The 128,792-nt window shown below is 41.0% G+C and overlaps 2 protein-coding genes across 2 annotated transcripts in view; both read left to right on the top strand.

The window, feature by feature from the left end:
- The first annotated feature begins 7,937 nt into the window (after positions 1 to 7,937).
- OSBPL11 (oxysterol binding protein like 11) lies at positions 7,938 to 80,828 on the top strand. Its single transcript, XM_023215242.3, has 13 exons — positions 7,938 to 8,808; positions 24,774 to 24,842; positions 27,975 to 28,150; positions 28,976 to 29,055; positions 31,555 to 31,731; positions 42,634 to 42,835; positions 46,374 to 46,519; positions 50,097 to 50,237; positions 58,307 to 58,805; positions 63,702 to 63,888; positions 71,399 to 71,581; positions 78,006 to 78,159; positions 79,117 to 80,828. The coding sequence occupies exons 1-13, from the start codon at positions 8,633 to 8,635 to the stop codon at positions 79,180 to 79,182; spliced, it is 2,256 nt and encodes a 751-aa protein (XP_023071010.1). The 5' UTR covers positions 7,938 to 8,632; the 3' UTR covers positions 79,183 to 80,828.
- A 10,473-nt stretch (positions 80,829 to 91,301) lies between these two features.
- Positions 91,302 to 128,792, top strand: part of SNX4 (sorting nexin 4) — a 79,683-nt gene continuing 42,192 nt past the window's right edge. The window contains exons 1-6 of the mRNA XM_023215228.2: positions 91,302 to 91,478; positions 108,171 to 108,292; positions 114,985 to 115,120; positions 115,196 to 115,345; positions 116,096 to 116,143; positions 123,728 to 123,783. Coding sequence (XP_023070996.2) covers positions 91,338 to 91,478; positions 108,171 to 108,292; positions 114,985 to 115,120; positions 115,196 to 115,345; positions 116,096 to 116,143; positions 123,728 to 123,783 — 653 coding nt within the window. The 5' untranslated portion in view covers positions 91,302 to 91,337. The remainder of the gene's footprint in view (positions 91,479 to 108,170; positions 108,293 to 114,984; positions 115,121 to 115,195; positions 115,346 to 116,095; positions 116,144 to 123,727; positions 123,784 to 128,792) is intronic.

Below are 128,792 nucleotides of genomic sequence, written 5' to 3'. Positions count from 1 at the left end.
GGAGTCTCACTCTCGCCCAGGCTGGAGTGCCGTGGCCGGACCTCAGCTCACTGCAAGCTCCGCCTCCCGGGTTTACGCCATTCTCCTGCCTCAGCCTCCCGAGTAGCTGGGACTACAGGCGCCCGCCACCTCGCCCGGCTGGCTTTTGTATTTTTTTTTTTTTAGTAGAGAGGGGGTTTCACTGTGTTAGCCAGGATGGTCTCGATCTCCTGACCTCGTGATCCACCCGTCTCGGCCTCCCAAAGTGCTGGGATTACAGGCTTGAGCCACCGCGCCCGGCCTTAGTTTTTTGTATTTTTAGTAGAGACGGGGTTTCACTGTGTTAGCCAGGATGGTCTCGATCTCCTGACCTCGTGATCCGCCCGCCAAGGCCTCCCAAAGTGGTGGGATTACAGGCGTGAGCCACTGCGCCCGCGAAATACTTTTAAGTTCAATAGGGATTCAGGGGAAAGTTGTGGAGAGAAGCAAACAATGGGAGAGAAATTTCATTTTATCAAAATCAGAATAAAATAGTGACTCTTTTTCTCCTTCCCGATCCTTCATTCCTCCTCTCAAATAAAAACATCAACTGTCTATTTCTTTCACTCCCACAACAAGCTTTGAGCTTGGCAGGGGAGTGTTTGCAGAGAAATGCTGCTGTCTTAGAGCACTTTAGCTGAATCACTCCATTAGAGTGGGAAATCACAAAAAGATTTCTGCCTAAACTGCAGGCGGGTGTGGCGGGAGGTAGAGGATCTCTTGATTAATTGAAACTCTGTTTCACCAAAGTAGTAAAACCAACGTGAACGTTTTGTCTTCTCAGAATGTCTTTCTCCCTTTTCTTTTTTTTTTTTTTTTTTGAGATGGAGCTTCGCTCTTGTTGCCCAGGCTGGAGTGCAATGGCGCGATCTTGGCTCACCACAACCTCTGCCTCCCGGGTTCAAGCGATTCTTCTGCCTCAGCCTCCTGAGTGGCTGGGATTACAGGCATGCGCCATCACGCCCAGTTAATTTTATATTCTTAGTAGAGACGGGGTTTCTCCATGTTGGTCAGGCTGGTCTCGCTTTGTTGCCCAGACTGGAATGCAATGGCATGATCTCGGCTCACTGCAACCTCCACCTCCCAGTTTCAAGCCATTCTCCTGCCTCAGCCTCCCAAGTAGCTGGCATTACAGGCGCCCGCCACCATGCCTGGCTATTTTTTGTATTTTTAGTAGAAGCGAGGTTTTGCCATGTTGGCCAGGCTGATCTCGAACTCTGGACCTCAGGTGATCCACCTGCCTCGGCCTCCCAAAGGGCTGGGATTACAGGCGTGAACCACAACGCCTGGTCTCTTTTTCTTTTTTTAGGAAATTGTGGGCTCACAACCTTATGCTCAGTGGGAACTTTTTTTTCTTGGCTGCATTCCTCCATGTGTTGCCCTCCTCTCATGGGATTAGCACTGTTCCCTGCACCCCTGCTCCCTGCTCCCCTGCCCCGAGTTTTTCTGTGGCCTATCCTCCCATTCATTCCAGCTGCGGGTTCTTGTGCTTCAAGGAAACAAATCAGACTGCCCTTTCTTGCATGTCAGGGTTAGAGAGAGAAAATAAAAACAGGCAGCATTTGTTCAGCACTTACTAGACATCAGGCACTCTTTTTTTTTTTTTTTTGAGACAGAGTCTCGCTCTGTCACCCAGCCTAGCTAAAGTGCAATGGCACACTCTTGGCTCACTGCAACCTCTGTCTCAAGCAATCCTCCCTCCTCAGCTTACCTAGTAGCTGGGACTACAGGCACATGCCACCTCACCCAGCTAATTTTTTTTTTTTTTTTTTTTTTTTTTGAGATGGAGTTTCGCTCTGTCACCCAGGCTGGAGTGCAGTGGTGCGATCTCAGCTCACTGCAACCTCATTCTTCTGGGTTGAAGCAATCCTCATGCCTCAGCCTCCCGAGTAACTGGGACTACAGGTGCATACCACCATGCCCGGCTAGTTTTTGTATTTTTAGTAGAGATGGAGTTTCACCATGTTGGCCAGGTTGGTCTCCAACTCCCGACTTCAAGTGATCCTCTCTTCTCGGCCTCTCAAAGTGCTGGGATTACAGGTGTGAGCCACCATGCCTGGCCCCATAATTTTTGTATTCTTTTGTAGATGTGGGGTTTCACCATGTTGTCAAGTCTTATCTTGAATTCCTAGGTTCAAACAATTCACCCGCCTTGGCCTCCCAAAGTGCTGGGATTACAGGTGTGAGCCATCGTGCCTGACCTTCTACATGTTTTCTTATTTCATCCTATTTTTCCATTTTACAGATGAAAAAAGTGAGGCTTACCAAGGCAAGTAACCTTTCCAGGATCACATGCACTAAGTGATAGAGCCAGGATTTGAAGGCTTGTGCCAAAGTTCATGTTCTTAACCACCATAATAAATTCATTCAAAGCAAGAATCCCTCTCAGATTTAAAAAAAAAAAAAAAAAAAAAGTATATAGTGTCAAGTGCTATGAAGAAAACTAAAGCAGGGTAAAGGGATAGTGTGTAATGGGTAGGAACTGCTACTCTGTATAGAGTGGTCAGGGAAGGTCTCTAGGAGATGACACTGAAGCAGAGATGGCCTTAGGTATCTACATTTTCACACTGACACCCACAAACTGGGTGATTTCAGGTAATGTTCTTAGAATTCTACATTTACTGTACATACTCTGATGGGTCTCTTTTGATTAGAATTTCTAGCTTGAAAATTCCATTGCATTTGGGAGACAAAGCTGGCATTCTCTTACAGAAATATGTTGAATGTCTTCAGAAATATGTTGGTTGATGTGTCTTCAGAGCTGTCCCTAGCAGGAGTGTGCCCTTACCAAACACCAACATTCATTTTACTTAGCAGGTAGCCCTACCCTTCTAAACAATGGCTAACAGTTGCTGAACACTTAGCTCACCATGTGTCAGACAGGAGTCTAAGTGCTTTGAATGACATGAGTCATTTCATTTAATGCTGACAACACCTCAAAGAGAGAGACTAGCTTGGCTGCCATAGCAAAATACCATATATTGGGTGGCTTAAACAACAGCAATTTATTTTTTCACTGTTCTGGAGGCTAATAGTCCAAGGTCAAGATACCAGCAAGGTCAGTTTCTGATGAGGGCTCTTTTCCTAGATTGCAGGTAGCTGTCTTCTCCAAGTGCCCTCACATGGCAGGGATGGTGGGGGCTGGGGCACAGTACATGCTAGCTTTCTGGTGTCTCTTCTTACAAGGGCACTAATCCAATCTTTAGGACCTCATCAAAACATGTCTCCCAAAGGCCCCATCTCCAAATACCATTGCATAGAAGTTAGGCCTTCATTGTAGGAATTTGGGGAGTGACACAGTTATTCCTATTTTATAGGTGATGAAACAGGAACAAAGAGGTGAGTTAACTTGCCTAAGGTCACAGGGGAGTGGAATCTGTGTGTCAGTCTGATAGAAGAGACCGTGATCTTGACCACTATGCATACACAGTTTCTCTCCATGGGCAGGACACCCTCAACTCTTACCCAGCTAGACTGGTAGGGAAGGAACAGAGATGAAGTGCACATCCTTCTTTGATGGATTTCAAAAAAGTACATTTCTTTACCTTCCCTATTCAAATAGTATGTCCTCTTCTCTCTTCAGATGCTGAATGGAACAGTCAAACTCAGATCCTATTGTAAAACATCTTTTTAAAAAGTTTCGGTTTTAAAGCAAAACAAAACATCTATCCTACCAACTCCCATGACCATGACTCCAAGAGCATTATATAACCTTCTGATAATAATTTTGTTTATCTTGCTGAGTTTCTTACACAGAATGTGCTGACACTCAAACCTGAGTACTCTAGACGGAATTTTTTTTTTTTTTTTTTTTGAGACAGAGTCTTGTTCTGTCATCCAGGCTGCAGTATACTGGTGTGATCTCAAGTTCACTGCAGCCTCAACCTCCCAGGCTCAAGCGATCCTCCCACCTCAGCCTCCCAAGTAGCTGGGACTGCAGGCATGCGCCACCATGCTCAGCTCATTTTTGTATTTTTACTAGAGATGAGTTTTGCCAGTTGCCCAGTCTGCTCTGAAACTTCTGAGCTCAAATGATCTGCCCTCCTTGGCCTCCCAAAGTGCTGGGATTACAGGTGTGAGCCACTGCACCCGGCCAAGACTGTATTTTTCATTATTAATTGATAGCTCCTTTTTCCAGTTGCTACATTAGTCTGCTGTGAGTTTGGTTAGTATGAGCCAGTCTCCATGTCTCATTTCTACTCGGAGCCAAATAGCCTTCATACCATTTTTTCTTGGACAGAAGAGTTTGGATTTATTCTATTAATAATGAAAGGTCTTTGAATGATTCTGAGTTTTAAAGGGGTCCAGATTTGTGATGGGTAACATGTGTAGCACAGACTGGAAGTGGAGAGCCCTGTAGGAACATTACTGCACTATTATAACTGTGCAATGGGTTGGTTCATCTTGGCCGCTGCCTAGACAGAACCGATTTATCAAGACAGAAGAATTGCAATGGAGAAAGAGGAATTCACGCAGAGCTGGCTATGCTGTAGACCACAGTTTTATTATTACTCAAATCCGTCTCCCTGAGCAAATTTAGGCATCAGAGTTTTTGGCGGGTAGAGGCTTGGGAAGTGAGGAATGCTGATTGGTAAGATTGGAGATGGAATCACACGGGGTCAAAGTGAGTTTTTCTGGCTGTTTTCTATTCTTGGGTGGAACGGCAGAACTGGTTGAGCCAGATTACCGGTCTGGGTAGTGTCAGCTGATCCATCAAGTGCAGGGTCTGCAAAATATCTCAAGCACTCATCTTAGGTTTTACAATAGTGATGTACCCCCAGGAGCATTCTGGGGAGGTTCAGACTCTTGAAGCCAGAGTCTGCATGACCCCTAAGCTGTAATTTATTTGCTTCTTATCTTTTTTTTTTTTTTTTTCCAAGACAGAGTTTCGCTCTTGTTGCCCAGGCTGGAGTGCAATGGTGCAATCTCAGCTCACTGCAACCTCTGCCTCTCCGGTCCAAGCGATTCTCCTGCCTCAGCCTCCCGACTATCTGGGATTACAGGCATGAGCCACCAGGCCTGGCTAATTTTGTATTTTAGTAGAGATGGGGTTTCACCATGTTGGTCAGGCTGGTCTCGAACTTTCGACCTCAGGTGATCCACTCGCCTCGGCCTCCCAAAGTGCTGGGGATTACAGGCATGAGCCACCACACCCGGCCAGTAATTTCTAATTTTGTAGCTAATTTATTAGACCTGCAAAGGCAGACTGGTCCCCAGGCAAAAGGGGGGTGTTTTCGGGAAAGGGCTATTACCAATTTTGTTTCAGAGTCAAACCATGAACTGAATTCCTTCCTAAAGTTAGTTTGGTGTACGTCCAGGAATGAACAAGGACAGTTTAAAGGCTAGAAGCAAGATGGAGTCAGTTAGGTCTGATTTCTTTCACTGTCATTTCCTTAGTTATAATTTTGCAAAGGTGGTTTCACTATTGCAACTCCAGTCCATTTGCAGTACTGTAGCCTCATCCTAGACACAGATTGGATCCATTTACTTCTGTTACCACTGCCACCACTCTAGTCCAAGCCGCTATCATTTCTGCCCTCATTCCCTATAATAGTCTCCTAACTAGTCTCCCTGCTTCCTCTTTTTCTCCCACTAAAATTAATTCTCCATGTGGCAGCCAGAGAATTTGTTTTTTAAAAAATAGCGTTATTACAATATAATTCATCCACCATAAATCCACCCATTTAAAGTATAAAATCAAGTGAGTTTTCGTATACTTACAAGATTGTACAATCATCACTATTATCTAATTTTAGAACATTTTTATTACCCCCACCCCCAGAAAACCCCATACTCATTAGCAGTAATTTCCCATTCCTCCTTTCTCCTACCCCTAGCAACCAGTCATCTACTTTCTATACAGGTGGATTTGCTTGTTCTGGACATTTCACATAAATGGATACATACAGTATGTGACTTTTTTGCATCTTGCATCTTTCACTTAGAATCATGCTTTTCTTTCTTTTACATATTTTTGTCCCATAAGCTTTTTTCCACTTTTATATTTATTTATGTACTTATTTGAAGAGACAGGTCTTCTATGTTGCCCAGGCTACCCTCAATTCCTGGGCATAAGTGATTTCTCCCATCTCAGCTTCCCAAGTAGCTGGGACTACAGGTGTGCACAAGCACACCTGGCTTTCCATTTTTTGTATTTTTTTTTTTTTTTTTTGAGATGGAGTCTCGCTCTGTTGCCCAGGCTGGAGTGGCACGATTTAAGCTTACTGCAACCTCCGCCTCCCAGGTTCAAGCAATTCTCCTGCCTCAGCCTCCAGAGTAGCTGGGATTACAGGTGTGTGCCACCACGCCCAGCTAATTTTTGTATTTTTAGTAGAGATGGGGTCTCGCCCTGTTGGCCAGGCTGGTCTCAAACTCCTGACCTCAGATGATCCACCTGCCTCGGCCTCCCAAAGTGCTGGGATTACAGCCGTGAACCACCCGTGCCCCACCTACATACCATATATTCTTTACCCATTCATCTGTTGACGGACACAGGCTGGTTCCATATTTATGATACTGTGATAGTACTCCAGTAAACATGTAAGCGCAGGTATCCTTTTGATATGCTGATTTCTTTCCCTTCGGATACTCAGTAGTGGGATCACTGGATTGTATGGTAGTTTTCATTTTTTTTTTTATTATTTCTTTCTTTCTTTCTTTCTTTGAGACTGAGTCTCGCTGTAGTTGTCCAGCCTGGAGTGCAGTGGCGGGATCTCGGCTCACTGCAACCTCTGCCTCCCAGGCTCAAGTGATTCTCCTGTCTCAGCCTCTCAAGTAGCTGGGATTACAGGTATGCACTACCATGGCCGGTTAATTTTTGTATTTTTAGTTGAGAAGGGGTTTCACCATGTTGGCCAGGCTGGTCTCAAACTCCTGACCTCAAGTGATCCGCCCGCCTCGGCCTCCCAAAGTGCTGGGATTACAGGTGTGAGCCACTATGCCCAGCCTCAAGTCATGTTATTATAAACTAAAATTAACAATTAGGAGAGACTTTCGAAATCTACCCAAGCACTGTTGTTTTACAAATCCAAAACCAAGGCCTCAACAAGGTGAAAGATTACTCTGCGGTCCCGAAGAGTACCTAGCTCTGTTCTGAGCTCTCTAATTTCCATGACAGCTTCTTTTTTTGAGACGGATTCTCGCTCTGTCGCCCAGGCTGGAGTGCAGTGGTGCAATCTCTGCTCACTGCAAGCTCCGCCTCCTGGGTTTACACCATTCTCCCGCCTCAGCCTCCCGAGTAGCTGGGACTACAGGCGCCTGCCACCACGCCTGGCTAATTTTTTTTTATTTTTATTTTTTACTGGAGACGGGGTTTCACCGTGTTAGCCAGGATGGTCTCCATCTCCTAACCTCGTGATCTGCCCGCCTCGGCCTCCCAAAGTGCTGGGATTACAGGCGTGAGCCACCTCGCCCAGCCAACAGCTTCTTTTTCATTTATAATACTGATTAGCTTTACTCCAATGTCATGCTTGCGCCCCCACTCCCCCACCCCCAAGTGACTAAAACGTACAGATGTTTGCTTCGTTCTTGTACTTTCTTATTTTTGTAAGCTTTCTTTCTAAAATGCCTGGAACGGCCCCTCAAATGGAAGGCTAGGACGTGGTTAGGAAGACAGGCAGTCGCACACAAGAAGGGAACTCTCTAGGTCCGCTGGCTCCTTTGTTTCTTCCTCCTTCACCGTCCGGGTTCCTCCTTCCTCTACGCCCTTCTCCCTCTCCCTTCCTTACTCGTCGCCCAGTTACCAGCCCCGGAGGCTCCGCCCCCTTCAGGGACCAGCCGCCCTGACCCAAGATGGCGCCAGAGGCTTCGGCTATGAGGGAAGTGAGCTCACGCTACTCCGGAAGGGAAGGCGGGAAGGGAGCAGGCGGGTGGCTGACCCGCTGTGGGGCTGTGGGTGGGGCGGCGGCCGCGGCCCTGGCATTCACGCTTGGGGCTGGAGAGCGCGCGAGAGGCTCACCGGCTCCCGGGAACCCAGTCGAGGGCCCGGGCCAGGGGCAAAGGAGGAAGTTGCCCCGAGTGGCTCGCCTCTGGCCCTGGGAGAGGCGGCCCCGGGAGCCGGCGTCCCGCCCCCGGCGGCCTCCTTCCCTGACCCTCCTCCGGGGCTGCGCGCGCCGGCCCAGGCTGTGTTTCGGGGGCTGCGGCGGGAACTGCCGAGCGGGCTTGACTGGACCCACTGCCTGAGGACCGGCGGAGGAGAAGAAGGAGCGCGGCGGGTCAGCCCCGAGGTTAGGCCGCGGGGGACTGCCCGTGGCGCTTCGTCCTTTTCCCGGCCGTCTTGGCTACAGAATCTGCAATCTCCCCAGGCTCCTTCTCTTTCGAGTATGTCACTTAAGTCCTCTCGCCGGATGCTTTTTCCTCCTAGCTTTTGCCGAAAAGGAGAGAGATACATGTGAAGGATATCTGTCCTCGTTGCTTCCCCTGCCCTCTTAAAAGTGTAACTTCTGTGGTAATGTGTATCTTCCTTTTTTGGACCATTTGACAGTCCCGCCCCAGCCGCCGTGTGATTTAGCAACCGGGATCATATTCAGATAAAATCTTAAAAAAAAAAGTCACCTGCAGAACTACAGAATTGTTCTCTCCCGCTCAAGAGGGGCAAGTGGACTTTGGCGTTAAGATGCAGGGGGGTGAACTAGTGTCCACCATGAAAATCTCGGAGAGCGAAGGAAAGCTGGAGGGCCTGGCCACAGCGGTGACCCCGAACAACAAGAACAGCAGCTGTGGAGGTGGAATCAGTAGCAGCAGCAGCAGCAGCAGCAGCCGCGGTGGCAGTGCAAAAGGCTGGCAGTACAGGTATGGTCCTTTCTCCAAAATTATTTCCTGAGATGGAGGTAGGGGTGAGTATGCCGGCGGCTGCATCCCGCAGTTGTTGAAAGATAAAGTTTTTTGACTGGCTTCCAGAAGCAACTGATACATCTCGTTTGGATCTGGGACCTCGCCTAAAAGATTTAATCCATTCATTTGTTCATTCAACAGGTCTTTATGGAAGGCGTTTTGAGGAATACAGAAATGTATCCCTGAACTTCCTGTACAATCAGAGAGTTAATGCTTCCTCTGATTTAATTCTGTACTCACTTCTCCTTTTGGCTGTGTTGCAATTTATTTACAAGCCAGCTTTCTCTCTGATAGACTGCGAGGGCAGGAACTGTTTAACTCAGCTTTGAGAGGCTAGCAATTACTGGTGCTCAGAACTTGCTTGTCCAGAGATTGGAGTAACTGAATCAGAAAAGATTCTTGCCCTGAAGGTATTTGTGACTTGGAAAGGAGAATGTACATAAATAATTTGAATACAAGGACAAAGGTAGACATCCTAATGCCTCTGATAAACTAAATCTGAGCCTGGAGATGTTCAGTTTGCATTGCTCAGGCCACTTCAGTGCTCTCTGTGTTGATGAGAAAGTCTGCATTTGTTAATTTTCACTAATATGAATGAGCAACTTAAGGAACAGGAGGAGAGTCCTGGAGAGGCAACAAGTTTTGTTTTTGTTTTTTAGTACATGAAGTGTAGGGAGAAAGAACTATCCAGAACCTTAAGAATGAATGAAACAAACCAGTACATCCCATCGTATTGGAACTAAAGGGATGAATCCTTAAGTTCTGATTGACTCCTGTGTGCCTCACTGTAGTAGTCCTTTTTAGCCTTTGTGCTTATTTGTGCTTGTGAAATTTTTGTGAGACTTGGAAGGGGTTAAAGCCAAGATTTTGTGAGGGATATACATTTATCATGAATAATATTCATATGTATGAGATATGTATGACTATATTAATATACAGAAGTGTAGAAGATTATAACTTTTTTTTTTTTGAGACAGAGTCTGGCTCTGTCACCCAGGCTGGAGTGTGGTGGCGCAATCTCGGCTCACTACCACGTCCACCTCCCGGGTTCAAGTGATTCTCGGGTCTCAGCCTCCCGAGTAGCTGGAATTACAGGCGTGTGCCATCACACCTGGCTAATTTTTGTATTTTTAGTAGAGATGGGGTTTCACCATGTTGGCCAGGCTGGTCTGTATAACTCCTGATCTCAAGTGATCAGCCCTCCTCTGCTTCCCAAAGTGCCAGGATTACAGGCTTGAGCCACCGCACCTGGCCAGAAGATAACTTTTTTTGGTAAGTGACTGTAGGATAAGAAGATATATTCAGTTACTTTGAGATGTCTAGGCTCACTTTTGGAATCAGCATGATCTTTTGTGTGTGTGTGTGACCCATGACAGGGGCCGCAGGTCCCCTGTCTGTGGCACTTCGTCCTGACCCGCCATGAGGCTGTGGGTGGGACGGTGGCTGCGGCCCTGGCATTCACGCTTGGGTCTGAAGAGAGCTTGAGAGACCCCAAAATACAAAAATTAACCAGGCATGGTGGTGCGTGCCTGTAAATCCCAGCTACTTGAGATGCTGAGACAGGAGAATCACTTGAGCCCAGGAGGCAGAGGTTGCAGACTGATCATATAAGATTATCGATTATTTGGCAGGTATATTTTGATAGCACTTAAGGAAACAAGATAAAGTAAAATTCCTAGTAGTCAGAGGTCAGTCTTCTGATATTCAAACTCTGAAACCCAGCCTCAATTAAATTGAAAAGTGAAACAGACTTCTTAGCAGTGGGGAGAGTTGTCGTAAAGCCATGCACTTTAGTAATATACTTTCATCTAGACACCCATTATTCCTTAATCCCTTACTTAGGGCATCATTATTATTATTGTTATTGTTATTATTTTGAGACAGAGTCTCTGTCACCCAGGCTGGAGTGCCACTGCACTATTCTTGGCTTATTGCAACATCCACCTCCCAGGTTCAAGCGATTCTCTGCCTCAGCCTCCCAAGTAGCTGGGATTATAGGTGCTTGCCACCATGCCCATCTAATTTTTGTATTTTTATTTTTTATTATTTATTTATTTATTTATTTATTTATTTTGAGAGGGAGTCTTGCTCTGCCGCCCGGGCTGGAGTGCAGTGGCCTGATCTCAGCTCACTGCAAGCTCCGCCTCCTGGGTTTCCGCCATTCTCCTGCCTCAGCCTCCGGAGTAGCTGGGACTACAGGCGCCCGCCATCTCGCCCGGCTAGTTTTTTTGTATTTTTAGTAGAGACGGGGTTTCACCGTGTTAGCCAGGATGGTCTCGATCTCCTGACCTCGTGATCCGCCCGTCTCGGCCTCCCAAAGTGCTGGGATTACAGGCTTGAGCCACCGCGCCCGGCCTCATTTTTGTATTTTTAGTAGAGATGAGGTTTCGCCATGTTGGTCAGGCTGATTTTGAATTCCTGGCCTCAATGGGTCTCTGCCCCTCTTGGCTTCCCAAAGTGTTGGGCTTAGGGTGTGAGCCACCACACCTGGCCTTTAGGGCATTATTTAATGGTTGTATAATTTTTTATTTTTTAAAATAAATATGGTGAGATGAGGTCTCACCATATTGCCCAGGCTGGTTTTGAACACCTGGACTGAAGCGATTCTCCCGTCTCAGCCTCCCAAAGTGCTGGGATTATAGGTTTGAGCAACTGCGCCTGGCCATATAATTTTCATGCTAGAATCTGTTGGAAACACCAATGAGAAAGGTTATTAGGGGAAATGTAGCAGAGGAATGGCAACTGACAATGTAGGGCATTCAAGGAAGATTTGAAAAATTAACACGTAGACTCAGGTATATTACTTCCTAGAACAATAATCATAGTCTTAATGACCTTAAGTTGTCCAGGAAAGCACACTCTGTTTAAGAGGCAGAGAACTGTATGATACAGTGGTGAACAGTTTAAATAAAATAGCTTAAATTTTTAAAAAACTGCTCAAGTGTCTGGAAAATTCAGTTATGTAGAACTCTTCCCAAATAATGAAGAAAAATAAGGCATGACTGCATTTATATCCCAACATATATTTTTATTTTAGTGTGGGTTGTCCGAGGCTGACCTTCAATGTGGCTCTCAATCTAATTTATCTGTTTGTCCTCTAGGACATTGATGAAGCAGTTTTCCCTATTGTCCTGTGTTACTTCCTCTTCCTGGTTTTTTCACTTGAGACTCAGTTCCTAGACTTTATTTATTTATTTATTTATTTATTTGAGACAGAGTCTTGCTCTTTCACCCAGGCTGGAGTAAAGTTGCGTGATCTCGGCTCGCTGCAACCTCCGCCTCCTGGGTTCAAGCAATTCTCCTGCCTCAGCCTCCTGAGCAGCTGAGATTACAGGCGCCTGCCACCACAACCGGCTAATTTTTGTATTTTTAGTAGAGATGGGGTTTCACCATGTTGGCCAGGCTGGTCTTGAACCCCTGATCTCAGGTGATCCACCCACCCTAGCCTCCTAAAGTGCTAGAATTAAAGGCGTGAACCACTGCGCCTGGCCTTCAGTCCCTAGACTTTAAAAACAAAACAACAATAACAAAAACTAAACTAATCTTTTCTTCTTGAAAGCAGTTTATACTTACTGCCTCCATTTCCTTCTCATTTATTGCCCAACCCATGGCAATTGGCCCTATTCTCACCAAAGAATATGAGTGAATGATGGTTTTTTTTTTTTTTGAGACAGAGTCTTGCTCTGTCGCCTAGGCTGGAGTGCAGTGGCCCCATCTTGGGTCACTGCAAGCTCCGTTTCCAAGGTTCATACCATTCTCCTGCCTCAGCCTCCCGATTAGCTGGCACTACAGGCGCCAACCACCACGCCCGGCTAATTTTTTGTACTTTTATTAGAGGCAGGGTTTCTCTGTGTTAGCCAGGATGGTCTCGATCTCCTGACCTCAAGATCCACCCACCTCGGTCTCCCAAAGTGCTGGGATTACAGGTGTGAGCCACCACGCCCGGCCTGTTTTTAGTATCTTAATCCAACTTATTACTCTATAAGTATATGCTGTTAGAATTATTTTAATTTTGGTCCGGTGCGGTGGCTCACATCTATAATCCCAGCACTTTGGGAGGCCAAAGCGGTGGATCACCTAAGGTCAGGAGTTGGAGACCATCCTGGCTAACATGGTGAAACCCGTCTCTACTAAAATTACAAAAAAGTTAGCCAGGCATAGTGGTGGGCGCCTGTAATCCCAGCTACTTGGGAGGCTGAAGCAGGAGAATCACTTGAACCTGCGAGGCAGAGGTTGCAGTGAGCTGAGATCATGCCACTGCACTCCAGCCTGGTTGACAGAGCGACTCCATCTCAAAAAAAAAGAAGGAATTATTTTAACTTTTTTTTTTTTGAGATGGAGTCTTTGTCGGCTGGGCTGGAGTGCAGTGGCATGATTTCGGCTCACTGCAGCCTCCACCTCCCGGCTCGAACTCCTGACCTCAGGTTATCCGCCTGCCTCGGCCTCCCAGAGTGCTGTGATTATAGATGTGAGCCACCATGCCTGGCCAATATTTTTATTTTTAAATTGAAACAGAATCTCGTTATGTTGACCAGGCTGGTCTTGAAATCCTGGCTTAGGCAATCTTCTTGCCTTGGCCTCCCAAAGTGCTGGGATTATAGGCCTCAACCAATGTGCCCGGCTCTTTTTAATGTGTAAACCAAAAGTATCTGAGACATGTCCGAACAATTTAGAAAGTTTATTTTTGCCAAGGTTGAAGACAGGCCTGTGACACAGCCTCAGGAGGTCCTCATGACATGTGCCCAAGGTAGTCCAAGACAGCTTGCTTTTATACAGTCTAGGGAGACATAATAGATCAATCAAATACGTGTAAGATTTACATTGGTTAGATCTGGAAGGGAGGGACAACTTGAGGGTTGGGGGGGGCTTCCAGGCGATAGGTAGATTTTGATTGGCAATTGGTTGAAAGAGTTATCAATAGAAAGGAATGTCTGGGTTATGATAAGGGATTGTGGAGACCTAGGTTTTATCACGCAGATGAAGCCTCCAAGTAGCAGGTTTTAGAGAGAATAGACTGTAAATGTTTCTTATCAGACTTAAGGTCTGTGTTGAGTGTTGACGTTAATGTTGGAGAGGTATAATGAGGTGTATTCAACCCCCACTTCCTATTATGGCCTGAACCAGTCTTTCAGGTTAAAATTTAGGGTGCCCTGGCCAAACGGGGAATCTATTCAGCTGGTTGCGGGGTGCCTTCGAATTTTATTTTTGGTTTACAACAACTTTCTTGATGATATTGTTTGCAACACAACAGTTTTTAATTTTCATGAAGTCTAATGAGTTTTTTCTTCTCATTATAGTTTTGTGTCACATCTAAAACACGATTGTCAAGTTCAAGATGACAAAGATTTACACCTATATGTTTGTCTAGGAGTTTTGTTTTAGTGCTTATGTTTAGGTTTCTGATGCATTTTTAGTTCATTTTTCCTTATGATCATTTTTGTTTTCTTTTGTGAAATATCTGCATATGTGTTTTTTATACATCTCCTATTAGGTCTTAATATTTTTCTTTTTAATGTGCTTGAGATCTCTTATTAAAATGTCAATTAACATTAAATATCAATATTCCTTTAAAAATATTTTGATTTTTCTGCTTTTGAATAGGTAAAGGGATGTGTATATACAATGAAACATTTCCCTTACATACTTTTCCCAGCCACTCTGATTCCTTCTCTGGAAACTCTATCTTTTACTGATTTCTTGACTGTAATTCCAGAGAAATTGATATTAGTTCTTTATTTAATTGACATGTGATGACATGCAATATATTTTAGTTTTGTATAAATTCTTTGCTATACTTACTACAAAGATTTCACTAGTCCTCAGATTTTAATTTCATATTTTGACATACAGAAAACTTAAGTCAGACCTCTTATTCCTCTTTTCCATCAATTTCTAATTATAAAAAGTAACTTTTATAAATACTTGGTTTTGGCTGGCACTGTCGCTCACCCAAAGTGTTGATCCTTAGCACTTTGGGACGCTGAGGTGGGATCACTTGAGCCCAGCAGTTTGAGACCAGCCTGGGCAACATAGAGAGACCCCATCTCTACAGAAAATTTAAAAATTAGCCAGGCCATGGTGGCATGCCTACTCAGGAGGCTGAAGTGGTGGGAGGATTGCTTGAGTTCTAGGCTTCAGTGAGCTGTGATTGTGCCACTGGGCTCCAGCCTGGGTGACAGAGCAAGACCCTATCTCAAAAATAATTAAGTAAATAAATACTTGTTTTCATTAAGTTTTAAAAGTTGGCAGTTTTACAATTTAACTGTTTTTTTTTTTTTTTTGAGACAGGGTCTCACTCTGTCTCCCAGGGTTGAGTGTAGTGGCTCCATCATAGCTCACTGCACCCTCGAACTGCTAGGCATAAGTGATCCTCCTATTCAGCCTCTGGAATAGCTGGGACTACAGGTGCACACCACCATGCCCAGCTAATTTTTAAATTGTTTTCTAGAGACAGGATCTTGTGATATTGCCCAGGCTCATATTTAACTTTTTAATCTATCTGGAATTTATTTTGAAATACAGTGTGAGATAGTGTATCTACTACTGCATTACAAATTACCCCCAAATTTAATATATTAAAACAGCAACATTTATTATTTCATAGTGTCTTTGGGTCAGGAATCTCAGGGCAGCTTAGCTGGGTCTTCTGGCTCTGAGTCTTTCTTAAGGCTGAACTGGGAAGGATCCATTTCCTAGCTTATTCACGAGACTCTTGGTGCAGTTCAGTTCCTTTTGGCCCATTGGACAAATAACTCAGTTCCTCATGAACTGATGGCCAGAGGCCTCCTTTGGTCACTGGCCACATAGGCTTCTTCGCAGAGCGTCTTACAACTTGGGAGCTTGTTTCTTGAGAGTGAGAAAGTAAGAGGACTAGAGAGTGCTAGCTGGAGAGAAGTTACAGTCTTTTGTAACCTAAGCGCTGAGGTGAATTCACATCACTTTTCACTGTTCTTCAGAAGCAAGTCCCACACAAGGGCGTGAGAATACCAGCAGGTGGGGATTATTGGGATTCATGCCAGAAAATGCCTAGACAGTTAATATAATAGACTCAAGATTATAAAGACTAGAGGGGGAAACAGAATTTGGGAGTCAAATTATGCATCTGGTTTTAGGTATGTCCAGCTAAAGTTGCCAGAATGTTTAAGTGTCTTATCTAGCCAATCCTCAGAGATATGGGGTATTGGAAATGTAGATAATTGTCTTTATAGTATCCAGAATGTTTTCACATCTGTTACCACATTTAATTCTCACAACTCTGGAGGAAGATAGAGCATTATTATCCCTGTTTTACAGTTGAAGAAAACCTAAGTCTAAATGACAATATAGACTTAGATTACATGAAGTTATATATTGCATGTAGCTAAGGTTACACAGCTAGTAAGTGGAAGAACTTTTATTTCTAGATAGATATTTACGTAGAGGTATTAAAACTCGATAAACTCTCTAAAAGGAATGAATAATTATTGATAATAACTAGTTAGGTACATGGTTGGTTTTATGATTTACTCATGTCCTAACTTACATAGTAAATATTTTTGAGCCTCTACTATGTCTGAAGCACTCTTGTTAGTTAATGCCGAATTAATGTGCACACCCAAAACAATGAAAGAAGGAATTCTAAGGCTAATTTTGGGAGGATCATCAAAATAATCAGGAAGAGGAAGGGCGTCAGTGGCATTTGCAAAATAATCTCATGATGACCTTTTGAAAAAAAAAAACTTTTTTGAGATAGTCTTGCCCTCTTGCACAGGCTGGAGTGTGGTGGCAGATCTTAGCTCACTGCAACCTCTGCCTCCCAAGTTCAAGTCCAAGCGATTCTCCTGCCTCAGCTTCCCAAGTAGCTGGAATCACAGGTGCTTGCCACCACACCCGGCTGATTTTTGTATTTTTAGTAGAGATTAAGTTTCACCATGTTGGCCAGGCTGGTCTCAAACTCCAGACCTCAAATGATCCGCCCACCTCAGCCTCCCAGAGTTCTAGGATTACAGGCGTGAGCCACCGTGCCCGGCCCTTTTGAAAAATTAAACTTAAGAACTTAATTTATTAGATTAGCCTTAAATTTTCTTGTTTCCAGAGTAATTTATATTAATACAATGTGAGCTTTCTCTCCCATTTATAGAGAAGATAGATTTCCCAATTCTGGGTCTTTCCTTCCTTTTTCATAGTGAATATTCACACTTTATAAAATGTGCATGTTTTCATTATTTTTGTATTCTTCAAGTCAGCTTGTAGAGAAATTCAGAAATCTGCAACTATGCCACATGCTTTTTAGAGGGCAGAAGAGAACTATTCAAAAGAGGAACTGAAAGACAAACCAGGGTGTTTGATGGGCCTGCTTTTTTTAAATTTTGAGCTCCTCACTGGCTAACCATATTAACAGATAAATCTATTTTCCTCATTAGCAAACAGTTATACTTTTCAGTAAATGTGTAAAAGTCTGCAAATGTGTAGTATAGAAATAATTTTTATGGTCAGACCACAATAATTTTGTGGTTTCTTCCACTGTCAATACTATTATAAGGAAAAGTGCCTGTTTGCGGATGGGAAAAGGAGATTGGCCTAAATATTAATGAATGTTCACTGTCTTAGAGGTTTTACCTCTTCTTTTGAGTTGATTTGAAGAAAAAGTCATAAATATCTGCTTTTTTTTTTCTCTGCAGGGGTTAAAGGAAAATTGATACATATTTCTATACTCTAGATTTTGTTTTCTGTATCTGAAATCTGCTATAGATGTTGGTAAAAACAAGATAAAGATGATTGTAGTCATGTAACTGGAAACTATAAAATATTGTTCCAAAATCTAGTTAGAAGTATACCAAGTCTTGAGGAGCAAGATTTGGTTTATTAATAATGTGCTGTGATTTCTTAGTTTCCTTACATTTTTGCAGTACATATCTTTTTTTTGTGTGTGTGAGATGGAGTTTCGCTCTTGTTGCCCAGGCTAGAGTGCAATGGCACGATCTTGTCTAGGCATGATCTTGGCTTACCACAACCTCCGCCTCCCGAGTTCAAGCAATTCTTGTGCCTCAATTTCCCGAGTAGCTGGGACTACAGGCATGCACCACCTGGCTAATTCTTATATTTTTGGCAGAGACGGGATTCCACCATGTTGGCCAGTCTGGTTTCAAACTCCTGACCTCAGGTGATCTGCCTGCCTAGGCCTCTCAAAGTGCTGGGATTACAGGCGTGAGCCACCGTGCCCAGCTTTGTCTGCATTTCTAATCGTTTGTTGCAGATGGGATACCTAGAAGTGAAATTCTAGGTCCAAAGAGTGCTAACATTTTTAAGACTCTTGGCAGGAGGGAGGACCCCTCAGTTGACTTTATACTAGATTATAGATCTAGTATAGATCTAGATTAAGATACAGTTAGACTTTATTTTGTTTGTGATTTGAGTATACAGTCTGTGAGTTGAATTTTTTTTTTTTTTTTGAGACAGAGTCTCACTGTGTCACTCAGTCTGGAGTGCAGTGGCCTGATCTCAGCTCACTGCAAGCTCCACCTCCCGGGTTCACTCCATTCTCCTGCCTCAGCCTCCCGAGTAACTGGGACTACAGGCGCCCGCCACCTCGCCTGACTAGTTTTTTGTATTTTTTAGTAGAGACGGGGTTTCACCGTGTTAGCCAGGATGGTCTCGAAATGACCTCGTGATCCGCCCGTCTCGGCCTCCCAAAGTGCTGAGATTACAGGCTTGAGCCACCGCGCCCAGCCACGAGTTGAATTTTTTTGGGGGGAGGTGGGCAGGCTACTGAGAATTGCCTCATGGTTTCTTAGAAAAATTCTGTTTCTCTCTTCCCATTGCTTAATTCGTTCAGCAAATAAACACTTATTATATCCCAGGCTATACACTAGCTATTGCAAGGAATATCTCTTAATGTCATTAGCCTTTTCCTCAGCTAAGCAAGCCATTCCCTGCTTCATGCTATTTGTTATCCAGAGAATGGACCAAAGTGCTAAGCCTTTTGGGAGGTTACTTTTTGCCTAGTTGAAAGTATGGATTTTGACATGTGACTTGCCTGGTACCTCACATTTACTGATTGCAAGTTGAGTAAATTCCTGCCTGTAGTTAAATATGTTACGGTATTGCTATTTGGGTTTTCCAGAAAAATAGAACCAGTAGGTAGATATATAGAGAGAGAGATTATGAGGAGTTGGCTCATATGATTATGGAGCCTGAGAAATACCATAGCTCTTTTGTCTACAAGCTGGAGAACCTCTTGACATTATTGTCAACCTCTGATGTCACTTCCAGCTGGCTCTGCCCTCATCGTTCCACTAAATTGTTATCTCTTGGTTGTAAGTCTAATGAGTCTTCTCAGTCTTTGTCATATCTTACTTTATCAGGAGCACTGAACTTTTATTAAATTTTGTTTTCTATTTTTTTTTTTTTTGAGATAGGGTCTCACTTTTGATGCCTAGCCTGGAGTGCAGTGGCAGGATCTGGGCTCAGTGCAACCTCTGCCTCCAAGGTTCAAGCGATTCTCCTGCCTCAGCCTCCCAAGTAGCTGGGACTACAGGCATGCACCACCATGCCCAGCTAGTTTTTGTATTTTTAGTGGAGATGGGGTTTTACCATGTTGGCCATGCTGATCTTAAACTCCTGACCTCAAGTGATCCACCCATCTCAGCCTCCCAAAGTGCTGGGATTACAGGCATGAGCCACCGTGCCTGGCCTGAGACAGGGTCTTGCTCTGTTTCCCAGGCTGGAGTGCAATGTCACGACTGCAGCTCACTGCAGCCTCAACTTCCTGGGCTCAAGCAATCCTCCCATCTCAGTGTCCTGAGTAGCTGGGATTACAGGTGTGTGCCACCCTGCCTAGCTAATTTTTATTTTTATTTTTGTAGAGACAGGATCTCACTGTGATGCCCAGGCTAGTCTCAAACTCCTGGTTCAAGTGATCCTCCCAAAGTGCTGAGATTACAGGTGTGAGCCAAGGCACCTGTCCACTGAATATTATTGACCACAGACTTACCTTGAAACACTTTCTCTTGTTTCTGTCTTTCCATACTGCTAGTTTTCTTCCCACTGCTCAGTTGCTCCTTATCTCTTCTCTGTGTTCCCCTTGCCCTTAAAACTTTTCCTTAGAGATCTCTCTTAGGCCCTGTCCCATCTCTTGCCCTTTCGTAATATTTCCTGGGTGACCTTATTTACTACTGTAACTTCAAATACCAGTTATATGCTTATATGCTGATGACTACCAAGCCCTAATCATGCCGCCTTACTGGATACTGGATATCTCCTTGTATAGTCCTGCAGGTTCATTAAATTTAACATCTTAAATTGGAACAAATCCAAAACTTCTCTGTGATCCCTCTCCACCCAGTTGTTCCAGCTGGAAATCTGAGTGTTGCCCTTGTCCTTTTCTCTCACCTTCATTCTTTCTGTCTCAGTTCACGTCTAATTAGTCATCAGATCTAGTCATTTCAGCCTTCTCACTCACTACTGAATCCTGTGTATTTGTTTAATGCCTTTTTTATTTGTATGGCAGCTGAAAATGTAGTCCCATTGTGTGTCTTTTCCAGTAGCAGGAACCCATGTTACTGTCTTTTTCTTCAAGGAGATATATTTCTCTTAGATTAGATTATAGTTTAGAGATGGAAAGTTATTAGTTATTGCATTTTTTATTTTCTTGTGCTTTTCAATGTTTTTTCAGAGTGCTGTGTTTTAATAGGTATTGAGTAATTGTTTTGAGTTGAAAGGATTTGAAACTGTTTAAAAGGTAGCTTAATTTAAAAACATTTTATATATCTTAAGTCTCATAAAGAAAGGTTAAGAAATAAGTATGTTGCCGGGCATGGTGGCTCACGCCTGTAATCCTACCACTTTGGGAGGCTGAGGCGGGCTGATCACCAAGTCAGGAGTTCGAGACCATCCTGACCAATATGGTGAAACCCCGTCTCTACTAAAAATAGAAAAATTAACCAGGCGTGGTGGCATGCACCTGTAATCCCAGGTACTTGGGAGGCTGAGGCAGGAGGATTGCTTGAACCCAGCAGGCGGAGGTTGTAGTGAGCCGAGATTGCACCACTGCACTCCAACCTGGGCAACAGAGCGAGACTCTGTCTCAAAAAAAAAAAAAAGAAGTAAGTATGTTTTAGTAATGGAGATTAAAGAATTGAAGCAGTTATTATTAAGATGTTTAAGAGAAAATGAGTATCAAATTAAATATAATAAAGACACTTGACAAAGTTTAATCAGTTATTTTTATAGACTATCAGCTTTTACTACTAATCCCAATTAAATGGTAACAAGTTTAAAAGATGAGAAATATACCCAGTTTCTTGAGCAGTGAAGTTTTTGGAGGACTGAAGAAGAAATTAACTTTCTCATAGCTTATTTTTCAGGGTATTAGTCTGTTTTGGACCATCACTTCTATTTTATAGAACACAAAATAGTATAATATAATCAGATATGTGTTATGTTCCCACTTCAATAGCTAGATTTTATTCATATTAACAGACACACATTAAAAATACTCTATAAAAATTTGCACATTTTATTTTATTTATTGTTTTTAGAGATGGGGTGAGTCTCCCTATGTTGCCCAGTCTGGTCTCAAAACTCCTGAACTCAAGGAATTGTCCCACCTTGGCCTCCCAAAGTGTTGAGATTACAGGCATGAGGCACTACACCAGGCCCTAAAAATTCACACATTTTAGATAGGAATAAAGCATGAGAGTTAGAGATACGGTATAGTAACTCAATCATAAGACGGTAGAAGAAACGTGTGAACAAAAGATGTTCAGTCAGGGAGCACTTTTTATGCTGACCACCAGATGGCACAGTCGTTCCACATCTGCTGGTTGCCTTGAATAGTGGCTATTTCTTGGGATACATGGAAAAGGGGAAGAATGAGGGAGGGACATTGCAACCAGCTGTTCCAAAAAATAGGGTATTTTCAAGTTGATTCTTTGTAACCTGGAGACAGCTGTTTTATATAATAAAAACAGGCCAGCAATTTACTTATTTGAATTTCTGATTCTTTTGAAACTGACTTTATGCTCCTACCAAATAAACCATGTCAATATCCTTATAGTTTTGGTTTTTTTTTTTTCCAGAAAGCTAACTCTTTAGATATATGAGTCAACAAAATATTAATAGCATTAGAAAATTAAACAGAGAACATTACTATGATGTGATATATGAAGATACGCTTAGGGCCAGGTGCAGTGGCTCATACCTGTAATGCTAGCACTATGGGAGGCGGGGGCAGGCTGATCACTTGAGGCTAGGAGTTTGAAACCAGCCTGGCCAACATGGCGAAACCCCATCTCTACTAAAAATACAAAAATTAGCTGGGCTTGGTAGCTGGTGCCTGTAGTCCCAGCTACTTGGCAGGCAGAGGCAGAAGAATCGCGTGAACCCCAGAGGTAAAGGTTGCAGTGAGCTGAGATCACGCCACTGCACTCTAGCCTAGACAAAAGAGCGAGATGCTGTCTCAATTAAAAAAAAAAGATACATGTGGGATCTTTTTAGCGATTGATGTTACTGAAATTGTACACTTTTAAAAATTTTTGGCTGATACCTGTAATCCCAACACTTTGGGAAGCCAAAGTGGAAAGATGACTTGAGCCCAGGAGTTTGAGAGCAGACTGGGCAACATAGTGAGACCCCTTGTCCCCACAAAAAAATTTAAAAATTAGCTGGGCACGGTTGTACGTTCCTATAGTTTCTGCTACTCAGATGCTGAGGTAGGAGGGTCACTTGAGCTGATAGATATAAATAACTTAGATATGACCAAAATGGGGCGTACCTTCAGTAGTATGAGAGTAGTGACTAAATAAAGATGATGTATTTTTTTTTTTGAGACGGAGTCTCGCTTTGTCGCTCAGGCTGGAGTGCAGTGGCGCGATCTCGGCTCACTGCAAGCTCTGTCTCCTGGGTTCATGCCATTCTCCTGCATCAGCCTCCGAGTAGCTGGGACTACAGGCACCCACCACCATGCCTGGCTAATTTTTTGTATTTTTAGTAGAGATGGGGTTTCACCGTGTTAGCCAGGATGGTCTCGATCTCCTGACCTCATGATCCGCTCACTTCGGCCTCCCAAAGTGCTGGGATTACAGGCGTGAGCCACTGCGCCCAGCAAGATGATGTATTTTATTTATTGCTTTGAAATAAAAATTTTGTTTTTCTCAGGTATAGATAAGTATATGTAAGGTTTTAAGAAAGTTTTGCCCCATAGTTCACACACATTTGAAGAATATATACAGTCTTAAAACCAGAGGAATTGAACTATAATTGAGTTGTGATGTTTTTTATTACATGCTAATGGCTATCACTTGACACTTACGTAGAAATGAAAGCTTGGTGTAGCGAACCTAGATTAAGGAGTAATTCCCAGAATGGTGAATTATGAAAAATCTTGGCACTTTGAGAAAATATTTAGGTTGTATACTACCTCAAACCTGTTATGGATTGATGCAGAATGTAAGCATATATTCAGATTATGTAGCAACAGGACAGACTAGACAAAGAGTAAGTTTTTCTGGTGTTTGTTTTTGTTTTTGTTTTTGTTTATGATGGAGTCTCACTCTGCTGTCTGAGCTGGAGTGCAGTGGTACAGTCTCGGCTCACTGCAACCTCTGCCTCCCGGGTTCAAGTGATTCTTCTGCCTCAGCCTCACAAGTAGCTGGGATTATAGGCACATGCCACCATGCCTGGCTAATTTTTTGTATTTTTAGTTGAGACGGGGTTTCACCGTGTTAGCCAGACTGTTCTCGAACTCCTGACCTCAGGTGATGATCCACCTGCCCCGGCCTCCAAAAGTTCTGGGATTACAGGTGTGAGCCACCATGCCTGGCCAAGAATAAGTTTTTCGGGAAGCTGAGCTGTGTACTAAGTACCTAAAATAGAGGAGGAACTCTTTAGGGAATTTCTTTGAGGCAGAGTCTAGGGGCATTGGGTTTTCTATGGCGCCAAAGGGCCGCTTAAGCCTGAAAGCCTGGGGAAGATAGGGGAGCCAAACCAAAAATACAGCTCTCTGCTTTTCTAAGCGATGTATCTCAAAACAACTGAAATAAATAACTTGATTGTGACCTGGGCCGAAGTATAAGAACTAGCAGAAACCCAAGTGGCTGTATTTCTAGAGAAGAATTCTTTCCTCTAGTTGTGGGCTTTGTTTATTATTCTTATTTATTTATTTATTTATTTATTTATTTATTGTATTTAATAAAGAGAGACAGGGTCTCATTATGTTGCCCAGGCTGGTTTTGAACTCCTGGGCTCAAGTGATCCTCCTGTCTTGATCTCCCAAAGTGTTGGGATTACTTGCGTGAGCCACTGCACTCAGCCCAATTTTTTTTTTTTTTTTTTTTTGGAGACGGAGTCTCACTCTGTCACCCTGGCTGGAGTACAGTGGTGAAATCTCAGCTCAGTGCAACCTCTACCTCCTGGGTTCAAGTGATTCTCCTGCCTCAGCCTCCCAAGTTGCTGGGACTACAGGCAAACACCACCACGCCTGGCTAATTTTTGTATTTTTAGTACAGATGGGGTTTTGCCATGTTGACCAGGCTGGTCTCGAACTCCTGACCTCAAGTGATCCTCCTGCCTTGGCCTCCCAAAGTGCTGGGATTACAGGGTCGAGCCACTGTGCCCGGCCACCCCATTTATAATATAGTACTTATAGTATATTTGTTTTATGTTTATGTAATTTTATATTTGTATAATGATTTTACATTTGGAATATTTATGATAATATATAATTTGTGAGGTATTGTACTTGTTTTGAGGAAATTGATGAAGTCCTATAGATATGAAATTTGGGAGATTAAATGCCTCTGTTGACCTATACATTTTACTTCTGAATAAAATTTGAGGCATTTATAAAGCATATATGTATCTGTAGCTATTTTGAAAATTGTACCATTATCTTCCTGGGATTTCTTCTACTTTTTACTAACTTTGGCATTTTCTTTTTGAAACAGTGATCACATGGAAAATGTGTATGGCTATTTAATGAAGTATACCAACCTTGTCACTGGGTGGCAATACAGGTAAGTGTGATTATTTGTGTCACATCAGTCTCTCCTAAGAGACCAGAAATAGGGCCCGATAATTTTATATTTTGATATTACTTTAGACAAGACATGGCTGGGAAACCTTTTAGAGAAGGATTTCCCACATTTTCTAAGTTTCCCACGTTTTCTAAAAGTTGTTACTATTTTTTTTTTTTTTTTTTTTTTGAGACGGAGTCTCGCTCTGTCACCCAGGCTGGAGTGCTGTGGCCGGATCTCAGCTCACTGCAAGCTCCGCCTCCCGGGTTCACGCCATTCTTCTGCCTCAGCCTCCCGGGTAGCTGGGACTATGGGACTACAGGCGCCGCCGCGTCGCCCGGCTAGTTTTTTGTAGTTTTTAGTAGAGACGGGGTTTCACCATGTTAGCCAGGATGGTCTCGATCTCCTGAACTCGTGATCTGCCCGTCTCGGCCTTCCAAAGTGCTGGGATTACAGGCTTGAGCCACCGCACCTGGCCAGTTGTTACTATTAAATGAAGATTAGAATCACTTGTTCACCTGGCTTGGGCATTTTATACTTGCAGAAGTTAGGTTCTTAGAGGAAGAGAAATAGGGGTTTGGAGGCAGCAAACACATTTGTATTAGGTTCCCGTCTTGTGCCAGATTCACAGCTTCTCTGGGATCTTGGAGAGGTTGAATAACCAGCCCAAGGTCACACAAGCTGTCAGGAAGCGGGAAAACCAGTTGTCTCAAATACTTTGTAGAATTGGTAGTTGTGGGGCAGGCATATTAAACTGGATCAAATTGTCTACCAAGTTCTATTATGGAACAGGCTAACATGTAGAATGCCAGACTTCTCCAAACCCAAACATGAATTATTGTTTTTTTTTTTTTGAGACAGAGTCTCACTCTGTCACCCAGCTCTGGAGTGCAATGGTACGATCTCGGCTCACTGCAACCTCTGCCTCCGGGGTTCAAGTGATTGTCCTGCCTCAGCCTCCTGAGTAGCTGGAATTACAGGCATGCACCAGCACGCTCAGCTCATTTTTGTATTTTTAGTAGAGACGGGGTTTCACCATGTTGGTCAGGCTGGTCTCAAATTCCTGACCTCAGGTGATCCACCCGCCTCAGCCTCCCAAAGTGCTAGGATCACAGGCGCGAGCCACCATGCCTGGCCACACAACTTGAATTTTAAAAGTTTAAAACTTTTTAGTTAATTTTTATTTTATGTTAATTAATTAATTAGTTTATTTGAGACAGGGTCTTGCTCTGTTGCCCAGGCTGGAGTACAGTGGCATGATCTCAGCTCACTGTAACCTCCACCTCAGGCTCAAATCATCCTGCTGCCCCAACCTCCTAAGTTGCTGGAATTACAGGCATGTACCACCACACACAGCTAATTTTTGTATTTTTTTTTTTTTTTTGGTAGACACAGGGTTTTGCCATGTTGGCCGGACTGGTCTCGAACTCCTGAATTCAAGTGATCTCAACTCATCCAGCCCTTTTTTGAGTTACTTTTTTTTTTGTGAGATGGAGTCTTACTCTGTTACCTAGGCTGCAGTGCGGTGGCGCGATCTCACCTCACCCACCGTAACCTCCACCTCCAGGGTTCAAGTGATTCTCCTGTCTCAGCCTCCCAAGTAGCTGGGATTACAGGTGCACACCACCTCGCCCAGCTAGTTTTTTGTATTTTAGTAGAGATGGGGTTTCACTGTGTTGCCCAGGCTGGTCTCAAACTCCTGAGCTCAGGCAGTCCACCCGCCTTGGCCTCCCAAAGTGCTGGGATTGCAGGTGTGTGCCACTGCGTCCGGCCTAGCATTCCTTTTTTAAAAAGGGGCGAGATGAGGTGGCTCATGCCTATAATCCAAGCACTTTGGGAGGCCAAGGCAGGCAGATCGCCTGAGGTCAGGAGTTCGAGATCAGTCTGGCAAACATGGCAAAACTCTATCTCTACTAAAAATACAAAAATTAGCCGGGCATGGTGGTGGGTGCCTGTAATCCCAGGTACTTGGGAGGCTGAGGCACAAGAATCGCTTGAACCTGGGAGGCAGAGGTTGCAGTGAGCTGAAGTGGTGTCACTACACTCCAGCCTGGGCAACAGAGCATGAGTCCATCTCAAAAAAAAAAAAAATTTTTTTGTACTACTTAAATCGGAATTTCTGAAATGTATTTTTGAAACTAGTTAATCTAGAACCAAATCAGAATATTCTTTTCCAAAGTGTATCAGTATTTCATCAAATTCTTTTCCAGAGTGTATCAACATTTCATCATTTAGTTTCAAGGTCCTTATATTTCACCATCTCCAATTGCAGCTTTTTCATTTTTATACAGAAGTAATCTTTAGTTTCGACTTATTTAATGATACATTCACGAAGTCTTTTTTACCGTTATTCTCATTGTATATTTCACTGATTAAATCTTAAATCACCGTGCATATTTTGCCTAGTATATCTTGCCTTAACCTCAGAGCTCATATTTTGATTTATTTCCAGTGAATTTTAAATAAAAATTTTCACTACCATTTGTCCTCTGGCAGTTTACCCTCTGTTAATGAATTCTGGGGAAAAATCTTTCTCTGAAAGGATATGGTATCTTTGCTTCCTTTTGTGCATTAACTGATAGGCCTCTTACTTAATAAATGCCTCTCCCTCAGCTGAAGGGTTTGTATCTTTTTTAAACTCATTCAATTTTTTTTTTTGAGACGGAGTTTCGCTCTTTGTGCCCAGGCTGGAGTGCAGTGACTCTATCTCAGTGCACTGCAACCTCTGCCTCCCAGATTCAAGCAGTTCTCCTGCCTCAGCCTCCCGAGTAGCTGGGATTACAGGCATGCACCACCACGCCTGGGTAATTTTGTATTTTTAGTGGAGATGGGGTTTCACCATGTTGGCCGGGCTGATCTTGAACTCCTGACCTCAGGTGATCCGCTCACCTCTGCCTCCCAAAGTGCTGGGATTACAGGCGTGAGCCACTGCACCCGGCCTAACTCATTCAATTTTTAGTAATCTTCACTGCTAGAAAATTCAGTCTAGTGTTTCCAAGTATCTCTTGAAATGCTTTTAAATTTTATTGTTAAGAACAAAACCCTGAAATGTGTAAGTGATTGAAGTTTGCTTTGCTTTAGTTTGCTGAGGGAAAATGTTTACAAATTATGGATTTTAAAAAATCATTGCAGGTTTTTTGTTTTAAACAATGAAGCTGGGCTGTTGGAGTACTTTGTGAATGAACAGTCTAGAAATCAGAAACCTAGAGGAACTTTGCAGCTTGCAGGAGCTGTAATATCACCCAGTGATGAGGATTCTCACACCTTCACTGTAAACGCTGCCAGTGGAGAACAATATAAACTCAGAGGTATGACTGAGATATGAGAATTAATATTGTGATTTTCTTCTTTTTTTGAGAAGTTGGTGTATTACATGCTTTCATATGGGCTTTGGAAATAGAAACTGCTGTCATCAGTGATGTAAATACAATATTCTGAACCTTGGAAGTGCTTTGAGAATTTATGAAATCTGTTGTAATAAATAACTGTTTTCAAGTGCAACAATGTATGTTTGTTTAGGACTGGCCCGTCTAAAAAACTGTGTAGGTGAAACTGATTACTGAAAATCTAGAAACATAGACTTTAAATGATTTTTTTTAATGTATTTCACCCCTTTACATGGTTTAGTTTACATGCCCTTTTTGCAGCTTTCAGTAACTGATGTACATTATTGGGATTTATTATAATGTCATTTATTAAAATAACATATAACTTCTGTTAAGATAAATTTAATGTGTGTAGAAGTTTTTTATTTAATAAATACACAAAGTATAATGGTAATCCCAAGTGAGCATGCTCCTGCAGATCTGTAAGTATTGATTATACATCAAATACTTAATAAAGGGGTTATTTCTTTAAATAAGAACCTATTTTTATGAGTTACAACATGTCAGTCTCTCATCCTCACCTCACTGCATGTAATTTATCCTTTTTAATGAAGTAGCTACATCCAGCTACTGTGTTCCCTAACAAAGTTGGTGCTTTGGCCTCTTTCCTGCCTCCCTCTAGTAAGGGAAGTTTGCTCTGGTGCGAGTAAGACCAGTATCTGCTTTTCAGTAATCTGATCTTCATACTGTAGGCGATTGTGTTCCTAAATAAATAAATATAAAATAACTTTCACATTCTTTTAATAGCTACAGATGCAAAAGAGCGACAGCACTGGGTTAGCAGACTTCAGATATGTACACAACATCATACTGAAGCTATTGGAAAGGTATGTAGATTTATATACAATATTAATATACAAAAATGAGGAAGGAATATTTTTTATTTTTTGCCTTTTAAAATTGAGATACTATTCACATACTGTAAAATTCACCCTTTTAAAGTATATATGTATAATTCTGTGGTTTTTAGTATATTCACAAGGTGGTTCAACCATTGAAACTTTTTTTTTTGAGACAGAGTTTTTTCCTGTGGCCCAGGCTAGAGTGCAGTGGTGCGATCTTGTCTCACTGCAACCTCCACATCCTGGGTTCAAGTGATTCTCCTGTCTCAGCCTCCCAAGTAGCTGGGACTACGGGCATGCATCAGCACACCCAGCTTATTTTTGTACTTTTAGTAAAGACAGGTTTCACCATGTTGGCCAGGCTGGCCTCGAACTCCTGACCTCAAGTGATCCGCCCACGTTGGCCTTCCAGAGTGCTGGGATTACAGATGTGATCCCACCGCCCCCGGCCGCATTGCAACTTTCTAATTTCAGAACATTTTCATCCCTCCTACAAAAAAATAAAAAATCTGGAGCCACTAGCAGTCACTCTCTGTTCTCTCCTTCCCAGTCCCCTAGCAAACTCTATTTTCTATTCCATGGATTTTGTCTATTCTGGGCATTTTATGTAAATTGAACCATGTAATATGAGGTTTGTTGCATCTGGCTTCTTTGATTTAGCATGTTTTCAAGTTTCATCCATGTTGTTGCATGTATCAGTACTTTATTCCTTTATTCCTTTTTTAAGATTGAATAATGTTTTATGTATAGATATACTATTTTTAATCCATTCATCAGTTGGTGGACATTGGGTTATTTTCATTTTGTAGACATTATGAATAGTGCTGCCATGAACACTTGTGTTCAAGTTATTATGTGAACGTATGATTTCATTTCTCTAGGGTATCTATCTGGGAGTAGAATTGCTGGATCATGTGATAGTTCTATGTTTAACTTTTTGAGAAACTGCCAAACTGTTTTCCAAAGCAGCCACGCTCTTTTACATTCCCATCAACAATATATGAGGGTTCTAATTTCTGTATATCCTTGCCAATACTTGTTACTGTCCTTTAAAAAAATTATTATGGTTATCTTAGTGGATACAAAGTGGAATCTTATTGTGGTTTTGATTTCATTTACCTAATGACTAATCAAGTTGAGCACCTTTTCATGTGCTTATTGGTTTCATTTGCATATCTTCTTTGGAGTGTTTTTAAAAATATTTTTCAAGGTGAAAGGAGAGTCTCATTACTTGAAATCTGAGGTTAGAGATGTCTAAAAGTAATATATGGGCATCATATTTAAAGGATTTCATACCTAGGTGATAACTTGGTTTTACCATTTTTTTTTTTAGTCATTCTTCCTGTTGGTTTCCCCGAGAAGTGAATTTTTAAAAACTGTTTGTACTTTCGGCCTAAAACCTAGTCTTCAGGAAATCCAACACAACAGCTTTTCTCATACCATAAGGTTCTAGTCATTGTCAGTGAGAAAGTACTAGTTTGTATCAAAGGGAACTTGGCATGTTACATTAAGAAATGTATTTATTGCTGAGTGCATTTTTTGTATTAATCATGGTGTTTAAGGCCAGGTGCAGTGGCTCACGCCTATAATCCCAGCACTTCGGGAAGCTGAGGTGGGCAGATCACCTGAGATCAGGAGTTCAAGACCAGCCTGGCCAACATGGCAAAACCCTGTCTCTACTGAAAATACAAAAATTAACTGGGCATGGTGGTGCATGCCTGTAATCCCAGCTACTCAGGAGGCTGAGGCAGAGGAATCATATGAATCCGTGAAGTGGAGGTTACAGTGAGCCGAGATCACGCCACTGCACTCAAGCCTAGGCAACAGAGTGAGACTTAGTCTCAAAAAGAAAAAAAAAGGCCAGGCGCAGTGGCTCACCCCTGTAATCCCAGCACTTTGGGAGGCCGAGGCAGGTGGATCAAGAGTTCAGGAGTTCGAGACCAGCCTGACCAACACAGTGAAACCCTGTCTCTACTAAAAAAAATACAAAAATTAGCTGGGCATGGTGGAGAGCGCCTATAGTATCCCAGCTACTCAGGAGGCTGAGGCAGGAGAATGGTGTGAACCCGGGAAGTGGAGGTTGCAGCGAGCCAAGTCGCGCCACTGCAGTCCAGCCTGGGCGACAGAGCGAGACTCCATCTCCAAAAGAAAAAGAAGAAAAAAAGTTACGGTGTTTAAAAATCTGAAATTAGAAACTTCTTGTTATTCTAGTATTTGTTAAATGTGAAAGAATATTTTTTTGACACCACAAAACTGGAAAATAATTTTCTAAATACATTATCAGTTTACTTTGGGATATGTAAAATGCTTAAACTTTGAGTATCTCAGATTTTATCATCTTCGGAAATGTTCTCATAGTCAATTCTGAAGTTAATTTAATTTTAAATGCTGCTCATGTGTAAGTCTTAAGTGTATGGTAATTTGATGGTTACAGATCCTAAATTAAAGAAGAAAACAAAAGGAATGATTTTGTTTGTCTAACAGAATAATCCTCCTCTGAAGTCACGGAGCTTCTCACTTGCATCTAGTGGTAATTCTCCTATATCGCAGAGGAGACCAAGTCAAAATGCCATTTCTTTTTTTAATGTTGGACATTCCAAACTGCAATCAGTGAGCAAAAGAACTAATTTACCTCCAGACCATCTTGTGGAAGTCAGAGAAGTAAGTATGAATTAAAGTCAAGTTAAAATGCACAAAATGATCTTACCTGCTTGGTTTTGTCAAAAAAAAAAAAAACTTAAATACTGTTTGTGTCTTCAAGGGCCTTCATTGTTTCCCATCTAGTATGCTGAGATAATTTTTAAGTCATAAACATTCCCTGACTATATAGAGTGTCCTAAGTTTCCTCTTGTCTGTCACGTACTAGGCACGTGGTCATTTTTCAAAAGTCTGTATCTTTCAATTCTCAAGTAAAAGTACAGACTCCTTTTATGTAAATTTTTTGATCAAAATAGTAATTAAGCCTAGTGGGAAGGCTATATAGCCAAACAAGTGATTCTTTAAAAAAACAAACTGATAAAGGCCAGGCATGATGGCTCAAGCCTGTAATCTCAGCACTTTGGGAAGCCAAGGTGGGAGGATTGCTGGAACCCAGGAGTTTGAGACCAGCCTGGGCAACAAAGCCAGACCCTGTCTCTAAAAAAAAAATTTTTTTTTTAAATTTTAGCTGGTGGTGGTAGTGGTGTGCACCTATAGTACCAGCTACTCTAGTGGCTGAGATGGGAGAACTCCTTAGGCCCGCGAGTTTGAGGTTGCGGTGAGCTATAATTGTGCTACAGCACTCCAGCCTGGGTAGCAGAGTGAAACCCTGTCTCAAAAAATAAAAAAACAAACAGTGGCAGGGCACGGTGTCTTATCCCTGTAATTCCAGCACTTGGGGAGGCTGAAACAGGAGGATCGCCTGAGCCCAGGAGTTCGAGACTGGCCTGGGCAACATAGTGAGACCTGTCTCTGAAACAAAACAAAACAAACAAAAAACTTACATATATGTAACTGATATATATATAGAAACTGATATATATTTATAGAACATTTCAAACATATACAATCATTAAATCCTTGATGTTGCCTTATATCACCATTTCTTTCTTTTAAACTGTGTACCAAATAATTCTAGCTAATAAAACATGCAGTATGTTAAGTTCTAAATATTAAGTTCTAAATATATACATAGAACATTTCAAACATATAGAATCATTAAATCCTTGATGTTGCTTTATATCACCATTTCTCTTTCTTTTAAACTGTGTACCAAATAATTGTAGTTAGTAAAGCATACAGTTTGTTAAGTACTAAATATTCCAGATATTACTTGCTGAATTAAATTTGGTAGAGCTTATAGATAATCTATGTAGTGAATTGGTGAAAACAGTATCATAAATCACACCCAAATGATTCAAGGTAGGAGGCTAGGAGAATGTAACTCTGTCAAGGTATTTAGGGTTGTGTTTATAGGTGAAGAAATTGATGTAGAGAGATGAAGTAACATGCTTGAGATACACAGACAGTAGCTTTTGATTCGCTTTCTAATTCTGTTATAAAAACAAATAGTTACAAAAGACTCTTTTTCATAAAACTCTGTAATTTTAATATTCATAACAATGGTATTCCATTTGTAGATAAATGTCAGTGTTTGTCTTTTTTTTTTTTTTGTCTTTTTTTTTTTTTGAGACAGTCTCGCTCTGTCACCCAGACTGGAGTGCAGTGGCGTGATCTTGGCTCATTGCAACCTCCACCTCCTGGGTTCAAGTGATCCTCCCACCTCAGCCTCCCAAGCAGCTAGGACCACAGGCTCCTGCCACCACACCCAGCTAATTTTTGTGTTTTTAGTAGAAACGGGGTTTTGCCGTGTTGGCCAGGCTGGTCTCACCTGACCTTGGGTGATCCGCCCACCTCAGCCTCCCAAAGTGCTGGAATTACAGGCGTGAACCACCATGCCCAGCTGGTGTTTGTCTTTTAAGGAAACCAAGATACTTCTACCTTTATTTAGAGTGGAGGAGAAGGAAACATTAAACATGGTTAAGATTCAAGATACAAAATAAAGAAAAGCATTCAGGGGCAGTCTTATGTGGTAATATATTCCTTAACCCTTAAAAACTAGGCAGCCATGAAATTCCTGGAGCTTTTCAATCATGGCTAGCGATGGGAGTTTGAGGTGGGCTTCTGGGATGCTGGTAATGTTCCGTTTCTTGGTCTGGGTGTTGGTTACCTTGTATGTTTAGTTCATCACAATTCGTTAAACCCATATACTTGTGATATGTATCTGTTTGTAGACTGTCAGTATACTTCAGTAAAAAGTTAGAAACAAGCAAAAAGCATGTAATTGAAATTCTCATGTATTACAGCACATGTTCAAGGAAAAGGGATGGTTTTGTATTTAAGATTTTGTCTCTATAGAGGCCTTCTGCTTGACTGTACTTGGGTCTTTGTGACCTGATGTCCCGAGACCATTGTCATATCTCTGTTAGCTTTTCTTCAGTTGTGAAGACTTTAATCAACCTGCCCTTCTCTTTTCAACTCTAATGATTGTTTTGTTGTTCTCACTGGCTCAGTGGTAATACTGCCACACTCCATTGTTATGTGTCTTTAAATATACATTTCATATCATAATAGCATGTTAATATTTAACATGTAACTCTGGCACTTGAGTGTAGAAAGAATGAGTCCCTAAAGTTTCACATTTACCTCTTTGGGAAGGTCCAGCATTAACTTACAGAATTGACATAATTTAATGACAATCTCTCCTTGAATTATGGCTCTAGAAATTCTTCTAGGGTTTGGGTGGTAACCACAGTTTGGCACTCCCTGTGTCACTGCCACTCCCTCACCCCCACACATGCCAAAAAAAAAAGTATTAGCTGAGCATCTGTGTCTTCACTAGGTTGGTATTTTTGCATTTAACAACCCAACAAACTGTAAGATTAAGTCAAACTATAAGATTATAACTACGTTAGGAATGTTTCTATATTCCAATGGAATAATTCTGTTTCCGAGAAAACAGTCCTTTTGGAATGTTTATATCATTTTTTGTCCTCCAGACAAATATTAAATACCTCCAGAACCAATTTTTCCTTTAAAATTTGGTTTATTGCTAATATAAAGTCATTATAATCTAGTCTCTGGAGGCATATTGTTTCCTAGTCTTTTTATTTATTTATTTATTTATTTATTTATTTATTTATTTATTTATTTATTTATTGAGATGGAGTTTTGCTCTTGTTGCTCAGGCTGGAATGCAGTAGCATGATCTTGGCTCACTATAACCTCTGCCTCCCAGGTTCAAGCAATTCTCCTGCCTCAGCCTCCCAAGTAGGTGGGATTACAGGCGCCCACCACCACGCCTGGATAAGTTTTGCATTTGTAGTAGAGACGGGGTTTCACCACGTTGGCCAGACTGGTCTTGAACTCCTGACCTCAAGTGATCTGCCTGCCTTGGCCTCCCAAAGTGCTGGGATTACAGATGTGAACCACTGCACCTGGCCAGCTTTTATTTTAAATGGGTTAAATTTTTTAATATTTACCTTATTAGAAATTAAAACAGGAGTTAAAGTAACTTGTTAATTAAGAAAAAAATAAAAATTAATAAACCTACTACATGTTAGCATAAATAACATTTTTATGTCAAAGTTATCTTTACCAAAACAAAATCACTGAAAAGAGTGGATTGTTTTACATTTTTGCAGTCACTTCAATGTCTGGCCTTATAGAACACAACCGAATTCTCATATCTGTTGCTATATTCAGTCTACTGTAGTATATATATTGTTTTAGTTGAACTACAGGATGAAAATTTGGCCATTCACAGATAATGTGTTTGGAAAAAAGATAAACATTGTAATAGCCTTTTTAGATAATTGTGGCTATTCTTTGATACTATACCAAAACTTGACAACTGATAGTTTCTTAAATGTTAGATGCAGTATGGAATCTAATACATATCAGTGAACTTTTTGTGTTTTGTTACGTGAAAATCCATTGGTCTGTCCTGCACTTTGAATGGATCTTTAACCTAGCTATGATTTTGTAACACTGTGCATTCATTAGTCATTTTGGAGATAGTTTACAGAGTTATGCAGATCTTGCAAATATTGATCCATTTTATTATTATACAGTGAGTAAAATTCATATTTGTTAACATCCCCAGTGTCATCAGAAAAGTATTGGGAATCTGTCAGATATACCAGATAAGGTTGTCCAAAATTCTGATTTTCATTTTACAGCTCAAATTTTGTAATTGATAACAAATACTGTTGTTTTCGATAGCCTCATTTTATTCAATCTTGAGAAAATATCTAACTCATTCCCCAAACCTGAATCTCCATAGTTTTTCTTTCACATCAGAATAGTAGTCCATGGAAACAAACAAACAAAAAACAGCTAATTCAGCTTACAAATCAGTCACACAAGTGCTTTTTCTCTAGGCAACCTCTATATATTGGTATGCAACAGAAGTGCTTTATATGTACTTCCCACTTTTTACATAGAGAATTTTTTAAATTACTACATCTTGATGTAATAAATTTAATGATTTTTACTGCTTTACAAAGACATTCTTAAGTAAATTGGCTTTTTTTTTTTTTTTCTGTGAGTACATGGCAGGTAAAGAATACAGTAACCACTAGTGAGTTTGGTGTCACTGCCTTTTCACTATCGTTCCAGAAGTTTTACCCACCATTGCTTTTACGTCATTAATGCAGATGTCACCACAGTGAAAAAAAGCAAATAACTTATTTGAATTATTATAAAAAATAGTTTGACTTCACAGACTCTCTGAAGGGAGTCTCACAGGGGTCTCTGCAGAGCACACTTTGAGAGTTACTGTTCTAGAATTATCCAATTCCAGGAGGTTGTGATGCAAAGATATAAATTGATGTGAGTTTCAAAGGAACATTTTAATCAAATCTATGGGTAAGTTTAGTGTTAGATTAGGCAGCAGTTTGTAAAAGCAGTTAACTCCTTTTTTTTTTTTTTTTTTGAGACGGAGTTTTGCTCTTGTTGCCAAGGCTGGAGTACAATGGCACAATTTCGGCTCACTGCAACCTCCGCCTCGCAGGTTCAAGCGATTCTCCTGCCTCACCCTCCCAAATGCCCTTCTAATTCTGTATTTTTTTAGTAGAGACGGGGTTTCTCAATGTTGGCCAGGATGGTTTCGAACCCCTGACCTAAGGTGATCCACCCGCCTCGGCCTCCCAAAGTGCTGGAATTACAGGCATGAGCCACCACACCCAGCCTAAAAGCAGTTAACTCTTGTGAGTAGTATCATATTGTCCTTGAAAATGAATTTATTACAAAAGCTTTACTTTATTAAAATCATGTTTCCTATTTACTGTTTCTTATTAGTACTACTTATCAGTTCCCTTCTTTTTCAGTTCATGCTTCATGCCGGTACTATGCTATGCCCTGGGAGTAACTCAAATGACCAGTCTAGTAAGTGAGACAGAAACTTAAAGCACAAGTGATTAAAATCACGATTCTAATTTGGTTTTCAGACAAATTATATGCCACCTGAATGATATACTCCTATCACTACGATTGCCATTTCTAGCTACAAAACACAGGTTCACCGAGGATTCAGCTTTCTTGAAGTTTTCTTTTTTTTTTTTTTAAAGGACCTGGCTTTATAGTGTCAAGGAACAATCACTAAAGCAGTTTCACAAGTCACTTTTCCATTTCTTTGAATAGATTTGATTAGCTAATTTGTTTTGGAGAGAGCCATTACCAACTTTTAACATTTATGCTATAATTATATACTTTGTTTTAAAGCAGAGTCGGCAAGTTATATATATATATATATATATATATATATACATATACACACACACACATACACACACACATATATATGCACACACATATATATACACACACACTATATATATCTTACTATCGATATGTATCTTACTATATTTATATCTTGTAGTCTGCTTTAAAGTATGTGTGTGTATGTGTGTATATATATACACACACACTTTGTATATGTAATATGTACATATTAGTCCATATTCACGCTGCTGATAAAGACATACCTGAGACTGGGTAATTTATACAGAAAAAGAGGTTTAATGGACATACAGTTCCAAATGGCTGGAGAGGCCTTACAATCATGGTAGAAGGCAAGGAGGAGCAAATTACGTCTTAAACATGGATCACAGCAGGCAGAGAGAGAGAGAACTTGTGTAGGGGAACTCCTCTTTATAAAACCATCAGATCTCCTGAGACTTACTCACTAGCACAAGAACAGCATGGGAAAGACCTACCCTGATGATTCAGTTACCTCCCACTGGGTCCCTCCTACAACATGTGGGAATTCAAGATGAGATTTGGGTGGTGACACAGCCAAACCGTATCATTCTGCCCTGGCCCCTCCCAAATCTCATCTCCTCACATTTCAAAACTAATCATGCCTTCCCAACAGTCCCCCAAAGACTTAACTCATTTTAGCATTAACTCAGAAGTCCACAGTCCAAAGTCTCATCTGAGACAAGGCAAGTCCCTTCTGCCTATGAGCCTGTAAAATCAAAAGCAAGTTAGCTACTTCCTAGATATAATGGGAGTACAGGCCTTGGATAAATACAGCCATTCCAAATGGGATAAAAAGGCCAAAACAAAGGGGCTACAGGCCCCATGCAAGTCCAAAATCCAATAGGGCAGTCAAATCTTAAAGCTCCAAAATGATCCCCTTTGACTCCATGTCTCACAACCAGGTCATGCTGATACAAGAGGTGGGTTCCCATGGTCTTGGGCCGCTCTGCCGCTGTGGCTTTGCAGAGCATAGCCTCCCTCCCGGCTGCTTTCATGGGCTGGCATTGAGTGTCTGCGGCTTTTCCAGGCACATGGTACAGGCTGTCAGTGGATCTACCATTCTGAGTTTTGGAGGACAGCGGCCCTCTTCTCACAGCTCCACTCAGTGGTGCCCCAGTAGGGACTTGGTGTGGGGGCTCTGACCCCACATTTCCCTTCTGCACTGCCCTAGCAGAGTTTCTCCATGACAGCCCCGCTCCTGCAGCAGGTCTCTGCCTGGGCATCCATCTGTTTCCATACATCCTTTGAAATCTAGGCAGAGGTTCCCAAACCCCAATTCTGACTTCTGTGCACTAGCAGGCTCAACACCACATGGAAGCTGCCAAGGCCTGAGACACCTGAAGCCTCTGAGACTGCAGATGAGCTCTATGTTGACCTCCTTCAGCCACGGCTGGAGCACCTGGGACACAGGGCACCGAACATCTAAGCTGCACACAGCATGGGGACCCTGGGCCTGGCCCATGAAACCACTTTTTCCTCCTAGGCCTCCAGGCCTGTGATGAGAGGGGTTGCCATGAAGACTTCTGACATGCCCTGGAGACATTTCCCCATTGTCTCGGGGGTTAACATTTGGCTCCTAGTTGCTTATGCAAATTTCTGCAGCCAGCTTGAATTTCTCCTCAGAAAATGGGATTTTCTTTTCTATTGTGTCATGAGGCTGCAAATTTTCTGAACTTTATGCTCTGCTTCCCTTATAAAAATGAATGCCTTTAACAACACCCAAGTTACCTCTTGAGTGCTTTCCTGCTTAGAAATTTCTTCCACCAGATATCTAAATCATCTCTGTCAAGTTCAAAGTTTCACAAATATCTGAGATCACCTCAGCCTGGACATTATTGTCCGTATTGCTATCAGCATTTTGGGCAAAGCCATTCAACAAGTCTCTAGGGAGTTTCAAACTTTCCCACATTTTCCTATCTTCTGAGCCCTCCAAACTGTTCCAACCTCTGCCTGTTACCCAGTTCAAAGTCACCTCCACATTATCAGGTACCTTTTCAACAGCTCGCCACTTCTGGTACCAATTTACTGTATTAGTCCATATTCATGCTCCTGATAAAGGCATAGCCAAGACTGGGTAATTTATACAGAAAAGGAGGTTGGATGGACTTACAGTTCCACATGGCTGGGGAGGCCTCACAGTCATGGCGGAAGTCAAGGAAGAGCAAGTCACGTCTTACATGGATGGCAGCAGGCAAAGAGAGAACTTGTGCAGGGGAACTCTTCTTTATACAACCATCAGATCTCGTAAGACTTATTCACTGTCATGAGAACAGCATGGGAAAGACCTGACCCCATGATTCATTTACCTCCCACTGGGTCTCTCCCACAACACACGGAAATTCAAGATGAGATTTGGGTGGGGTTGCAGCCAAACCGTATCATATATGTATCTTTTTTGAGAGATAGTGTCTCATTGTTGCCAGGCTGGAGTGCATAGCTCACTGCAGCCTCTAACTTTTGAGCTCAAGCAGCCCTCCCACCTCAGCCTCCCAAGTAGCTGGGATTACAGGCACATACCACCATGCACAGCTTATTTTTACCTTTTTTTTTTTCGTAGAAGTGGCGTCTTACTGTGTTCCCCAGGATGGGCTTGAACTCCTGGCCTCAAGTGACCCTCCCACCCTGGCCTCCCAAAGATACAATTATATTTTAAATTGTATTTTTTCTAGCCAAGAACATTACTTTCTTAGACCACTTCTACCACCAATACTAGCAGGTGGCTCTTTTGGTCCTTCTACACAAAGAAACATACTATTTTCTCTTTCAAGTGTTTTCATATTGTGACTTCTGCTTATGCTGTGAATGTCTTGAGATTTTTTTTTCCTTTGTTAAACTTTTATTGGCTTATAACATACTATAGAAAAGTACACAAATTACAAGTGTACCTCTTGTAATTTCTGCATAATCACTTCCTGGATCAAGAAGTTAAATGTTATGAGCACCCTAGGGCCACTTCTATGTCCCTCATCACAACACCCTTCCTCACTATCCTGACTTTTAACACCATAAATTTATTTTGCCTAATTTTGATACTTCTAAAACTGGAGTCATATAGTATGTACTTCTTCGGGTATGGCTGCTTTTCATTTCACAGTATGTGTTTGAGATTTATTTAGAATGTTGAGTGTAAATGTTCCTTTTCATTGCTATATAATATTCACTGTATGCTTATGTTATAATATTTTTTATCCATTCTGGTGTTGATGGACCTGAGTTGCTGAACATATGCATGTATATATCTCTTGATTAGGTAGCTAAGAGTGCAATTGTTGGATCATAAAATATATTAACTTATGTCTAGCAGATATTGCCACACTGTATTTCAGAGTGGTTTTACCTGTTCATAAGTTTGGATTAGTGGGATTTGGTTCCTAAATTTGTATACAAAAACATTTATACACACACAAAGCACACTATATATGCATGTATAGATGTGTATATGTTAATAGATAGCATCATACCTACATACAGTTTGTCCTCTTATGAAACGTTTTTTTCTGGGATGAGTGAATGTTTGATCCTTAACTATGGTACATGTTTTCAGGGACTATTCCATATATGACACAGTGATTTGCTTAGTAGGATCATTTTGCACACCTCTTTCACTTGCCCCCTGATGAGCCATATCAAAAATCACCTGGGCTGGGCACAGTGGCTCACGCCTATAATCCCAGCACTTTGGGAGGCCACAGTGGGTGGATCGCTTGAGCCCAGGAGTTTGAGACCAGTGTGGGCATCATGGCAAAACCCTGTCTCTACTGAAAAATAATACAAAAAATTAGCCAGGCATGGTGGCACACACCTGTAGTTCCAGCTATCTGGGAGGCTGAGGTGAGAGCCTCAGAGGTCGGGAGGTCAAGGCTGCAGTGAGCCATGATTGCACCACTGCATTCCAGCCTAGGCGACAGAGTGAGACCCTATCTCAAAAAAAGGAGAAAAATATCACCTGGAACAGAGCCTCTGAAAGCTAAAAGAGTCTGTCCACTATATAGAGTTTCTATGTGAATTAAGCTAGTGTCCAAAGGATGGTCCATTAGAGAACCTTCTGCTCACAACTGAAAGTCATTAAGCATCATAAATTCAGTTTTCCTCTAAAAAATTGGCTTGCTCATCATTGTCACTCCATTGGTTCTATTAGGAAAGCTGTGCAATGCTCCTAATAAAAGCAGAGTGTATTAAAATCTTTTAAACTGAAAAGCTTGCATCCAGTACTTGGTCCAAAATCAGCATAACAGGACCAGAAAGTTTGGTTAGCAAAGAGGAAGGAGGAAAGCCATTATGCACTCATAGTAGATTCAAATTGAGTCTGACCAAAGGTATAAAAAGTAAGTGGTTGAGAGCCCAGACTGGAACTTAGTTTAACTTTGGAAGGAAGTATTTGATTTTCCTGTTAAGGATCTTCTAGAATCTTTCTGATAACTTGATGGCTTAATACTCTTTTTTTTTTTGAGACAGAGTCTCACTCTGTCACCCAGACTGGAATGCAGTGGCTCAATCTCGGCTCACTGCAAGCTCCGCCTCCCGAGTTCACACTATTCTCCTGCCTCAGCCTCCGAGTAGCTGAGACTACAAGCGCCTGCCACTACGCTTGGCTAATTTTTTGTATTTTTAGTAGAGACAGGGTTTCACCGTGTTAGCCAGGATGGTCTCGATCTCCTGACCTTGTGATCTGCCCACCTTGGCCTCCCAAAATGCTGGAATACTCTTAATACTCTTAATACTTTTACGTTTTGTTGCTTCCAAAGAAAAATTACAGCTGCCTTAGATAACAATCTTTTGCCCAATTGATAAGCACCATTAAATGTTCATTAAATGAAAATAGCCAAACAAACTTTTAAAAAACCTAATATGGTCCATTATGTCTTTTATTTTTTATTTATTTTTAATTTTGAAACAGGGTTTTACTCTTTCGCCCAGGCTGCAGTTCAGTGGCGTGATCATGGCTCACTGCAGCCTCAACCTCCTGGGCTTAGGTGATCCTCCCACTTGAGCCTCCCAAGTAGATGGGACTACAGGCATGTGCCACCATGCCTGACTCATTTTTAAAATGTTGTGTAGAGATGGGGTCTTGCTATGTTGCCTAGGCTGGTCTTGAACTCAGCCTCCCAAAATGCGGGAATTACAGGTGTGATCCACCATGCCTGGCCTAGTGGGTCTTTAAAAATGGCTCAGAAGCTGAATCTGGTAATTAAAATGGCAACTGTATGTATACATGTTTTACAGAAATCATGAGTAGGACCCACAGAACTGTTTTTTCCTTAGATGATGTCTCATGCTGAAGGACAACAAAGAGATTTAATTAGACGAATTGAATGCCTTCCTACTTCTGGCCATCTTAGTTCCTTGGACCAGGATCTCTTAATGCTCAAAGCTACTTCCATGGCAACTATGAACTGCTTAAATGACTGCTTTCATATTCTCCAGTTACAGCACGCATCACATCAGAAGGGCTCATTGCCTTCAGGTAAGTTGTCGATTAAAGGTAGGGCTTCACAATGAAGGCCAACACATGGAAAGGACTGCATTTGTTGTAATTCTAATTTCAGAAAATCTTAAAAAAAGGAAAAGAAAACCAGAGCCTGTTGGTTTTTAATTATCATGCTGATGTTATACAAATTCTTAATGACTGTGTCCTTTTCAGAATCTAAAATGATTTTAGGACTAATGTCTAATATCACTGAACATTCCTGAAGAGACCTCAAGCTCAACATGTCAAAAACTGAACTCAAAATGTGCATCTCCTATATTTCCATAAAATCACTATCTATCTGTTCATCCAGTTGACCAAAGTAGAAACCTTGGCATTATTTTTTTGAGTTTTGGCTTAGTCCACTATCATTATTTTCATGTATATAAAAGTCTATCAGTCACTTTTCAGTTTGACAAATAATGTGTAGCTAGGCAAGGTGGCTCATGCCTATAATCTCAGCTACTTGGGAGGCTGAGGCAGGAGGATCCCTGGAGCCCAGGAGTCCAAGGCTGCAGTAAGCTTTGATCCCACAACTGCACTCCAGCCTGGGTGACAGAATGAGACCCCATTAAAAAAAAAAAAAGTATATGTATGTTCACTATTTGAGAACACCTATTTGTTGAAATTAATTGTGCTAGGGAAATGTTATTGCATGGTACTATAAAAATTAGTCTTCCTGTAAATAAGATGCTCATCACATTGTGTGAACAATAATAATGCTAGTGATGACTGTGACTTAATACCTTACATCTCATTGTTCTCTTATTTAATTAATTCACCTTACTCATAAAAGAAAGGTATTTTAGAAAGGTAGAGTCTCTGCTCAGGAGACAGTTTCCCTTAGTCAGATGGATATAGGATGGACCTCATCCTCATGTGTGCCTAAATTCAACAATTCCAGCCAACAAACTGTTTCTAATGGCAATTGTAGATGTAGGTCAGGGCACTATTGAGAGAGGCCAGTTATGTATGTTCCTCTTAAAAAATTCATAGTCCACTTAGGGAAGAAACTTGTAAGTGGTAAGTAGAAAATAATGTGTAGGGGCCAGGCGTGGTGGCTCATGCCTGTAATCTCAGCACTTTGGGCAGCTGAGGCGGGCGGATCACCTAAGGTCAGGAGTTTGAGACCAGCCTGGCCAACTTGGTGAAACCCCATCTCTACTAAAAGTACAAAAATTAGCTGAGCGTGGTGGCGGGCACCTGTAATCCCAGCTACTCAGGAGGCTGAGGCAGAAGAATCGCTTGAACCCAGGAGGCGGGGGTTGCAGTGAGCCAAGATCATGCCACTGCACTCCAGCCTGGGTGACAAGAGTGAGAATCCATCTTAAAAATGATAATAATAATGTGTAGGATGCTTCTGCTAAAAGGAATAAACTGTGGGAGAATAGCTGACTGGCTGAAGGAAAAAAAAGATAATGTATAGGGTGCTACTACCAAAGGAACAAACTGTGGGAGAATAGCTGAATGGCTGGTAGAAAGAGTTCTGAGAAAGGCACAGAGAAGCTACAAAGACCGATTAGTTTAGGAGTGAGAGGTAGAGGAAAGGGCATTCCATAGTTTAGGAGTGAGAGGTAGAGGAAAGGGCATTCCAGAGAGATAGAGGAGTCTAAATTGTGAGTTGTGAACGTGGATTCGTGGTTTGTAGGAATTGTAAGTAGTTCAATATAAATTTTCTCTTCTTATAAAGCAACATACTCATTATAGAAAATACTGTAGAGTCAAAAGAAGAAACAAAATATATGCATTGTCCTACCAACCAGAAACCACCACTGTTGATTTATTAGTATGCTCCCCCTCCCAGATTTTCTCTTTTTTCTTTTTAGTTTTTGTTTCTTTTGCCCTGTTGGTATTGGAAAATATATGTTTGTATCTTTTTTCACTTTATATCAAAAATATTTTCCAATCATATGCTATTGATAAATTTGCTTAGTATTTGTATTCCTTTGAGGAGACAAATATACTTTGATTGACTTAACTATATCCCTTTGTTGAACATTGGATGAGTTAGGCTTAGCTATGAAATTTGGGTTAATTCTAGTGTTGGTACTCGTAATTCTCAGTCAAATGAAACAGTTTATTTCCAGTTTATACTACTTAATTACTGCTTATTTTTAAGACAATATTTTTATTTTATTTTATTTTATTTTTTCTCACTTTGTTGTCCAGGCCGGAGTGCAGTGGCGCCATCATGGCTCACTGCAGCTCAACTTCCCAGGCTCATGCTATTCTCTTGCTTTAGCCCCACGAGTAACTAGGACTACAGGTACATGCCACCATGGCTGGCTAATTCCTTTTAGTTTTTATAGAGATGGAGTCTCTCTGTGTTGCCCAGACTTGCTTAATTTTTTTAAAGTATGTCAAGTAACATAGTGCTAGATATTAGATGCTCAATAAATAATTAAATACTTCATTTGTGGCCGGGCATGGTGCCTCACACCTGTAATCCCAGCACTTTGGGAGGCCAAGGCAGGCAGATCACCTGAGGTCAGGAGTTCAAGACCAGCCTGGCCAACATGGTAAAACTCCATCTCTACTAAAAATACAACAATTAGCCAGACGTGGTGGCAAGCACCTGTAGTCCCAGCTACCCAGGAGGCTGAGGCAGGAGAATCGTTTGAACCTGGGAGATGGAGGTTGCAGTGAGCTGAGATCGTACCACTGTACTCCAGCCTGGTCAATAGAGTGAGACTGTGTCTCAAAAAAAAAAAAAAAAAAAAAGACAGTACATTTCCTACTCCTACATTTCTGCTGCAGTAGTCTGAACATCCCTTATTATAGACTCTATAACCAAGTTTCTGTGAAACCTAGATCAGCCTCTGAAATCAAATGGAACATTTTCCATTATTGATTAGGCATAGAATCCACTTTGTTTAACTAGTTGAGGGTAACAAGAGACATTTGAATCATTAACCGAGAAGATGACAGGTCTCCAAATGTGACCACTGTCTTCACTAGGTCAGTTATTATTTATTCAGTAGAAGAGTCTTTCAGTTTAAGTTGTATGGGGCTTTTAAAACATGATTTCAAAAAACAACGTGTATTTGCAATTCTTAAATTAGATCCAGGGGATTATTTTGATTGGTTAGACAATTGTTGCTGAGAATAAGGCTCAATCCCAAATTGAAACAAATTTTACTGTTTCACAGTCCCAGACTCCTCCTGTCGCTGTGACTCTCTAAAGCCTAATTGCATACTTTTTAAGCAGTAGAGGGACAAAGACAGCAAATCAGCTGTTAGGTTGTAAATATACTTCGTGATTCACAGATTTGTCCAAGAATGAATTCAGTCCTATTCAGGGTTGATTTCTTTTAAATAGTATCTGATATCAAGTTGCAAGTTGCTCTGTTGTAAAATACCCAATCATCGGGCTCATGCTAATGAGATATAAGTGGCTGTCTTGCAGGGTCTCTTAACAGGTTTAATTGCTTTTAGTCTTGTAGGCTCGAAACAAAATTGTTAAATAAAATCCACATCTGCCGAACTTTCTAGATTATGAGCAAGTTTCAGCGAAAGGTTTCTCTTACTTCATCAGGAACAACAATTGAGTGGTTAGAACCAAAGATATCTTTATCAAACCACTATAAAAATGGAGCTGACCAGCCCTTTGCAACTGAGCAGAGTAAGCCGGTGGCAGTCCCAGAAGAGCGGCCTGTTGCAGAATCTGGACTATTAGCAAGGGTAAGATAATATAAAAATATGATTTTGATGTGAAAAATTAGGTATCACTGAAAAAGGGTCAGTTTTCTTTTCATTGTCAGGGCATGTACATCAACTTAACACCTGAGCAACACTCTTGAAGATTCTAAAACATTTTAAACTGCGCTATTTTTGAAGAGGTCTCTGATATTAAATTTGTTGAATTTTCCAGGTTAAATTATATGCCCTTCTTACTTTTAGTTTACTTTTGCTTGATAAAAATATGTTTAAAACATTGACATTTATGTTTTTCTTTTCCTAGAAAACAACTTACGAGATTTGCACAATGATTATCTCTTACATTTCTTAACCCATTATCTTAACATTATTTATTAAGTTTATAATCTTAAAACTTAAGTCTTTTTCATAATAAGCACTTTACCAAGCCAGTTGTTTCAAGTATTACCCTACTTAAAATAGCACAGAATCTTAGGGTTTATATTTTTATAAACTATTATTCATTTCACATTTCTTAGAAGCTGAAGAGGGTTTTATTCTATTCATAATCTACCATTGTAACAAATCATATTGATTTTTTTGCCTTTTGTGTTCACATCTGTTATTTTAAGCTATTTTTACTTGATAAGCATTTTCCTATGTTGTACTAGTCTGTATAATTAAAAGTTGAAATAGTCTATTGCGTTAATGTCCCTATTGTTGAATATCTAGATTGTTTGGGGTTTTTTTTTTTAAATTTATAAATAACACTTTATTATCTTTTTTCCAATTTTTTTTTTTTTTTTTTTCCTTTTTTTTTTTTTTTTTTTTTTTTTGACAGAGTTTCACTCTTGTTGCCTGGCTGGAGTGAAATGGCGTGATCTCAGCTCACCGCAGCCTCCACCTCCGGGGTTCAAGTGATTCCCCTGCCTCAACCTCCCTAGTAGCTGGAATTACAGGCATGCGCCACCATGCCTGGCTAATTTTGTATTTTTAGTAGAGATAGGGTTTCTCCATGTTGGTCAGGCTGGTCTCGAACTCTGGACGTCAGGTGGTCCACCCGCCTCGGCCTCCCAAAGTGCTGGGATTACAGGCGTGAGCCAGTGCACTCGGCCTTCTCCTATTTTTTTCTTTTTAGCTTATCTTATAATAATAGTATAACTTAGGTTATATTACCAAGCAGTGGCCGGGCGCGGTGGCTCACGCCTGTAATCTCAGTACTTTGGGAGGCCGAGGGGGGCAGATCACGAAGTCAGGAGATCAAGACCATCCTGGCTAACACGGTGAAGCCCCGTCTCTACTAAAAAAAAAAAAAAATATATATATATATATATATATATATATATATAAAATCAGCCAGGCGTGGTGGTGGGCACCTGTAGTCCCAGCTATTTGGGAGACTGAGGCAGGAGAATCGCGTGAACCTGGGAGGTGGAGGTTGCAGTGAGCTGAGATTGCGCCACTGCACTCCAGCCTGAGTGACAGAGCAAGACTCTGTCTCAAAAAAAAAAAAAAGTTATATTACCAAGTAGCATTACTGAGTCAAGAGTAATGCATAGTTAATGGTACTTTATATGTTAGTAAATTACTTCTTAGAAGAAATATACGGCACAGGGACTTCCAAAGTTGACAAAAGTGTTGGCTTGATAAGGCAGGCATTGCAGGCAAGGGTTGGCAGGGGAGAAGAAAAAACAATAATATATAAAATGCTTTTTTTCTCTGTAGCTGTTTGACTAGCTCATTTGTAGAATCAGCAGTTAAGAAGTATTTATTAAGCTTAGTATATGACAAGTCCAATGCTAAGAATTAGAGAAGAAGCAAAAATTGGAAGATACAGGTTTTTCACTGAAGAGACTTATAATCTGCTTGGAGTCACAACTTATACACTGAAACAATGAGATGATAATATAAAGCAATATACTTTTTTTCTTAATTGATACCATGTAGGCTATTGGGATGGGGTATTCAGAGAAAGGAAGAAGACATATTGAGTCGGGTACATGAGAAATGCTTTGGAGAGAAAGTGGGATTGGAATTGAGCTTTGAAAGGAGACAGGATTTGAAGGGAGGAGGAAGAGAATGAGACTCTCAAGATGAAGGACTAACACTAGCAAGGATCCTAAGGCTTGTGTGTTTATTGAGGAGAAAGCTTGCCTGGTAGTTTTAAACCCAGGATATGCCATTCAGTAACATATGGACCAATTAATTTTTTTTTTTTTTTTTTTTTTGAGACGGAGTCTCGCTCTGTTGCCCAGGCTGGAGTGCAGTGGCGCGATCTCGGCTCACTGCAAGCTCCGCCTCCCGGGTTTACGCCATTCTCCTGCCTCAGCCTCCCGAGTGGCTGGGACTACAGGCGCCCGCCATCTCGCCCAGCTAATTTTTTGTATTTTTTAGTAGAGACGGGGTTTCACCGTGTTAGCCAGGATGGTCTCGATCTCCTGACCTCGTGATCCACCCGTCTCGGCCTCCCAAAGTGCTGGGATTACAGGCTTGAGCCACCGCGCCCAGCCTGGACCAATTAATTAACCACCCTTAGCTTCAACTTCCTCATCGGTAAGCTAGAGATAATACTACCTTTTAAGATCCTTATGAGGATCAATTGAATTTAGTAGAACACCTGGCTTATGGGAAATTATCACAGTATTTTTGGATTTTACAACTCTAAGTGGCATTATTCATGTTCTCTGTGGAATGAAAATTCCAGGAGCACTGCTCCATAGAATGCAGTGTAAATTGTGCCCCCAAAAACGTAAAAATATTGCAGAAGGGTTTAGTCTTAATGACAATAGCGTCATGATCATGGGGAAGAATGTGCTATGTTTAAGAAGATTGGTACATGATATGACTTGGAATAAAATGTGAATAGAAGGATATGGAAGTAGACATGAAGACAAATGAATAGATTATTGTGCATTTCAAATGAAAAAGCAATTGGATTTGTGACTGACTGGATATAGGGTTGGATCAAGTCAAGTCTCAAGTTTTTGAGTGTAAATGATTAGATAAAATTGTATTGTCATTCACAAAGGAAAATTAGGAAGAAAGAGACTTTTGAGAAAAAAGGTTTAGTATAATTATAAACATGTAAATTTTACATGAGAGGAGGATATATGATTATAAATGTATATAAAAAACAATTAAGGGGCTGGGTGTGGTGGCTCATGCCTGTAATCCTAGCACTTTGGGAAGCCAAGGCAGGTGGATCACTTGAGGTCAGGAGTTTGAGACCAGCCTGGCCAACATGGTGAAACCCCATCTCTACTAAAAATACAGAAATGAGCTGGATGCGGTGGTGCACGCCGGTAATCTCAGCAACTCTGGAGGCTAGAGGAAACATTCTTCATTCTTTTTGAAAAATTTTATTTTCCTTCCAAAAAAGAAAAATAGTTCATATGTGATATATATGGCAAAACTGCAATATGTTCAGTATCAACAACAATGGGGCTCTCTGAAGGAAATTTATTCCATGGCCAAATAGTTACAGTTCTGAAAGATTTTTACCCATACTCAGATTCACTTAGGTCAAATATAAATGTCTTCAAATCTGATATTTATATTTTTGTCCTCAATGGATATGAATAGGTAGCTAAAATATTAGACTTTTGCTTTGTTTTGCATCAAGGAGCCTGAAGAAATAAATGCAGATGATGAGATAGAGGATACATGTGACAACAAAGAAGATGACCTGGGAGCTGTAGAAGAACAACGTAGTGTCATCCTACATCTCTTGTCACAGCTTAAGCTGGGCATGGATTTAACAAGAGTAAGTAATGACATAAGCTGGCTATGGAGATTGTTAAGGGCTGTACCAGTAATTCTTCATGTTTATGTCAGGACTTTTTATTTATTTATTTACTTTGTTAATATTAATTTTTATTTTTTTTTCGAGACAGAGTTTCACTCTTATTGCCCAGACTGGACTGCAGTGGTGCAATCTTAGCTCACTGCAACCTCCACTTCCTGGGTTCAAGCGATTCTCTTGCCTCATCCTCCTGGGTAGCTGGGATTATAGGCGCCCACCACCACGCCCAGCTAATTTTTTGTAGTTTTGGTAGAGATGGGGTTTCACCTTATTGGCCAGGCAAGTCTTGAGCTCCTGACCTCGTGATTCTCCTACCTCATCCTCCCAAAGTGCTGGGATTACAGGCATGAGCCACCACACCTGGCTGATCTTTTTATTTTTTGTGATTTTTATTTTTTATGATTTTTTTTTTTTTTTTTAGTCTCCTGATCAGCATTTTTTATTTTCATAAAAAATGGCGGCCAGGCGCGGTGGCTCAAGCCTGTAATCCCAGCACTTTGGGAGGCCGAGATGGGCGGATCACGAGGTCAGGAGATCGAGACCATCCTGGCTAACACGGTGAAACCCCGTCTCTACTAAAAAAATACAAAAAACTAGCCGGGCGAGGTGGCGGGTGCCTGTAGTCCCAGCTACTCGGGAGGCTGAGGCAGGAGAATGGCGTGAACCCGGGGGGCAGAGCTTGCAGTGAGCTGAGATCCGGCCACTGCACTCCAGCCTGGGCGACAGAGCGAGACTCCGTCTCAAAAAAAAAAAAAAAAATGGCTTTCTTGGCCAGGCACAGTGGCTCATGCCTGTAATCAGGCTGGCCTTGAACTCCTGATCTCAAATGATCCACTGTCCTTGGGAGGCCAAGGTGAAACCCGTCTCAGGAGCCTGAGACAGGTGGATCACTTGAGGTCAGAAGTTCAAGACCAACCTCACCAACGTGGTGAAACCCCAACTCAGGAGGCTGAGGCGGGCAGATCAATTTAAATCAGGAGTTCAAGACCAGCCTGGCCAACATGACAAAACCCTGTCTTAGGAGGTGGCTGAGGTGGGCGGATCACTTGAGGTCAGGAGTTTGGGACCAGCCCGGCCAATGTGGTGAAATCCCGTCTCTACTAAAAATACAAAAATTAGCCGGGCATGGTGGCCTGTAGTCCCAGCTACTCAGGAGGCTGAGGTGGGAGGATCTCTTGATCCTGGGTGGTGGAGGTTGCAGTGAGCTGAGAATGTGCCACTGCACTCTAGTCTGAGCAACAGAGCAAGATTCCATCACTAAAAAAAAGGCTTTCTGGTTTTCTTGTGCAGCAGGAAGTTGTCTGGCAAATAATACCAATCGTCTTTGAGTTTCAGAACAAAATTAAAGGGGTCCATTGGTATACTATACTGGAAAATGTAGAGAATATTATGTAATCCTACAAAACTATGAAAGGCATTGACACTTCCACTTACTTCCCACATGCGGATCATGCATTTGGGTATTATCTGTAACAGGAGTCTGCAGACTTTTTCTGTAAAGGGCCAGATAGTAAATATTTGCAGCTATGTGGACATAGGTCTCTGTTGTAGCTGTTCAACTCTGCCTTTGTAGTATAAAAGGAGCCATAGACAATATACTGGGTTGGGCATGGCTGTATTCCAACAAAACTTCGTTTACTAAAACAGGAGGCCAGATTTAACCCAAAGACTACAGTTTGCAGATTCCCGGCCAAAAGCTTTGCTACTTTAAGAAGACCAGTAGCATCGCCATCACCTGGAAACTTGTTAGGAATGCAGAATCTCAGGCCCCAGTCGTAGACGTGGTGGACCAGAATCTGCATTTTAATAAGATCCTTTATGATTCATATATACATTAAAGTTTGAGAAGCACTAATCTATAGTTTTTAATTTTAGGCCAGTTTTCTCTGTTCCCAGTTTATTTAACTAGTGTGTCTTAATTTGTCTTAACAATTAATCCATGACATTAATTTAAAAAGCCAATCAAGTTCAAAACCTATATATGTCAAATATATATTACTTTAGGATTATTTACTTTGAATTACTGATGAAACAATTTTGCATTAGTATGGAATTTCAAAATTGACTTTAGGAGATAGATATCAATTGGAGATTTTTTTGATGCCATTGAAGGTAGATTTAAAACATTGTTTCCAACGAATTGTTCATCTGAAAATATAACTTAAATAGAAAGCATAAGAAGCAGACATTTTAGGAATTAATAAAGAAACCCATAAAGCTTTCATTGTTTATATAGCTTCAGTATTTCAGCTGGGAATCATTTCTGTTCTAGAAATATTTTCATATTGATGGTTCAGAAAAGACCTCATAGTTGTGAAACTGGTTAAAAATGAATAGTCTTCTGAATGGGGTTGTTTGGTATTAGCATGGTGTTTGCAGTCCCTGAGATTTGCATTTATAAGGCGCAAGAACAGCATTGAGGTTTATAAGTCATAAGAGCATTTGAAAAAAAGTGTGCTGTAATAGTAATCCACATGGTAGAAGTTCTCTCATGGCATGAATAACTGCATATACTACACTTTCTCCACATTTGTACCTTGTTGATTAAAAAGTTGTATGTGGCTGGGTGTGGTGGCTCATGCCTGTAATCTCAGCACTTTAGGAGGCCAAGGCAGGTGGATCACATGAGCCCAAGAGTTCAAGACCAGCCTAGGCAACATGGCAAAACCCTATCTGTACTAAAAAATACAAAAATTAGCTGGGCACAGTGGTGCACGATTGCGATCCCAGCTACTAGGTGGCTGAGATACAAGAATTGCTTGAAGCTGGGAGGTGGAGGTTGCAGTGAACCGAGACTGTGCCACTGCACTCCAGCCTGGGCAACAGAGCGAGACCCTGTCTCAAAAAAAAAAGAAGGAAAGTTGTATGTGTTACACATATATTACATTAATATTAACCAATCACAAATTAAGAACATCTATACAACATTTAATGGAATGATACTTTTCAGGCAATATTAAAGAGCCTGGTGCCTGGGCGCCGTGGCTCACGCCTGTAATTCCAGCACTTTGGGAAGCTGAGGCGGGTGGATCACTTGAAGTTAGGAGTTGGAGACCAGCCTGGCCAACATGGTGAAACCCTGTCTCTACTAAAAACAAAGAAATTAGCCGAGCGTGGTGGCACACGCCTGTAATCTCAGCTGCTTGGGGGGTTGAGGCGGGAGAATCGCTTAAACCCAGGAGTCAGAGGTTACAGTAAGCCAAGGTTGCACCACTGCACTCTAGCCTGTGTAACAGAGCTAGATTCCGTCTCAAAAAGTAAACAAATAAATAAAAATAGTCTAGTGACTAAACTTCTGTCACAGTTATGTCTTATCTAATAATAACACTTAACAAATATTTACTGGGCCCTTGTTATATTCCAGACACTATGCTAGCTCTTGGGACAGCAACAAAGAAGATAACCATGGTCCTAACCTTCATATTGTGAATAAGTAATATACACTTGCCCTACTGTTCATTTTGTTCCTTTTTAAATAATATTATGAAATTAGTGTAAACACAGAAAATTTTAGAAAACCAAAGAAAATCTATCATTTCACTACCCTAACATAACACAGCTCTCACTTTTGGTATTCCTGTCCAATCTTTCTTCACTTTGTCATAGTTTATATGCAATTTTGTTTTACTTCCTTTTTTAGTTAATTTCTGTGTGTGTGAAATGTGTTAAACACACAGAAGACTGAATGGAATACATATAAACATTCAAAGAAAAAAGATAAAATGAATACCCATGTAACTACCTCTGATATTAAGCTATAGAACATTGCCTGAACTTGGAATCTCTGAGTTCCCCTCTCATTTATAGTCCTCTACTTTTTCCTCCATTTAACAGTTTACTTTACTTTTGTGTTAATTATCCCTCTACTTTTTGCTATGGTTTTACTGCTTTTTTGTACTCCATAATGATGTTTAGAAAAAAATGAATAGCTAACATAAGCTTAGCATAAGGAAAGGACTGTGTTGCCATTTGTAGAAAACAGCTCCCAGAAAGACAAGTTAAACATTTGAGTTTCTGGCTTTAGCTTTTTATGTTATTGAGAAAGTTTAGAAGAGCCCTTTCTGGTGAAATTAGAAGGCAAAGTTGTGAGTCCTATAAAATATACATCCCAGAGCATTTGGTGTGAGCCAGCTGCAGGAGGAATGTGGGCTGGGGGAGTGAACTGCTCAGTATTTTCGGTTTCAAAGCAAACTGTGACCTACCTCCAACTCTCAGGAATAGATTGAAGTTAGAAGGCATCTGTTGGGGAAATGAGCATCTTCAGCCAATCCAGACAGCAGAACATGGAGAGGAGAGTAAGAATTTCACCAGCAGATAGTCAACACAAGCCAAATAAAATACACTTGGAATCAGTTTCACTAGGCTATTTTATCCTCAGGTTTGAAAAGATAATACAATGGCAGTATGAAGCGTGTGGATAACAGTCTTCAGTATCTCTGTCTCTTGAGTCACATCACTCTAATCTGGACCAGGATTTCCTTTAGCTTTCTCTTTGGCTAAATCTGTTTACTGTATCCATTTCTTCTTTCTTGGTTGCCTCTCATTTTGTTGGAATACATCCTCCATTAATTTCTCAGAAAGATTTGTAAGAAGCAAATGTGAAAAGGTGTGTCTGAAATGTCTGTGTTGCCCTCATGTTTCTTTGCTTGTTTAGATAGAATTTGTTGCTTGTGGCCAGGTGCAGTGGCTCACGCCTGTAATCCCAGCACTTTGGGAGGCCGAAGCAGGCAGATCACTTGAGGCCGGGAGTTCGAGACCAGCCTGGCCAACATGACGAAATCCCGTCTCTACTAAAAGTACAAAAATTAGCCAGGCATGGTGGCACATGCCTGTAATCCCAGCCACTCAGGAGGCTGAGGCACAGGAATCACTTGAACCTGGGAGGTGGAGGTTGCAGTGAGCCGAGATCACGCCACTGCACTCCAGCCTGGGTGACAGAGCGAGATTCCATCTCAGAAAAAAAAAAAAAAAAAAAGAATTTGTTATTTTTAAATAATTTTCTTTTATAATGTCTCCTTGCTACAAGGTTCTAATAAAAAGACTGAAGTCATTCTGATTCCTGATCTTTTGTTTGTGACTTGTTTTGTAGTTTTTCTCTCCAAAATTGTTTAGAATCTTCTCTTTGTCATGTCTTGGTATTATGACATTGATGTAGGTTTCTTTTATCCATTGTATCTGGGTACTCAGTGGGCCTTTTCAGTGTGACAACTCATGGTTTTGAGTTCTCTGAAATTTTCTTGAATTATTTCTTTGATGATTGTATTAGGGTTCTCTCGAAGGACAGAAATAATAGGATAGATAGATACATAAAGGGGAGTGTATTAAGGAGTATTGACTCACATAATCGCAAAATAAAGTCCCATAATAGGCCATCTGCAAGGTGAGGAGCAAGGAATCCAGTCCGAGTTCCCAAACTTCAAAAGTAGGGAAGCCAGCAGTGCAGCTTTCAGTCTGTGGTTGAAGGTCCAAGAGTCCAAAAGCGAAGAATTTGGAGTCCAATGTTTGAGGGCAGGACGCATCCAGCACAGGAGAAAGATGTGGGCCAGAAGACTCAGCAAGTCTAGTCCTTCCATGTTCCCTTGCCAGCTTTTATCCTAGCAGCTGATTAGATGGTGCCTATGCAGATTGAGGGTGGGTCTGCCTCTCCCAGTCCACTGACTCAAATGTTAATCCCCTTTGGCAACACCCTCACAGGCGCACCCAGGAACATTACTTTGCATCCTTCAATCCAATCAAGTTGACACTCAATATTAACCATCACAATGATTTTTCTTTCTTCCAATTTTTTTTTGTTTGTTTGTTTGTTTTTTTTCTCTGAAATCCTTATTATATGGCCATTAGACTTCCTGGTCTGGTCTTTTATTTTTCTCTCCTACTTTTCCTTTTCTCTCTTTGTCTGGCTTTGGTGTTTTGGGAGATTTCCTCACCTTTTATCTTTCAACCCTTCTTTTGACTTTTAATTATTGTTATGTTTTTAAATGTGCTGATTTTTTTAAAAAGCATTCTTGTATGTATATAGTATCTTCTTAATTCTCTGAAGATTTTTTTTTTTAATTTTTTCCCCTCCTTTGAGGTTTCTGTTTCTCCAAATCCATTTCTTTATTTTGTTCTTTATATTCCTAGTTAGAGGTTTTCTCGGAAATCAGTATTTCTTTTCTGCTCACAATTAAGTTTAAGGAAACTAAAACCTGACTTTAAGCTTTAACACATAGGTGGCGCCTATGTTTTTCATTGTCCCATAATCTGGGTGGGCCATTTGTTGAGAAACTTGGTGTCAGTATCATTAGGTTTTTCCTCTAGGTTTAGTCAAATTTCCCAGAAGAAAAATTTTTTCATCTCGTACTTGGTGAGTCCAAAAGTAGTTAAAAAGGAGAGGGCGGCTGCATGAGAGAGGGTGTTAATAGCTAACATTTAGTTTACATGAAGTTATTAAATGCCCTTGTTATGTATCACTTGGTATCCACTCTCTTAGAATTCCATGCTATTCTCCAGTCTAGAGAATAGACCACCTTGTTTATCCGGAGGCTAAACCTCTAGACTTTGCGGTCTAAGAGGGTAGTTACTAACAGTGTGGAGTTGGGGGTGTGAGTTAGGCATCTAATTGCTTTCCATACAGATTTTACTCAGTTATTTTTATTTTAGCATTTCTGTGAACCCCCAGATCCAGAGGCACCTAGTGCTGTCAGCTCCTGAGCCTTTTCAGGAATCTGCATATTGTAATCTACTGCCTGAGTTTCAGGTTTCTAGTTAGGAACTCTCAAAATTTTGTTGTGTTTTGTCTACTTTCCTGGTATCTCTGGGTTTGTCTTTATATGAAGTTTATTTAATTTCTATAGAATTTTGGTAGAAAATGAAATTAAGATGCATGTGTTCAATTCACCAACTGAATCTGCAACACCCACTGTCTTTTGTATTATTTATATCATCTTCAAAACCATCTTTTTAAATGACTATAATAGTCAATTAAATGAAAGTTCCCTACTTCAGTTAGCTAGAACCATAGTTTAAAATGGAGGTTGTTCTAATTATTTTTTCACATTGCTTTTCCTTCATTCAATTATTTACTTCCTAAGGCTAGATTCTTAGAATAATAAGTACTAGGCTAAATGGTTAAGAGCATCTTAGGGCTCCTGAAAAATATTGCCAGATTTTGCTTTCTCAGAGGTTTGAACCCTTTTGCAGTGCCTCTCCCAACTCTGCTTTAAGTAAAATATTTAATCTTTCTTATACTTACCTGGTTTTAAGTATAAAAAGTTCTCTTATTGGAAATAGTTCTCTTGTACTTAAGATTAAATATATGTTGCAGTTTTTGCTTTGGTCTGTGATCTCTTTAGTCTGTTCTCAGGGAATGACATTTATTGACTCTTCTCATGTCTTGGTCATTCATCTACAGTTTAATTTTAACATAGGAAAGAAGCAAAGGCAGGCTAACATTTACTTTGAGTTTTAACGCCATTTCCCTGGTGATACTTTTATCCAGTCTAGAAGTGTGAGGATTTTTTTGAAGTTTCTTCTAACCCTCTTGAATTTATTTTAATCTTGGGCAGGTTTGCATTTCCTTGTAGGAATGCTTTTTTTTTTTCCTTCTAAGATAGGGTCTCACTCTGTTGCTTAGGTACAAGTGCAGTGGCACAGTCATGGCTGATCGTAGCCTCGACCTCCCAGGCTCAAGTGATCCTCCCACCTCAGCCTCCTGAGCAGCTGGGACTACAGGCACAAGGCACCATGCCCAGCTAATTTTCGTATCTTTTATAGAGACAGGGTTCCACTGGGTTGCCTCGGCTGGTCTTAAACTACTGTGCTGAAACAATCCTCCCAACTTGGCCTCCGAAAGTGCTGTCATTATAGGCATGAGACCCTGTGCCTGGCCAAGAATGCTCATTTTTTAATGTGACTAAATACTTTTTCTCTATGACTTTGTTTTTAATACCCATCTAGAATGAAATGTTTTCAGAGAGAATAGTTGTCTACAGATATGCTACACATGGATTAAATTTCCCCTCTTTCATTGATTGTTGTTGTTGTTTTAGGTGGTGCTTCCTACATTTATCCTAGAGAAGCGTTCCTTGCTGGAAATGTATGCAGACTTTATGTCTCATCCAGACCTATTTATAGCCATCACTAATGGAGCCACACCTGAGGACAGAATGATTCGCTTTGTTGAGTACTACCTTACCTCATTTCATGAAGGCCGTAAGGGAGCCATTGCTAAAAAACCCTACAATCCTATCATTGGAGAAACATTTCACTGTTCCTGGAGGATGCCAAAAAGCGAAGTAGCATCCAGTGTTTTTAGCAGTTCTTCCACCCAGGGAGTCACAAATCATGCTCCTTTATCGGAGGAGTCTTTGAACCAGGTGGGAGCAGATTGTTACACAGTCAGATTTGTTGCTGAGCAGGTTTCTCATCATCCTCCAGTCTCAGGATTTTATGCAGAATGTACAGAGAGGAAGATGTGTGTAAACGCGCATGTCTGGACTAAGAGCAAGTTCTTAGGCATGTCAATAGGCGTGACAATGGTTGGAGAAGGTAAGTAGAAAAATTATTTTACATATATATATATTTTTTTTCAAGCAGGAATGAAAGTTTATTTAAAAAGGCTTTAGAACAGGAAAGAAAGGATAATTCATTTGGAAGAAACCCAAGCAGGCACGTGAAGGTCAAGTGCCTGTTTTACAATTTTTAATATCAAACTACAATCTTAAATTTAGGAACCCTAGATAAATATTAACTATAAGTTTAAAATGTTAAGTTAATTTTTAGCTCCAATTCCTAGAGTGTTCCAGAATGCTTCTTGGTGGGGATGGAAGGAGTATATCTATGAACTAATGTAAATTCTCTTTTTAAATAATTTTTTCTGATTTTAAATATTTCTTTTCTTTTCTTTTTTTTGAGATGGAGTCTCGCTCTGTCGCCCAGGCTGGAGTGCAGTGGCGCGATCTCAGCTCACTGCAACCTCTGCCTCCCAGGTTCAAGCAATTCTTCTGCCTCAGACTCACGAGTAGCCTCAGACTCACGAGTAGCTGAGATTACAGGCGCCCACCACCATGCCACCACAACCAGCTAATTTTCGTATTGTTAGTAGAGACGGGGTTTCACCATGTTGGTTAGGCTGATCTCAAACTCCTGACCTCTGATGATCCACCCGCCTTGGCCTCCCAAAGTGATGGGATTACAGGCATGAGCCACCGTGCCTGGCGTTTTTAAATATTTCTTATCAAATATTTGGAAAACTAGAAAAGTACAAAGCAGAAAATAAAAGTTTCTGTAATGCCTGCATCCATATATATATATATATAAAATTCAATATTTTATACTTTTTCTGTGTGTGTATATTCAGGACTTTTAGCCTTATAAAATTAGAATTAATAATATATATAGTTTTGTGTCCTCCTTTTTAATTAAATATATTCGCTTTCTCATGTCATTAATAAAACATTTTAATGACTGCATAATATTCTATGAAATATATTTTCCATCTTTTATTTAAACATTTCCCTTTATTTGGACATTGAGGTTGGTCCCAAATTTTTATTATTATAAAAATCACAAAAAAAAAAATAGGTAAATCTTTTTTTTTTTAATTTTTTTTTTTTTTTTTAGAAACAGGGTCTTGCTCTGTTGCCCAGGCTGAAGTGCAGTAGCATGGTCATAACTAACTGCAGCCTTGACCTACTTGGCTCAAGCCATCCTCCTCCCTCAGCCTCCCAAGTAGCTAGGACTACAGGCACGTACCACCATGCTAGGCTAATTTTTTTTATTTTTAGTTTTAGAGACAGAGTCTCAATATGTTGCCCAGGCTGGTCATGAACTCCTGCTGGGCTCAAGTGATCTTTTGGCCTCTACCTCCAGGCATTAGCCTGTAATCTCAGCACTTTAGGAGATGGGGGCCTCTATTCATAGAATATTTAAAAACACATACTGATAAAATTTAATTCTACTTCATCAGAAGATTGTGAAAAATTATTTTTGGAAATACAGTGTTTTTTGGCCAAGAATATGAAACAAAAACAAAAATCTCCACAGAAATTATTGAAGAGTTAATGAAAATATAATGATAGGAAAAAAACTACCACTTTTATGTTAAAGGAAAACACTTATGCAAAGAACACTTTGCTCTGAATGTCATTTTACAATGTAAGCATGGCATCATTTAAGCCTGTCACTCTAATATTTTGAGATTGTATTTTAGTCATTATGAAGAAAATATCCTCTTTTTCAGTTTTCCCCATTTTTAAGTTCTGTTGTAGTATGTCTTACCAATTTCCAAATAATATTTCAAGTTAATTACAACTTTTATAACCTTAGTACTGTCTCGTGTGTGTGTGTGTGTGTGTGTGTGTGTGTGTGTGTGTGTGTGTGTCTCGTGGTCTAGCTGTATCGCCCAGGTAGAAGTGCAGTGGGGCCATCTCGGCTTACTGCAATCTCTGCCTCCCAGGCTCAGGCCATCCTCCCACCCCAGCTTCCACAGTAGCTGGGATTACAGGCATGCACCATCATGCCCAACTAATTTTTGTATTTTTTTGTAGAGACGAGATTTCGCCGTGTTGCCCAGGCTGGTCTCAAACTTGTGAGCTCATGTGAGCCACTACACCCAGCTGAAATCATTCATATTTTATTAGTTTAAAAAAAAGTTTGCTACCCTTCGTTATAAACTCCATAACGTTAGCCTTAAGCACTTCATAGATCAATTTGCTTATTTTATAAGTGAAAAAAAAAAGTCTAGAGGTGATGAGACATGTCTAAGGTCATAAAGGTTAAGAAATAGACACATTTAGAAACATATTCTTTGACACTCTTCCAAAGGACAGTTACTGGTTTTTTTTTTTTTTGAAATGGAGTCTCGCTCTGTGGCCCAGGCTGGAGTGCAGTGGCCGGATCTCAGCTCACTGCAAGCTCCGCCTCCTGGGTTCACACCATTCTCCTGCCTCAGCCTCCCAAGTAGCTGGGACTACAGGCGCCGCCACCTAGCCCGGCTAGTTTTTTGTATTTTTTTAGTAGAGATGGGGTTTCACCGTGTTAGCCAGGATGATCTTGATCTCCTGACCTCGTGATCCGCCCGTCTCGGCCTCCCAGAGTGCTGGGATTACAGGCTTGAGCCACCGCGTCCAGCCTAGGACAGTTACTCTTACCAGTTCATGTAACAGTAAGAATCTGGGAATGGTAGCCTCTCACACTACAAGAAAGGAAATACTTCAAGAAGTGAAGAAAAGCCGAGCACAGTGTCTCACACCTGTAATCTCAATACTTTGCTGGGCTGAAGTGGAAGGATAGCTTGAGCCCAGGAGTTGGAGACGAGACTGGGCAACATAATGAGAGCCTATCTCTGCAAAAATAAATTTAAAAAAATTAACTGGGCATGGTGGCTTGCTTCTATAATCCCAGGTACTTGGGAGACTGAGGTGGCAGGATCACTTGAGCTCGGGAAATTGAGGCAGCAGTGAGCCATGATCGTGCCACTGCACACCAGCTGCGTGACAGAGGAGGACCTTGTCTCAAATGTAAAATTTTTAAAAAAAGAAATGGAGAAAAGCATTCATATCTTAACCATGCTTTAATTATGAAGGAGGTATGTAAATAATTTTTTATCGTGCTGCTATATATTAGTGGAATATATAGGAAATTAAATGGTTATCAATACCCGCAACAGAAAGTAAGTAAAAATCAGGAATGGTGCTGGGTGTGGTGACTCATGCCTGTAATCTCAGCACTTCGGGAGGCCGAGGTGGGTGGATCACATGAGTTCAGGAATTCAAGACCAGCCTGGCCAACATGGTGAAACTCTGTCTCTACTAAAAATACAAAAAAAGTAGTCAGGTGTGGTGGTGGGTGCCTGTAATCCCAGCTACTTGGGAGGCTGAGGCAGGATAATCGCTTGAACCCGGGAGGCAGACGTTACAGTGAGCCGAGGTTGTGCCATTGCACTCCAGCCTGGGCATCAAGAGTGAAACTCCATCTCAAAAAAAAAAAAGAGACTTAAAATATATACAAGTATGTTGTCTGTCATCTGACAGCTCTCATTATGTATAAATATATTATAGCCAGAACCATGTTTTTTATGAAATGGCTCAATAAACCTTAATTTATTGTTGCTCTTTGTGAAGACTGTTAAGAGCAATACAAAAAAAAAAAATAGTTGATGTTGCTTTATGTAGGCTACTTTAGAGTCTCATTTTGTCTATTCGCATATCCTAAAAATTGTCTATATTAAAATATTTAAACACTTCTCCTTATTTGTGAACATTAAGAAGTGAGTGCTTAACGAGCATTTATTAAAAGGGAGATGCCATAAACGTTTGGACTAGTAGTACATATCCACTTCAATATGTGGTCTGTTGATTTGATGCCACAGGTAATGAGTTTAGAAGGTTAGTAATGTAGCTTGAGTATCCTTAGTATCCCTTGATTATCTAGTATAGAGTGATTATTCATTAATGTAGTCCCCTTTTTATAAAACCTTTTTAACCATCTGTAATTAGAGTCACTTAATATGGAACAAGCTCCTTTCTCCATTAGAATAACATTTGTTTGAAAACCACCACTGTTATCTCTTCTAACTTCACCATAAATATTTTATAATTTGGCAAACAAAATTATTATGACCATAGTTTTTATAATCAAACAACATTTTTTCTTTCTTAATATACATAGAATAGAATGAAGAACAATTTTTTCCCATTATACTGTCTTAGATCAATGTCTGTGACTTAATAACATTGAACATCTAGTTATTCCCAAACTGCTAAAAAGTTATTCATACTAATGGTAAAATTTTAGCATACCATTGTCTTAAACTCTGACTGAAGGCCTTTTTTAAAAAATTATTTTTAAGGGCCAGGCACAGTGGCTCACTCCTGTAATCCCAGCATTTTGAGAGGCCAAAGCAGGTGGATCGCCTCAGGTCAGGAGTTTGAGACCAGCCTGGCCAACATGGTGAAACCCCATCTCCACTAAAAATGCAAAAAAAATTAGCCAGGCATGGTGGCGGGCACCTGTAATACCAGCTACTCGGAAGGGTGAGGCAGGAGAATCGTTTGACTTGGGAGTCAGAAGTTGCAATGAGCCAAGATCACGCCACTGCACTCCAGCTTGGGCAATAATCACAAAACTCCGTCTTCAAAAAAAAAAAAAAAAAATTATTTTTAGGAGCATTGGAGGAAACCCTTGAAATGTTTCCACTGTAACATTTACTGGACCCATGAACCTCAAATTGACAGAAAGGTCATAGTGAAAGTAAACCTGATTCACTATTGCCTGGTACTATTGTCAGATATAGTTATAAATGAAGTCAGTTCCATGAAAGTTAAATGAAGATTAGGAAAAATAATGATGCTTATTTACTAGACAGGAAAAAAATTAATATGGATTTTTTCGATAGCTGTTTCTTTAAAAAGATTTTAACCACCCTCATGTTTTCACATTCAGGTATCCTTAGTCTGTTGGAGCATGGAGAAGAGTACACATTTTCTCTACCTTGTGCATATGCTCGGTCAATTTTGACTGTTCCTTGGGTAGAACTGGGTGGCAAAGTCAGTGTCAACTGTGCAAAAACTGGATATTCAGCCAGCATCACTTTTCATACCAAGCCATTTTATGGTGGCAAACTGCATCGGTAAGCACATTTTAATGATATCTCGTTCTTATTCTTCCACTTTGATTTTGTATTACAACTCCTTATTCTTTTTCTGCTCTGTTTTATGTGAAGTTGGATTTGTATTCATGTTTATTTCTTGTTTAAAATATTTCATCTTTTAAGGCATTCTAAATATCATGCTCTATTTTTTAAAGTAGCAACATTAAGATATCTACTCTTAAAAATTTTCCAGATGAAGTAACTAGCGAGCTTTACAATAGAATTTCTAACAAATGAACTTGTAGTCTCTGGCCCAATTCTACCTTTAAGGGATACAGATTTGGATCTGGACCTCAGTGAAGGCAGCTATAGCTACAAGTTAGGGTGGAAATATATCTAATCATGAAGAATGGTTCAGGAAGCACAATGATTAAAGCCAGTGTATGTGTTTTAGTAGATGCTTAGGTGGAAGCAACTTGCAGTGATAAATTTCCAGATCCAGCACTTCTTATTTTCAATGATACTGATGTATTTCTTTTTTTGTCATTTGTTTTTTTGAGACAGAGTCTCACTCTGTCGCCTAGGCTGGAGTGCAGTGGCACCGATTTTGGCTCCTTGCAACCGCCTCCTGGGTTCAAGCAATTTTTGTGCCTCAGCCTCCCAAGTAGCTGTGATTATAGGCATGTGCCACCATGCCTGGCTACTTTTTGTATTTTTAGTTGAGATGGGCTTTCGCCATGTTGGCCAGGCTGGTCTCGAACTCCTGGCCTCCAGTGATCTGCCTGCCTCAACCTTCCAAAATGCTGGGAGCCACCACACCCGGCTAATATTTGTATTTCTTAGTCACATGTGATTTTTTAGTCATGGGTGGATCACCTGAGGTCAGGAGTTCGAGACCAGCCTAGCCAAAATGGCGAGACCCCCCCCCCCGTCTCTACTAAAAATACAAAATTAGCTGGGTATGGTGGCGCATGCCTATAATCCCAGCTATTCAGGCGGCTAGGCTGGAGGATTGCTTGAATCTAGTAGGCAGAGGTTGCAGTGAGCTGAGGTTGCGCCACTGTACTCCAGCCGGGGTAACAAGAGTGAAACTCCATCTCAAAAAAAAAAAAAAAAAAAAAAAAAAAATTGACCGGGTGTGGTGGAAGGTGCCTGTAATGCCACAGGAGGCTGAGGCAGGAGAACTGCTTGAACCTGGGAGGCAGAGGTTGCAATGAGCCGTGATCGTGCCACTGTGCTTCAGCGTGGGTGACAGAACAGGACTCTGTCTTAAAAAAAAAAAAAAGATTTTTTTTTTTTTTTTTTTATAAGAGACAGGATCTCCCTATGTTGCTCAGGCTGGTTTTGAACTTCTGGGCTCAAGCAATCCTTGGCTTCCCAAAGAGTCAAGATTACAGGCGTGAGCCACCATGCTCAGCCAAATTTCTTATTCTTGACACCTTTTCTTATTTGTGCTTACAGATTATTATAACTAAGGTCTTCTCCATGTCTTTATTTAATGCTCATGCCTCCTTCCTCAGACATAGCCTAGTTTTTTTTAACTGCTCTCTGCAGTTGGGACAGACACATTATCTGCTGTCTGCATTTGGTATAAATATATTATATTCTACCTGTCTTCCCTTACTCCCTCATTTTCCACATCTATCTCTGATGCAGCCAAGTGAGCCTACTTAACTATTCCCCATTCTCATGTCCACCTTCTGTTCCCATTTTCCACACTCACTTTAGGATGCCTATATATATAGTGCGTGGTGTAATATCATAAAGATTTTAGGATATGTAGATGTGTGTGTGTGTGTGTGTATATGTGTGTATATATATATACACATATATATGTGTGTATACATATACACACACACACACATTATAACTTTTCTGCATACTAGAGATACAGAGAAATAAAAACTAACTGCCTGCAAGAAGCTTTCAGTCTGAGATTATAATCCAGGATACTATTTTTGGAAAGCATTTGTAAGGCTTTTAGGAAAAACTCATATATAATAGTTAAAAATAAAGTCTATCATAATACCATAAAGGTGGGTAAGGACAATGGTACTGTGAAGCTAGGATTAGATGATTACTATAGCTAAAAAATCAATTTTTAGTTTTGATTCGTCTGTTAAAGCAAATAAAGAAACATGATGCTCAGCATACTTCCCAATGTCTGATAAAGGAAGCATATCACTTTTTCAAGATAGATAAACTATTTTCCTGGCACTAAATTCTAAAGGGATTTGTTGCATGTGTCCTTACATAGTGACATCGAGTAACATAATAGTATCTTCTTCAGTAGCTCTCCATAAAATGTAATTACGCTTCATGTGAATTTTTTATATATACCATCAGTGAAACCCAAAGCTAACTTTCAGTCAATAAAATATTTTCTATTTGAAGCTAAGTTAACATAACCAGTGGTTTTCTGGTATCTCAGGGAGCTCTGAGAGACAGGATCTAGAAAATCTAAAAGGCTGACTTGTCAAGTTTTTAAAAAGCGAGAAAGCATATGTTTTACTATTTATCAGTTCTCACCTTAGAGATGAATGGGACAACAATGTAAGATTTAGCTCTTTGCTAACTATCTTAAGGGCAGCATATTCTGTATTCTATGTTATTTATTGACACAAGATGTACATACTTGAGATATTGTAGATTTGGTCAAGAAACCTTTTTTTTTTTTTTTTTGAAAGTAAAATTTTAATTGCGTTCTCACCCGCATGTAGGGCCATCTCATCTCCATAAGCCTGAGTTGTGGAGAGAGGCAAAGTTTTTGTCAAGGAGAAAATTCTGATCTGCTCAAATCCTAGGCAAGTGCTTTGTTGAAATCTTAGATTTCTGTGTTAGAAATATTTTTTATCTTTAAGACAGCCTTTCAATTGCCTCAGTCATAAAGGATCCAGAATTTGACTTGGATTTGGAGAACTTGCCTGATGGTTAAGATATTAGCACCTATATAGTAACCACAAGAAGCCAGTACCTTAACCTGTTAAAGGGAATTAATATCTTATTTTTGAATATTTAAGTTTGGTTTTGGCAACATTTATATAACTGTTTTTTATAGGATATAATTAACCATTTGGTAAAATTGCTTCTAAAAACCATTCTTGACCAGGCACGGTAGCTCATGCCTGTAATCCCAACACTTTGGGACGCCGTGGCTCATGCCTGTAATCTTCGTACTTTGGGAGGCCGAGTCGGGTGGATCACCTGAGGTCAGGAGTTCAAGACCAGCCTGGGCAACATGGTGAAACTGCATCTCTACCAAAAATACAAACATTAGCTGGGCGTGGTGGCATGCACCTGTAATCCCAGCTACTTAGGAGGCCAAGACATGAGAATCGCTTGAACCTGGGAGGTGGAGGTTGCAGTGAGTTGAGATTACGCCACTGCACTCCAGCCTGGGCAACAGAGCAAGACTGTCTCAAAAAAAAAAAAAAAAAAAAAAAAAAACTTACTAGCCCCATGAGGGAAAGGTATTAGTTTTATAGATGAGAAAATTGAGACTGTTTAAGACCTTCAACAGAACTGATCTATCTGATTCAATAACCATTTCCTTTCTACTCTTACCAGACAGCTTTTAAAGAATTATCAAGTATTTCAGAATTTCCCTAAGATTAAGAATCACTTTTGGCTAGGCATGGTGGCTTATGCCTGTAATCGCAGCACTTTGAGAGGCCGAGATGGGTGGATCACCTGAGGTCGGGAGTTCAAGACCAGCCTGACCAACATGGAGAAACCCCGTCTCTACTAAAAATACAAAATTAGCGGAGCGTGGTGGCACAGGCCTATAATCCCAGCTACTTGGGAGGCTGGGGCAGAAGAATAGCTGGAATAGTGGAGGTTGCCGTCAGCTGAGATTGTGCCAAGCCGAGATCACACCATTGCACTCCACAAGAAGGGAACTGCGTCTCAAAAAAAAAAAAAAGAATCACTTTCCATAACCTAACTTATTTTGCCTTGTGTTAATCATTGGCATAACTTTTTAAATATACCTTTCTTATGGTAGTTTGGTACAAGCTTTTACTTCCTAAATTCCTAAGCTCCGCCTTTGTATCTTCTGTTTATGCAGGAAGTCTGTTTCTTCATGCTGCTGCATGTAAGCAGAATGACAAATTTGAATTGGAGCAGAAATTTATTTCTTTGGGTTTTCTCAATTTCCCTTTGTCCTATAAAATGTTTCTCTGAAGTACCTAATTTTTTATTTGTATATCATAGCTACAAAATAATGGTAATGTCAGACCTCAGGTCAAGTTGTTTTAAGGAAATTTGTACCTAGAAGTATTGGGAAGAACCGGACTTTGGAGTCCTTTAGACATGTATTCAAATCCTGACTCTATTATTTTACTAACTACAAGATTTGGGGGCCGGGTACAGTGGCTCATGCCTCTAATCCCAGCACTTTGGGAAGCTGAGGTGGGAGGATCGCTTGAACCCAGGAGTTTAATACCAGCCTGGGCAACGTTGTGAGACCCACTTTCTATAAGAATAAAAATTAAAAAGTTAGCTGAGCATGATGGCACATGCCTGTAGTTCCAGCTGCTCAGGAGGTTGAGGCGGATGGATGGCTTGATCCTAAGTGGTCAAGGCTGCAGTAAGCCATGATTTCACCACTGAAGTCCAGCCTGGGTGACAGAGCAGGACTGTCCAAAACAAATAATAAGAGAGAGAGAGAGAGAGATTTGGGGCACCTTACCTAAATTTTTGAGCCTTAGTTTCTTCATCTACAGAAATGGGATAGTCACAAGGCTTGGCAAATAATTTATGTAAAATGCCCAGCATATTTTAAATGTTCAAAAAATGTTAACTCCCCCTCCATGCACACATTGGCATCCTCTTGTGTATGTATGCTTTTGCTCACTCTTATTCTATGTAGTGATAATATAATTGAGGTTTTGTTTTCTCATTCATTAGTTCAGGCAATAAACTCACTGTTTATCAGGCACTCTGCTAAGTGCTAAATGGGGCTACGGAGATGAGACCCATTCCATGCCTGTTAAAGAGATTACAGTCTTGGCAAGGGGCAAGGATGGCAAACCAATAATAATATTACTGTGTGATCAGTTCCCTAAGGACTGTATGCAATGGAAGTAAAGAGCTCAAGCCTTTAGTGACACCTGTTTTTGTAAATTAAATTTTATTGGAACACAGTCATGCACATTCATGTACTTGTTTCTGTCTGCTTTCATGCTACAGTGACAAAGTTAAGTAGTTTCAATAGAGACGGTCTGGCCTGAGAATCCTGAGACAGTTACTTTCTGGTCCTTTACAGAAGAAGTGTGCTGGTTGCCCTAGACTGTTGTGAAGAATTGTTATAAGCAAAGTGATGAGGCCGTCTTCCTCCTTGTGCTCCTCTGCAAGTTCCTCATGGCCTGCCTGTAGTATATGTGATTCGTGTCCCCTGCCCCACTTCTCTTCACGCTGCTTTTGCTGTGTAGCTGCTCTAAACAATACGGACCCTGTAATAGCCAGCAGTCATGAACAGGTCCCTAAGATTGTCCATTGGAAAGCCTTATGGGAGATAACAGTAACTTGAGAGATGTGCTATGGTCGTAAAAGAAAGATCAAGCGAGGAGCTGATTATCTTAGAATGGTGTATGTGGATGGGAAACAGACTAGATAAATGTTCAGTGTTACTTCCTCATATCCTGTTTGATAGAGATAAATTTTCAAGGAAGGGAAGGATGTTGGCAAGTGGGATCAGAGAGGAAGCATGCAATGACATCACAAAAAACATTCACACTGGCAAGAAACCGGGGCAGTTATTTAAGTGTGTATGCTTTGAGGCATAACCCAGGGTTCCCATTCCTGCTGTAATCAAGTTGACTGATAGTCTTGGTGTTCTCTGTGTCCAGTGAGCTACAACCATACAACTACTCTTTTTTTTTTTTGAGACAGAGCCATCCTCTGTCACCCAGGCTGGAGGGCAGGGGTGTAATCTTGGCTCACTGCAACCTCTGCCTCCCGGGTTCAAGCAATTCTCATGCCTCAGCCTCCTGAGTAGCTGAGATTACAGGCCTGTGTCACTACGCGCAGCTATTTTTTTTATATTTTTAGTAGATAAAATTACTCTTAACTCTTGATTGTGAATGTTTGATTTGCTCTTAGATTCCAGAGATCTGGCTTATAAATAATTTGCTTATTGAGCTCCTTACACCTCTGCCTTGAGCTGAGTTCACAGACCGCTTGCTTAAAACTGAAACTGGACTCCCTGAATTCCACTTTGTCCTTCTTGTTCCCTTAGCTTATGCCGGACGAATGCTACTTGGGATTCCTGAACTGTCACTTGAACCTCTAGACTTTGGTCTTTGGATTTCCTTTTGAATCTAGATAAGCCACATTCTCTGGTACACTGATTAGACCCTAACTTTTGCCTGTCATTCCCTAAGTTCTGAACCTCTATCTGATCTGACCCTGTTGTTATCTGTGTCCTAGAGTGAACATAAAATACTTCACTAAAAATAGCTACAGTCCAGGCACAGTGGCTCACACCTGTAATCCCAGCACTTTGGGAGGCCGAGGCACACAGATCACCTGAGGTCAGAGTTCAAGACCAGCCAGGCTAACATGGCGAAACCCCATCTCTACTAAAAATACAAAAATTTGCCGGGCATGGTGACGCATACCTGTAATCCCAGCTACTCCAGCTAGGTGGGAGGCTGAAGCAGGAGAATCACTTTAACCCAGGAGGCAGAGGTTGCAGTGAGCCAAGATCACACCACTGCACTCCAGCCTAGGCAACAGAGCGAGACTCTGTCTCAAAAATAATAATAATAATAATTACACCTGTTCCTATTCCTAGCCTGTTCCTATTGATGTATTTGTGCTGCATCAATACAGCTATCTGTTGATAAACAGCCATATATATAGCTATTATATATATATGGCTGTGGTGACTCTTCGTTAAACTTCAATAGCAGTAATGTTTAAGGTCTCTCTGAGTTCTGTGGTGATAATGATAGTTTTTGTAGACCAGTACTCTTTTAATTTTTCTCTTTTGGCAAGAGCATTTTAAACATTTTAACGTATTCTTTTATATTTTTCTACCTCTTATTGGTTTGTGTGGTTTCTAAATTTAAAATTAGGCTTATGTAGTTTAATATAGGATTGATGTATCCAGACTTCAAATGTAGGGATGCCAAATATTTCAATAAGTAGAATTAACTAGTAAAAAAAAGTTAAATAGATTGTAATGTTGTAACATTTTTAGACTGCAATAAATAAAATATTGATATTTTTCATATTTCTATTTAGTTTTAGTATTATAGTTTTGTTTGTAGCAAGCATTTTAAAGATAACATTCTGACATTAATGATAATGAAGTCTCTGATTTGACTCCTGGCATTTTTTCTAAAGACTAAAATTGATACTGAACAAATTATGAAGGAAGCCGTCATAGGACATACAAAGAATCTAACTTTGGCTCTGACATATTGAAGTGAGGTATATAACTAATTTCAACAGGATTCACAGGCTGTGTTCTTGGGTTTCAGATCTAAGAAACAAACATGATATCACTTATTAGGGTGTATCTTTCTTTTCTCTCTGCTTCTAGGGTTACAGCTGAAGTAAAGCACAACATCACCAACACTGTGGTATGCAGAGTGCAAGGGGAATGGAATAGTGTTCTTGAGTTCACATATAGCAATGGAGAAACAAAGTATGTGGACTTGACTAAATTGGCAGTAACGAAGAAAAGAGTGAGACCTCTGGAGAAGCAGGATCCGTTTGAATCCAGGTATGTCATCCTTGCATCTATCCAGGAAAGAGTCAGATGCTCTGAATCTTAATCTAAGCCTTTTCACTAAATGGTGACCTTGGCCAAGTCACTTTACCACTTTGCATCAGCTTTGTAAATTGAAAGCATTAGTCTGATCTGATGTTAAACCCTTTGCCAGCTGTGAGATTCTTTGATATACAATCACATTTTAGTAAAAACCAAACATTGTAAATGGAGCAAAAATATTAAAAACATTTACTGTCAAAGAATCACTGTGTGTATCATAAAAACTTTATCATAAAAATTTTTGTTAAATTATTAACAAAAAGGTACCCCAATACAAAAACTGGGCAAAGGATGTAAAGAGGTGGTGCATAAATATAGGAACGTCTTAAATGGTCAACCAAGGAAATGAAAAATTGTTTAGGGTAGTTAGAATTCAGAGGTATAAATTAAACAATAAGACAAATTAGTTTTTACAATAATAACTCTTTAGGGAAAAGGTGTGAGCAAATGGGCATTTTCATGCTGTTGATTAGACGTTAAACCAGTATAATCTTCGTAGAGGGTATTTTGGCAGTATGTGTCATAGACCTTGAAAAATAAAGTGGATCTATATGTGTTAATAAGGTACAGCTTCCAAAATGTGTTGACAGTGGTTGCTTCTGGAAAAGAGTACTGGGATCTGGAATAGGAAAGACACTTAATTTTTATAAGATTCCTATTTGTACTGTTTAAATTTTATGTCATGAGGGATTACTACTCTATCAATTAAAAATAGCAAAAAATATATATACAGGGAACCACTAAACATCTTACATTAAGATCACATAAATGGAACCAAACAATTTCTAACTAGGTGTGAAAGGGATTAAATGTCCACAATCAAACATTCACAGTGGGTCAAAAAATACAGCAATAATGATTTTTTAAAGAATTCTTACAGGGATTTATCCTAAGGAGAGGATCTCAAAGTTTGCTTTGTAGACCCCTGTTGGGTCCTTGAGACCTTCTCAGGGCATCTGCAAGTTCACAATTTTTTTATAATAGTACTAAGATGTTATTTATCATTTTTCACTCTGTGGGTTCTTATGATGGTGCAAAAGGAATGCTGTGGGTAGCACTGGTGGGCCTTAGGACTAATTTAGGCAGTGGCACCAAATGTCACAAGCAGTCATTATATTCTTCACTGCCATGTACTTGCATGCTACCTTCTCTTAAGATGTCTTTGAAAAACCAATACAAATTGTTAGTTTTTTAAAATTGGGACTACAGAGTAGATGTCTTTTTTTTTTTTTTTTTTTTTCTTTTTTTGAGACAGGATCTCACTCTGTCACCCAGGCTGGAGTGTGGTCGGGCGATCTCGGCTCACTGCAGCCTCCACCTCCTGGGTTCAAGCGATCCTCCTGCCTCAGCCTCCTGAGTAGCTGGGACTGCAGGCATCAACCACTACTTCTGGCTAATTTTTTGTATTTTTACTAGAGACAGGATTTCACCGTGTGGCCAGGCTGGTCGTGAACATCTGACCTCAAGTGATCCTCCCATCTCAGCCTCCCAAAGTGCTGGGATTACAGGAGTGAGCCACCATGCCTGGCCGAGTACATGTCTTATTAGTATTCTGTATGACAAATCAGGAATATGAATAAGCATTTGTGCTGGCTACTGAAGAAATATAGTCGTTATCTGAAGGAAGAGCACTTGTATAATTATTTGAGTCACAAGCAGAACTAATCACTTTGTTCATGAAATACAATGTTTACTTAAAAGAATGATAGACAAACTATGGTTATTCTAATTTCAATGTTAGGTAGACATTTGTCTTGTAAATGAAAGGCATGAATATGACACTTCAAGAAAAACAATTTGACGGTATGTTACTAATAATAAAATTTGAGCTTCAAGGCAAAATTAGAATTTTAGAAAATTTTATCTGCCACCATGAACTTAAAAACTTCCCAATTCGTTTTCTGTTGAACTTGGCGCTGATATTATTGAACATGATTTTTTAAAATATTGTATAATATGTCAGCATCTGGAAGATCTGCATAACTCAGTGAACCAGTATTTTTCACATAACTAATGCATGATATTACAGAATCATGCATGGATAAATTATCCATTCAGGATGCACATTAGACCAGTGGATTTCCATATAAATTATTTGAAAAAACAATTGACATTCTTTAATTTTCCACATTGCAACTAGCCTTTTTAAAATTACCACTTGTCGAGTTTTGAAACATATGAAAGAATCGAATTATTTGAAAAATCTGTTAAAATAGTCTTCTCTTTTCAAACTGTATCAGTGTGAGGCCAGATTTTTTTTTTTTTTTTAAGAGGGAATCTCATTCTGTCACCCAAGTTGGAGTGCAGTGGCATGATCTCACCTCACTGCAATCTCTGCCTCTTGGGCTCAAGCGATTCTCGCGCCTCAGCCTCCCAAGTAGCTGGGATTACAGGTGCGCACCACCACGCCCAGCTGATTTTTTTGTACTTTTAGTAGAGATGGGGTTTCCCCATATTGGTCAGGCCGGTCTTGAACTCCTGACCTCAGGTGATCTGCCCACCTCAGCCTCCCAAAGTGCTGGAATTACATGTGTGAGCCACTGTGCCTGGCCCAGATTTTTCCTGTATATACTTTAAAGCAGTATATCACCACAGACTGAATGTATGGGCAGGTAAAGAGATGCTTCTGGGCCAGTGTGGTGACTCACGCCTATAAACCCAGCATTTTGGGAGGCCAAGGCAGGTGTGTCACTTGAGGTCAAGAGTTCAAGACCAACCTGGCCAGCATGGTGAAACCCGGTCTCTACTAAAAATACAAAAATCAGCCTGGCGTCTCCACTTAAAATAGAAAAATCAGCTGGGTGTCTCTACTAAAAATACAAAATTCACCCAGGTGTGGTGGCGTGTACCTGTAGTCCTGGCTACTTGGGAGGCTGAGGCATGAGAATTGCTTGAACCCAGGAGGTGGAGGTTGCAGTGAACCAAGATTGCGCCACTGCACTCCAGCCTGGGTGACAGAGCCACACTCTGTCTCAAAAAAAAAAAAAAAAAAAAGAGATGCTTCTGAATATTATTTGCTAAAATTTTGTAATGAATTTTGTAATTTCTATATACATGAGGGATATTGCTCTGTTCTTTTCTTTAGGGGAAGGTTTTGAATTACAAATTACATATGTTTAACATATAGCACTGTTAGGGTTTTCTGTTTCAGTGAGCTTTAGTAGTTTTTGAAGGAGTTGGTTCATTTCACCTAATGTGTCAAATTTATTGTCATGTAGTTCCTAATATTACCTGATTTTTTTATCTGTGTAGGATCTGTAGTGATGTCCCCATACTTATTCCTTATATTTGTAATACCTTTTTTCTCATCAGTTTATTAATTTTATGCAAAGAACCAGATACTGGCTTCACTGATTTAGTCTGTTTGTGTTTTCTTTCTCACTGAATGTTGCTCTTTTATAAAATTTCGTTTTTTCTCCTTACATTGTAAATCATTTGCTTTTTTTTTCTAATTTCTTACAATGGAAGCTTAGGTCAGGGGTCAGCAACTTTTTTGTCAAAGGCCAGTCAATTAATATTTTAGCCTTAGTGGATCAAATAGCCTCTGCCACAGCTACTCAACTCTGCCCTTGTAGCATGAAATATCCATAGACAGTAAGTCAATGGTGAGACACTGTTATGTTGCAATAAAAATTTATTTACAAAAATGGGCTGTGGGCCATAGCTTGATCCCTGGTTTAGCTCATCAATTTATTTTTTTCCTAAATGTTTAATGCTATAGATTTTCCTCTGAGGACTGCTTTATTTCTATCCAATGACTTTTTATGTGTTTTCATTTCAAAATATTTTCTGATTTCTTTTGTGGGTTTTATTTTTTAACTCATGAACTTATTTACAAATGTGTTGATAATTTCTAAATGTTTAGAGATTTTCCAGCCATCTTTCCATTATTTATTTCTAACTTAGTTTCATTTTGGTCAAAACATACACTTTGTATGATTTTAATTATTTAAATTTATTTAGATTTAATGACTCTGAATATGTTCTGTCTTGGTAAATGTTTCTTTTTTTCATTTTTTCTTTTTTTTTTTTTTGGAGACAAAGTAGTATCTCACTCTGTTGCCCAGGCTGGAGTGCGGTGGTGCAGTCTTGGCTCACTGCAACCTCCATTTCCCTGGTTCAAGCAATTCTCATGCCTCAGCGTCCCGAGTAGCTGGGACTATAAGCATGCACCACCACACGCAGCTAATTTTTTAATATTTTTAGTAGGGATGGGGTTTCACCATGTTGGCCAAGCTGGTCTTGAACTCGACCTCAAGTAATCCACTCACATCGCCCTCCCAGAGTGCTAGAATTATTCATGAGCCACCGCGCCTGGCCTTGGTAAATGTTTCATGTGCAACTTGACACGAATGTGTATTCTTGAGCCCAAGAGTTTGAGGCTAGCCTGGGTAACATGGCAAAACTCTCTCTCTCCACAAAAAAATATAAAAATTAGCTAGTCATGTGCCTGTAATCCCAGCTACTCAGGAGGCTGAGGTGAGTGTGTTCTGTAAGTGTCAGGTCAAATGAGTTGACAGTATTTTTGTAGTTTTCAGTAGTCTTACAGATTTTCTGTGCATTTATTCTATCAGTTGAGTTTAGTTATTGAAATTGGTTATTAAAATTACCAATTACAATTGAATATTTCACTTTGTAGTTCTGCAAGTTGTTACTTCATTTTATTAGAAGTTTTATTAGGGCAGGCATTTATCTTTAGGATTGTTATGTGTTTTTTTTTTGTTTTAACGTCTTTATTATTTGTGGAGAATTCCTTATAAATTCATTTTTATGTTTGAGCCATCTGATATGTGTATCAGAAATGTGTTAGGAAACCTTTTAGAGCCATTAAGATACATATGTAGCCTTAAGGCTTTGAACTATAAGATCTGTGGCGTACTATCCAGCACTTTGGGAGGCTGAGGTGGGCGGGTCATTTGAGGTCAGGCGTTCGAGACCAGCGTGGCCAACATGGTGAAACCCTGTCTGTACTCAAAATACAAAAATTAGCCGGGCATGGTGGTGCATGCCTATAGTCCCAGCTACTCAAGAAAGTGAGGCAGGAGAATTGCTTGAGTCCAGGAGGCAGAGGTTGCAGTGAGCTGAGATGGTGCCACTACACACTCCAGCCTGGGTGACGGTGAGACCCTGTCTCAAAAAAAGAAAAAAGAAGAGAACAGAAGAGAAAGAGGGAGGTGGGGAGGAAGGGCAGGAAGGGAGGAAGAAAGAAAGGAAGAAAGAAAAAACAAAGATGTTTAGTAACTTTCTTGAGTAGTACAGTTATTACCATAAATCAGTTTTAGAGTATTTTCATCCTACCGTAAGATCCCTCATGTTCATTTACAGTTAATCCCCATTACCCCCAGCCCAGAGAACCACTAACTTTCTGTCTCTATAAATTTGCCTTTTCTAGATATTTCATATAAATCATACAATGTGTGATCTCTTATGCCTGGCTTATTTCCTTAGTATAACGTTTTTGAGGTTCATCCATGAAGTATTAATTGCATGTATCAGTGGTTCATTGCTTTTTATTGCTGAATAGTATTTCAGTGTATGGATATATCACATTTTGCCTATACAAATTTACCAGTTGATGGGCATTTCCAGTTCGGGGCAATGATGAATAATACTGCTGTGGAAATTCTCCTACAAATCTTCGTGTGGATATTTATTTGCATTTTTCTTGGGTAAATACCCAAGAGTGGAATTGCTGGGTTGTATGGTAGTTTTATGTTTAACTTTTTACATCTTTTTTCACATATATATCTAGTTGTCCCAGCACTGTTTGTTCAACAAACAGTTCTTTCCTTAAAGAATTGTGGCAGTTTTTTGTTTTTGCTTGAGATTTGTTAAGCTTCCCTCTCACTGTGCGTGGCCTAGAAACACTCTGGACAGCGAGTTAGAGGACTCATAGGACTCCCCTCATTTGTTTCCTTTTTCAAGGATCACTGCCCTGCACTGCCTTTTGCTCAGTATCTGAAAACCACTATTTTACTATATGTTGCCTGTTTCCTGGTTGATGAAGGCAGGAAAATAAATGTGTTCCCCATTATTTCATCATGTCCAGAAGCACAGTTGGTCTTGCTTACATTTCAACTTTGAAAATTTACTTCTCTTTTTACTTGTTAATTTCTAAGTTTTCTAAAAACCAAAATCCTCCTTTTATAACCTGGAAAAATAAAAATTATTTTTAATTTAAAAAGAAGCAGAAGGAGCAGCATCCCGGACATAACCATCAGCAACATAGTATAATTATTCTTGGAATTCATAAGCATGACATTGTAGATGTGATTTAGGAAATGTTATTTTATAAAATTATTGTAATTTTGAGGGTATTGATTCTATTTATCTCTTTTAAAGAATGCTTGTAAAATGTGTGGTTTTTGGATTTCAGGCGATTATGGAAAAATGTGACAGATTCTCTGAGAGAATCTGAAATTGATAAGGCCACAGAGCATAAGCATACCCTGGAAGAACGTCAGAGGACTGAAGAAAGGCATCGTACTGAAACAGGCACACCTTGGAAAACAAAATATTTTATTAAAGAGGTATGTTATACATGTGCTCAAGATAAAAACGTATCCACTTGGTAGGAACATTAGCTTACTAGGCTTTGTTGAATTGCTGTCACTTAGACATCTTTATTTTTAAAAGTAGGATGGCTGTATATAAATACCAACTGTTTTTGAGACCAGCCTGGGTGACCTATAGCAAGACTGTCTCAAAAAAAAAAAAAAGCAGATATACCAGAAACAGATTCTAAGAAAGAAGAGTTTCTAAGTGAGAACGTCTATATATCATTAAAAATGAGCTCTGGGGGCGGGGTGCTGTGGCTCACGCCTGTAATCCCAGCACTCTGGGAGGCCGAGGTGGGCAGATCATGAGGTCAGGAGTTCGAGACCAGCCTGGCCAACACGGCGAAACACCATCTCTACTAAAAATATAAAAAGTAGCCGGGTATGGTGGCGGGCACCTGTAATCCCAGCTACTTGGGAGGCTGAGGCAGGAGAATTACTTGAACCCGGGAGGCGGAGATTGCAGCAAGATTACGCCACTACACTCCAGCCTGCTTGACAGAGCAAGACTCTGTCTCGGGGAAAAAAAAGAAAAAAAAATGAGTTCTGGGGTGCCAGTGGAGATGGGGAGAACAGTTAGTACCTTCCTGATCATTTCTCTGTGCTCCGCCTGCTGCCCATAACTCTGTGAGTGAGGCTCAATCTGTAGCATCTTGGCGAAATTGGCAAAATTGCTACAAATGGTTCTTGCAAAATTAAATGTTCATGGGTCACAAACTAGACCCTCCGATACCATACCTTCTCACCTGAATCCTAGCTAAACCACAGGCATTGTTTGATGTCTTAAGCACAAAGACTTTGTTCTTTCACAAAAACTTTTTTTTGAATGTGAAAATAGAATTCCATTTCAGTAAAGGTGTTGCTTCTAGTTTTGGTTACTGATTTTGATAATATTAGAGAGATGATTCTTTATCGTTTTATTTCTTTCAGGGAGATGGCTGGGTTTATCATAAACCACTTTGGAAAATAATTCCAACAACACAACCAGCAGAGTGACACGTACTGTCTAAAACTCGACCAAATGAGGTTCTTCTCTGTTTACCCTAAATCCTCCCAGAATGGAGTCATTGCACTGAGTGACCTGCTTCCTGATTGGGCAGACTGAAACTAGCTAAACCTGAATGTACCTACTAGGGCACCGAAATACCAAAAGCAAGACCAAAGTGGTAAAGAAATGCAGTGGACCTCTTACCAACCTGTTCATGTGATGTGAGCAATACCATCTTAAAACTTGTTACCTGAATCAGTAGATGAATCTTTTATCCAGTTCTTGCTCCTACAATTAAGTTTGAATCCCCTATTTTTGCATAGGGGCAGCAGATACACACAACAATGAGAACTCAGTGACTTTGATTTCTTTGTAGTGAAAAGTGAAGTCTCTGTTTCAGAGTTTGTGTCTTTCTTTCTGTCCATAACTGAAGTATTCACTACTCTTGTAAACCAACCAAGAGGAGAAGAAAGATGACCCAGAAGTGGATTCAGCCATTGTGCCTGAAATCAGTGTTTAAAAAAAAAAAATCAACCAGGTTGTGGTAACAAGGCATTCTATTTCTTCAAAAAGACTATATGCCTGTGTCTGAGGAACTTATCCATTATCCACCTCTGTTGGAACTCTCTTTTAAAAAGTACATTTATAGATTGATCAGAATTATAACCATGGAGAATTTTTTCTTCTGAGCATTTTAATATACTTGAAAACAACATTGACTTGAAAAATTTCAGAACATTTTTCAGTACCTAGTTTTATTAAATATTACAGTTGAGAGACAATTTTTAAAAATGTGTTCATGTCAATATGATGAGATTTTAGCCTTTCTCCAGAACTAAGGCATTAAAGAAAATAGCAAATATTAAAAAATAAAACTGTTACTTTTTTCCTTCTTTTTTTCACCTCTAGGTTAATATCCAGTATTATGTGTTATCCCTTTGGATAAGTATGCTTTATTTTACCTCTGTTAAAAATTAAAATAAATGATTCTATTCATACTTGTCAGTAATTCAGAACTTATATGTGTAACTGAATGCACATGTAAGGTATGGTTTTGTTTTTTATTTTTTGAGGAAACTTAAATGCTAAAGAAACAGTATGAAATTAAAAGGTATCAGGAAAAAAGATCAGGAAGTTGTATTCAGGTACAAATCTGTTTTTAAATAAGTATTTTGTGGAGGTTGAAGAATTGCTGGCAATTAAAAGAATAGAGCTAATTATGGCTTTTATCATTCATTCATGTATTTATTGAGCACCTACTTATTACGGTGCTCAACACTTGTTACTGCAAGCTACCTTAATTTCCCAAGAGTGGTGCCTTACTCTGTTTTTTCTGATATGGTCTTCCAATCAGTGTGTGTAACATACCTGTTGTTTATCAGCCATTGTAGGAGGCTGTGTCTGTTGCATCATCATAAGAAGTTTAAGCTTTGTGCTCTGATAAATTGTGTTCTGTTAAAGAGGTTAGTAGGATGAAAACAGCAAAACAATAATTTTTTCAACCAATTGTAAATTATAAGAAAAAATTGGTTTGTGTACAACAATTTTAATGATTCCCTTGTTCATTTTTGCTGTGAAATGCACTGAATAAATCTCAAAATGAGTTATAGTTCCTGTGTTGGGAAAATTGACAAATAATAAAACTAGAGAACAATGATGCTTCTGTCTCTTTTATGAATGGAGAGAAATAGAAAGTTTATATTCAGTAGAGTTATTGCCCTATTCATTTGAGAGGGACATTAATTTTCTGTTTAAGTCCTTCAGGAATCTTCAGCTAGGTGGTAAATTTAATGAGAGTTTCTAAAAATCGAAGTGTTTTAACTTTTAAATATTCTGGAGATAGAAGAAGAATATAAAACAAAACTAGGCTGATCTGCATGCAGTGGCATTTACAACTAATTGATCACAACCAATTACAGATTTCTTACTTTGTTTGTGAGGCAGAGTCTGACTCTGTCGCCCAGGATGGAGTACAGTGCATTGCTCACTGCAGTCATCCCACTTCACCCTCCCAAGTATCTGAGACTACACGCACACACCAACGTACCCAGCTGATTTTTGTACTGTTTGTGTAGACTGGATCTCGCTGTGTTGCCCAGACTGGTCTTGAATTCCTGAACTCAAGCAATCCGCCCACCTCAGCCTCCCAAAGTACTGGGATTACAGGCGTGAGGTACTGCGCCCAGCCGCAGTTACAGATTTCTTCGTTCCTTCTCTGCTCCCACTGCTTAACTTGATTAGCCTTTTAAAAAAAAAGAAATAGGCCGGGCGCGGTGGCTCAAGCCTGTAATCCCAGCACTTTGGGAGGCCGAGACGGGCAGATCACGAGGTCAGGAGATCGAGACCATCCTGGCTAATACAGTGAAACCCTGTCTCTACTAAAAAATACAGCCGGGCGAGGTGGTGGGCGCCTGTAGTCCCAGCTACTCCGGAGGCTGAGGCAGGAGAATGGCGTAAACCCGGAAGGCGGAGCTTGCAGTGAGCTGAGATCCGGCCACTGCACTCCAGCCTGGGCGACAGAGCGAGACTCCGTCTCAAAAAAAAAAAGAAAGAAAGAAAGAAATAGCCGGGCGCGATGGCTCAACCCTGTAATCCCAGCACTTGGGAGGCCCAGACGGGCGGATCACGAGGTCAGGAGAGCGAGACCAGGATCTAACACAGTGAAACCCCGTCTCCACTAAACATACAAAAACTAGCCAGGCGAGGTGGCGGGCGCCTGTAGTCCCAGCTACTCTGGAGGCTGAGGCAGGAGAATGGCGTAAACCTGGGAGGCGGAGCTTGCAGTGAGCTGAGATCCGGCCACTGCACTCCAGTCCGGGCGACAGAGCGAGACTCCGCCTCAAAAAAAATAAATAAATAAAAAATAAAAAGAAATAAATAAAAATTTTAAAAAATAAAATGAAACCCGAGATTTTTGTTTCATTTGAACTGTTTGAGTGCTGTATTTATCCGCTTTCACACTGTTGATAAAGACATGCCCAAAACTGGGAAGAAAAAGAGGTTTAATTGGACTTAGAGTTCCACACGGCTGGGGAGGCCTCAGAATCATGGTGGGAGGCAAAAGGCACTTCTTACATGGTGGCAGCAAGAGAAAATGAAGATGCAAAAGTGGAAACCACTGATAAAACCATGAGATCTCATGAGACCTACTCACTACCACGAGAACAGTATGGGGAAAACCGGCCCCGTGATTCAAATTATCCCCCACTGGGTCCCTCCCACAACACGTGGGAATTGTGGAGTGGAAGTACAATTCAAGATGATATTTGGGTGGGGATATAGAGCCAAACCATGTCAAGTGCCCATTTATTTCTTTGGATTGTTAAGCCATTTTAAGAATTACTGAAATAGTAGTTTTAAAGTTCTTAGGGAAAATAATACATTTATGAGTAATGAAATCTCCCCCACATTATTAGGTTGAACTCTTTGACAAGAATGAATTGTTATGCTTCGGGCTGACTGTTTTACCTTCTCCCTATCTTCTTGCCTTCCCACTGCTCGCCTAGAAACAGGGCCCAGAGAGTGAGGAAGGAGCAACATCTGCTTCCAGAAGCTGCAGCTTACCCACCTCACCAGAGCTAGAGGCTTTTTCTATTTTGATTTTTTTTTATCTACACCTTGTTACCATTTGGCTAGGGAAACAAGTCTTTGTGGCAGTTGTGCCATATTTGTATCTCTTTCATTTGGGCCAGAATTTTAAATGTACACTTCCTTCTGGTGGTTAGAAATTGTGTGTTAAGAAGTCCAAGACTGCCGGGCATGGTGGCTGACACCTGTAATCCCAGCACTTTGGGAGGCTGAGGCGTGCATATCAGGAGGTCAGGAGTTCGAGACCAGCCGGGCCAACATGGTGAAACCCCGTCTCTACTAAAGATACAAAAAATTAGCTGGGCATAGTGGCTCATGCCTGTAATTCCACCTACTTGAGAGGCTGAGACAGGAGAATCACTTGAACCCAGGAGGTGAAGGTTGCAGTGAGCTGAGATAGCACCATTGCACTACAGCCTGGGCAACAGGGCGAGACTCCATCTCAAAAAAAAGAAAAGTAGTCCAAGATGGCCGGGCACAGTGGCTCATGCCTGTAATTCCAAAACTTTGGGAGGCCAAGGCAGGTGGATCACCTGAGGTCAGGAGTTCGAGACCAGCCTGAGCAACATGGCAAAACCCCATCTCTACTAAAAATACAAAAATTAGCTGGGCATGATGGTGTACACCTGTTAGTCCCAGCTACTCGAGAGGCTGAGGCAGGAGAATCATTGGAACCCAGGAGGCAGAGGTTACAGTGAGCCAAGATCTGCTACTGCTCTCCAGCCTGGGCAACGGAGTAAGACTCCATCTCAAAAAAAAAAAAAAAAAAGGTCAAGACTGGAAGTAACAAAACAAGAGTGTTCCAGCCATATATGGGCTTTTAATTTTTTTTCCCATGGTGATGACACTATACCTTCTGCAAAATATTTGTATTTAAGCCCCCTGGTCATGTTCCAGTTAGACAGTTTTTAAGCCTCTAAAGGTAATTTTATATTGTATATTCGGTAAGTTATGGTGTATCCGTATTGATTCACTGAACTCAGCACGTTATGGCCATCATTATCTCTAATACCTGGTTGTCACCAAAAACAGTAAGTAGTACTGAATTTCTCACCTCATACACAATTCTAGTCCTTATGCTTAACTCCCACTATGAATGTCTACTACTTGATAACTAACTTCTACAGATTCTTAGAAGGGCTTATTAAGGGAAAAGACTATATGTTTTTATTTTTGCTGGTTAATATTTCCTTAATTTAAAAAAGATTGCTGGGTGTGGTAGCCCATGCCTGTAATCTCAGCACTTTGGAGGGCTGGGGCAGGTGGATCACTTTTTGAGGTCAGGAGTTCGATATGAGCCTGACCAACGTGTTGGTTTTTGTTTTTTTGTTTTTGAGACAGCGTCTCACTCTGTCACCCAGGCTGGAGTGCAGTCACATGATCTTGGCTCACTGCAACCTCCACCTCCCAGGTTCAAGCAATTCTCATGCCTCAGCCTCCCGAGTAGCTGGGGTTATAGGCACACGCCACCATGCCTAGCTAATTTTTTAATTTTTAGTAGAGATAGGGTTTCATGGTGGCCAGGCTGGTCTTGAACTCCTGGCCTCAAGTGATTCGCCCACCTCGGCCTCCCGAAGTGCTGGGATTACAGGCGTGAGCCATCATGCCCAGCCAAGTTATCATTATTCTGAATATAGTCATCATGTTTCTCACTTCTACAGAAGCATCCTCAGTGAGTTTTACTGGGTGAGAAAATGACACCCTCGTCCACATGACTCTCCATTCCACAGAGGGACACAACCCTATGTAGCCAAACCCAGAAGAACGCAGGTGCTTACACAACTTCTCAGAGAGTCAAGAAAACCCAAAAGTGGTCTTTGGGCTTACCTTAAATCTGAATGGAATCTACCACTATGAGATGGTCATAATAGGGACACTGTCGTTTGCACAAGTGTTACAGGAAAGGGGTCCCGATCCAGAACCCAAAAGAGGGTTCTTGGATCTCCTGCAAGAAAGAATTCAGGGCGAGTCCACAGTGCAAAGAGAAAGCAAGTTTCTTAAGAGAGTAAAGTAGTAAAAGAACAGCTACTCCACAGAGTAGGACGTTCCCGAAAGTAAGAAGAGAAACACGTTCACCCTAGGTACAATGCTTGGGTATATGAGGGGGTGTGCTCTGCTACAAGAGTCTATGATAAAGGATTAATTTTCTTAATTGCTGTATTTTGCAAGAATCAATATTATTATTTTTAAAGCAAAATCAAGAATGCCTTTGTTCTCCAGATATCGGGATACCTGGACACTCCCAAGTCTGGGTCTGTTTAGTAAACATTAATTTGTTGGCTAGGAATGCCTGGCTTTCTGGGAATGCAGCCCAGCAAGTCCCGGCCTCATTTTCCTAGCCCTCACTCAAAATGGAGTTGCTCTGGTTCAAACACCTCTGACACAGGGAGTGTGCAATCAGTATACCTGAGGATGGAGGAGGAAGAGGAGTTGGGACTGAAGGGAGGTGGTACATCATAAGCACCGAGCTACACAAAGCTCAGACTCCATGGGCCTTGCCGTGGCTTACAGGGGATGCTCTGCAGTCGGCAGGCAGGTGACCCAAGGGCAGGCCTGGGCCTGTCCCTTTGTGCATGCCGTGTGATTTCAAATTCAAATTAAGTTCCACACCACTAGGAGTTTTCACGGCATGCAATTCCAGAGTGCAAATGGCTTGCACATGTGCAGTTTTTTTTTTTGTTTTGTTTTTTGTTTTGAGATGGAGTCTCACTCTTGTCGCCCAGGCTGGAGTGCAGTGGCATGATCTTGGCTCACTGCAACCTCTCCCTCCCAGGTTCAAGTGATTCTCCTGCCTCAGCCTCCCAAGTAGCTGGGATTACAGGTGCCCGCCACCACGCCTGGCTAATTTTTTGTATTTTTAAGTAGAGATGGGTTTCCACCATGTTGGCCAGGCTGGTCTCAAACTCCTGACCTCAGGTGATCCGCCTGCCTCGGACATGTGCAGTTTTAACAGAGATTAAGGCAAGACCACATCCCTTTCTCACACTGGGTATGGTGGGCAGTTGTATGCAAGAGGTGGTTATGGGCTCCCTTGGGATCTCCACAATGTGGAGATGCTTCCCTGAGACTTGTGCTTCATGTGTCTGGGGCCCAGAGTTGAATGGGAGGTTGCTGGTGGGAGGTGAGAAACAAGTGGCCAGGCTCTTCTGAGTTTCCAAAATAGCCTTACAGGTAAGCTGTTATTATTCATATGCACAATATTAGTTGAGAAGTGCCACAAGACTCATTTGTCCGGAAGTACTTTGGCCAACCTGTGCTTCCTCCTAACCTGTCTGGTTTAAATTTCTTAGCTGTAAGTGACTATTTGCCTCAGAAGGTCTCTATCAAAGTGTATTTAAGTTATCCATCCGGCAAGAAAAATTTCTACCTTGTAGCGGCTTCCATGGTTTCTAGCTGTTGAAGATTCTAGTAGCTGGCTTGCTGTAGTGCTTTGGGGAGTTTCTCAAGCAATAGGGGTTAAGGATATGGTTTTTCTGACTCTGGGCATATATTCCAGTCTTCTCCAAGAGCACAGAACCATGAATCAGTCTGGATAATCACCTAGGCTAACACCGAGACTGCCAGGGACAGAGTAGATGTTTCATAAATATTCACTGCATGTTTAGTTGAGTAGATGAGTGCTTTACTGCAGCAGTTACAGCTCCATGTTGCATAGAATAGAGACCAGGGCCAGGCACGGTGGCTCATGCCTGTAATCCCAGGACTTTGGGAAGTCGAGGTGGGAGGATCCCTTCAGCCCAGGAGTTCAAGACTAGTCTGGTAAATATAGTAGAACCCCATTTCTACAAAAAAAAAAAAATTAGCTGCACATGGTGGCATGGGCCTATAATCCCAGCTACATGGGAGGCTGAGGTGGAAGGACAGCTTGAACCCAGGAGGTCGAGGCTGCAGTGAGCTGTGTTCATGGCACATGGCACTGCACTCGAGCCTGGGTGGCAGAGTGAGACCCTATCTCTTCAGGAAAAAGAACAAAGAACAAAGATGAACTCTAGTCATATGAAGCAAATAGAGAAATAGGACAGAATTAAGGCTGGTGATTCTGTGGAAAGTTGCAGAATCACGGTAGCTCCAGACACTTGGCACAGAACACACAAGAAATTCGACTTGGCAAAAACCTGACCCTAGCATTGCCACAGGCTCAACCTCCAGCATCCCCTCTGATCCAAGATTCAAAATCTTGGAAGTTTAAGGGTCTGAGTTGGTGAGTTGAAATAATCTTCCCAGGGGTGGTACAAGAAGGATCTGGGCTCCTCAACTCCTGTGATGGGAGGCTACAACAGAGGTACATATTAAAAATTGCTCCCCACACAAGTCCTCACACGATGAGGAATTTGCTCCAAAAGAATATGGTGGTACTGATAGGAGGGTGGGAAGAAAGATCTAGTGCTGTGACCAAGGGCAAATGTCATCCACACTGACACTGAAAGGAGAAATGGGGTGGGGTTTGGGTTTGGTTCCTGCTGAGAAGAAGGGGATAGTTTCAGAGGAAGGAGACAAAAGTGACTGTCACAGTCCCTGGGAGGCTGACCAGGCACCAAGAGGAAAATCCTGGGAAGGGGGAGAACAGAACCTGGATGATGGGGACCAGAGGATAAATATTTCTTGGTGTTCCCAGGCTAACACGGGAGCTCAATAAATGTTAAATTAATGACAAATTGAAATCTAAAATATGCTGTTGATATGCAAGGTACTTAAGTGCCTTCTGCCTGGCTAGTCACTCCTGCTCCTGAGGCTTCCCCATTCACTCTAGAGCAGGTCACTGCAGGCTCTCCCCCATTTCGGGCTGTGAGGGGAAATTCCTTCCCTTCCAGAGTCAGAAGAAGGGGGAACATCTATTTCCATAATCTGCATGGAGTTAGCCTTGGGCTTTCCCAGACCTCAGCACACAGGTGTGACTTTGCCTTCATATGCCAAGGAAACCTGCTTCTCTTTGTGTGTGTTCCCGTAAGGAGTCAATTCTCAGTTTCTGCCAATTATTGGCATCTTTCCTAGAAGAATCTCTCTTCTTCCTCTCCCCCATGAAGAGAAGCAGCATGGCCCAAGAGCTTGGGTTCTGGATGTTCTACAAATCTAGGTCTGAATCTCTTTCCCTTATTTAATGGCTGTGTGACTTTGTCAAATATTACTGAGGCTGTTTCATCTGTGAAATGGGGAAAATAATGACTTTTTTTTTTTTTTTTTTTGAGACAGAGTCTCTGTCACCCAGGCTGGGGTGCAGTGGCACAGTCTCTGCTCACTGTAGCCTTGACCTCCTGGGCTCGAGGGATCCTCCCACTTTAGCCTCCCAAGTAGCTGGGACTACAGGTACATGCCACCACACCTGGCTAATTTTTGTATCTCTTGTAGAGACAGGGTCCAACTATGTTGCCCAGCCTGGTCTCAAACTCCTGGGCTCAAGCAATCACTTCAGCTTTCCAAAGTGCTGGGATTTTTTTTTTTTAAGCATCAGTCTCATTCTGTTCCCTAGGCTGGAGTGCAGTGGTCCTATCATGGATCACTGCAGCCTCAAACTCCTGGACTCAAGTGATCTTCCCACCTTGGCCTACTAAATAGTTGGGACTATAGGCACGTGTCACCACGCCCAGCTTGTGTAATGCCTGTCTTGCAGGGAGGGGCACTGCATGAAAAAGTATTAATGTGTGAAGTGCCAATCACATAAAAAACTCTAGCTATCATGATTCTGGCCATTGGGCAGGGTGTCCAAAACATGGACCCATTAAAAAAATTCAAAATGCCAGCTCCCCTCCCACCCCAGGCTTTTTACATAACCACTAGTTGCTATCTCTTTATCAAAAAGAATTTGTTAGCCTATAGGCAGCCCCAAGAGTAAGGCATATTATCTAGTGCAGGGGTCCTCAACCCCCAGGCTGTGGGCTGGTACCAGTCTGTGGCCTGTTAGGAACTCTTGACCTCAAGCAATCTGCCTGTCTTGGCCTTCAAAAGGGCTGGGATTACAGGTATGAGCTACCGCACCCGGCCAAAAGAACCATTTTTTATTTTTATTTATTTATTTTTTCAGATGGAGTCTTGCTCTGTCACCTAGGCTAGAGTGCAGTGGCACGATCTCAGCTCACTGCAACCTTGGCCTTCTGGGTTAAAGCGATTCGCCTGCCTCAGCCTCTGGAGTAGCTGGGATTACAGATGCGTGCCACCACGCCCGGCTAATTTTTGTATTTTTTGTAGAGCCATGTTGGCCAGGCTGGTCTCAAACTCCTGACCTCAGGTGATCTGCCCACCTTGGCCTCCCAAAGTGTTGGGATTACAGGTGTGTGCAACCATGCCGGGCCTTTTTTTTTTTTTTGAGACAGAGTCTCACTCTGTTGCTCAGGCTGGAGGGCACGATCTCAGCTCACTGCAACCTCCCGCCTCCCAGTTTAAGCAATTCTCTGTCTCAGCCTCCCAAGCAGCTGGGACCACAGGCACACACCACCATGTTTGGCTAATTTTTTGTATTTTAGTAGAGGCAGGGTTCACCATATTGTCCAGGCTGGTCTCGAACTCTTGGTCTCCAGTGATCTGCCGGCCTGGGCCTCCCAAAGTGCTGGGATTACAGGTCTGAGCCACCACTCCTGGCCAAGAATCATTTTTTATTTTATTATTATTTTTTTCTCATGATATGCTTAATTTGTGGCTCTTATTTTTTAATGCTCAACTTTTCTAATTTCCCCACAATGAACATGTATTATGTGCACATAAAATAGGGGATCGGATCCATTTTGCCGATTCTAAAATCTTTTTTTTTTTTTTTTGAGACGGGGTTTTGCTCTGTCACTCAGGTTGCAGTGCGGTGGCACGATCTGGGCTCACTGAGATCAACCTTCGCTTTCCGGGTTCAAGTGATTCTCCTCTCTCAGCCTCCTGAGTAGCTGGGGTTACCAGCGCCCGCCACCAGGCCTGACTAATTTTTGTATTTTTAGTAAAGATGGGGTTTCACCATGTTGGCCAGGCTGGTCTCAAACTCCTGACCTCAGGCGATCTGTCGGCCTTGGCCTCCCAAAGTGTTGGGATTACAGGCGTGAGCCACCGCGCCCAGCCCGTAACAGATTTATGAACAACTTAGCACGTGAAGATGATAACTGAGCTGAGGTTTTAGGAATGAATGGAAATTTGCTCCCAGGACAGAGAAGGAATTCCAGGAAGAGAAAATTGTGTGTTTTGTCACAATTTTCTCTCGTGGTGACAAATTGTCACCGTGATACCCAGCTTGAAATAACCAAGTGGGCAGAAAAATGTTTCTGTACTTGAAAAATTGAGAGCAGACTTTGTATAGAAAGTGCTTTAAGGCACCACAGTCTGTTACCACCAGCAAGCATTTCCCATCAGGTTGCCATGGTGAAAGCTTGTCAAGGAAGCAGGTTTGGAAAATTTTAAAAAGGGATGTTTGTAGAAAATTATCAGAGGTCGGCCTGGCGCGGTGGCTCAAGCCTGTAATCCCAGCACTTTGGGAGGCCGAGATGGGCGGATCACGAGGTCAGGAGATCGAGACCATCCTGGCTAACACGGTGAAACTTCATCTCTACTAAAAATACAAAAAAAAATCTAGCCGGGCGAGGTGGCGGGCGCCTGTAGTCCCAGCTACTCCGGAGGCTGAGACAGGAGAATGGCGTAAAACCCGGGAGGCGGAGCTTGCAGTGAGCTGAGATCCGGCCACTGCACTCCAGCCCGGGCGACAGAGCAAGACTCCGTCTCAAAGAAAAAAAAAAGAAAAGAAAATTATCAGAGGTCTCCAGGGCTTCTTCAACAAGATGCTTCACTTTCCTCAAAATCTTGAAAGGCCAGGCGCGGTGGCTCACGCCTGTAAACCCAACACTTTGGGAGTTCGAGGCGAGTGGATCACGAGGTCAGGAGTTGGAGACCAGACTGGCCAATATGGTGAAACCCTGCCTCTACTAAAAATACAATAAATAAATAAATAATAGCCGGGCGTGGTGGCAGGCGCCCGTAATCCCAGCTACTCCGGAGGCTGAGGCAGGAGAATCGTTTGAACCCAGGAGGCGGAGGTTAGCGAGCTGAGATCGCGCCACTGCACTCCAGCCTGGACAACAAGAGGGAAACTCCGTCTCAGGAAAAAAAACAAAAAACAAAAAACAAAAAATCCATAACTTGCCAAGTATTACCTTTTGCTGAATGTGTTACTCGGCCTGCTGAAAGTTAATAATTTATGGAGCTCTGATCTTTCCGGGAGAACAGACTCAATAACAACAGGCAAGGCAGAGGCCCAGAGGGAGTAGGTCAGACTACGCCTCCAATTTCTTTTGAGTTTCGTTGGCTTTAGGATCGCCGTACCTACTTCAGGTGTTCACTTTCCCCTTGCCTTTCTCTTTGTCTCTCTCTTCACCAGCTCTCTCAGCTCTCTGGGTCTCCTGGCTTAGCAGCTGACCAGGTCCTCCGCAGGCTTGCGTGTCCCCCCACCCCGGGCTCCGCCTCCAGCTGCAGCTCCTGGAGCCCTCCAGGTCTACCAGCAGGGGCTAGGCGATGGCGAGCGGAGGGGCGGGCATCGCAAGCGGAGACACTGGTTGGCCGCGGGCGCCGCGGCGGCGCAGGCGCACTGGGTTCGCCGCGCCGAACTGCAGCCATGGAGCAAGCACCTCCGGACCCCGAGCGGCAGCTCCAGCCTGCGCCTCTGGAGCCGCTGGGCTGCCCAGACGCTGGGCTGGGGGCTGCGGTCGGCAAGGAAGCGGCGGGGGCCGGAGAAGAGGACTCCGGGGTCGACACGGTGAGGAGAAGGGGCGGGAGAGCCCTCGTGGCCTGTGTCGTGGCCTAGCGGGCCGGGCTGGACTGGGCTCGGCTCGGCCGGGCTGGCGCGGGCCAGTGGGCTCGGCCGGGGAGGCCCAGCGGTGAGGGGGAGCGAGGTGGAGAGACGGGGTCCGCAGGTGCAGTGAGAGGAGGCTTAGTGGAAAAACGGGGTGCTGGGTGCAGGGCGAGCGCCAGGCGCTGCGGGTGACTGAGGGAAGTGTCGAGACTGCCGGGGGGGGGGGGGGAAAGGGACGCGGGTTGCGGGCCCGGGATGGGCGAGGCTGGAGGAGGGGATTTTCAGTTGTCGCGTAGCCGGGAGATCTGGACCGCGAGAGGAACGCTGATGTTTCAGGCAGTTGCTAAGGTGTTTTGCTGGGGAGGAGCTTAAAGGGACACAGTGGGGAATCGGTAGTAGTGCTTGAGAAGGAAGGGAATGGGGGACTAGAGTAAGGCGCAGGTCAGGGGCAATAAGGGTGTTGGTCTGGTGCTGCCGTCAGGAAACTGAAGAAAGTGTCAGCTTCAAGAAAAGGTACAAATGAGAAGACATTTTTTAAACTCCTTATTTGGCTGTAATGTCTTTGTTTTGGGGGAAGTGCTATATTTCCCACTGGAGACTTATTGATATCCCATGTACTTTTTGAAGACCCTTTAGTAATTAGTGATTTTCATTTGCTTGAGGAAAAGGGGAAAAATGTATCATTATATTTGTAAGTGCTTTCATTCCAAAGTGTTTTCATATATAATGCAAGATTTGTAGACCTGCTTATCTTGAAGCCTTTAAGAAACTAACTGCAGTGCTCCACATCAGACCACCCTGCCCAAAGTCTCCTTTTTCTGTGTATTGCTCACACAGCTCACTTCAACCTGGACCCCCCAGGCTCAAAGGATCCTCCCGCTTCAGCCTCTTGAGTAGCTAGGACTACAGGCACATACCACCACGCCCGGCTAATTTATTTGTATTTTTTTTTGTTTTATTTATTTATTTTTTTTCTGAGACAAATCCTCACTGGAGTGCAGTAGTGAGATCTTGGATCTTGGATTTTTTTCTGAGACGGATCCTCACTGGAGTGCAGTAGTGAGATCTTGGCTCACTGCAACCTCCGCCTCTTGGGTTCAGGCGATTCTTGTCCCTCTGCCACCTGAGTAGCTGGGATTACAGGTGGGCGCCACCACTCCCAGCTAAATTTTTTTTTGTATTTTTAGTAAAGATGGGGTTTTGCCATGTTGGTCAGGCTGGTCTTGAACTCCTGACTTCTAGCGATCCGCCCTCCTCGGCCTCCCAAGGTGCTGGGATTGCAGGCATGAGCCATCATGCCTGGCCAAATTTTTGTATTTTTTGTAGAGATGAGTTTCACCATGTTACCCAGGCTGGTCTGTAACTCCTGGGCTCAAGCGATCTGCCCACCTGGGCCTCACAATAGTGCTGGGATTGTAGGTGTGAGCAATGGTGCCCGGCCTGAAAGCCTTTTAAGTTTAGAGACCAACTAAGCAGGGACTTAGGGATTTGAAAGTTTTGCCTGCTGAGGAACATACCTAGGTATATAAGGTAGCATGAAGACTTTTTTGGGTGTACTTTTTTTTTTCTTTGAGATAGGGCCTCACTCTGTCTCCCAGGCTGGAGTGCAGTGGCACAGTCATGGCTCACTGCAACCTCGACCTCCTGACCTCAAGCGATCCTCCTGCCTCAGCCTCCTGAGTAGCTGGGACTACAGGTGCATGCCACCACACCTGGCTAAGTTTTGTATTTTGTTTTTGTTTTTGTTTTTTTTGGTAAAGATGAGGTATCTCTGTGTTGTCCAGACTTGCCTTGAACTTTTGGGTTCAAGCATTCCTCCTGCCTCAGCCTGCTGAGTAGCGGGGACTACAGGTACACACCACCAAACCCTGCCATTAGGTATTTAATTAATATGAAATTGCAACTAGAATATAAACTCTGTTTATGTTAATTTAAAAGACTTTATATATGTCTCTTATTAATTAAAAGAACACTATGTATATGTAGTTCTAAATATTTGAAAACCCAGGGATGCTATCATACAGTATAAGTTGTAGTTACATACTATTTCCTGACATTTTTTTTTTTTTTTTTTTGAGACGGAATCTCGCTCTGTCGCCCAAGCTGGAGTGCAGTGGCCGGATCTCAGTTCACAGCAAGCTCTGCCTCCCGGGTTTACACCATTCTCCTGCCTCAGCCTCGCGAGTAGCTGGGACTACAGGCGCCCACCACCTCGCCCGGCTAGTTTTTTTGTTTTTTTTAGTAGAGACGGGGTTTCACCGTGTTAGCCAGGATGGTCTCAATCTCCTGACCTCGTGATCCGCCCGTCTTGGCCTCCCAAAGTGCTGGGATTACAGGCTTGAGCCACCGCGCCCGGCCTTCCTGACATTTTTATTCCTTTTTTTTGAGCAGTCTCTTGACCTGTCGCTCATTCTGGAGTGCAGTGGCATGATCTCGGGTCACTGCAAACCTCTGCCTCCCAGGCTCAAGCGGTTCTCATGCCTCGGCCTCCTGAGTAACTGGGATTACAGGTGCGTGCCACCATGCCCGGCTAATTTTTGTGTTTTTAGTAGAGACAGGGTTTCACCATGTTGGCCAGGCTGGTCTCGAACTCCTGACCTTAGGCGATCCGCCTGCCTCAGCCTCCTGAAGTGCTGGGATTACAGGCATGAGCCACTGTGCTCGGCATATGTGGTTTCTTAAAACAACTCCCTAATTTAGTAATTCATAAAGAGACACAAGCTATTTGAGCAAATATTTCAGAACTACTAGGTGTTTAAACAAACATACATTCAGTGCATTCCTTCCCTTCCCCTCTTCTCTCCTCAAAGAGAAAATCAAACTAAAAACCCATCCTTTGAAGGTCTTCACATCCCTTCACCTCTCTCTATACTCTCTCTCAGTCTGTCTTCAGTTGAGAATTACTGTAATATTTTTATGGCCTCATTGTAGCTGTTACTGATAGGAATGTGGTCTGGGCAGAAAAGTAAGTTCGTTTTGTGTGTGCTGTGCGCAGTGAGGCTCTACTTTTCATTTAATTCTCAAAATTACTTCCAATAGATGGGTAAATGGAACCAGCCAGAGGCTCAGAGAGAAGTAATTTGACCATGGTCACAAGCTAGTCAGTAGCAGGCTGGGATGTGAATCGAGGTTCACCTGGCATTGAAATCAGTGCTTTTTCCATTAAGCCATTTTGCTTCATTAAAAAAAGTTTAAAGTAGTCTTGTACCTTGTTCCAATACTGTATTTTAAAGTTTTTAGTGTAGTTAACACTAAGTTGTAATTTTTTAGACTAGTCAAGTGCAGTAGTGAGAAGGGGGAAAAGAGTAGAACAAAGAATTTGATCTGTAACTGATTGTGAAAATAAATTGAGATAACTTACTATCTGCAGACCAGCGCAAGTTGTAATTTTGAAAACGAAAAAAAGGTTTGAAAGATGTGTTGGGCCAGGTGCGGTGGCTCAAGCCTGTAATCCCAGCACTTTGGGAGGCCAAGACGGGCGGATCATGAGGTCAGGAGATCGAGACCATCCTGGCTAACACGGTGAAACCCGGTCTCTACTAAAAAATACAAAAAATTAGCCAGGCGAGGTGGCGGGCGTCTGTGGTCCCAGCTACTCTGGAGGCTGAGTCAGGAGAATGGCGTGAACCTGGGGGGCGGCGCGGGGAGAGCGGAGACCCGCCCCCTCCACCCCAGCGGGGGCGACAGAGCGAGACCCCGCCTAAAAAAAAAAAAAAAAAGATGTGTTGATTTGTCCATTTTTTAACTACAAATATGTCTAGGCAAATAGAGTTAAGAGATTTAAAAAAAGCTTGCTTAACCACCATTTTTTTCTTTTTTGAGACAGAACCTTGCTCTGTGGCCCCAGCTGGAATGCAGTAGCAGGGTCTTGGCTCACTGCAAACTCGGCCTCCTGGGTTCAAGCGATTCTTGTGCCTCAGCCTCCCAAGTAGCTGGGGTTAAAGCCCTGTGCCTCTACACCTGACTAATTTTTGTATTTTTAGTAAAGAGGGGGTTTCACCATGTTGGCCAGGCTGGTCTCAGACTCCTGACCTCAAGTGATCCACCCACCTCGACCTCCCAAAGTGCTGGGATTACAGATGTGAGCCACTGCGCCCGGCCCGGCCTTATTTTTGACTGTAGATTTTAAGAGGGAGAGTAATTTGTACTAATTATCCTACCCCAAGAGGTTGTGGAAACTGCGCTGCCAAAAAGTCGCAAGACTCTTCTGGTTTTAACACCACTAATCGGGATTCTTTAAACTCTATGTAAGTTCTATGTAAGCTCTTTTTCTGTACAATTTTTTAAAGCTATAGTCAGTTCTATTTAAAATAGTTTGGAAAATGGAAAATATGAGAAGGGAATTCATTCTCTAAGAAAGTAGTAATTACCCTGAGCAGAAGGAGAGGAAATAGCAAGGGAGTGGAGGACAGAGTACTTTTTTAGATTCCATTGAGTTGGCAGTTAACAGACAGGTATTTGCCAGAGAAAAAAACATTTACAGTATTTGCCAGAGAAAACCCATTACCTGAGGAATTCATAAGTGATTTTTAGGGAGAATGCTCTAGACCTGGGAATGCTGATGGAGCAGAGTGATTGAACAGCTGGTGGTTAAAAATTCCGGTGCACATTGAATACCTTCACTGATTGGCAGCAGAGAACTAACCTTATGGAGTAGACCAGATTGTGAGTAAGGTTTGAGGCATTCTGTGGTTAAGGATAATATTAAAAAGGAAGAGAAAGCTTATAGGCATAATTACAGAATTCATCACTTTAGCAGCAGATGGTAAAGTCATACTCAGTAATTTTTTATTGATTGATTGAGAAGAGATCTCACTTTGTTGTCCAGGTTGGTCTCAAGTGATCCTCCCATTTCACCTCCCAAAGCGCCAGGATTACAAGAGTGAGCCACAGCACACAGCCCCAAGAAATTTTAAAAATCATTTTCTACCTCAGTGGCTCTCAGATTTTTTTGAAGGTGACTCACAGTACAAAGTACATATTCTTTTTTTTGTTGTTTTTTGAGACCAAGTCTTGCTCTGTTGCCCAGGCTGTAGTGCAATGGCATGATCACGTCTCACTGCAGCCTTGACCTACTGGGCTCAAGCAGTCCTCCCACCTCAGCCTCTGGAGTAGCTGGAACTACAGGTACATACCACCATACCTGGCTAATTTCTTCTATTTTTTTGTAGAGACAAGATCTCCCTATGTTGCCTAAGCTGGTCTCAAACATCTGGGCTCCAGTGATCCTCCCACCTCAGCCGCCCAAATTGCTAGGATTACAGGCGTGAGTCACCATGCCCAACCCAAAATACTTTTTTTTTTTTTTTTGAGACAGAGTCTCCCTCTGTCGCCCACATTGGAGTGCCATGGCATAATCTCGGCTCACTTCAGTCTTCACCTCCTGGGTTCAAGCGATTCTCCTGCCCAAGCCTCCCGAGTAGCTGGGACTATAGACACGTGTCACCACGTCTGGCTAATTTTTGTTCTTTTTTTTTTAGTAGAGATGGGGTTTTGCCATTTTGGCTAGCCTGGTCTCGAGCTCTTGGCCTCAAGCAATCCTCCTGTCTTGGCCTCCCAAAGCAAAATACACTTTTACGTCATAATCAGCATACACATACTTCAGTATGTGATTATTGTTGCAGGAGGGCTTTCATTAGAAACTGACTAAAAGCACAGAGAAGACTTTCATTAGACCCCAAAACTACCCCATTTATCTAATCGCTCAACAATTATTTAATAGCCCCTAATTGGTTTTCCTTGTAATATTTAACCCTCATAATGAAAATGCGATAATTCACCACGTTTACAAATACTTAGCCATTACTTCATGCAATACTTTCTGATATTTTTCTTTTCTATATTTTTAAATTAAAAAGAAACATTGGGCTGGATGCAGTGGTTCACACCTATAATCTCGGGACTTTAGGAGGCTGAGGTACATCTCTTGAGACCAGCATTGGGAATATAGGGAGACCCAGTCTACAAAAAATAAAAAAGTTGGGCCGGGCGCGGTGGCTCAAGCCTGTAATCCCAGCACTTTGGGAGGCCAAGACGGGCGGATCACAAGGTCAGGAGATCGAGACCATCCTGGCTAACCCGGTGAAACCCCGTCTCTACTAAAAAATACAAAAAAACTAGCTGGGTGAGGTGGCGGGCGCCTGTAGTCCTAGCTACTGGGGAGGCTGAGGCAGGAGAATGACGTGAACCCGGGAGGCGGAGCTTGCAGTGAGCCAAGATCTGGCCACTGCACTCCAGCCTGGGCAACAGAGCGAGACTCCGTCTCAAAAAAAATAAAAATAAAAAAAATAAATAAAATAAATAAAAAAGTTAGCCTAGTGTGGTGATCTCCGCCTTTGGTCCCAAACTACTCAGGAGTTTGAGGTGGAAGGATCACTTGAACTGTGGAGGTTGAGGCTGCAGTGAGCCATGATCATGTCACTGCGCTCCAGTCTGGGTGACAGAGCAAGACCTTGTGTCAAAAAAGGTTTTAGAGGCCAGGTGCAGTGGCTTACACCTGTAATCCCAGCACTTTGGGAGGCTGAGGCGGGCGGATCACCTGAGGTCGGGAGTTTGAGACCAGCCTGGGCAACATTGTGAAAGCCCAGCTGTACTAGAAATACGAAAATTAGCCAGGCATCGTGGCACATGCCTGTAATCCCAGTTACTCAGGAGGGTAAGGCAGGAGAATCGCTTGAACCTAGGAGGTGGAGGTTGCAGTGAGCCATGATCATGCCACTGTACTCTATCCTATGTGATGGAGCAAGACTCTGTCTCAAAAAAAAAAAAAAAGTGTTGGTCCCAACCCACCAAATTAATTTCATGGACCATGAATGTGTTACTCAGTTTGGACCACTGTTCAAACTTAACATATTGTTGTAATTTAAATAAAAAGTAATGTTTTCTGAATAGCTGTGCTGTTATTTTAAAAGTATTTTTATAGAAAAAAAGCACAAGAGAACAGGCCATATATTATAACCCTATTTTTCTTAGTTATTGCTTTGGACTGAATGTTTCTGTCTCCCCAAAATTCATATGTTGAAACCTAATCCCATTGTGATGGTGTTTGGTGGAAGGGCCTTTGGAAGGTGATTAGGTCATGAGGATGGAGCCTTCGTGAGTGGAATTAGTGCCCTTATTAAAAAAAAAAAGTCCAGAAATCTCCTCTCTTCCAGCCATATGAAGACAGTGAAACACAGCTGTTTGTGAACCAGGAAGCAGACCGTCGCCGAATCTGCCCGTTCCTTGATCTCAGTCTTCCCAGCCTCCGGGACTGTGAGCAATAAATTTCTGTTGTTTACGAACCACCCAGTCTATGGTCATTTGTTATAGCAGCCAGAACTAAGTTATTTACAGCTGAGGTAAGCATCACTATCAGTAAACACGTCATTTTTAACCTAGTACCAGCTACCTCTGATCAGGGTAGACAGAGCCCCAGAGGAAGTCAATGGGTGGTTCTTATCCTTAGCTCTCTGACCTGTTTCAGTAACACGGATGCATCACACCTAGAAAAAAGGTGATAAGGAAGTATACTGTTATAGTAACAGTGGTTAGCGCTGGGTAGTGGGATACAGATGATTTACATTTACTTAATTTTTTTCAGCGTTTGTACATTTAGCATGTATAATTTTCATCATCAGGAAATTTAAATCTAAAAATAATGGTGGAAAAGTAATACTTGAGCTCTTGCTGTGAGCCAAGCAACTTTAAAAACTCTTGATATGCATTAACCCATTAAATATTCCCAATGACTTTGTGAATTGGGTACTGTCTTTAGTCTGTTCGGGTTGCTATAACAAGGTACCACAGACTGAGTGGCTTATAAACAAAAGCAGTGAATTGCTTACAGTCTTGGAGTCTGGGAAGCCCAGGATTAAGAAACTGGCAGATTCAGTGACTGGTGAGGGCTGCTTCCTGGCTCGTTGTAGGCTGTCTTTTCACTGTGTCCTCACATGGTGGAAGGAGGAGAGGAACTCTCTGGGGTCTCTTATCAGGGCACTAACCTTACTTAGGAGGGCTCTACCCTCATGACCTAATCTTTCCAAAGGCCCCACCTGCTAATACCATTACGTTGAGTGTTAGAATTTTAACATATACATTTTAGGAGGACACGGACATTCCATTTATTGCAGGTACGATTATCTCTGTTTTCCAGATGAGGAAACAAGCACAGACAGGCTAAATTACTTGCCCAGCCTGGCCATCATGGTGAAACCCCATCTCTACTGTTAATAAAAATACAAAAATTAGTTGAGTGTGGTGGCACACACCTGTAATCCCAGCTACTTGAGTGGCTGAAACATGAGAATCACTTGAACCCAGGAGGCAGAGGTTGCAGTGAGCCAGGGTTGAGTCACTGCACTCCAGCCTGGGTAACACTGTGTCTCAAAAAAGAAAAAAAAAGTTGTTGTATCTGTTGACCCTGCACTGAGGTGAGAGGATTGCTTGAACCCAGGAGTTTAAGACCAGCCTAGGCAAGATAGGGAGACCTCGTCTCTACACATAATATTTAAAAATAAAATAAAAAGTAGGTCTCTCTTTAAAAGGTCCCTGGTCTCATCTGCCATTCAACAGGGTAGTCCATCTTTGAATCTGTTGAATGTGTCCTTTTAACAATTATGGTGTTCAGTTGTGTTATTCTTGGCACTGTTCTGTGCTTTAATACTGACAGTTTTATATCATCTACCAACCCTACTGGTATTATTGTTGTGTACCTGTTTGTATTCTTTAGCTTTTATGTTAGCTGATTTTATGCTTTTATTTTTTTTCCTTCTTTGTAACTGGATTACTGACAGGGTCAGTTTATGATTCATATGTGATATCTCTTTGACTAGGGAGATATTAATAACTTGCTTTATCAGGATGTGCTTTCAGAATTCAGGGAATTTGTCACTGGAGCAGATGGTAAATCAAAATGCTTGGCTGTGGCCAGAATGTATAATTAATACATATATATATGTATGTGTCAACTAGTGAGGGCTTCATAACCAACCCTGATGTTGAATGGCTTGTGCTTAGGTGATTTCTTGAACTTTCTTTTGGTTGATGATTTCCTGCTGTCTCTCTTATTTTCTGTCTTAGTACATAAATATATAAAAACTTACATTTTATGAAAATGCCTTGAGGACTGAGTGATTTTTGTTGGCTGATGATTTCAACCCATTGGGTTGACTCTTTTTATCTTCTTTTAGGATTTTTACCTTCTTCTGCATTTTTCCTGTACCTTTTGGAAGAGCTCCATAGTGTATCATCTGTTTTCATTGCTGATTCATATTTTTGCACTGTCACAGACCTCTTTCAGACCTTGTAGTGGCTGGGTTTAATTTGATATGTGTAGCTTTTTCTTTCACCTTTTGCTGCACTTAGTTTCTACTTTTATCTCTCCTTCATAAAATACCCCAATTATAATGCAGTACAATATTTTAAATTAAGTTAAAACACACCTCAATTTTGACAGTGAGCAAAGAAGAAAAAAAAAGCCATAGCATAGCAGTTATCCTGTGGTCTCACTTTCTCTTCCTTGTTTAGACTTGGAGTTAGTTTGAGTGTATTTGAAACCTTTCTGCAGTGATGCACTTCTCAGACCTACGGCCTAGGGGCTGCCAGTGGTGTGTTTAGTGTTCTTTTTCACCTTTTGATGTAGACCTGAGATGTTCTAGTGGGAAAAGAAAAGAGTCTGCTCTTCTTAAAACTCTGCTGCCTCAGGGTTGGAGCCTATTAACCACTGCCAAAAGTTTAGGAGAATTTAAAGTTTAATATAAGATGACTCCTGATTGTTTTAAAAAATATTATGCTGACTGCTGATAATCTTGCCTTTTGGCATATGTATAGTATTTGACTTTTGAGAGAGAGAGATTTGATTTTGGTTAAACCCCAAATTAGATATCAATATTGAGGATCATTCATATTTGTTAGAATGTGTTTATTCTTCAGTTTAAAAAATTGTTAAACTGGGCAATGTGGCTCATGCCTATAATCCTACCACTTTCGGAGGCCGAGATGGGTGGATTACCTGAGATCGGGAGTTCGAGACCAGCCTGACCAACATGGAGAAACTCCATGTCTACCAAAAATACAAAATTATCTGGGTGTGGTGGTGCATGCCTGTGATCCCAGCTACTCAGGAGACTGAGGGAGGAGAATCGCTTGAGCCTGGGAGGCTGAAGTTGTGGTGAACCGAAATCGCCCCATTGCACTCCAGCCTAGGCAATAAGAGTGAAACTCTGTCTCAAAAAACAAACAAAAAAATTGTGTTAAAATATATATGATATAAAATTTACCATCTTGATGGTTTAAAAATGTTCAGTCGTAAGTACATTCACATACATTGTAAAACCAGCCTCCAGAACTCTTTTCATCTTGTGGAACTGAAATCGTACCCATTAAACCACAGCTACTTGTTTCCCCCTGCCCCAGCGGCTGGCAGCCATCACTCTACTGTCTATGATTTTGATTACCAAGTACCTCATATACGTGGAATCATACAGTATTTCTCTTTGTGTGACTGTTTTATTTCACTTATCATAATGTCTTCAATATATATATCCATGTTGTAGCATATGACAGAATTTCCTTCCCTTTTAAGGATGAATGGTATTCCATTGTTTGTATATATCATATTTAAAAAATCCATTCATCTGTTGATGGACATTTGCATTGCTTCCACATTTTACCTATTGTGAATGATGGTGCCATGACATGGATATGCACATATCTCTTTGAAACCTTGCTTTTAATTCTTTTGGCAGAAGCGGAATTGCTGGATTATATGGTAATTGTATTTTTAATCTTTTGGGGCACCACTGTGCTGTTTTCCACAGCAGCTGCACCATTTTACATTCCCACCAATAGGGCACAATGGTTCCAATTTCTCCACATCCTCACCAATGCTTATTTCCTAATGTTTGTTTTTCATAGTAGCCATTCTAATGAGACAGTATTTCATTGTACTTTTGATTTGCATTTACCTAATGATGAGTGATGTTGAGCATCTTTTCATGTGCTTCTTCAGAAAAGTGTCTATTCAAGTCCTTTGCCCATTTTTCCATTTTTGAATTGGGTTGTATATATATATATATATTTTTTTTTTTTTTTTCCTTTTTTTTTGAGACATATTCTCGCTCTGTCACCCAGGCTGGAGTGCAGTGGCACAATCTCAGCTCACTGTAACCTCTGCCTCCCAGGCTCAAGCGATTCTCCTGCCTCAGCCTCCTAAGTAGCTGGAATTACAGGCACCCACCACCACACCCAGCTAATTTTTTGTATTTTTAGTAGAGATAGGGTTTTGCCATGTTGGCTAGGCTGGCCTCAAACTCCTGACCTCAGGTGATCCACCCGCCTTGGCCTCCCAAAGTGCTGGGATTACAGGCGTGAGCCACCGTGCCTGGCCAAATTGGGTTGTATTTTGTTGTTGAGTTTTGGGAGTTTCCTAAATAGTCTGGATCCATGAGAGAAAATACTTTCTTCCATTCTTTGGGTTGCCTTTTTACTCTAATACTGTCCTTTTGTTTGTTTGTTTGTTTTTGTTTTTGTTTTGAGATGGAATTTCACTCTTGTTGCCCAGGCTGGAGTGCAGTGGTGCAATCTTGGCTCATCGCAACCTCTGCCTCCTGGGTTCAAGCAATTCTCCTGCCTCAGCCTCCTGAGTAGCTGGGATTACAGGCATGTGCCACCACACCCGGCTAATTTTGTATTTTTCATGGAGACGAGATTTCTCCATGTTGGTCAGGCTGGTCTCGTTTTTGTTTTGTTTTGTTTTTCCTCTCGCGACAGAGTCTCGCTTTGTCATCCAGGCTGAAATGCAGTGGTGTGATCTTGGCTCACTGCAACCTCTGGATCCTGGTTTCAAGCGATTTTTCTGCCTCAGCCTCCCAAGCAGCTGGGATTACAGACATGCCACCACACCTGGCTAATTTTTGTGTTTTTGTAGAGATGGGGTTTTGCCATGTTGGCCAGGCTGGTCTTGAACTCCTGACCTCAAGTGATCCTCCTGCCTCCGCCTCCCAAAGTGCTGGGATTACAGGCGTGAGCCACCTCGCCTGGCCTGTTAATACTGTCTTTTGATGAATGACATTTTTCATTTTCATGAAGTCCAATTTGCCAGTGTTTTCTTTTACTGCCTATGCCTTTGGTGTCATATCCAAGAAACCATGGTCACATCCGATGTCTTGAAACTTTTCCCCTGTGTTTTCTTCTGAGAGTTTTATGCTTGGGTCTTTGAACCATTTAAAGTTAGTTTTTGTGTAGGGTGTTAGGTAAGGGTCTAATATAATTTTTTTATATGTGTATATTCAGTTTCCCCAGCATCATTTGTTGGAAACATTGTCCTTTTCCCATCGAACTGTCTTGTCACAAAATTGTTTGACCATGTATTCGAGGGTTTATTTCTGGACTATCTATTCGATTTCATTATATACCTGGCTTTATGTCAGTACCATATTGTTTTTATTACTGTAGCTTTGTAGTAAGTTTTGAAACTAGGAAGTATGAGTCCTCCAAATTTATGCTTCATTTTCTTTTCTTTTCTTTTTTTTTTTTTTTGAGACAGAGTCTTGGTCTGTCGCCCAGGCTGGAGTGCAGTGGCGTGATCTCGACTCATTGCAAGCTCCGCCTCCCGGGTTCACACCATTCTCCTGCCTCAGCCTCCTGAGTAGCTGGGACTACAGGCGCCCGCCATCATGCCCGGCTAATTTTGTTTATTTTTAGTAGAGACGGTGTTTCACCGTGTTAGTCAGGATCGTCTCCATCTCCTGACCTCGTGATCTGCCCACCCTGGTCTCCCAAAGTGCTGGGATTACAGGCGTAAGCCACCGCGCCCAGCCTTATGCTTCATTTTCAAGATTGCTTTGGCTAGCTGGGGTCCCTTGAGATTCCATATGACTCTTAGGATGAGTTTTCCTATTTCTGCAAAGAATGTCAAAGAATGCCATTGGGATTTTCATAGGGTTTGCATTGAATATATAGAGTGCTTTGGGTAGTTTTGATATCTTAATAATATTAAATCTTCCAAATCATGAACATGGGATGTGTTTTCATTTATTTATCTTCTTTTAATTTCTAGCAATGTTTTAGTTTCCATTGTACAAGTCTTTTACCACCTTAATTCCCAAGTATTTTTTACTTTTTGATGCTATTGTAAATTGACTTATTTTTATAATTTCGTTTTCATTATTTTTTTTGTTTTGTTTTTTTGAGACGGAGCCTGACTGTTGCCCAGACTGGAGTTCAGTGGCGCGATCTTGGCTCACTGCAACCTCCGCCTCCTGGGTTCAAGCGATTCTCCTGCCTCTGGGAATGTCTTAATTTTTCCTACACTTTTGAAGGACAGTTTGCTAGATACAGGATTCTGGATTGACAGTTATTTTTATTTTTTAGCACTTTGAAGATAATCAGCCCCCTGTCTTCTGGCCTCCAAAATTTCTGATGAGAAATTTGCTGATAACCTTATTGAAGATTCCTTATATATGATCAGTTGCTTTGTCTTGCTGCTGTCAAGATTCTATCTCTGAAAAGTTATAAGGTGTCTCAGTAAACATCTTATTTTGGAATTTGTCAAGCTTCTTGGATGTTTATATACATTTCTTCTATCATATTTGTGAAATTTTCTACCATTATTTCTTCAGATACTGTCCCTTCCCCTTTTTCTCTCTCCCCTTCCTTACTACCAGAGTGCACATGTTGGTTTGATGGTGTCCTGCTTCTCCCTTAAGCTCTGTTTACTTTCCTTCCATCTTTTTTCTGTTCCTCGGACTTGATAATTTCCATTCTCCTATCTTCTAGTTTGCCAGTTCTCTCTTATGCCTGCTGAAATTTGCCTTTGAACCCCTCTAGTGAACTTTTAATTTCAGTTACTGTACTTTTCAGCTCCAGAATTTCTTTTTGGTTTCTTTTTTCTTTTTCTTGCCCTATCACCGAGGCTGGAGTGCAGTGGTGTGATCTTTGCTCACTGCAACCTCTGCCTCCCGGGTTCGAGTAATTCTCCATGCCTCAGTCTCCTGAGTAGCTGGAATTACAAGTGCCCGCCACCACGCCCGGCTAGTTTTTATATTTTCAGTAAAGACGGGGTTTCAACATGTGACTAGACTGGTCTTGAACTCCTGACCTCAGCCTCCCAAAGTGCTGGGATTACAGGCGTGAACCACCGTGCCCGGCCACTTTTTGGTTTCTTTTTAAGTTTTCTGTCTCTGTACTGATACTTCTGTTTTGTTCATACATCATTTTTTTTAAATCATTTTTTTGACTTTCTTCACATCTTCCTTTAAGTTCTTTGAGCATCTATAAGATGATTACTTTAAAGTCTTTGTCAGCCAGGCATGGTAGCTCCTACCGGTAATGCCAGCAGCTTGGAAGGCGGAGGCTTGTGGATCATTTGAGCCAAGGACTTCAAGACCAGCCTGGACATCATGGCCTGTAGTTTCAGCTACTCTGGAGGCTAAGGCAGGAGAATCCCTTGAACCCAGAAGGTGGAGGATGCAGCAAGCTGAGATCGCACCACTGCACTCTTGGCGATAGAGCAAGACTCTGTCTCAAAAAAAAAAATTAGCCCGGTTTGGTGGCACACGCCTGTAATCCCAGCTACTCAGGAGACTGAAGCACAGGAATTGCTTGAACCCAGGAGCCGGAGGTTGAACTGAGTTGAGATTGCACCACAGCAATCCAGCCTGGGTGACAGAGCTAGACTCTGTCTAAAAAAAAAAAAAGGAAAAAAGAAATGAAAAAGGGGATAAAGGGATAAAGTCTTTTTCTAGTAGATCTGTCATCATGCCTTTTTTAGGAGCAGTTTCTGTTGATGTATTTTTTCCCTCTGGAGGGTTCATACCACCCTGTTTCTTTATATGCCTTGTGATTTTTTTGTTGTTGTTGAAAACTAGGCATTTGCATGTAATAATGTGGTAACTCTGGACATCGAATTCTTCTCCTACCCTGGGGGTTGTTGTTTTTGTTATTTATTATTTATTTTTTAATTACTGTAGGCTGTCTCCATGCCAAAGATCAACCTGAGAGAGGTGTAAACTTAAAAGTCTTTAGAGATCTTTCCTGAGCTTGAGCCTTTTCCTGGGCATGTGTGATTATTTTCTAATTGTCCTTGTATATCCAGTTGTTTTTAAATGTCCAATTTTTTCTTTTTAAGAGATAAGGTCTTCCTATGTTTCCCAGGCTAGTTTTGACTTCCTTTGCTGAACTGATCCACCTGCCTCAGCCTCCTTAGTAGCCAGAACTAAAGGCACGCACCACCACACCTGACTAAATGGCTTACAAAAGAGGGTCAAAATAAAAATGAAGGGAGGAAAAATAGGATGCTGGCTTTTGAATCCCCTGGAAGTCACTTCAGCCAGGACAGGAGGCTTGCAACAGTGTGGGCAGGAGCAACAGCAATGGCCACTACTTCTTTGTCTGTGCGTCTTAGAAGAAGCAGTTGGTGATCAGAGGAGAGATCCTGGATGTTTGGAGAACAAGGCCCTTTTTGCCTACCCTGGCTTCGTCAGGCTATGGGAATGCTGCACAGCTGCCTGTTAGGCACTAAGGGATAGGTAGCTGAAATTGATTGAAAGTAACCACATTTTCAGGCCGGGCGCGGTGGCTCAAGCCTGTAATCCCAGCACTTTGGGAGGCTGAGATGGGCGGATCACGAGGTCAGGAGATCGAGACCATCCTGGCGAACACGGTGAAACCCCGTCTCTACTAAAAAATACAAAAAAACTAGCCGGGCAAGGTGGCGGGCGCCTGTAATCCCAGCCACTTGGGAGGCTGAGGCAGGAGAATGGCGTGAACCCGGGAGGCGGAGCTTGCAGTGAGCTGAGATCGCGCCACTGCACTCCAGCCCGGGCGACAGAGCGAGACTCCGTCTCAAAAAAAAAAAGAAAGTAACCACATTTTGTCATCCAAGCCTTCCCCTAGGAGTTGCAAGCCTTTATTGGACTCCAGAGTTCCCAAATACTTACATCAGACAGGGTCTGCCAGTCCAGTTGTTGTCTAGGTGGGGAGATGGATTCCTGGTGCTTCCTATTCACTATCCTCCCGGAATCCTTTGTGTCTAATGTGTTTTTAAGATATTTTCATATGTATTTCTATAGATTATTCTTAGTCACTTATGAAATGTCTAAATTTTAATCATTCAACATATAGTACCTTTTAAACTACCTTTGGAAGGCCAGGCACAGTGGCTCATGCCTATAATCCCAGCACTTTGGAAGGCCAAGACAGGTGGATCACCTGAGGTCAGGAGTTCGAGACCATCCTGGCCAACATGGTGAAACCCCATTTCTACTGAAAATACCAAAGTCAGCTGAGCGTGGTGGTGCATGCCTATAATCCCAGCTACTTGGGAGACTGAGGCAGGAGAATCCGTTGAACCCAGGAGGTGAGGGTTGCAGTGAGCTGAGATTGCACCAGTGCAGTTCAGCCTGGGTGACAGAGTGAGACTTGGTCTCAAAAAATAAAAATAAAAATAAATACATATATAAATAAAATACCTCTGGAAAAGTTAATGTACTTTTGTATGTTGACAAGGGCTATCATTTGCTGCTGTCATTTTGCAACCCCTGGCAACTCAAGAACTATAAGTAACTATTTTGAAATATGTAAACCCAATAATGGGTTTAATTTATGTGGCTGAGACTTTTTTCAGTACCATCTTAAAGAGTTTTTTGTTGTTGTTGTTGTTTTATTTTTGTCCAGATGACACACAATAATTTTTGGTTGAAGAAGATAGAAATCAGTGTTTCAGAAGCAGAAAAACGAACTGGAAGAAATGCCATGAACATGCAAGAAACATATACCGCTTACCTCATTGAAACAAGGTGGGTGATGAAAATTACACCTGGGCAGGTAGATGGAGAGCTTTTTCTGGTAGCTATTGATGCAGACTCTGTTGTATAACAGAATTTTTTAAAGGTTGTTTTTTTAAAACAGAGTCTCATTCTGTTGCCTGGGCTGGAGCACAGTGGTGCAATCATGGCTCACTGCAGCCTCAAACTCCTAGGGTCAAGTGATTCTCTCACCTCAGTTTCCTGAGTAGCTGGCATACAGGTGTGAGCCACCATGGCTGGCTAATTTTTAATTTTTTTTTTTTTTTTGAGATGGAGTCTCACTCTTTTGCCAAGACTAGAATACAGTGGCATGATCTTGGCTAACTGCAATCTCTGTCTCCTGGGTTCAAGCGATCAGAGAAAAGATACAGCTGTTTACCCATTAAAAGGCTAAGGACACAGGGCTGGATGCAGTGATTCACACCAGTAATCCCAGCATTTTGGGAGGCTGACGCAGGAGTATTGCTTGAGCTCAGGAGTTTGAGACCAGACTGAGCAACATGCCTACAAAAAATTTAAAAACTGCCAAACGCAGTGGCTCGTGCCTGTAATCCCAACACTTTGGGAGGCCAAGGTGGGTGGATCATTTGAGGAGTTTGAGACCAGCCTGGCCAACACGGTGAAACCCTGTCTGTACTAAAAATACAAAAAAAATCAGCTGGGCGTGGTATAAAATATAGATAGCTATATTTTAATGAATCTGTTTTGTGGGGAGAGGGAAGGTTAGTGGAATGCTTTTGGAATCTGGAATGTTACTTGATACATGCTTTAGAGGATTCCTTGGTCTCAGAATCCCTGTGCTTTTTTGTAAAAGGATACCAGGTTCTCAGGCATGTATGAAGTGAACTTGGGCAAGTGGAAATGGTTAACAAAGAATTCTAGGAGTAGAGAATAAGGTCTGAGTCCTCTTAGGACAGTTGGGAGTTACAAAAATTAACAAACAGAAACACTTAGATTGGCACTTTAGAACTTGGAGTAAATTTAAGAATAAAGGGAAGTAGATACCTTTAAAAAACAAGGAAAAAGAACTTGGTATGTAAAAATAGAAAAGACAAAGTTGGAGAAAAGACAAATTATGGAGTAGGAAATAAAAACTCACCAGAAAAATTGTCTTTTACCTCCTAAGGGAAAAGCTAAAGGAATTAGAGTTGTTTTGTCTAAAAAAAGGCAAGGGAAGACTCAATTTGTTGTTGCCAGTTATAAACAGTTTATATAAAGAATAATGTACTGTTTCTTTTCTGTCTTCAGAGATTGAGCAGAAGTGCTTTCAATTAAAACAAATAGATATGAGAGAATTGTTGATAGCCAGTAAAATAATAGACTACTAACCCTAGCTGGGCATGGTGGCTCACGCCTATAATCTCCGCACTTTGGGAGGCCAAGGCAGGCAGATCACCTGAGGTCAGGAGTTTGAGACTACCCTGGCCAACATGGCGAAACCCTGTCTCTACTAAAAATATGAAAATTAGCCAGGTGTGGTGGTCCCAGCTACTCAGGAGTCTGAGGCAGGAGAATCGCTTGAACCTGGAAGGTGGAGATTACAGTAAGCTGAGATTGTGCCACTACACTCGAGCCTGGGTGACAAAGCGAGAGACTGTCTCAAAAAAAAAAAAAGACTACCAAATGAAGTTAAGTGTTATAATGATGCTTTAATGTTAATACTTTTTTTTTTTTTTGAGATGGAGTCTTGCTCTGTTGCCCAGGCTGGAGTGCAGTGGTGCGATCTCGGCTCACTGCAAGCTCTGCCTCCCGGGTTCATGCTGTTCTCCTGACTCAGCCTCCCGAGTAGCTGGGACTACAGGCGACCGCCACCACGCCCGGCTCATTTTTGTGTATTTTTAGTAGAGATGGGGTTTCACTGTGTTAGCCAGGATGGTCTTGATCTCCTGATCTCGTGATCCACCCATCTCAGCCTCCCAAAGTACTGGGATTACAGGCTTGAGCCACTGTGCCCTGCCTACTTTTTTTTTTTTTTGAGATGGAGTCTCACTCTGTCACCCAGGCTAGAGTACAGTGGCACGATCTTGGCTCACTGCAAACTCCACCTCCTAGGTTCAAGCGATTCACCTGCCTTAGCCTCCCAAGTAGCTGGTATTACAGGCGCCCGCCACTGTGTATTTTTAGTAGAGGTGGGGTTTCACCATGTTGGCCAGACTGGTCTCGAATTTCTGACCTCGTGATCTACCCGCCTTGGCCTCCCAAAGTGCTGGGATTACAGGCATGAGCCACCGCACCTGGCCAATGTTAATACTTTTTTAAGAAAAAGATTTTTAACCTACCATTTTCATAGGATTTACCTGTGAGCTTGCCTTAATGTTGAACCCTGTGACTTTTCAAGGCTTCTTCCAGGTCTGTGTTTCTACCCAAAATAAAAGTTTAAATCTTGGTGAACGTTGTCTACAGACAATTCTGAAAATTTAGTTTTCCTTCTTCCACTAGAAAGAAAGAAAAAGAGAGAAAAGAATCTTCTGGAAAAAAAAAAATTCTTTTTTTTTTTTTTAGACGGAGTATTGCTCTGTTGCCCAGGCTGGAGTGCAGTGGCACATCTCAGCTCACTGCAAGCTCCGCCTCCTGGGTTCACACCATTCTCCTGCCTCAGCCTCCTGAGTAGCTGGGACTACAGGCGCCCGTCACCACGCCCAGCTAATTGTTTTTGTATTTTTAGTAGAGACGGGGTTTCACTGTGTTAGCCAGGATGGTCTTGATCTCCTGACCTTGTGATCCGCCTGCCTTGGCCTCCCAAAGTGCTGGGATTACAGGCGTGAGCCACCATGCTCAGCCAAGAAAATTTTTATACAGTAGTAAGTTTAGGAAAAGAGAGAGGTAATGTGGTTCTCAAAATTAGGTCATTTCATGACATATATATGTTTACGTATTGCAGAGATTTGTAAGGTTATTTTTTAAAGATCATGGCCCCGTGAGAGGACTTTTGTTTCTGTTTTTTTGTTTTTTAAGTTAAATTAGCCACTTTACTAATAATACTTTAGAAAATAGTGTTAGCTGTAGCCTTCTAAGTAAATTTTAAGTTTACAATGAAAAAGGATATATTTGGTATATGCCTATTTTTTCACCCACTTGGGCAATGAAATAGGTATTGATTACTTTTACTGCTGGGAGAGAACCTTGATTTGGGTAATCTGGAATAACTGAATAATGTTTATGCTTGGCTTTGAAATAAATAAAGGATCATTATTTTCTTCTGTAGCCCAGTTCTAATTTGAACCTGGGAGTTAGAAGTGACCATACATCAGTAATAGCTGGACTGTGAATACATATTTAAGTAGACCATCAATAAATGTGTGGTGCACAAAAGGATTATTGAGTCAACTTTCACAACTGTATTTCAATACAAATTTATTTTAAAACATGGCTTTTATACTGAAAAACATGTTGGAATTACTTGAAAAATTGGTTAAACAACTTCACGGTTTGGGGTGGGGTACAGGATTTTACATTTTTTATTTAAAGGTCCAGGTGCTTTCAGTACAGATGGGCCATGGGCCCTTTTTTTTTTTTTTTCCTGAGATAGAGTCTCGCTCTGTCGCCCTGGCTAGAATGCAATGATGTGATCTTGACTCACTGCAACCTCCTCCTCCCGGGCTCAAGTGATTCTCCCACCTCAGCTTCCCGAGTAGATGAGATTACAGACTTGTACCACCACACCCAGCTAATTTTCGTATTTTTAGTAGAGATGGGTTTTGCCATGTTGGCCAGGCTGGTCTTGAACTCCTGATCTCAAGTGATCCACCTGCCTCGGCCTCCTCCCAAAGTACTGGAATTACAGGTGTGAGCCAATGTGCCCAGCTGGACCATGATTTTTTATTGTTGTCTTTTAAACTACAAAGCCTTTCCATTTTAAGATAGGTTTATCTCTCTTTTCTCTTTATGATTTGTGTTTTTTCTGTTTTAAGACATTCTTCCCTACTCCACATCATATAGACATGGGATTCGAGAAATACTGATTTTGAATAGATTGTTTTATACTGTCCCTAAGGTTAACTGACCTTCATCATCAACCACAGTCATCAAATTTCTTAATTTAATTATGTAGCATTGTTTTTGTAATTCAGTGTTTTGCAGACAGTTGTGGACAGTATGGATATTATTGACCCTTCATATTAACTAGAAATTCAACTTCTGTCATGTAGCTTACCTACCTACCTTTTGGATACAAGTAGAAAGCCCTTTTAGCAATTGTCTATAGTTCAGTTGTTGAGAGGTTTTTGTTTGTTTTTTTGTTTTTGTTTTTTTAAGTTAGCCACCTAAAAAATACTTCAGAAATTAGTGTTAACTCTAGCTTCCAAAGTAAATTCTTAAGTTTAAAATTAAAAAGGATGTTTTTGGTATGTGCCTATTCTATAGTGTTATAGTTTAGTGGGCTAAGATTGAGTAAGACTAAAGTCACTGGTTTTTAATTCCCCAAGACTTTTTTGTATGTGTTCCTTTTCATTGAATATGAACTATTCTAAAATAAGTGTAAGTCTCTTTTAGAATAGGTAGTAATTCCTTGATGGCTTGGAAGGCAGTATGTTATTCTTCTAATTTGTACAGTGTGGTTAATGATCATATTTTCATTGTGAGGGTTAAATATTACAAGGAAAACCAATTAGGTGCTATTAAATAGTTGTTGAGCGATTAGATAAATGGGGTAGTTTTGGGGTCTAATGAAAGTCTTCTCTGTGCTTTTAGTCAGTTTCTAATGAAACTACTGGACCCTGCCTTTTTGGTTTTTTTTTTTTTTTTTTTTGGTGTTTGTTTTTTGAGATGGAGTTTTGCTCTTGTTGGCCCAGGCTGGAGTGCGTTGGCACAATCTCAGCTCAGTGCAACCTCTGCCTCCCAGGTTCAAGCGATTCTCCTGTCTCAGCCTCCTGAGGGGCTGGGATTATGGGCACCTGCCACCACGCCCAGCTAATTTTTTGTATTTTTAGTAGAGATGGGGTTTCACCATGTTGGCCAGGCTGGTCTCGAATTCCTGACCACAGGTGATCCACCTACCTCGACCTCCCAAAGTGCTGGGATTATAGGCGTGAGCCACCACATCCAGCCGCTTTTTTTTGTTTTGTTTTGTTTTTTTGTTTTTAAACGCTTACACAGACCTTCTATCAGCCCTGTAGGTGTACTGCTTATAGGCTTTATTTATCCACTTATTTACAAGTTACGTGTTTTGTTGGTAGTGATTCTGAATAATTTGAAACTTGAGATTAACTCAAGTATTTTTTCAGCTGAAGTTGGGAATTGTAATTGGGATAGTATCAGTTATAGCTAATGTCTAGGTATACTCTTTAAAATAAATTATGATTTAATACTATATTTTTGCCATGGGAGCCATTTGTGCATTTTGCATTTCATATTTTGGTTCATTTTTATTAACATGCAATAAACAAATTTAGTAACAAACTTAAAAAATAATAAAAATGAGCATCTATTGTGCTGTACATGGCATGATGTAAATACTTTCTCTAGACTTTATTCGGAGACTGATTTAACTTCTATGACTTTGTGTCCTAATGTACAAAATACACATTGTGCATTTCGTGGAGGGCAAACAGGTTATTGTCAAGCTAATTAGAAAAATAGCAAGGTCCTGATAATGTTTAGAAGACTGATGCTTTCTAATTGGACTTACTTATAGCTGGCAAGAAATCCTAAGTAGTCAAAATATTTAAAATATCCTTTATATGATTTTACCTTAACTTTCCCCCAAAAGTAAGTTGAACTTTTATATGTATGAGACATGCCTACCATTATATGTATGAGACATGCCTACCAGCCCTTTATAATTAAAAGTAAGGCTAGAGATGAATTTTTATGACCTCTCTTCGCCACTCTTTCAGAGCTAATTAATATTTTGTTCTTGTGGATATTTCTTGGTACTTGGATTAATCTGATTCATTAATAACCTAAATTGAAGTTTTTGTGGTGTCTTGGTCTTTGTTGTGAATGTTATTCTCTCATTGTGGCAGAAGTGAAGTTAAAAATGCTTTTTATTTAATGAAGCACTAGCTAAACTAGATTTTATCATGTTAAAAAATCAATTATTTATACATTAAGGCTTTTAGAGTGTTCCTAATAAAACTGTTTCTCTTATGTTTAAACAGACTTTCTGTAACAGAAAGAAAGTGGTTAGGAGTAAGGGCTTTGAAATCAGATGGATCTGAGTGCTTTATCCACAGACCTTTGTAATCATAGGCAGAGCATATACTGTGCAGTTGTGTCCTCATCTGTAAAATGAGGATAATAAATATCTGCCTCACAGGGCTGTCATAAGGATTAAATATGAAAATACATGAGGCCAAGGCAGAAGGATGTAAGCCCAGGAGTTTGACACCAGCCTGGGCAACATAGCTGGACCCCATTTCTACAAAAAATTAAAGTATTAGCCAATGTGGTGACGTGCCTGTAGTCCCAGCTACTCAGGAGGCTGAGGTGGGTGGAGTGCCTGAGCCCAGGAGGTCAAGGTTGCAATGAGCCGTGATTGTACCACTGCACTCCAGCCTGGTCCACAGTGAGACCCTGTCTTGAAAAAAAGAAAAAAAAAAAGAAAAAGAAAATGTATGAAAAGTTCTTAACTTACTGCTTGATTCATAATCATTCTGTAGTTATAATTTTAAAGGTGATTGTGTTTATATGTATGTATTTTTGTTTTTAAAAAATAACTTCAGTGTCGTTCTGTTCCTTTTCAGGTCAGTTGAACATACTGATGGTCAGAGTGTCCTAACAGACTCACTGTGGCGGCGATATAGTGAATTTGAGTTGTTGAGAAACTACCTTTTAGTTTACTATCCACATATTGTTGTGCCACCTCTGCCAGAAAAACGGGTAAGAAGTGAAATGGCAGTAGTTCAGAAGTCTTCAGCATTGAGACTATTCTTAATGATTGTTTTGTTTACCTAGGCAGAATTTGTTTGGCATAAACTCTCTGCTGACAACATGGATCCAGATTTTGTGGAGAGGCGACGGATTGGTTTAGAAAACTTTCTCTTGAGGATTGCGTCACATCCCATCCTTTGTAGAGACAAAATCTTCTATCTGTTTTTAACACAGGTATTTTTCTTTTATTTAGTCTTAGTAAAATATTCATTTAATTTGGGTTTCTTAAAAAAATTGTAGAATACTTATTTTAAGGATCTTTTTGTTAATTTATATGCAATTTATTTTTTTGTTATGAATTTCCAATTAATGGATTATGTTATTCTTTTGGCTAACATTTTTCTATTTAAAGATACTGATGATGGTATTTTTGGTATCATTTAAATAATAGTAAAATTTGTCTTCAGTATTTTGAAGCTCAGATCTATGAAATCTTGGGTGCACCATTTGGTTATCTTTTAGAAGTTGGATTGAATTGTTTTGTTTTGAGATGGAGTCTCGCTGTGTCGCCCAGGCTGGAGTGCAGTGGCGCGATCTTGGCTCACTGCAAACTCTGTCTCCCGGGTTCACGCCATTCTCCTGCCTCAGCCTCCGGAGTTGCTGGGACTACAGGCGCCCACCACCACGCCCGGCTACTTTTTTTGTATTTTTAGTAGAGACAGGGTTTCACTGTGTTAGCCAGGATGGTCTCAATCTCCTGATCTTGTGATCCGCCCATCTCGACCTCCGTAAGTGCTGGGATTACAGGCTTGAGCCACCACGCCCGGCCGGATTGAATGTTTAATTTTGAAGTGAAAAGAAATTTTTTTAAACCTCTCTCTCCAATCCCTGCTGAAGTAAGAACAGAATGATAGGAATTTAATTTATTTAATTTGGAATATTTGCTTTGCAGTAATGATTTCTAAAATTAACTTCAATTTTTAGGAAGGTAACTGGAAGGAGACTGTGAATGAAACTGGGTTTCAGCTGAAGGTAAGAATGTTTCTGTGAAATTTGCCATGTTCCTTTACAGTTCCCAGCATGGTGCCATGCACTAATTGTGAACTTGGTATTTACTGTATAAACGAATGTTGGAAATCATCTTTACAATAAGTGTCATTGGTAAGGTTTTCAAAGAGACACTATAGTTCACTTTCAATTTGTGTAATTTTAGTTACTAATTAGACTATAATGGGCAGATTTATTCTACAGGGAAGGAACATTGTGAAACAGTGATTTATTTTGTATTTTTTTAGTTAGTATTTGTAGTAATGAAGCAGTAATTTAAATACAAGTTGTAGATTTTCCCCAGTGTACTAGTATTATACCTTGCCTCTTTTTTTTTCTTCTGTCCTGTTTTCACTCATATCCCTGCCCTCAACAATTGCTCACTCTATCAGATATGAGAGTCCAACCTTAGCAGTCTAAAAGATAAGCCCTCGGTCATGCTTCTTCTGTCTGTTGAGACATGGTGGCCAGTTTTAAATGGGGACAAAGGAGTCATTTTGAAATAGTTCTAAGTTAGTTTTCTGTTAGTGGTACAGGATTGTTTAGTTTTTGTAACAGCTTTTTAAATTTAGTCATTAGAATTAGTGTTTGGGAATGAGATGGTGATCTGAAAATCAAGGAGCATAGTGGTGGTGAGCTGGACACCCGAATTCCATGCTGCTCTTTATTTCTTTCCTAAAATAAATACAACAAAGGTTATTACAAACTTTTAAAAGTTTTCATCTCGGTGTAAACTGAATAGGTAAGTAGACTAACAATATAAATTGATATATAACATAATAGAAATTGTTAAATGACTCTCATGAAAATACAGTACCAAAAGTTTAATATAATATGTCTAGACAAGAAGAAAATTTTTTTATGTCCCATACAAAAAGTGTCCCATACAGTAACACTTCCCATGCATTGGGAGATAGGTATTTGAAATTTGGCACAAAACAAACTAGAAAGAGGAAATTTTTTTCTGTAAAGAAAATATGATAAACCAGTTCTGTCATAAACTGATTCTAATTTATAAATATTTTGAGGTTTTTTATGATTCTGAGACAGAGTCTTGCTCTGTCACCTAGGCCGGAGTGCAGTGGTGTGATCATGGCTCACTGCAGCCTTGAACTCCTGAACTCAAGCCATCTGCCTGCCTCAGCCTCCCAAGTAGCTGAGACTACAGGTGTGTGCCACCATACCCGGCTAATTTTACATTTTTTCTTTTGTAGAGATGAGGTCTCACTATGTTGCCTAGGCTAGTTTCGAACTCCTGAGCTCAACTGATTCTCTTACCTCAGCCTCCCAAAGTGCTAGTTTTACTGTGCCCAGCTATGAATATTTAGTTGACAGATATACTGAAACAATTAGAATTTTCTTGGCTGTAATTCATCACTTTATAACACTCAGAGGGGATGGTAGAATTTTAGTTTAGGGTTGGATTTGAAATAACTTGAAAGTTTAAAAACTGATTTATGTTTAGATAGAGTTTTCTGAAAAATAGTTCAAGATATGTTAAAAGCTAACAAGGAAAAGATTAAAATACAATCTTTTAGTGAATTCTCTTTATATAACAAAAATTTCAAAAATTCTAGTCATTAAGTCTTTACTGTAGTTAATAGTTACAAGTTTTTGTCCTTGAATCCAGTTTTTGGCCATAACTTTAGTGATTCTGAGAAAACTCTTGAGTGTCCCCATCATTATAAAATTGCTGTTTACTAAGTGCCTTGAATCTTATGTGTAGGTGCTACTTAAGTATTTAGATAGAATGTTTCATTGTGGGGGAGCCTTATGTATTATACTTTTAAAAAGTATTTGAAAGGTCATATTAATATACAGAATTAATAATTCAAAACATCAGACTTCTAATGAAGTGAGCCAGAAACAAAATTGATGGAGAGAATTCAGAAACCCATGTGTCTCTCTGTATTCCTTATTTTGTTGTGGATGTATGTCTTGTTTAAGTCCTTCCTTCTGTCAGGGAAATGGGACCTTTTTGCATAGCCTCATATACATGTGTACATCATACAAATGTCCACAATCATATGTACATAACATACATATGTATGTGTGTGTGTGTATATATATATAGAGAGAGAGAGAATGAGTGTCACGTTTCACTTATCTGGAGGTCATGTATTTGGCAGTTACAGCTAACCTGATGACAGTTGAAAGCTGGGATTTAAGCAAAACTGACTCCTGAGATGTTCAAGGGGATGAACATGGCTTCCTGCTATACTTTACTACTATATTTTGGTCTTCCCGGAGCAGACCCATTAATTTTATTGTAGGTATTCAGACAAACTTGGCTGTTTTTAGGTTATGACATATTTTAGCAGAAGATTAAAAAGTGAGTGGAGACAGGCGCATTGTGACAATAGTGACAATTGACAGCTGAGCCTGATAGCGGAAAAGAGGTAGCAGTGGTATGTGAGTCACAAGTCGCAGAATGGGTACATTTGGCATGAGGCAAAATCCCTACCCACCTGTAACCCCTAAGGGTATCATCGATGGATTCAGTATTTGTTGTTTGTAATGGTTAACTGGAGGCCTCAAGAAAAAGTAGAATTTTGCTTGTGTACTCTTAATTCAGTGTGTGGTCAGTGGACTGCATGTAACTCAATTGATGGGATTGTTTGTTCAAAATACTGAATTCGTCCCAGAGGTCCTTAATCCCATTAGCCTAAAATTTGACAACTATTGCTATATGGCGATAAAGAAAACTATTTTTAAGAAGATAATTTTAGAAAGATTTTCAAAAATGGTAGAAGAAAACTTTTTTAGAATCTAAAGCAGTTTCTTATCTAAGTATTACCATCATCATATATTCTTACTATTTGCTAGGCACTATGCTGTAATTATACTATGTTTATTTTGCTGAAGATTGCCTCAGTACCTTTGAGGTGAGTCAATATTCTCATTTTTTAGATTAGGAACTCTAGAACGTGACTTAGCCCAGGTCACATAATTACAAGTAATAGAGGCTGAATCCAAGTCTAGACTAACTCAAAGCCCTCCTTAATTACCATGCCATATTACCTCTCTTGCTTATTAATTATGTAATTAATATCTGCAGAGATTGTTGGTAGAGGAAGTGTTGAAAGCTTTATTTCTGTGAAAATGAGGTCATTCTGAATGAGACCAAATATTCATATCTTATAAGAATATTTGACCTTGGCTCTTGGATTGTTATCCTCAAATTGAAATGTTATCTTACTTTAATTTTCCTTTTCTCAGACTTATTTGATCTGTAGTTTTGGCCTAGATTAATATTTTCTTCAAATGTTTGAGAGTGATTTTTACACCCAGCAAGATAATCTAAAATTTAGTTTCTTTTTTTTTTTTGAGATGGAGTTTCTCTCTGTGGCCCAGGCTGGAGTGCAGTGGTGTGATCTCAGCTCCCTGCAAGCTCCACCTCCCTGGTTCAAGCCATTCTCCTGCCTTGGCCTCCAGAGTAGCTGGGACTACAGGCACCCACCACCACGCCTGGCTAATTTTTTTGTATTTTTAGTAGAGACAGGGTTTCATCGTGTTAGCCAGGATGATCTCAATCTCCTGACCTCGTGATCTGCCTGCTTTGGCCTCCCAAAGTGCTGGGATTATAGGCGTGAGCCACCGCACCCGGCCAAAATTTAGTTTCTTGTTATCTGTGTTCTATTTAACGTAAGCAGGAGCAACCAATTTTTTCATCATTACTGGTTTTTGGCATTTCTTCTTTTTTGGGGGGTGGAATAGTTATATAAATACTCAATCTGGGCTTGGTGGCATGTTCCTATAGTCCTAGCTACTTGAGAAGCTGAGGCAGGAGAATCACTTGAGCCCAGGAGTTTGAGACCAGACTGGGCAACAAAGCGAGACTCTCTTTCTATTTAAAAATAAATACCTACACAAAATATAAATACTCATTTTACTTAATTCAGTGAAAGAAGAGCAGAGGGTTTATCCCTAGAGTAATGAACATATAAACTAGTTGCTTTAATATAAAAGTAACATTTTAACTCAGTTAACATGGTTAGTCATGAAAGTGTTGTTCTAAATACTCAATCCTTAAATGAATTTAGGCTGATTCATAAGAACCCAGGACCCTGCCTCTTCCTTGGAACAAGAACTGCCAGAGCCAAGGTCTGGGCCCTTAGTTAGGATCTCTGTTAATCTCGTTATTGCACAGGAACTCTGAGAGATCCAATGTGGAGATTCCAAATGCTGGTCCCTACAGCGTGAGGTACTCTTCTAAGTGTTGTAGATACAGTAGTGAATGAGCTGGAAATATTCATAAACTCTGTGTTATTGTGGAGGTTATATTTTAGTCGTCGGAGACATTAAGTTAGCATTTTTTTTTTTTTTTTTTGAGACGGAGTCTCGCTCTGTGGCCCAGGCTGGAGTGCAGTGGCCGGATCTCAGCTCACTGCAAGCTCCGCCTCCCGGGTTTACACCATTCTCCTGCCTCAGCCTCCTGAGTAGCTGGGACTACAGGCGCCCGCCACCTCGCCCGGCAAGATTTTTGTATTTTTTAGTAGAGACGGGGTTTCACCGTGTTAGCCAGGATGGTCTCGATCTCCTGACCTCGTGATCCGCCCGTCTCGGCCTCCCAAAGTGCTGGGATTACAGGCTTGAGCCACCGCACCCGGCCAAGTTAGCATTTAAATAAAAGATAAGATACTTTAAAATAGTGGTAAGTAGTATAAAGGAAATAAAGCATCATCCTTGTTGAGGAATATGACAGCAGGGATTATTTTTTAAGGGTTACCCTAAGATGGGTGACCATAAAGTTTATTGTCCAAGTGGGAACCCTTTAGAGAGGAAATGGGGACGTTTAAGATGAGGATAACACGTTGCACTCCAACCTGGGTGACAGAGCACGACTCTGTCTCAAAAAAAAGAAAAAAGACTAGGACGACAGTCATAAATCAGGACTGTCCTGGGCAAACCAGGCCACATGGTCAACCTCCTTTAAAAAGCTTACATTTGAGCTGAGACATTAGTGATGATAAGAAACCTGCAGTGGAGTCACCAGAGGCCAAGGAAGAGGAATGCTCCTTGAGAGGGTGGCCCAGGCAGGGTGTGCCTTACTAGGTAATGTGTTGGGGAAGATAAAGCAGGTAAAAGTGTTGCCACAGCAGCCTTTGTACAGTCCAGGGGACACCTTCACACTGAGTCTTTTTATGGCTCTTGTATTCTTTTTTTTTGTTTGTTTTGAGATGAAGTCTTGCTCTGTCGCCCAGGCTGGCGTGCCGTGGTGCGATCTCGGCTCACTGCAAACTCTGCCTCCCGGGTTCAAGGGATTCTCCTGCCTCAGCCTCCTGAGTAGCTGGGATTTACAGGCATGTGCTACCACGCCGGGCTGATTTTTTGTATTTTTAGTAGAGACAGGGTTTTGCCATATTGGCCACGCTGGTTTCAAACTCCCGACCCCGTGATCCGCCTGCCTCGGCCTCCCAAAGGGCTGGGATTACAGGCATGAGCCACTGCGCCTGGCCTATGGCTCTTATATTCTTAATGGACAGCCAAGAATCAAGTGAACAATATGATTTCAGATAATGCTGTTCTAGAGGGAGTAAAATAGGATCATAGGAAACAATAATGAATTAAGGGGCATCTTTAGGTGTTGAATGGGGAATCTGATTAGGTGGGCGATAACCTATCAGATTTGGAACAGTCCAAGTAGTTTTTCAGAGATCCAGCTTTTGGGAAAAGTTTCTGGTTTGGTGACATTTTAGGCAGCTTTCCCCTTTTTGTGTAATCTTGTGAAATGAGCAGATTGAGTTGGATGTGGAGATGGACCTGATCTGACAAAACATTTGGTAAGCAAAAGTTAGAATGGTGATCTTTTACATTTATAAATGGCTTTTAAATTGGTAAATTGGTGACTTTAAAAGTAAAAAATAAATTGCTGGTGTTAAAAAGCATGAGATTCAAGAAAAGATACAAATGAATATTTTTTTCCTTAGTGTTTTTTATAGTTTCGTCTTCATTTAAAGAATCACATTTTGCATGTGACTGAAGTCATAAACGCTTACAAGATCCTTTGGTTTTTAGTGATTTTTAATATATGCCTTAAATTCATAGATGTTTTTATTTATAAGGACTTTGACATATATTAGCTCATTTTTCCTTGAGATGTAAGAAAGGTCCAGAATTTGTGAAATACTGATTTTAGAAATAGGAGAATTCCATAAGAGAATTCCCTAAAATCAAAATAAACTACTTTAGGTATTCTTTAGATAGCTCTTTAAATCTCTTTTGGTCTGACGTTCTAGGAGACTGAACTTGTGAGTAGTGTATTTGTTATATTTGTTTTTATTTTCTTAACCAGGTAACCTGGGAAGCCTTAGTAATATTTTTGTTTTGTTTGTTTATTCATTAACAGTATTTGTAATTATGAGTTGAAAATTTTAATAGTGTGAAATTTTCAAGGTGGGATTTTAAAAACCAGACCACATTTTGAAATTGATTCCTGATTGAGCTACCTTTTATGAACCCTAATAGTTCTTGTACCTTGGTTAGAAAAGTTGTTTGGTTGTTTTTTTTTTTTAAATGAGAATTTAGGACAGGACAGGATTTGGATATGTTAAGTAAACATTTTATGCAGTGAAATTATTATTTAGTATTTATCTCTCTGTTTCTTCTTTGAGAGTAATTATCTAGAAATAAGTGAATAAAATAGTTAAAAAGTTGTGTTGTCTTACAACATTTTCCACTAGCTAGAAAGTAATTGCTGTCATCTAGCTCGTTTTATTTAGTAGAGTGTTACTTAGTACATGTGTTTCTATATTCTTTCTTCTAAAATATAGATTGTGAAAATGAGAAAAACCAAAGTACATTTGCTTTGGATTCCATCTACCCTCAGTAGATGCAGACTCTAAAGATGACTCAGTAGATGCAGAACTACCCTCAGTAGATGCAGACTCTAAAGCAGTAGTTTCTTTTTTGAAATGGAGTCTCTCTGTCGCCCAGGCTGGAGTGCAGTGGCATGGTCTCAGCTCACTGCAACCTCTGCCTCCCAGGTTGAAGTGACTCTCCTGCCTCAGCCTCCCAAGTAGCTGGGATTACAGGCACACGCCACCACACCCAGCTAATTTTTTTGTATTTTTAGTAGTGTTGAGGTTTATCCATATTGGCCAGGCTGGTCTCAACCTCCTGACCTCAAGTGATCCTCCTGTCCCGGCCTCCCAAAGTGCTGGGATTACAGGCATGAGTCACTGTGCCTGGCCATTAAAGCAGTAGTTTCATTTAGTTTATATATACAGATCTTTGCTTTTCTTGGCTTAGAGAAAAACTACTGTTTTCACATGACCTCTTCCGAATTCTAATAATGCATTGCTATATGCCTGTTCGTGTATTGGTTGGTGTGTACAGTTGTTTTACTTTACCATTGAATGCCTTGTATTCAGTCTATTTTATAGTATATTTTTGTAGTGTTTTCAAAAATAATTACTAAGCTATTTTTTAGGCATGTTTAATGTGTTTACAACAATTGATATGAAGAAAACTGTACTTGAGCATCTTAATTCTAAAGGGAAAGTAAAATTGTTTGAATTTTATACCCTGAAATGTAATTGTATTAAGTGAACAAATTATTTTTTCCAGGCAGACTCCAGGTTAAAAGCGCTTAATGCAACATTCAGAGTGAAAAACCCAGACAAGTAAGGTTTTGTTTTAATAACAGTTACAATGTTGTTTTGAATGGTGCCTATCAGTCTATTTAATTTTTCATTTCTGAATGTATGCACTTTATTTGCTAAATATTTTACATATTCACATTTAGTGAAATCCTTTTCAAGTTTAAAACTGAATTTGAAATTTGATAACTTGATTAGGGGTATGATTATGACTGAAGTTTTATAAAATTAAACCATTGCTTTTTTCTAGAAGGGTTTATTAAGTGTTGTTGCAGATATCAGAAAAATGAGAAAAGTAATTTTAATTTTATAGTTTTCCTTATATGATTTTGCTTGTTGAGTATGCACGGCTCAAGATAAGAAAATTATATACTTTTTACATATACTTAATAATGAACCATCTAGTTTGTATGCCAAGAAAATTTCACAAAAGTGTATGACAAATACTTGATTTTATTAATATCAGCTAGTTTTTGTGAGAGCATTTCCATATTAAAAGAAGCCAGTGTATTCAGAAATTACTTAACATGGGGTGGGACCTATGTATTTAAGATTTTGGTTTTGCTTAGTCTTTAAATGTGGTGGATAATTCAAACTCTACATTATACGGACCTTTACTTGGCAATTTGGTTCAGTTAGAGTTTTTTAGTTGGATATGTGCTTAGGCAGATGAGGCTTTTTTGTTTTGGAGGACCAAATTTATGAAGTCTGTTAGAATTTCTCTAGTGAATCCTTCAGCACTAATTTCTGCATTGTGTAAATTCTTACCAGACAAAGGCGAGGTCTGCACGTTCTGATGACCTATTATGCCTGACTTTATAAACCATAACATATTAACAAAATGCCCCTGATTTTTCATATAAATTTTGAATATAAAATCTAAATGAATATTTTTAAATTTTGGTAATTAGGAGGTTGTGATGGTAACTTGATTTTTTTAATTTTAGTTTTAATTTTTTTTTATTGTTTGAGACAGAGTCTTGCTCTGTCGCCCAGGCTGGAGTGTAGTGGCGTGATCCCTGCTCACTGCAACTTTGGCCTCCCAGGTTCAAGCAGTTATCCTGCCTCAGCCTCCCGAGTAGCTAGGATTATAGGCACCCCCCACAACGCTCAGCTAATTTTTGTATTTTAGTAGAGACAGAGTTTTGCCATGTGTTAGGCAGGCTGGTCTCAAACTCCTGACCTCAAGTGATCCAACCGCCTTGGCCTTCCAAAGTTCTGGGATTACAGGTGTGAGCCACCATGCTTGGCCTTTTTTTTTTTTTTAAATAGACTATTTTTTAGAGCAGTTATAGGTTTAGTAGAGTTAGCAACATTGAGCAGAGTATACAGAGAATTCCCATATACCTTCTCTTCCACATCCCTCCCCACTGACCTGTCAGAGCCTCCCTAACTGTCAGCATCCCACACCAGAGAGCTGTATTTGTTGCGAGTGGTGAACCTACATTGAAACAGCGTTATCAGCAAAGACCATCATTTATGTCAGGGTTCACACTTGGTGTCTGGCAGTTTTTGAGTTTGGACAAATGGATAATATGTACCCACCATTATCATTTTATACAGAATACTATTACTGTCCTAAAAATCCTCTCTGTTGCACCTGTTCATCTCCTTCCTCAACTCCTGGCAACCACTGATCTTTTTATTATCACCATAGTTTTTTTTTTTTTTTTTTTAGAATGTCACATCATATACAGTATGTAAACATTGAGATTGGCTTCTTTCACTTAATTTGCATCTATGGTTCCATTGAGGTTTTTAATAAGTATTATACTAACCTGCATGGTATATAAGAGGTGTTCTCTAGATTAAGAACTAAAATTATAAGTCACTCTCAAAAAAAGCTCTGGAAAACTTAGTAAGCTAAATGTATGACTTTGGTGGCTGTACATCCATTAGAGAATCATTTTTGATTGATATTTTGATAATATTTTTGATTAATACTAATATTTTGTCAATTAGTATTTTTCGGTTGAATGGAAAATATTCTGTCAATTGAATGTTTTTCCTCCCTTTTCTGACCCAGCCAGGTTTTCTGAACTGCCGAGTTTTATTTACTATCCATATTGTGTGCGTAATTTTAAGTTTAATATGACCAATAATGTCACCAAGGCAGTTCTTTTGCCCTTATGTTCTTGTTAAAGTGTATAATTGCTGTATAATTAGTAATAAGATTTGTTTGTCTTAAATTCTGGATAATTGTGTATATTGGTCATTGTTATATCATATTCTTAATATGTAGAATCTCTTTTATAGATCTAGCTGTTCCAATAGATTGTTTTTATATTCTTATTAAAATAGATTACTAAAATAGTTTTGTTATTTTCTAAAATTCAGAAAACCAGAAAGATTGTTTTTAGAGGGATTACCAAAATGATTCTTCTAGTACTTGCTTCATTCATGTTTATCTTTCCCCAAACTAGACTGTTAAGAGCAGTGAGTGGGAGGGCCTGGAGTCTTCTACTTTTATGTGGCCTTAGGTACTCTGTAAATGCTTTCTTTTGCATATTGGATTGTGTGTGTGTACATATATATGTACACACACACATATATACATATATATACACACACATATGTGTATTTTTTGTTTGTTTGTTTGTTTGTTTGAGACAGAGTCTCGCTCTGTCGCCCAGGCTGGAGTGCAGTGGCACGATCTCATCTCACTGCAAGCTCCGCCTCCTGGGTTCACACCATTCTCCTGCCTCAGCCTCCCGATTAGCTGGAGTTACAGGTGCCCGCCACCATGCCCGGCTAATTTTTTGTATTTTTAGTAGAGACAGGGTTTCATTGTGTTAGCCAGGATGGTCTCGGTCTCCTGACCTCATAATCCACCTGCCTCGGCCTCCCAAAATGACATATATATATATTTTTTGAGATGTGGTCTCACTGTGTTGTTCAGGCTGGTCTGGAATTACTGGGCTCAGCAATGCCCCCTGCCTCAGCCTCTCAAATAGCTGGAACTACAGGTGGATGCCACTGTGCCCAGCTTGTATATGTTTCTTGAAAGAGATGTGCCCAAGGTCTATCTCCATTTATTGAGCATCTTATATTGTTGCAAATAAACTAAACCCACTAAGTCAAAATCTAGGTGGTAAACTGACCAGATTATATAAGTAACATATTCTTTTTTTTTTTTTTTTTTTTGAGATGGAGTCTTGCTCTCTTGCCAACGCTGGAGTGCAGTGGTGCTGTCTTGACTCACTGCAAGCTCTGCCCCCAGGGTTCACACCATTCTCCTGCCTCAGCCTCCTGAGTAGCTGTATGATTAGTAATAAGATTTGTTTGTCTTAAATTCTGGATAATTGTGTATATTGGTCATTGTTATATCAGATTCTTAATATGTAGAATCTCTTTTATAGATCTAGCTGTTCCCACCCACCACCATGCCTGGCAATCTACTGTCTGTTGTAGAAATAAGCAACACTAACCACTCATGTACTGTGCTACACTGCATAGTAGAAGTTTCATCTAATGTGGCCAGTTTTTCTTGGTTGGAAAAAATCTATGTGACTTTAGTTAACTCATATATAAAGTGATAGTTTTTTATTTTAAAAGAAAACTAGGCCGGGCGCGGTGGCTCAAGCCTGTAATCCCAGCACTTTGGGAGGCCGAGACGGGCGGATCACGAGGTCAGGAGATCGAGACCATCCTGGCTAACACGGTGAAACCCTGTCTCTACTAAAAAAATACAAAAAACGAGCCGGGCGAGGTGGCGGGCGCCTGTAGTCCCAGCTACTCTGGAGGCTGAGGCCGGAGAATGGCGTAAACCCGGGAGGCGGAGCTTGCAGTGAGCTGAGAGCCGGCCACTGTACTCCAGCCTGGGCGACAGAGCGAGACTCCGTCTCAAAAAAAAAAAAAAAAAAAGAAAACTAGTTAGATAATTGAGGTTATGATTTGTTCAGGTTATTCCTTGAGCCTCCAAATATCAGGGTATATCATTTTCTTATGCTGAGTTTGGGGCAGGAAGTATGGATAGAGAGAAATCTATATAGTGAGTTTTCTTCAAGGAGCTCAAGGTACATCGTATTAAGAATGCTTACAGAGGCCAGGCACGGTGGCTCACGCCTGTAATCCCAGCACTTTGAGAGGCCAAGGTGGGTGGATCACGAGGTCAGGAATTCAAGATCAGCCTGGCCAACATGGTGAAACCCCGTCTCTACTAAAAATACAAAACTTAGCTGGGTGTGGTGGGGCAGCCCTGTAATCCCAGCTACTCAGAAGGCTGAGGTGGGACAATTGCTTGAACCCAGGAGGCGGAGGTTGCAGTGAGCCGAGATCGTGCCACTGCACTCCAGCCTGGGCAACAGAGCAAGACTCCGTCTCAAAAAAAAAAAAAAAAAAAAAAGAATGCTTACAGATAGGGAGGCAAGAACCAAAGTGTAGAAACTAGAAGAGGAGGGTGGGGAGTGGACTGTCATTTATGATTTCTAATAGTCACTCAGACTGTTAGAAATCATAGTTTCTAACAGTCTAGAATCACAGTTTTGTTTCTTTCAGGGGTTTATCTTCGGTAATAGTTGCACAAGTTGTAAAGGAGCATAAGACAATCTGTATGGCTTGATTTACTTTCAGTATAATAGCTAGGTAGAGAAAACTACAGCCATATGCAAATATGCAATCCAAATAAGGCTGGGCGCAGTAGTTTACGTCTCTAATCCCTGCACTTGGGAGGCCAAGGCAGGCAGATCACTTGAGGCCAGGAGTTCAAGACCAGCCTGACCAACATAGTGAAACTCTAAAACTACAAAAATTAGCCAGTCTTGGTGGCACATGCCTGTAATCCCAGCTATTTGCGGGGCTGAGGCACGAGAATAACTTGAACTGGGGAAGTGGTGGCTGCAGTGAGTTGAGATTGTGCCACTGCACTCCAGCCTGGGTGACAGAGTGAGACTGTCTAATAAAAAAAGGAAAGCCATATAAAATAGATAAGTTATACCCCAAGCTATGTTTTTGCCTTTGTTGTTGTTTTTGAGACAAAGTCTTGCTCTGTTACCCAGGCTGCAGTACAATGGCATGATCTCAACTTACTGTAG

This window comes from Piliocolobus tephrosceles, chromosome 2 (assembly GCF_002776525.5).
Source record: "Piliocolobus tephrosceles isolate RC106 chromosome 2, ASM277652v3, whole genome shotgun sequence".
Taxonomy (NCBI): Eukaryota; Metazoa; Chordata; class Mammalia; order Primates; family Cercopithecidae; genus Piliocolobus; species Piliocolobus tephrosceles.
The sequence above is the reverse complement of the archived record's forward strand: the minus strand, read 5'-3'. Positions and strand labels throughout refer to the sequence as shown.

Bases quoted from the DNA above. Each gene is read 5' to 3' on its own strand.
- OSBPL11 (XM_023215242.3), top strand. From the start codon at position 8,633: ATGCAGGGGGGTGAACTAGTGTCCACCATGAAAATCTCGGAGAGCGAA. The intron at 42,836-46,373 runs GTAAGTTGTCGA...TTACTTCATCAG, and splicing joins GAAGGGCTCATTGCCTTCAG to GAACAACAATTGAGTGGTTA. The intron at 63,889-71,398 runs GTAAGCACATTT...CTCTGCTTCTAG, and splicing joins TATGGTGGCAAACTGCATCG to GGTTACAGCTGAAGTAAAGC.